The sequence below is a fragment of the Urtica dioica genome, chromosome 11 (genome assembly GCF_054948205.1).
Source record: "Urtica dioica subsp. dioica isolate 48M chromosome 11, U.dioica_male_clone48M_v1_H2, whole genome shotgun sequence".
Lineage (NCBI taxonomy): Eukaryota > Viridiplantae > Streptophyta > Magnoliopsida > Rosales > Urticaceae > Urtica > Urtica dioica.
In genome coordinates this window covers 19,214,631-19,348,127 of record NC_142766.1, presented here as the reverse complement: position 1 = coordinate 19,348,127, position 133,497 = coordinate 19,214,631, and the positions used below count along the sequence as shown (strand labels likewise).

The window sequence follows — 133,497 nt, the reverse complement described above, 5'->3', positions numbered from 1 at the left end:
CTTGCCAGGTCAGCCTAGGAGGCATTTGCTCACCACTGGATGGAGTGTTTTTGTGAACCAAAAGAATCTTGTTTCTGGAGATGCGGTTCTCTTTCTCAGGTAAATACTAAATACAAACACACACACACACACACACACACACACACACACACACACACACACACATATATATATATATATATATATCTATATAGTATTGCAAGAGTGGGGAATCAAGTAAGTCATATTCATAAATTATGAGTACCGTAACAAGTACAAAATATCAGCGATGCTATGTACTGAATCATTGAAGGTGTTTCTGTTCCGTTTGTACTTGTTTACCTTTCATAAATTTTATAGTTGAGCGAAGCGGTACTTGACATTTAAGACAGGTTGAAACTTGGAAGGGCTATAAGAGAAATACTTTCTGTCTGTCTGTCATCGTCGTTGATGGAAATGGATAAACTTGATAGCATCTTTTTATTCTTCTTTTTTTATTAATAATAGTTATATGAGAATCTGGTGTTTTTGTGTTGAAATTCTGTGTGCAATGGTGTTTGAAGGGGTGAAAATGGAGAGCTGAGATTGGGAATCAGGAGAGCTGTCAGACCAAGAAATGGTCTTCCTGATTCGATCATTCGCAACCAAAGTTCATTTCCCAATGTTTTCGCTAAGGTGGCTAATGCGGTTTCTACCAAGACCGTGTTTCATGTTTTCTATAGCCCAAGGTAAATCTTCTGGACCGTATGAATGATTTTCATTGGCAAATTTATTTTCTCCATACCCGATAGATGCTGCGATTAAAGATTCCTAGGCAGTCAAGAAAGAGTGTTGGACCACATATATTATACTAAATGCAGAAGAATATAATTATGCATCTTATTTTGTTTATGATGTTTCTTAATTCTATGCTGTTAAAGGATTATCCGTCTTATTGTCTATCGAGTCTGCGCTCTGATGTTAAACAACTCTTTGAATTGGGAATATATATCATTATGTTTTCGAATGTGTTGGTAATTTTACACATTTATAATGGCTAAAAATGTAGGGCTACTCATGCTGAGTTTGTCATTCCGTACCAAAAGTACATCAAAAGCATCACAAATCCAGTGGCCATCGGAACAAGATTCAAGACGAGATTTGAGATGGAAGATTCGCCAGAAAGAAGGTTTGTATTAAATGGGTTGGTGGCACTGTAAAAAAAAATGTAGACCAAGTAGTTCATAATGTTGTTTATTATACCCCCCCGAAAAAAGAATGTTTCCTTCTTCCAGGTGTAGCGGAGTTGTGACTAGGATTTGCGACTTGGATCCGTATCGATGGCCTAACTCAAAGTGGAGATGCTTGATGGTACGATTATCAACTCACTACTTACATTCTGTGATGATACCAATATATGGGGAATTTAGGTAATAAGGGGTTAGTATAGGTATTATGAAGAGTATAAATACAAGGGAATGGTGGGAGAAAAAAGGTATCGAATCATTTGAATTGTGTGAATTCCGCTTCGGTAATCATTTCTATTGCTCTGATACCATTTGTTATGAACTTCAATAGCGTTTGGATAGTGTTTGATCGAATTCCGGGCAATTCTTAGAGACCCGGGGCTAACCAATTTCCTTTCTCAGGAAATCACACAATACAAATGATTCGATACCTTTTTTCTTCCACCATTCCCTTCTTTTCATAGTCTATTACAATTTTCCATAATGCCTATACTAACCCCTTACTATTTATTATTACCTAAATACCCCATGTATTGATATCATAACACATTCCTCTTTGCATATTGTTTATGATATCACATGTTTTCTTTTTCATCGCATCGATGGAAAGTGGAATAAACGGGATACGAAATGATATAGTTTTACAAGGAATCAATTCCTTCTGTTCTATCTATCTAAAAATTAAAATAGTAATGCCAACTTCTAATTATTCTACATTCCACAATCAACTGTATATTAGATTGTACCAAAGATATAGTTTTTGTTTGATGACTTGTGTTCTTCTGAATCTGCAACAGGTGAGGTGGGACGAAGATATCGGGAACAATAACCAAGAAAGAATCTGTCCATGGGAAATAGATCCTTCTGTTTCTCTGCCACCTCTGAGCATTCAGTCTTCCCCGAGACTGAAGAAGATGCGGACTAGTCTGCAATCAAACCCGCCCCACAATCCCGTTACCGGTACACCAATCAAATTAAGTTTTTACTAATTTAGAAAAATAGCCAAAAGTTACGTTATCCAAACAATTATCGCCACCTTAGTGCTTGCTCTTTTTTTTTTGTAAAATTTTGGTTATTTCACTAATTTTAGACAAACCTTGGCTATTTGGCAACAAGACCCTTTTTTTATTTATATTTCTTTGAAATTATCTGATTTAGATTTTAGACCTCATATTAACTTCATACATGTGTGTATTTGCAGCAGGAAGGGGCGGGTTTTTGGACTTTGAGGAATCGTTCAGATCCTCTAAGGTCTTGCAAGGTCAAGAAAATATAGGTTTTGTGTCGCCCGTGTACGCACGCGACACTGCGAACCGACCACCGTTCGATCGCGGATCGGCCGGAATCAAGAAGGCGGCTCCGAACGAGTTCGCCGCCGCCGCTTACACTGGCTTTGCGGAGTCGAGTAGATTCCCCAAGGTCTTGCAAGGTCAAGAAATTTGCCAGCTCAGCTCTCTGGCGGCCGGAAGAAAAACCAACTTCGGCCTCGGAGGAGGTCCTTGGGCTATGGCTAAGCCCTCCATCGCGCCTTTCAACGCGTACCAAGCTTCCAAGCCCGGGTTTTTCCCCGTCGCCACGGAGTCTCTTCCGAGCGCTTATTGGGTCGGGCCGAACCCAACCGCGTGCCCCGGAGAGAACGTCAATATCCCGGGAAAGTTCAAGCTTCAAGAGAAAATCTCGGCGCTCCCCGCTTTGGGAACGAGCGCGACGAGCCCTAAAGAGGAAGGTTTCAAGATCTTCGGGTTCTCGTTGACCGGAGAGCCGGGCGTTCCTCAGAACCCCGCAGCGGCCAAGAGGAGCTGCACAAAGGTTAGCCACGGTAATTGCGCCCCCGGTTTTTATTTGACAGCTTTTCCAACTGATAGATAGTTGAGAGTACGTGTTGAGTTGTGAAGGTTCACAAGCAAGGGAGTTTAGTTGGGAGAGCCATTGATCTTTCGAGGCTCAACGGGTATGGCGAGCTTCTGAGTGAGCTCGAGTGGCTGTTCAACATGGAGGGACTTCTCAAAGATCCTGGTAAAGGGTGGCGAATCTTGTACACCGACAGTGAGAACGATATGATGGTTGTTGGGGACGATCCGTGGCAGTAAGTCTCTGAAACTAACATAAGCAGAGACATAAATGTATTTATATTTGATGAAATTGCCTACCTTGATCTGAAAGAAAGAAAAAAAAACATCCAAAATGGACACTTAAGTTATGAATAGTATTAGTTTAGTCGTCTGCCCAAAATTACTTTATTTCCGAAATGACTTGAACATTCATGCCAATGACATTTTGAATCCGACAATGAAATTAAAAGCGACTACAAATAGCCAAAACCCCTAAGCTATTAAGATTTTCAGTTATAAAAAAAAAAAAAAAAATTGATTGGAGGACTGCATTGATATACAACTTTATTTATTTATTTATTTTGTTAATAATGGGTTAGCTTGAGATAAGGCAGCTCCAAAATTTTACATGAGCTGCGTGTTTGATATCGTTGTTTTTTGCAGTGAATTTTGCGATGTGGTTTCGAAGATCAATATATACACCCAAGAAGAAGTGGAGAAGATGACTGTTGGGATGACCAGCGATGACACACAAAGCTGTCTCGAACAAGCTCCGGTTTCAAAATCTTCATCGGTGTCCCAGCCCGATTCCTCTTCTCCCACTGCTATTAGGGTTTGAACTTGATTCCGAGTGTGATTTTCTAGTCATCTGTGTTTGTGTCTGCTTTCATAATTCTGGTAATGTATTAATTTAATCTGGAACTCCTCTATCAAGGCTCTAGAGATTGGCCACTATGTATTTTCAAATGTCTGCACTACTACGAATGCTGATTTGTGTGAATTTTCAGGTTTTCCTTCGTCTTTAGTAATAGCATTTTAAATGCAGATTATGTAACCTCAGACCAAGCCGTTATTTGAGGAAAATCTCGACACGTTATGATAAATGAGATTGTATGTGTGCTTTATTTTATTTTTTTACTCTTTTTGCTTCATAAGTTCTTTCAATTTTACCCGTATGATTGATTCCATTTTTCTTGGTGAAGCTTTGACGTACAGATATGCCTTGAAAAAATGAACACAATTACAAACAGAGGAAAGAGTTTCATGGAATTATCAAATCCATTATAACAGAAGCATAAACTTCTGGGCTTTATTTATTTATTTATTTTTTGTGTGTGGCTACAGTAAAGAAACTTGTAGATGTATCAGCAATGACGAGCTGGTAAGGCTTCAACAAACAAAAAGCCACCAAAGTGGAGTGACTATATACAAGCTTGGCTTATCACTGCTCTTTGAAGAGCTCGCGGCCGATCACAATCCTTCTAATTTCACTAGTTCCGGCCCCAATTTCGTAGAGCTTGGCATCGCGAAGAAGCCGACCAGTCACATATTCATTCACATATCCATTACCCCCAAGGCATTGTATTGCCTGCACAAACAATGTGAATTTACTCGCATCACATGACCTTGGAAAAAAGGACCTTTTTTTTTTTTTTTTACTCGGATGAGTTACTGCTTCTTGGCGAATACTACTTGGTAAATAATTTAGAAAAAGAGGTACAGCTATTTTCCTCACCTGTAAAGCGACTTGCGTCGCTCTTTCAGCCGCACATAATATCACTCCAGCACAATCCTATTAATAGTCAATTTCACAAGAGTTATCACTTGATTTAAAAGGTTCACGAGAGGTTCGAGAATCTGGGTGAACACAGACCTTAGAATTGACTTTCCCGTTGTCACAGTCTCTTGCAACTGAATACACATAGGACCTGAAATTAGACGAGATAAAGTCAACCTCGTAGGAAAGAGTCCAAAAACATTGCTACGCAAAATCTAGAATCGTGAAACTGCAAACCTTGAAGACTGTAAATCAGTGTACATGTCCGCGACTTTTCCCTGTCATTGCAGAAGGAAAAAATTCGTGATATGAGTTCTGAGAAAAACAAAGTAGAGTGTTGCTATCTCTAACAAGCATATAAACAAACCTGTATGAACTGATATTCTCCAATGGGGCGACCAAACTGCTCTCTCTGTCGAACATATGGAAGGACAACATCAAGACAAGCCTGCATGATTCCCAACGGCCCGGCTGCTAAAACAAGCCTCTCCAAATCCAATCCCGACATCAGGACATAGACCCCTGAAATTAAAAGAAGAAGAAGAAAAAAGGCTCTTATGTATTATTATACATTTAAGTAATCGAGGGATTGGATTGTTGCTGTACCTTTCCCTTCCTTTCCAAGAACATTTTCTTCCGGAACAAAGCAATTCTCAAACACAAGCTCGCACCTGAGGAGGATCATTGCTAAGAACGATAAATACAAGGCAAGATATGGGGTGATATGAAGACTTACGTATCACTCCCTCGCATGCCAAGTTTGTCTAATTTCTGAGCTGTACTGAATCTGCAGGCCAATATAGAGCAAGTCAATCACCCAAATTCAGAGTACATCATTTCTTATTTCTGCTGGTTTTTTTTTTTTTTTTTTTTATATGTTAAAAAATTACCCAGGCATTCCTTTCTCAATAATGAATGCTGTGATTCCTTTTGAGCCTGCCGTTGGATCTGTTTTGGCATAAACTACCTGATTCAGTTGAAACATATCAGTTAAAAATTCTAACAATAGTAATAGGAAAACAAACACATCCATACTCGTAACAATCTTGAGTATATATAAGAGAAACAAGAAATTTGGATACAAGTCCAATTCTCAACATATGCTAAAGTTAATAATCACGATTTTGATAAGTTATATAAATGTCCATTCTCTCTCCTCATCGAATGTTTTTAAAAAAAAAAAAAAAAAAAAAAAAAAACTTGGTACCGACATGAAGCCCTCTACGAAACACTTATTTTGACACCGGTGAAGACCTACTTCTCATACGTGCTGCATACGAATTTTAAAAGAAAAGGACACTAGACTATTTATTTTAATTTTTTGAAACTTGTGTTTATTTTCTTATAAAAAGACCCTAAAACGGACTTTATCCCACTTATGTGTACCAGGGTTTGAGCAGTTGGTCCATTTGTGCACCACATCTTGTTCCCATTGAGAACATAGCCACCATCAACACGATCAGCTTTGCATTTCATGCTTACAACATCCGAACCAGCTGAAGATAGGACAAACAAAACAGTCTACTCCGTCAGATAAGCATTTCGAGAGGATTTTCATTATTCTCACTCACAGTTCAAAAAGATTAAAGAGATACCATTGGGTTCGCTCATCGCAAGAGCTCCCACATGATCCCCGCTGATAAGCTTCACAAGACAGGTCACTCTTTTATCAGTCAAAACAAAAGAAACAAATATATTATTCATATCGATTCGGGCCTCTAAGGATGAAAGAAGAACCTTTGGCAAGTACTTCTTTTTCTGGTCGGAATTTCCATTTCGAACCTGTAAAAATTGTAAACAGAGTTATTACTGCGTTATGCTGAGCAAAAACACAACTGGAAATACGATCCGAAACACGACATTTTTTTTACCAGCTGATTGATGCAAAGGTTAGAGTGAGCTCCATAGGAAAGGGCAACAGAGCCTGAAGCTCTGCTAAGCTCCTCCAAAGCAATGCAATGATACAAGTAACCGAGGCCAAGACCTCCATACTCCTCTACAACAGAGAATCGAGAATCAAAGAATCATTAAAATTGATCATATCAAGCTGTGTGAATTGTGAACATTAAAGACTTCATAATCATAAAAAACTCGACTTCACATGAATGTTTGATGACCGCTTTACCAGGAGCAGTGATTCCGTGAAGATTAAAATCTCCCATGAGTTTCCATAAGTTCACATCCTGGACCAAGAAACAAAACTTTCAGAATTTATAGTTGCGTTAGCGAAATCGGGATCGATAACCTTCTAAAAAAGTACCTTTGGAAATGTATTGGTTTGGTCTATCTTTGAGGCATGAGGTGCAATATTTTCTTTTGCGAATTGGGCGACACTTTCTTTGAACTGTATTATTCACACACCGGGAAAATAAAATCATAAGCGAATAAAAAAAAACAACAGCATTAAAAATTATAATCAACACAACAGCCTAACACTGCACAAACAGACATGAAATTCTGCTGCAAATTATTGTCAACCAAACGGTATTTGCGATGCACATTATAAACATCTGGCAAGATTCTCGTGAAAATCTTCATCGAAATGAAGTTCCAACAGAAACAGAAAGTGAATCAGAGGAAGCGAGTGTATATCGACGGAGAGAGACCTGAATTTGAGTTTCGTCGAAGAGCAGAGCCGTTGAAAAGGAAGCAAACTTTCTGTGCCTGTTGAGAATTGAACCCCAGCTTGACCTCGATGCCAAAAGCCTCTGCATATTTCCCGAGGAAGAAGAAGAAATACGTAATAGACTAGGAGATTGTTTCGTTATGATACTTATAATAATAATTATAAATGAAGAAAAAATTATTAACATAAAAACTTCGTGTAATATAATTTTTTTGTGCTTTGATACTTTCTCTGAATTGATAGGCTCGGATCAAATGGGATTTCTTGGTTTCACTGGACACAAGTACAGTTGAACCAAACCCGTGATTAAATGCTTTAAAATTTTTGGAAATAATATAAATGGCAGTTTTGTTTTCACGTTTGTTTTAGTTGACTTGGATTGAAATGAAAGCGGATGATGATGTGATGTTTATCCCAAGGACTTGCTTGCTTGGAGACACAGAGGATATCTTTATCGCAACAATTACCTAATCCATATCCCTTACGAGTTTATAATTTTTTATTTCGCTTATATTATGATTTGAATGATTATAATGTGATCAAGGAAAAAGGTTGCGTCATGGAATTTTTTTTTTTTTTTTTTGAACACGTTGCGTCATGGAATTGTGATCTGGTGAATTGGATATGGTTTCTTATGCACGTCCATACATGTTCCACGTCCCTACGTACTAACCAACCTATCAATTTATTTTAAAAATAATTCGTTTTAAATTGGATTAATCAAAGCTGTATTAAGTTTACATAGATTTTCAAAAAATTGGACTTTTTTATAGAGAGAATTTATTTCTATATAATGAAATTATTTTTATTTTATAGAGAGAATTTATTTCTATATAGTGCCACTTTAAAAAAAAAATCAAATTGTTAGTAATTCCAAGTCATCTATCTTTCACTAAGACCTTATGTCTATGTGGGAATTTCATGCATGAATATGAGCGTGAAAACATGTTTTGTTTTTAAGTGTTGAAGTTTAGAGGTTATTATGTTGGATTTTCAGCCACAAATTTTGATCTAATCATAAAAAAATAGAGAGAGTTTATTTCTATATAATGAAATTATCTTTATTTAAATAATGATCGTTCCAAACTAATTGTTTAGTAACCTCAAGTCATGTCTATCTTACAGTAAGACGACCTTATGTCTATGTGATCAGCTCATGCACGAATATGGGCGTTTAATTGGTACAAAATGTAAGAACATCTTTTGTTTTAAGTGTTGAAGTTTAGAGGTTATTCTGTTAGAATTTGAGCCAAAATTTTTGAACTAATCATAAAAATAAGAATAAAATTACACACAAAAATTTGACTAATACTCAAATTAGGAATATGTGTTTACGATTCTCAATTGCGTTTTATAAATAATAACAACGCATATATTATTTAAGTAAAAACATACAACTTAAACTTCCCAAAATACCATTGACTAAAATACTTGTACTATAATTTTTGTCATGTAAGTTGGATCTTCATCAAGGACTAACACTCCATCTTCCAAAGCCGATTTGATGAGGTGATATTGCAGTTGTATGTGCTTTGTTCGAGCATGGTCTACCAAATTCTTTGTTAAATGAATGACACTTAGCATGGTCTACCAAATTCTTTGTTAAATGAATGAAACTTTGGCTGTCACTGCATAGAACACTACCCTCGCGAGTCTAATCAGCTCGCGCAAAAATGATTGTAGCCACATCATCTTCTTTGCAGCCTCCGTTAAGGCTACGTATTCAGATTTGCAGCTCGACAAGGCGAGCTCCTCTTTAAATATTTGAAAATTCACTTCACAGCTTGAGATACCAATTTAAAATGATTCGGATATTTGTTTATAATGTTTAATATATTCAAAGCATACCAAACGATAATAATAATAATCAGTGTTGGCTTTTGCTATAGACAAGCAAGACTTGGGCTTAGCCCCTTCGTGCGTGAACCAAAATTTGAGATATATGTTATATATACTCAACCTAGCAAAATTTTAAATATATAGTATACATACCCAATCCAACAAAATATATACTATATAGTATACATACTCAATCCGAGAAACATGATAATAATAATAATAATAATAAGATGAAAGTAAAACGTGCACCCTTGCCGATTCTTCAGTGGCATTTGCGGCTGAAGTCACAACTTCAGTCATTTCTTACATTTGTGTCACTTATTTGCTAAAATTGCATCCGTATCACTTATTTGCATTTTTGTCACCTATAGAAAGTCTAAATTACTTTCACCTACAAAAGAGGCTGGTTCCGGCGGAGATTCGATGAGATTCAGCGCGATTCGAACGTAAAATTCGCTCAACTCACGAGGATGGTGGAGCGGGTTCTGCAGACCGCGCAGACCAGCCCGCCGGAGAAGGAGGCTGGCGGCCGAGTCGCGCCGGAGCGTCCAGGGGTGCGAGCGAAGGCGGCGGCGGTCGGAGATGGAGTGGATCTGCAGAACCGTGCGACCTCGTCGAGCGTGAACCCGGAATCCGACGCGATTCTTAGATCTAGATCTAGATCTAAGAATCGCGAGGAGGAGGCGGCGATGAAGCCGTGCTCGGCCGTGAAAGGCGTCCCTGAGGGACGTCGGAGTGGTGGCGGCGGCGGCGAGCGTGATGCTGGCCGGGAACGCGATGGCGATGGACGTCCTGCTCGGAAGCAGCGACGGCGGTCTCGTGTTTGAAAGGAGTCTACTTTTTTTTTTTTGAAATATTTGACTGCGAGTCTACTTTTTGTAATTTGTTCTGTGAGTCTATTTTTTTTCGAAATATTTGACTGCGAGTCTACTTTTTGTAATTTCTTTTGTGAGTCTACTTTTTTTTCGAAATATTTGACTGCGAATCTACTTTGAAATCTGCGTAAGAGTATTTTGGTTCTATTTTTTTTTATCAAAGTGACATCTATGCAACACCTTTTTTCGTCGTGACTCATTTGCAATTTGAAGCCGAATTTGTGACTTTGATGCAAATCTCTCGATTCTTCACGAGTGGTGTCTTGTGTTTTGTGTCATATTTGAGCTCTTGTGATTGATTTGTGTTATAGTTGTGGATTATATTATGTTTTAATGAAAATATAAAATACTAATATTTAGTTTGTGTGTGGTTATAATGGTAATAATTTGGTATTATTTGTACTATTTGGTTATCTCACACTAGTTATTATTAGAATGTCTCACATCGATTGGGTACTTGAGCAATGTGCTCTTTATAAGTGTTTGACATCCCTCCACTCTTGAGCTAGCTTTTGAGTGTGAGTTAGGCCCACACTTCTAATATGGTATCAGAGCGGGGCCCAATTTCGAATGTGGGACCACCCGTGAATGTTCATTCTCACAAACTTCACGCTCCAGTTGTCCATCCTGGGCGTGAGAGGGTGTATTAGAATGTCCCACATCGATTGGGTACTTGAGCAATGTGCTCTTTATAAGTGTTTGACATCCCTCCACTCTTAAGCTAGCTTTTGAGTGTGAGTTAGGCCCACACTTCTAATAGTTATTGATAGTTTGCTAATTTTATTAGCTAGTTAGCTAAAAGATCTGATAATATAACAAATAGCTAGAAGACCCAAAAAGAAAAGGATCTCTAGGGTGTAAGTAAAAATATTACAAACTAAGAGCATGTTGTGTAGTTCTGAAAGAATTAAAGGCTTAAAGCACAAATTCACGTATCTTGTTCGTGAAAAACATTACACAGAGCATTTGAATTGAACATTCTCGGGGCTCAAGGAGTGAATGTGAATCTATGGAAGTCGCAGTAGTGGAGCTTCACTGACGTTACAGTCTTAGCCTTTCACATTCGAACCACAAACTGAAAACCCTAGAAAACGAAGACGGCCATGGAGGGAGACAAGACCGGTTCTTCCCCGTCGCCATTAAAGAAGGCCTCGAAGTTCGCGGTGTATCAGAACCCGGCCTTCTCTGCGGCGCTCACCGCCAACAGCCTCCGACCTTCCACCTCCGCCGTCCTCCGCCTCTCTTCTCTCTCCTCCGCCGCAGCTTTCGCTCTCATCGCCGTCTTTTCCAGGTTCGCTTCTCTCTCTCTCTCTCTCTCTCCCTCTAGAATGTTCTGCTTTAAGGTACTCCCTATTTCACTCGACTGATTGGTTTCACTGGTTAAAGAGAGAACGGACTTGTCAACCATTTCAAGCTCAGAAGTTTCTCCCAAGAAATGGCTTGTAAGCTAAAACTCATCTCTTACTCTGTTGCTTGAGCCAAGCTATCTGATTCTCCTGCTTTAGGGCTTTGAGCTAAATTTTGAGCGCGTTTTGTGTGTTACCAGATATCTTGGTCAGAGTAATTGAGGCCGTTACGGGGTTACTCTTTTTAGGCGCTACATTTGCTCTGTTCAGAACCATATCGTTGCTCAGAGTGAGAACAGCCATAGGTGTCACCTTCAAAGAAACCAAGGATCAATTAGCTCTGACAAACCGTCAATTAGGGCTTATGGGCGTAAAGCCCAAAACCGAACCACAAGCCGTCTCCGATTCCGCAAAGAAGCCTCCAAAGTCCAAACCCGCGAGTTCTTCTTCGGATGTCCTCGTCCCACTCCATCAGCCCGGACCCGGTTCGAACCGATCGTCTCGAATCGGTCCCAACAGACCGAGCCCTTCGAAACCTCACTCGCCTCTCTCCTCGATGCAAAGCTCGCCGGGGTTCGATTCGCCGTGGTCGTCGAGCAAGCAAGTCTCGACGAAGGAGATACGATCCGAGGAGAGGCTCGAGCAGTTTCTGGCGGAGGTGGACGAGAGGATCTCCGAGTCGGCGGCGGCGGCGAAGATGGCCACTCCTCCGCCGACCATCAGAAGCTTCGGTGCCGCCGCGAGTCCCGGCGGCGGCGGCGGCGGCGGCTCGGCCAGCACTTCGGCCGCGAGGAGTACTCCGCTGAGGCAAGTGAGGATGTCTCCGGGCTCGAAGAGTTTCAAAACCCCTCCCAAGAAAGGAGAGGCCGAACTTCCTCCGGCCATGTCCATGGAAGAGTCTGTCGCCGCGTTCGACAGTTTGGGAATATACCCTCGAATCGAGCTCTGGCGCGACCGGCTCAGGCAATGGTTCTCCTCGGCTTTGTTGAACCCTCTTCTCAACAAGATCGAAACCAGTCACATTCAGGTACGGCGATGCTTGACAATGTAGTGGATAGTAAAACAATTAGTTGAGTAAATAAGCCACCGAAATTTGGAGATTTGTTGAATAGCCAACCTTTTGTAAATTTTAAGTAAATTGCCATTATGGTGATGTGACATTGTTTTGGCGTTTTTTAGCATTCTGTTTATGCCATTGGAGTCTGATGGTTATTTACAATTATTAATGAATGCTTACAACTATTAATGTCATTTGTGCTTTGTTAATAAAATCTCGTGGCTATTTATTTAAAATTTATCAAAGCTAGGCTGTATGGCAAAACTTGAGTTTTCACATGGCTATATATCTAGATAATCCATAGTAAAATATATCTTGCAAAATCGAAAAATAAAATAAAGAAGAAAGAAGAAAGGAGGATTGGAAATTTGTTGAGATGATTCTCGTAACGCCAGAAACTCTGCGATTTATTTGATTATAGGTAATGCAATCAGCTGCGAAACTGGGTATATCGGTCACGGTCAGTCAAGTTGGAAGTGATTTAGCGAGTACTGGAAGCGCCGCCGCGTCATCTATGGAGAGGAATAAGGAGTGGCAACCGACTATAACTCTCGACGAAGACGAGATTCTGCATCAGCTGCGCGCTAATCTTCTCCAAGCTCTCGACTCATCCACACGTATAATCGACACTTCACCTCTCAGGATTTAAATTCCGAGACATAAATTCCCTCTTTCTTCTGAAAATTTTGCAGCTAAAACGCTTTTAGCGATTCCGCAACATTCGCCGCAGCAGAATCCGATGGTCCCGGCGATGCAGGAGTGTGTGGATGCCATCTCCGAACACCAGAAACTTCAGGCGTTGATGAAAGGTGAATGGGTCAAAGGCTTGTTGCCACAGAGCAGTATTCGAGCTGACTATACCGTACAGAGGATTCGAGGTAATCACACTCTCTTCTCTTTTCTTAAAAAAAAAAAATTCATAATTACTATAACGTCGTAATAAGAAATGTATGTATTCAGATAATTTTATTCAATAACATTTCAAACATAATGTATAAAATTGAAAAAGAAAAAAAAAATGTAAATGCGGGGGAGGATTCTAATATAACGCACAATACCCAATTCGGGGTTTTTCAGAACTCGCGCAAGGAACGTGCCTGAAGAATTTCGAGTACCTCGGAAACGGGGAGGTTTACGATAGCAAAAACAAGAAGTGGAGTTCGGAGCTGCCGACCGATTCTCACTTGCTCTTGTATCTGTTTTGTGCTTTCCTTGAGCACCCGAAATGGATGTTACATGTGGACCCCACGTCCTACGCCGGATCGCAATCAAGTAAGAATCCCCTGTTTTTGGGGGTTTTGCCTCCCAAGGAAAGGTTTCCCGAGAAATACGTGGCTATCGTTTCGGGTGTCCCTTCTGTTCTTCACCCGGGTGCCTGTGTTCTTGCTGTTGGAAGGCAAAGCCCCCCGATTTTCGCCCTCTATTGGGATAAAAAGTCTCAGTTTTCTCTCCAGGTACGTACACTTTAGTATTTTTGTGTTTCCTTAAATAATAAAATAAAATAAATTCAAATAATGATCGGTGCGGTATTTTCAGGGAAGAACGGCACTATGGGATTCGATTTTACTCGTCTGCCACAGGATTAAGGTGAGCTACGGTGGGGTTATTAGGGGATTGCACATTGGCTCTTCGGCACTGAACATTCTCGGTGTTCTCAGTTCAGAAGCCGAAGACTGAGTGAGTTAGCTCGGAACACCAACCGTATCAAGAAAGATTTTGATTGCCAGCTCGTATCGGAAGGATTCTTGGTTTCTTCCGGTGCTGAGATTCTGTTATCCCAACCGGGAATGAGAAAGGATTGTCGCTTTCCATTAACATTTTGCAGAGAATTGACTTTTAGGTTTGTAAGGATGTTCATGTTGTCCTCATCTATCTCCCATCTATTGTATGGTGTGGCTTGTTAAAGATTCCGTTGCTAATTAACGTAACGTGTTGAAATGATCTCCAGTACCTTCTTTTCAGCTAATATCTTAAAATACCTTCTTTTATTTTACTTGTTTACAGTTTTATTTAACTTGTTTTAAATGTGTACAGTTTTATTCAACATTTTTTTGTTTACAGTGTCAATATAAAATAAGGGCAAGATGGTTATGAAAATTTAAAATAAAAAGGATTCTTATGGAAAGTTTGAAAATGTAGATATTCATAGAATTAGTATTTTGAAACGATAATGTATCTGTGTAATGAAATCAATAACGTTGTAGTTGTAGGTTTTGCAATTGTTTGTACCCTTAAAATGGTTTATGCGGCAACTATACGATTGGAGATATAATTGGTGGAAATACTTCATAGCGAAGTTGTAGTCAAGCTAATAATTCTTGGGTTCCGAATTCGAACTTCAAATGGCACGTCCTCAGAAACGTGGTATACAACTTCAAATTGTAAGTGACACGTCAACAAGCCCGTCTAGCTCAGTTGGTAGAGCGCAAGGCTCTTAACCTTGTGGTCGTGGGTTCGAGCCCCACGGTGGGCGACACGTTTTCTAATTTTATTTTTTTTCTTTTTTTGTTGCCTTTTTCACAAACACACAGCATAAGAAGCGAAGAAACCAAAGAGAGAAAGGAAGCCTCAAAAGAAAGAATAGGAGGTTGTACTCTGATCTAACTCTCACACTATTCTACATCATTATCGTATATAATTTTGTTTTTTTCAATCGACATTGTTTTTCTTTCATGAATTAATTGAATGCAACGCAATTGCAGTGGAATTAAAATGGAGAAAGACAACATGAAGATCGTGTTCGCAGACGATATTGCATCGTCCTCCTTTGATCCCACGGCAAGCAAAAACCTCTTTTCTCACACCACTATAGTTACTACATCAATATAGTAACATTAACATGGTGTTTTTTTTTTTTTTTTGGTTGATAAATAAAAATGATAGGGAGGTTTGTTGAAGAGCATAGTTGAGCAACAGAAAAACAAGGAAAAGGCGAGGTGGATGGTGTTGGTGATCGTGGCCGGAGTTTTGTCGGTGTTTCTGATCGGAAACTTGGCTCTGTACGCCTACGCCCAAAAGTCTCTGCCGAAGAAGACGAAGAAACCAGTCTCCGCCAAGAAGATGAAGAAGGAAAAGCTCAAGCTTGGTGTCTCTCCTCCAGGAGAGTAGAATCTAATATTTAAAAAAAAAAAATTGTAATAATTAATGCTATTTTGCATGTTGAAAACTTGAAATCAGTCTTCCTTTCTGTTTTGTTGGTCACGCTTTCAATAAAATCTCGTCTTTCTTTGTTGTAGTACTTGTTCAAGAATCCTTGACAGAAAGCCTACGAGGGAATGAATAAAATTATATTTGGATTTTATTTATTTATCTCGAGGCATCAAATGTTTAAATTTGTTCTTTTTTTTTTTTTTTTAAAGAAAAAAAAAAAAATTCTTGTATAAGTACTTGGGTGGGTTCATACTTTATATAATTATTCATAATTCAGCATTGGCAGAGTCATTTACATGTTTCTCTGTGTGAGTTAATTAAATTAAACCGAGAGAGAGAGAGAGAGAGAGAGAGAGAGAGTAAAGCGAAGCTAAGTCGAGTTCTTTCACAAAATGAACAACAATGGAGATCGGAGGAGAGAAGCTGAGGACGACGACGACGAGGAAGACGACGACGGCAATGGCGGCCTGGAGGCATGGGAGCGAACCTACGCCGACGAGAGGTCGTGGGAATCGCTCCAAGAGGACGAGTCTGGTCTCCTTCGTCCCATCGACAACAAAGCCCTTTACCACTCCCAGTATCGCCGTCGCCTCCGAACCGCGAGCTCCGTTCGAATCCAGAAAGGCCTCATTCGCTACCTCTTCATCGTCATCGATCTCTCCAAGGTTACTTTCGACGCTTGCTCTTCGTCATTCTCATTTCAGGATAAACCCTAGTTTTTTTTTTAGTTCGAGTCTGTGATTTGGAATTTATCTTAATACTATCCGGAATTCGATTAGGCAGCTACGGAGATGGATTTCCGGCCTAGCCGAAGAGCCGTGGTGGCGAAGCACGCCGAGGCTTTCATCAGAGAGTTCTTCGATCAGAATCCGCTGAGCCAAGTCGGGATAGTGACGATCAGAGACGGAGTGGCTCATTCCCTGACCGATCTCGGCGGGAGCCCCGAGTCTCACGTGAAAGCTCTCACCGGAAAGCTCGATTGCTCCGGCGATGCCTCGCTGCAGAACGCTCTGGAGCTCGTTAATGGCTATCTGAGCCAAATCCCGTCGTACGGGCACCGAGAGGCTTTGGTGCTGTACTCGGCCTTGAGTACCTGCGATCCGGGGGATCTAATGGAGACGATCCAGAAATGTAAGCAGTCGAAGATAAGGTGTTCGGTCATTGGTCTCTCCGCCGAGATTTTCGTCTGTAAACATCTCTGCCAGGAAACAGGGGGATCTTACTCCGTTGCATTGGACGAGGTGAGTCGAACTAACTCATTAGCCGACACATGATTCTATTAGTCACCCATTGAAAGATCAGGAAAGTACAAATTGCAACGCACCTTAGAACCTAGAACAATGCCCAGAAGAAGGAAGAGCACAAATAAAAACATACTATAAGTCTATAATCTATGCTTTTCATGAGTCGAATTAATCCATTAGTCGATAATACTATCCGAATAGTCGCCCATCGATAATATCAGGAAATCATAACGCACCTTAGAACCTAGAACAATGCCCAGAAAACGGAAGAGCACAGAAAAGAAAACGTACTATAACCTATTCCTGGGTCAAATTAATCCAATAGTCGATGATATGGTTCTTAAATTCACCCAGAAAGGAAGAGCAAGAAAAACAAAAGGGTAAAGCAAAATGTCAAATGGTAAAAGCATAAATATAGGTAAAAAAACAAAAAAAGCATACTATAACCTAAAACCACCGGATCGTAAAGCACGCATTACATTCCTTGCTCTCCATTGGTTTCTTGTATTTGAAGTAACTTACCGGTGAATGATATGCACAGTCTCACTTGAAGGAGCTCATACTGGAGCAAGCTCCACCACCACCGGCGATAGCAGAGTTTGCGATCTCGAATCTGATAAAAATGGGATTTCCGCAACGAGCGGCGGAGAGCTCGGTGGCAATATGTTCGTGCCACAAGGAGGCCAAGGCGGGCGGGGGATTCACATGCCCGAGGTGCAAGTCGCGAGTGTGTGACCTTCCCACGGAGTGTCAAACGTGTGGGTTGACTCTCATTTCGTCGCCGCATTTGGCCAGGTCTTATCACCATCTATTTCCCATTGTGCCCTTCAACGACGTCTCGCTTTCGCTGCTCGCCGACCCCCATAGAAAATTGGCTCGAGCTTGCTTCGGATGCCAGCACAGCCTCCTCACCTCGGGTAATGTTGCCATAGCAAGAGCGTAGATTTGGTCTCAACAGTGGCTGGGAATTTTTTTGAGGTCTTTGTTATTTTGCTGAAATATATGTATATGTATTTTTTCCTGTTTGAGCAGGAAATAAACTGGGTCCGCGAGTTTCGTGCCCGAAATGCAAGAAACAGTTCTGCCTTGACTGCGATATTTACATTCACGAAAGCTTGCATAACTGCCCAGGTTGCGAGAGTGCGAGGCATTCGAAACCGGTCGCTGTCACACAAGAATAGTGAGCCATCAGAATAATTGTTCTGTTTATATATATCTTGGCATCGACCACCTATGTTATTCGCTGCGAGGCCAGCTTATTCTGATGATGCACCAACGCCGCGTATTGAAACATCTATTGGGAAGAGCGATACGGTGACAAAGAGCTTATATTTAGTGAATTTTGTTGGGTTAGATAGCAAAACTAATTTTGTTTTGTACTTTATATACGAGAGAAACCTTCATTTTATTTGTTGCGGCTTCTGATAATTTTTTCGAGGAGGAAGTTGAAACGGGACGTGTATATTTTTTTTTTCTTCTTTAATGGTCATACATGCACTACTGTTGTATGGTTACAATCTAGCAGAGTTAAAACTCATTTTCTAGAGCTCTATAAAAAAAACTTCCGCAACTTAAAATTTATTAGATCTTTTCACAACCATAAGCTGTGTGTCTTCAGAGACGCATGCAATTGAAAACACATGAATAGTTTATTTCACACGGTTGGTAACAGTATACTGTTTACAGTTTTCTTTCCCTCTTTGTTCATTTTGTTGAAGATACTTCCTTTTGATTATTGGTGGGATGAGAGCTTAACCTTCCACTTGAATATAAACAAGACTACCTAAAAAATGTGTATATCACACTATTTATTCCGGCCAAATTAAAGCAGTAACATTTCAAATATACTTTTGGATGAAAATTAAAAAATCAGACTGAAAGTTGACAAATTATTACGAGATTTTTTTCTTTTGGCTGGAATTACGAGAGAACCGTTTGATAATGTGATTCAAATGCAGTACTACCATTATAAACGTCACAAGGTAGATATTTTAAATTCGAACCGTACGTAATGATAGTATGATACAAGCCTTATGGTTTTTTCAATGCCCTGATTAGACAAACGAGATCCAAGTACGTTAACCTATACATTCTCGCATAATATAAACTAAATCAAAATTATCTTAGTTGTACTGTGAAATTGCGAAGAGCTCTACTTTGGTACGAGTAAGACAGACAAAGATAGTAGAGGAGAAGAAAACTACCAGTCTGGAAAAGAATTATAACATGTCTATAAATAACTGGACGAGTTGTATGTAGTAACATTTACAGGACATTTCTTTTCTTACATAACTGAGACAAAAAAAATCAGATCGCTTTATGGGGCTTCCCCTGTAAATCCAAAGGTTAATTCCTACCTTCAGATTTAACCTGTACAAAAACACCGGCGCTGAACCTGCATATCCTCGCCAACCGTTGAGCAGAAAAATTACAACCCTGAAATAATAATAAGAAAATAAAAAGGTGCAAGAAATATATATATATATATATATATATATATATATATGTATATATATATATATATGTATATATGTATATATATATGTATATATGAAAATATGAAAATGAGCTTGTTGAACCCGGCTTACCGAGTCAAAGAGAAAACTTGCAGGTACCAGCGCAGCGCATAAATTTTGGTCACCCACCATTCCTTTCGACCATGGATGACATAGCCCTCCAAGATTTGTGATAAATGATCAAAATGTATGACAGCCTCTCATAACTTCATATACCAATAAAAAAAATAAACATGGAGAAGGATCATTTATCATCTCCAGGTTGTGCTCTCAATCCCTCAAAATAACGCGGAAGTCCGTCCTTCTATTCGGAATCTAAATCAATGGAAAGATACAATCGCGGTCTTACGGAACGTTTTTGGCGAGGAAATGAGAATGGACTATCAGATCGTTGCCTATTATTCCCTTTGTCGGATTTACCATCGTTCATGCCGAGAAGCAAAGAGGCTGCATAAGGTTGGAAAACAAAGCTCTAATCTTAATTTAAAAAATAAAAAACAAAAAAAGATTCCAAACAAGAGAAAAATAAAAATAAAAAGCTATCAGGGGCTCCAGCATATTTGTGTAGTGTAGATCAATTGAAACGAGAATTCGGGTTGCATGAGTTGGTAGTTCATATAACAAAATATACATTAATAATGCTCCCTATAAAAGGCGAACCCTAGATTTGCATTAAGGCGAAAAATAACGACCAATTTATTTGTGAAACAGAAATTTGTTTATTATATAAATATTTGAACTGGAGAAAGTGGGGACCCACCCTACTAGTCTCTCAGTCACGAATGATAAAAAAAAATTAAAAAAAAACAAACAAACGGTTATTCAAAGCGAAGAGAGAACAAACCATGATCGCCTATAGAATTGACGCCATTTTCTCTGGTGGGTGCTTGTTGCTTCGAACCGAGTCCTCTTGGCGTAGCAGATTCGCTATTGTGGTTGCCACCGGCACCACCCCCGAGCCGAAGAGATATCCAATCCTCAGTTCGCACCCCATTTGACACTTCGGCATGATCTCTAAAATCAGGCTGCACCGAGGTATCCGTTGGCTTTGTTGGAAGAAATATCTGAAGAGACGGGTCTTCCCCGCCAAAAGCCAACGTGTTGTCAACTAAAGCATCATCCATATCCGCATCAGACCGACCGACAGAGAAATTAGGGTCAAGAGCAGCGGATCCAATGCCAGCAGACTCGTGGTCTAATGAGTACCCATTCATAGAACCATGATGAAGATCAACAAGGGCGTCCGAAACGTCCGCGTCTGAACCGAATAACTGAAAACTCGGCACTGCTTGATTCCCAGAGGACATATGCCATGGTGGCATCTCAAATTCTTCATCATTGCCATTGAAAAGGCCCAGGCATGAGCCTCCAGCAGCTCCAAGGCTAGGATCTTCGGTATATGAATCAGGAATCCCTGGAGGAGGGACGGAAAAAGAAGCCTCACCCGCATCAGTTCGCTGATTCTTGTACGCAGATCCCGAGGACGTGAACATGTCGTTGTCATCGTCAGAATCGCTGAGGACAATAACTTCAGCGTTCCCGGACGGAGCAGAAGCTAATTGGCCAGCAACACCGTACATTGAATCAACATTGAGTGAAAGAGAATCCATCTCAATCCCATTGTTAGTGAAGTCAAAGTTTCCACCACCATCTTGATTTACACTAGGATCGTCGCTTCCAGTCACACTGCTACTCATCGGAATAACCTTCTGCTCAAAGTTCTCATATCCGTCTGGTAATCTATCACCAGCCGAGGTGTTTGCATCTTCAGGTTTACTCACCTCCCAAAGTCCATTGACATTCTTCCTGATTCCAAGTTTCAAACCCTGATGATTGTCCGATAGACCTTCCTGTTTGACCTGCTTCATCATCTCTACTTTCGCTCTGACTTCTGCGTCTGGCTGAACACAGAGAGTGCCGTCTGAATTATGCCAGTGCCAAAGGTCTCGAAGTTCCCTTCTTTCGCTTTCGCTTTTAGACTTCACTCGCCAAGACCCATCAGGCTTCACCTCAATCTCTGATACATCTTCTCCACAATGTCTCATCTGTACCAGCCACCGTGATAAGCAAATAACAATTTATTTTTTAGACAATGTTTGTTAAACAAAAGAATACGATAAATGCAAGGAAATTACCATTGAAGTGATGCGATTGAAGTATGGGTCAATGATGATAAACTCCAGAGCATAGTTCTTAAGACATATAGGGCACTGCCACTGCAGATTAACCAGGACAATCAAGCACCCAAAGGAATATATGTATGAAGCAGAAAGAAATACAGGGGGGGGAAATAGTATCCAGCTTGGCTTACCTTCCTTGAACGTTGATTCAATTCCACAAAAACATCAAGATCAAAACAGCCCATGTGAGCACAAGGTTTGAACCTTCCAGCAACTTTAATCCTCGATCCGCTCATCTGTTATATAAATGCAAAAGTAAACATACTAAGCTAACTTCTAAACACAATTCATATTTAAAAGTAAACGTGATAGTTAAAATAATTTAGTTAGGTATGAGCTACAAGGCAATCTTGCAAAAGATCTGTTGTTAAAACAGTGAACCAAGAAATAATCAGCAAGAAACTTGCACAAGCGTTTAGGGGACAAAAGGTCAAGAAACTTACAGGACAACGTAGATTGACAGTAATGGATTCTGCAACAACTTCCAAATCACTGTCACTATCAGCATCATCTGCAGCAGCTCCACCACCAACACAACGGCGAACACGAGCAAGAGCATCCTCATACCGTTCACCATCAGATTCCTTGGGAATTGAGCCAAGGATCTAGGAAAAGGTAAGCCAAACCGCGAGCAGCAGATGCACAAAAGAAACGAGGCAGATAAGTACAATCTGGACACTAAAAAGCAGGTTCTTGAATATTGATCTCCCAGACTAGTACTAAACTAGATACAGGATTCAATAGAACATATTGGCGGTGTATGATATCTAAAACAATTGAATAACTTCAAACCATGAATGATCTTTCCATCACATGTTTGAGTCAAACCTAAACATTTCTCGGAAAAAATATGGTTTTTATCTCAACTGTCAATATTGGTCACGTTGGTGGGACCAGCATAAGGCAATGTGACCATGCCTTATGCTTGCCGCTTCCCTGTGTTTGTGCAATATATATTGTCGTGTAACAGTTCTTCAAATTCAAACAAATTCCTGCTTAATTTCAGAAGGGGGCTATAACATACTGACTTTTATCACTATTGTTGAACATGTCTTTTCTGATTTAATAATTTCATGTGGAAATTATTTTTCCTTAATATATTTAAATTAAAATCTGTTGATTTAAGATTTGATCGTTTCCACGTCATAAAACGAGAAACTGAATTATTGGTCAAGAGAAAAAGCTATGTAAAAAGGGTAGCATTTACAGTGACCAAAAATATATATATATATATTGTTTTCAGAGCTACCTGTTGAACGGTTCGCCGCTTCACGAGTCGAACCCCTAAACAGAAAACACGAGCATCACATCCGGTCAAAGAAATCTTATTTGGCCCATCTTTCGTGTATGTCGTAATCTGGTAAAACAAAAGAGTAAGTCCGACAGTGAAAACAGAATGCCCTCAACAGATGAACATAATTTCTGGTACAATTGAAGGAAAAAAAATAATGCATAAACTCACAATCGGGCCATCATCACGACCATTTGCTCCAAGAAGTTGTGAGCCAGGTCGATTAATCGCACGGACAGAAAGACCTGAAAAGGAATCGAGCAGCTCAATAAGCAAAATATTTATTAACAAATTTAAAACATAATAACCTACTGTCATGTGTGTGTTTAAAAAATTGAAAGTGAGACGCAATAATCGGGTGTTACATACAACCACTGAATAGACGACACACGAGAATTGAAGCAAAATAACATACCAATTCATGCCTGTGTTTAATAGACGTTAATGAAGGATAAATATCATTAACCACACAATTTATGACGATAAACCATATAAATACTGGTTTTCTTGATTAATGAAGAAAATAGTGCCCAAAATTAAGGCGGCATACCATTTACTTGAAGATCAGCATATTGTGGCCATTGCATCCTGAATGAGACTTTGTCATTAAGAAGCATGCACCAAGCCTGAGCAAACATGTCTCCATTAGGAAACCAATTATAATAAAACATAGGAATGGCAATTGCCCAGTCTCATGCCTCGCAAACCAACCTGAACATCATATTCTTGCTTATTCAAAAGATCTTTATCTGCCCTTGTTAGTTGAAACACTCTTTCCACATTCTGCACAGGATTTGTACTGCAATTCACAAGATAAATGGATTAGAACATACAATGCGAAAAGACTGTTATAGAACAGAAAACTAACATACAAAAGGCAGATAGGACCGTAGGATGAAAGTGTTCAAACTTGTATATATCATGCATGAAACTTCTGTTTTCCCACTCAATGGTTATGTTAAACAAAATTAAAAAAAAAAAAATCAATTACGCAGAACACGTTTACTAATAGCTATACTAAATGAGGAATAAGTGGCATGCATCTATATCTCACTAAAAAAAACCAACATTGGGAAGCCCTGCTCTTCCATACCAGCAATTGAACAACATTTTTTGGCTTTAGTTCTTAAAATCCTCAGTTTACAAATAGTTTTATTTACAAATAGCCACTTCTTCAATCATTAAGTATTGTCTCCCGTTAAAAAAATAACTAAATAAATAATAAAAAAAAATCAGGAAGTATTGTCTCGAAACCCAAACAAAAAGATATTTGCCAACAAAGTATGTTCTCTAGAATTACAACGAATGCTTCACATACCCAAATCATGAAGTACTGTCTCGAAACCCAAACATGAAACATATTTTCCTTCAAGAGTTACTATCGTATATTTTCTAAAATTATAATGAATACTTGACATACCCATCGGTCGGAATATTGGTCGTGGTCAACTTGACAGGGGATAATGGTTGTGCGATCAATACCCAGAATCTACATAAGATGAAATAAACAATTCAGCTAAACAAACTCGTAGCCGCGTTTACGATGTCGCTAGTGCAACCGGAAAAAAAAAATAGATAACAGACATGCAGCAGGAGATAAACAAAAACCAGAACCAAACAGTATCACAGTGGTAAAGCACATGCACAATTGCTAACAAAATAACAAAGGCATATCATACGAACATAATTACACAATAAATCAGGCATTCATCAACCTGACATCCCATTTTTTTCAGCATTATAAGTCTACAAGAATACGAGTCGTAAAATGATACAATATACCATAATCATTTCCAAGTTTCTATACAACAACAGACTATACTAATACTGTAAGCAATAAAAAGAATCAGAAAGCTGAACTACAAGTTTAAAACGACTTGTAACTATTAAATTATCCTAACCCTATAGACAGAGACAAATTAAAATACACAAGAAAACGTAATCAAGGTGGTAAAAGAGCAACAAAAGAACAGTTATGGAGACGTAGACAATTGACTACACAGCTGTATGTAATTTGCATTGAAACATAAACCACTGATACATACGGATCGGCTCGATTAAGTCGGCATATTTCACAATAGAACGGGTCAGGATATGGTGGACTGCTTTCCATAGGTTTCTCAGGAATGATCACACAATTAATGTGCTGCCACACTTGACATTTTCTATCCTCACACTGCCATTAACCAAACCATCATTAGTTCTACAGCATAAAGAGTCCACACCGATTTCATATTCAAGATTACAGGAAGAAAAAACTACTATGAGAAAAACAATGTAACAAAGGAAATCCGTAGATACCTTGATCATCGACTCTGTTTCCAATTGACTCCCGCAGAGACAACGAACGTTGGTCTCTGACTGGAAGTGGTGGTCGTCCATTTCCCCTTTAACTTTTACATTGCTGCTATCTGAGATACCTTGTCCCTTTGAAGCTAAATCAGGGGCTGTAGAGACTTGCATTTTTCTGATATACAAGGTTTAATCATTCGAAATAAATTACACTGAATAATTAACCAACATATTCCTTATATGAGTCAGGCAGAACCCATAATAATTATACATCATACCTATATATGTCATCTACAAGCTGTGCCACTTGTTCCTTCCCGACAGAGTTCTTCTTAGCCCACAATTTAGAAACTGTGACCAAAAAATAAATAAAATACATCAATCAGACCTACTATGATTCTTAACAAAACCATGAAACTAGAAGTCCATAATCAAATTAAGAAAAACAGCATCTCATTGAAACATTCAAAGTCACTTGTTATTCATTCATGCAAGAGCACTCACTGGCATAGTTGAAGATATCACATGTTCGTTTGGGAAGCATATAAACAATTTCAATTGTAAACATATGTAGTTTGCTCTCAAAATCGTAGGCTAATTTAAAATTAAATAAAATAAATTAATAAAGTATAGCAAGCAAGTCGAACCAGGTATTGAATTTGCTCTCAAAATTGGAGGCAGAATAAAAAATAAATATAAAAAAGATGATAAAAAGATAGATGAGAAAATTGACCATTTCAAAGGAAAAACAAACTGCAGCCATTACCTTGGTCATCGGAAATAATGGTCAAAATTCTTTCAACAAGGTCCTGCAAAATAGACATGCATATGAGACTTCATAATACACCCATAATAACACAAAATAATACAGCTATGATAAGAGACATAATAAGCAACGGACTCGCCAAATAATTGTAAATTTATCTGCGTTCTTACCTGCTTCTTCCCCTGTTTCGAAAGACCTAAATGAGTGAGAACATCCTTGAGCTCTTTTATTCGAAAATATGCTAATTTTTCCTGCGTAGATACAAGAAGGTCACGGTTGTGTGGTAGATAATAATATCTACCAGTAATTACAAATGCATCGTAATACATTACAGGGCAATGGCAACGACCTATTTATCATTAACCATTAGCAATCCCGTTAAAACAAAACTCCCTACTGTCCCAACTATGAAATGCTTCAACAAATGTATTTCTTTCTTCTAGATTCCAGGTAACGACTTTGGTATCACTCCTCAATAAAAATAAAAATAAAATAAAAACTCTGCAACCACCTCTGTCACCTAAATTACACACAACTAAAAATTCAAATGTGAAATCCTAGTGTGTATCATAGCATAATAGACGTAAGATAAGAACATTAGAGAATTTTTAAGTTTCAGCCGTAAAACATCATCGTTCCTACCACATAAAAACACAACTGGTGCAGTAATCTCGTGCCCTTACGCCCGCCCTTCTATTCAGTTCGAGAACAGAATTCGATAAAATAACAAACTAGTAATACCCATGAACACACGTGAAACAAAACTCAAACTAGGGACTAAAGAAATTATGCCCCCACATGCTTGAACAGCTTCCTAAACAAACATACATTCGATCGACAAAAGATACAGCTCTATATATTGACTCAATAACACTGCCCAATCAACTCCGAAGTAGAACCAAGCAACATGAAAACGTGTGTTTATAAAATGAAGAAAAAAAATGATATGCACGATCAACATGAAAAACAAATAAATACCTTGCAATTGGCGACCAAATCCATGCTTCTGACCCCAAAATCTAAACACAAAAAGGCATAAATAGAATCTTCAGCTCGAAGAGCCAATTAATCAAAGCGTCGAGCCAACAAAGCAAGAGAAGAGCGTAGCCACGCCGAACCGGTACCGATCTGTACACTCCGGGAAAACATAAACACAGAGCCAAAGAAAACAACAATCGAACTATTATCGGAGTTAATCGTAACCCTAATACACGAAGCGAAACCAAACACGCAAACGCGTAAAAGCCACAGAGAACTGAATATTTAATAACTGAAAAATGACTGGGAATAGAATTCGAGAACTCACAGGCGTCAAGCGAATCAGAGACTGAAGAACTGAGGTTTCGATTTTGGTTCTGTCTCTCTTTCCTCTTGCGCCGACTTTTCCTAGTTCTTTCGCCGCTGCTCTCACGCCTTTGCTTTGCGCTTTTTTTTTTTTTTTTCCCCTTTTCTTTATTGACCGAACCAGAAAAACCAAAATAACAAAGAACGGACCTATCCCGCCTCTTCAATACGGTTATTTCGTCGGAGATACGTCCGGGTTTAATTCGGGTGCGGTCACGTACAGGTTCGACGCCCGAGGGGCTCTATTCGCTACGGACGATCAGGATACCGCCACGTCATAGGGTGAGAGAAAGGGTTGTGTGAATGGGTTGGTAGGCGGGTTAGTTGTCAAACCTTGTGCGGTGAAATCGCACCGTTGATTTTGCAAAGTCATTAGAGTACGTCCAAGCGATGTCCACGTGGCGTGATCTTATGATCTGGGGATTGTCGATCCAAGTCTAAAACCACAAAAGTCTTGCACGAGGGGAACCTGTAAAACATTGGCATGAACCATGTGGGTCCAATTTATGTATTTAAAGCAAGTATAAATTCCATAGTTGGGTTGTAATAAAAAAAAATAATAGCATAATTGAAAATGATTTTTTTTTCTCTTTTTTACTTAATGGACTATTTGTCTTCTACTTTTTCGGTATTTTAGCGTTTGGTAGTTAACTCAAACTGTTTTTTGTTTTCTGTTTTCTAATTTTTGTAGTTGTACTGAAAAACTGTTTTGTAGTTGTTTTCAAAAAGCTGTTTGGTACAGTTTTCATTTTTGTTTTTGAGAAAGTGAAAAAACTGAAAAAAAGTGTTTAGTATAGTTTTCATTTTTGTTTTTGAAAGAATGAAAAGAGAAGATAAGGAGAAAGAGGAGAGAAGAGAAGAAAAAAAATTTCAAAAACACATTTTATTTGTTTTCAGTTTTCTTTACTTTTTTTCAAAACAACTTCAAAAAATTTTGAATTTTTTTCCGAAAACACCTTACCAAACACATTTTCCAGTTTTGTTTCCTATTTTCACTTCTTGAAAACTCAAAAACAGTTTTTGAGTTGATAACTGTTGTGAGGGATTTTTCCTCACCCGAAAAAATATTAAGGCTCAACCCAAAAATAAAGAAAAATGTGAACTCCAGCCCAAATTCGCCCATGATGCCAAAAAGGGTCGCGAACCATTTTCCTTCACCAAAAAGGGTCGCGAGACATTTTCCTTCACCAAAAAAGGTCGCGAGACATTTTCTTTCACCAAAAAGGGTCGCGAGCCATTTTCCTTCACCAAAAAGGGTCGCGAGACATTTCCCTTCACAAAAAAGGATCGCGAGACATTTTCATTCACAAAAAAGGATCGCGAGACATTTTCCTTCACAAAAAAGGATCGCGAGACATTTTCCTTCACAAAAAAGGATCGCGAGCCATTTTCCTTCACCAAAAAGGATCGCGAGCCATTTTCCTTCATCAAAAAGGGTCGCGAGCCATTTTCCTTCACCAAAAATGTCGCGAGCCATTTTCCTTCATAAAAAAGGGTCGCGAACCATTTTCCTTCACCAAAAAGGGTCGCGAGACATTTTCATTCACCAAAAAGGGTCGCGAGCCATTTTCTCTCACAAAAAAGGATCGCGAGACATTTTTTCACAAACTCGCCCGCGACCCAACAACAGCCAAATGACAAATCTATCCCAACATCCATCCCCTCACTATAAATACCCAAGACAAACTCATGTCCAGGGCTGACTTTTTCTATCTCTAACTAGAATATACCAAATTCTCTACTCAACTATTTCTCTCTCTAAAAACACATTTGATAACGAAATCAAGAACAAAGAGAATCAAAGCCACTTCACACATACATTTCACACTAAAAAGAGTAACAATCTACTTCCATTCTCTCTAGAGTGAGAGAAGAAAATGCTTACTCTCTCTCTAAACCCGAGGCTCCAAGCCAAATTATATTCTCTCTACAAGAGTGCCCAAAAACTCGAGAAACCAATTCTCAAGTTCTTCACTTGATAAGAGGAATATTCCATAACTAATCTCACAGGTTCAAAGACATGTGGCCAAGTCCGCTCACGTCACGTGTCCGTAGGTGTTAATCCAAAAAAACGGCTTAACAATAACCAAACGCTCTACTATTTTATTTAATTTTAAAGCAATGATAGTCAAAGATCTAGAACCAGTTTATTAAAGAGCAATATTAAGATAATAAATATGATTATTTATAATTTACGAGTGTCGATTAGTATGTTCTTTAAATATGGACCAATAATCACTTTTAATATAAGACCGATAATCAATTCTATATTAATTGTTGGGCTCTCATAATAAAAATAAAAATTGAAACTTAAATAGTAAATAGGCCAATCTATATAGTTCATGCATGCAATCACTACATGCGATTCTTTAAATAACTCATTCATAGAGCTAGACATATTTTTTAAATGACATCAACAACTAAATTCGAAAAATAAATTACCCATTATTACTTTTGCCGAATAGAATTCTGTGTACTCAGTCTTTTACTGCATTGATTTTAATCTAAAAAAGCTAAGACCTCTTTGGACTTTACTTCCCAAAAACAATCCTATATAAAATGGCATAGTTGGAAAATAAAATTAAAAATATTTACGAAGAAAGAAAAGTGACAGAATTTACCAGTAAGCCTAACAAGTTGTCAAATTCTATGTCACTAAACACAGGAAAACCACCCAAAAGAAGTCGAAGAGAATAGAAGAAAACGGCATAAGTAGTGATAAATAGGTGAATTTAACATTTAATGTGAAATAAGAAATCGGCGACGATGAAGAAATGACTCAATTAGTGGCTGTTTTTTTCCTTCGAATTTAGAGAATTGTAGAGCGAATTGGAAGTCTATTACATAAGAATGCACTCTTTAGTGTTCTTATCACAACAAAGCTTAATTCTTTTAGATAGGCTTTGCATATTGTAACACAGTTTGAAGCCGGAAGAGGAACACGATCAAGGATTAAAGATTACTCAATCTTCATTGACAATCTGCGACTAAATTGTGGTTTTTTTTTACTAACCGAACCAAATCTATTCTTATAACGCAGATATAAGCAATCAAATAAACATTTCTCATTGTGGTTTTCGACCATGGAGTTTGCAACTTCAACATTCTTACAACCAAAATGAATTTAGCAAGAAACACACACACGCACTATTTGCAAGTAAAAAAAAAAAATATATTATAATAACCTTTTTCATGACTTTGTTTATATTTGTCTCTCTTTCAAGTGTCCATCCCACGAATCACAAAAATATTTTGGAGGAAACTCAAGTAAACCATAAACATTTGTAAATAATCTTGCAACACAAAGAAAAATACCTGAAGAGATTTCATAACCGTGGGTGATATACAAAAGTTAATTTAAAATTTTACACAAATTAGCTCGGAGTATGTAGATTCAAACTCTTGTTCGAATCAGTATCTGCACATCCATTTTAGACAGCATTAGAAATCTTGACTAAACATCACCGACGCGCTAGTGAAAAAATAAATACGTATGTTTCTCCATTAAAGCACCCCGAGAGATCATTTTTTTTCTTGTCTTGACCGAAATAAAGAAAGCACATTATGCAACTTATAGAATATTCAGACAAACAAGGAAAAAAAGAATAGAAGTACAAAGGTAAAAAAAAATACCAGAACCTAGTTTGGGTGACTTTAATTTTCATAGTCATCTTCAAGCACGTACGAAAGCTTCCCGTACGTAAGTTGATCCACCAAGTCCCTCTCTCGGAACTCTTTCAACAGCTTCGTCGCGGCTTCGACCCTCCCTTTTCTACACATCTCGTCCAACACCGTCTTATACGTAATAAAATCGGCAGATCTGCGTTTCTCGATCATCTCCCACAGAAACCTCACGGCCTCGTCAACCTCTCCTTCTAAGGCCAAGGCATTCACGAGGGAGTTGTACGACTTCTCGCTCGGGACAAACCCTTTGGCCGTCATTTGATCGTACAGCTCACGGGCGTTCCTCGTCCGGCCCTGAGCGCACAGCCCGTAGATGAGGTAGTCGAAGGTGAACGAGTTGGGAAGGCACTTGTACACGACTCCCATCTGGTGGAAAATCCTGAGCGCGTCGTTGACGTGAAGAGACATCACGTACCTAAAAGAGGGCAAAATGGATTTTTAGGCGATTAACGGTTAACCATTAAAAATATCAGAAAATTAGGAAAATAGCAAACTTTAATGTTTGACATTGCTAAATAGCCAACGTTTGATAAATAGCCACTGTCAGACGTAAATCTTAAGTAAATAGCCAACGTTTGTTATATGAAAGTGACTATTTACCTAAAATTTAGGTCTGAAAGCGGTTATTTACCAAAGATTTACCGAACGTTGGCTATTTAACAATGTCAAACGTTTGGGTTGGCTATTTTCTTAATGGACTCGTAATTGATTGTTTTGGTTATCGGTTAACCATAAAATAACCGGTTAAAGGGTTGATCTTTAAAAAAACGAACAATTAAAATTAGCAGTTTGGTTAAGTAAATTAACCGAGCGGTTGATTTTAACCGGATAAAATGGCCACTTTTACACGTACCCTTTGATCACGGAGTTCAGGGAGAGCGTGTCGGGCTCGATCCCGTCGTCGACGACCATCTGCCGAAACAAGAACCGGAAAGCGTTCATGTACAAGGCGTTGACGAAGGTGTTCTTCCCTCTTCTCAAGAGCGCCGCGAAGAGAGTGTTGTAGGTCTTGATCGACGGCCTGCAAATCGGGTCCGGGCTCGCTTTCATGTGTTTGAAAACGTTGATGGCCTTGTTGAGCTTCCCGGCCCGGACGAACATGACGATCATGGCGTTGAAGAGGGCCTCGTCGCCGGCGTCGGAGACCGCGAGGGCTTGGCTCGCGACTTCGTCCATCTCGAGGTACATGCGGGCCCCGCCGAGCTTCTCGACGGCGACGCGGTAGGTTCGAGCGTCGTGCTTGAACCTCGGCTGCTGGGAGGCCCAGTTGAAGAGCTCGAAGCAGACGCGCGGGTCGTCTTGTCGGGCCATCAGATCGGAGAGCTCTTCGGGAGTGAATCTGGGCAAGAGCTGGGACAGAGCTCTCTCGAACTGGGCTTCGTCGAGACGGTGCGCTTCCCTGGCTCTCTGCCGCTTAGTTTCTCTCCTTCTGTAAGACCTCGTCTTTGGCTTCGCCGTGTAGTAGCAACGACTCGGCCAAGTGGTTCTGTGGATCGGGTTGGTTCCGATTTGGGGACGAACAACGTGCGTAGCACCAACTCCGTTGTCACTGACGTTGTTCGATATGCGTGAACATATCGAATAGATGTTGGATGATAAACTATATCTACGAACTGAAATCATGCCGCGAATAAACACACTACCAATACCAGAGGTAATCAAAAACCTAATCTGCGAAAAAAAATTATATGCACGATCAACATGAAAAACAATTAAATACCTTGCAATTTGCGGCCAAGTCCATTCTTTGACCCAAATGCACCAACCAATCACAATACCAATACCAGAGGTAATCAAAAACCTAATCTACGAACCGAAGACGAAGAACAAACAAAGGTTGCGACTTGTGAGCGCAGAGAGATAAATGAAATGTTGAAGAGACTCTCAATGCGTGTGTGTATTACCTTTTTCTGAAACCATCTCTCTTCTTGCGATTATGGCTCTCCTCTTCGTATGTTTTAGTTTTTTGCGTTTTTCTTAGTTGAAAGTTGAAACTTGAGAATGAATAAACGTAAATGAAAAAGAAAAAGTCCTTTATAACAAGTCTAAATTTGCAAAGTGGTGTTTAAGCAAGGTCATTCACGTAAAAACATCCCTGGTTTTCTTGAGCAAAGGGAAATACTCACTTTTTAAGTCCTTTCACTTCTGGCTCTAACTTTCGATCCAAATCTCCACTATTGCCATTCCGACCTTCGAGCTCTAAATCCCCAAGGTATTTCTCGATTCTCTGTAATCTCTTTACATTACCTCTTCGATCGTCAATCGTCTCCGTGGAATTTTTCGTTCTATGTGGAAATTTTACCAGTTTATTTGAGGATGTCCACAATTCATTTAGGTTTACGAGTGTCGTTAAGAGAAGCGAATTCGTGACGAAATTCCGTTAACGATTTAGATTCGCGTGTTTGCAGAGAACTTTCATTTCGCATGCATCAGATTTGTAACCAACACAGACCCAACAAAAGAAATGAATGTAAGTGACATTTTTTTTTTCTTCTTTCGCCATTGACAATATCATATTTTTTTTCTTTACCATTTTTGTGTTTACTTGTTCATCTGATGTTGTGCTTTTTTCATGGGCAGCTATTGTCCGAAGCTAAGCACGGAACTGAGAGCTCCGATTCACAAAGAACTCTGTAATAGTTCTTGATATTTCTCTTGGTCATTTAAATTATAATACATGTTTGTGAATACGTTTCCGATTTATGCATTTGATTTTCCTTTACAATCATGTTTATTGTTTCATTTTAGGTATCCATATGTTACCGGGGCATCTGTAGTCGCGCTCAAGTTCAAAGATGGGATTTTAATGGCTGCTGATATGGGAGGTCAGCTATAAATCCATGTATTTTATCGACTATGGTTGTAATCATGCTGTTCCAGTACCAGTAATTTAGTTAGACATGGTGTTCTTCGGTATTCATCTCAATCGAGAATAAATATTAAAGCGTGCTCAATATTTGCATGGGTTTATCTATAAAGTTAGCTCTGCAATTGGATTCTGATACGCAAGAAGTTTTTCATGTATCAAGATTGAGATTTCCTTTTCATTTCATATGGAACTTCTGTGTTCTCGAGAGTGAATATTTTGGGGGTTTTCTCAATCTGTAACATGAGCTTAGTGCTATACTTAAAAAAAATTTCTCCATCTCATTGTTACTAGATTCTACAACTCGATGGTGTAGTTTGCATCTTTTATATCAGTAAATGTATTATTTTATCATTTGTTGGCATTAAATTACTTCATTATTTTGGCATCAGTGTTTCGAAAACCCTTTAAAAGTAGCCAAATATGTCACATGTGCGATGCTTCGCTGTTTGTACTGACTTAACAATATAATTTACTTTGTCATTTATGTTCATTTCATTAGGGTCGTATGGATCGACTCTGCGGTATAAGAGTATTGAGAGAGTCAAGCCTGTTGGAAAGCACTCCATTATCGGTGCAAGTGGAGAACTAAGCGACTTTCAGGAGCTGATGCGTAAGCTCGACGAGCTCATGTAAGCTAAGCATTCGTAATTTAGAATTTAGTGTGTTATGTTAAACTATCTACAAGCGTATGACTTGTGTATCACTTTTTGGATTGATGTTCCTTAGTTTCCTACGAGTAAAAAAGAGTTACTCTTGTCTATATTTATTTCTTCATGTAAAGCAGCTTTTAACTTGATTGTAATGATTGTAGCCTGTATGATAACATGTGGGATGACGGAAATTCTTTGGGCCCGAAGGAGGTTCACAATTATCTGACCAGAGTGATGTACAACCGTCGCAATAAGTTCAATCCTCTTTGGAACACCCTCGTCCTCGGTGGAGTTAAAAATGGACAGAAGTACCTTGGAACAGTGAGCCTCTATTGACCATTTTTGCTTTGACAACCACACCCGTTTTTGTTACATAACCAGCTCGGAGAACTGTAATATCCTCACAACTGTTTTTCAAATTGTAACTAGGTATCCATGATTGGTGTGCATTTTGAGGACAGCCATGTCGCAACCGGATTCGGAAACCATCTTGCAAGGCCTATTCTTCGTGACGAGTGGCATGAGAATTTGAGTTTTGAAGAAGGCGTGAAACTATTGGAGAAATGCATGCGTGTTATCCTTTACCGCGATCGGTCTGCTGTCAATAAACTTCAGGTCTCGCTTCTTGTTTATTTTTTTCCCATTAACATATCTCAGACGGACTGTATTATGGTAAATTAGATGGTATATAAACGAATTCACCCTAGCTCGATTCTCGGATCAGGTGGGATTCATTAAGGTGTCCCAACTATTTCCAAACCCAAAAAAGCACGTGGACAAAAAGATGCTCTGTATTACGGAACTATGTTTAGTTCAATTCTTCAATTTTACCGTCAATAATTCCGTTGTTGCCTTAGGATATGTGAACGTTGCTTAGCCCCCCAAGTTTAACAAAATGCCTTTTTTTTCTAGTCGAACAACGAAAATCAGTTTGTAGTAGCGGTGCTCGTTACGAGTCCTACTTAATATCCCGTTAGCTAATACTTGTCTTTCAGGGCACCAAAATATCTGTTTTCGTAAATTGACCTGTTTTAAACTTTGCAAACTGTAGATCTCAAAAATCACTGAGGAAGGTGTGACAATCTCACAGCCTTACTCGTTGAAGACATTCTGGGGATTCTCTGCCTTCAACAACCCAACTGCGGGTGCCGAGGGATCATGGTAGATGAGTGGCTTGATCGCTGAACTTTTCATAGCCTCAATTTCATGACGTATGTGGGGTTGTAGACAGATATTGGTCTGACTAGGATATAAATTGAAGTTCGATCTGTGTTTTCTGTTACTGAAACCATGAGCTTTGTTTATTGAATCTAGTTATATGTTTGAAACTCTTTTGATGGTCATTGATGCAGTCTTGGGAAAGACATCCATATATTAAGAGATCAGCTTTTAAGAACTACTTGATCATCTCCTTTATGTTTTAATGTTTCTTAATCACTGTGTGTGTGTGTGTTTTTTTTTTTTTTTTTTTTATTGGTTTTGTGAATTTCCCTGATATTCTGTTTCTCGACTTTTGCGATGTAATGTAGCTAGCTCATTGCAGTGTTTGTTTGGGGTTTGCCAATAATTTGTATATAACAACAAAACAAAAAAAAGACAAAAAAAAAAAAAAAAAAAAAAAAGCACCAGTCCTAAATGAAGGCTCCACCAACAAGTCCTATGTCCTCACAGTCCCTGTGGCTTTGGTTTCCCTTTTTATCGTCACATTTTATCACCTTTATACAGTCCCATTTGATTCCAGTGGTCCACCCAAAATTTTGATCAACCAGTGACTGATTCCTTGAAATCGTCCTCAGAGTCGTTGTAAAGCGGCTCTCCGATCTCCAACACCTGTAGTAAAAAAAAAATACAGTCGAACTATGGTGCGAGAGGGTTGAACCCTCGACAGCCAGTCAGTTTGTGGTGGTACCTATGAGCGGACATGACCTCAAAGGTACAAATCTCTCAAGAGAGGGACTAATACGCCCCAATATTTTTGTACTGATTTGAATATAAACGAAAGGAATTGATATCATACATTCGAGAGCTCCGTGCTCTTCGAAATCGGAAATCTCTTCCTTCACCAAGTACTTCAGACTGTTTTTCATGCCATTTCGCTAGTAGTTCTTGTTACTTATATGCAAACTAACTTCCAAGACTCTATATTGACCCCTATGAACTAATTATTCTAAATTTCTAATACCCTTAATATTCAGGCTCCTAGCAGAGACCAATGAAAATATTACCTTGTACCAGAGGAGGCGCAAAGCAAAGTCTAGAAAGATGAGGAGAGAATGGACCACCAAATGTAAGATATGCTTATAGAGAATAGTAATTTCTGGCTGTACTTTTTTACTGTGAAAATTATACACCAACAATTAAACACTCTCGGCAGTGAGACCCGTCACGTAGTTGATCTAGATATCGTCTGTCGGTTAATGGCTGCCATTAACTTTAAATATACCGATGAATGGATAAGCATAAAATCAAAACATCTTCAAAGTTCAAAACAACTGACAATCTGTAGCCAAGGCAGCAAAAGAAAATTGATGAAACTGTTGTCAACAATAATGAGAAGGAGCATAAGACATACTCACTTATCTTGTTTGTCTGTGGCTGCAATATATGCACAGAACAAGGTTGACTATGCAGGAGAATGACGCTGTGACTGACTTCCAAAAAGCCGCCGAGGCTTTGGACGCCATTCACAGCGTCATCTCTCCTGCGTAGACAACCTCTTCATGCATGGTCTTCTCCCAAAATCACTCAAATACTATTTTGGTGTATATATATATATATATATATATATATATATGTATATATATATATGTATACATTGATTATATAAGATGTAAGAATAAGTGGGATAAAATATCATCTACATCCTATATAGCTGGTGTGGTGTCCATTGGCTGTGAGACCTCAATGGCATGTTTATATGGATCTACTTTTGAACTTATATATGCGTATGTGTGTGTGCGCTTTCTTTGTCTCTATTATTGGAGAAGTTGAGGATTTTTAAGGGCTTTGAAGTAAGAATACAAACAAGAGGCGAGTGGGCGTCATTGGGATGACATATTCACATTTAGTAGAGAATAGAGATAGACACGAGCTTCCTATCAATATCTATCATAAGGACCTAAATTTCACACGTACACGGTACACACGCAAATAATTGTTTTTTTTTTTTTTTTTTGAGAGGTACATGTTAAGCCCTTTTTTTTATTATTAATCACGGACACCTGACGTGAGTGGACTTGGCCACGTGCTTTCGAATCCGTGATATTAGTGGTGAAATATTTCTCTTATCAAGTGAAGAATACATGAGAATCGATTTTTTAAGTTTTTTGACACTTTTGTTAAGGGAATATAATTTGGCTTGAGAGTCTTGGATTGTGAGGGAGAGTGAACTTTTATTCTCCCACTCTAGAGAGAATAGAAGTGGATTGTTCATCTTTTTTAGTATGAAATTATGTAAGTGAAGTGGTTTTGATTTCTCTTTGTTCTTGATTTCGGTCTCAAAGATGTTTCTAGTGAGAGAAATTGCTGAATAAAGGGTATGACATAATCTTGTGAGAGAGAGAAAACGTCAGCCAGTGACATGTGTATGTCTTAAGTATTTATAATGAGTTGACGAGTGTTGAGGTAGATTCGTCATTTACTCGGTGTTTTTCTTTTTGCGGAGGCAAAGACGAGCGCCTCCTTGGAAGAAAAAAGCGAGGACCCCTTATGTGGTGGAAATGATTGAGGACTCTCTCCTTGGAAGAAAAGGTCGAGGCGCCCCCTCCTTGTCAGAAAAGGTTGAGGCCCCATTGGAAGAAAAGGTTGAGGCCCTGGCGGAACTATGTGAGGGGGGGCCTAGGCCACACCCAATTTTTCAGAAATGATTATTATATAATATGCTAGCTAAGAGACGAAAAGCCCTAAAAGTTTATTTAAAATTTGATGTTAAATTAGTCTTCATATAACTTTAAAATTTTGTGCACAACTTTTGAGAAGCCTGCTTGGTGTCGGATACATTTTATTATTTATTTTTTGTTTTTGGCTGAGTAAATAGGATGATGCCACTACTTCTCAATTGATTAGTTTGTCACAAAATTTTGTCAACTAATCTCCCCTTTTGTGTGTGAGAGAGAGATTACACCACTAAATAGTTATGGGTTTAATATTAATTTTTGCTTATGTTTTTACTAATTTGCGTATTATAAAGTTTTTTGAGATATAATTTAATATTGATATTTTTTAGAGTTTTTAATCTAAATTAATATTTCTATATAAAAGTTTTAATGGTTATTACTATTTTTAACTTTTAATTTTTTTAAGAAATTGTGAGTATTGTACACTTTTATTTATTAGAGTCCCAGGATTTCAAATGCTAACAAAAGTTGGAAAATTCGGCGGCGTCGTCGCTGTCGGAAGCTTAGCGGCCGACGAACATGATGTTTTTCGTTTCGTCTTAGATTTTCGTTCAAAAATCGAAGAAACAAAATGTTGTTTCGCAAATAAACGATCTTCAAATTTTTATATATGAATCCCTACAAGTTACATTGTTTCCGTCGTTTATTAAGAGAAAATCGGACGAAAATAAGAAAAAAACGATTTTTAGAGAAGTGCTGAAGAAGATGATATAGTGGAGAGAGTGAGAGAGAGGTGCAGAGTTAAATTGGGGAAGTGAGAATTGAGAGAGAGAGAGAGAGAGATCTGCAGAGTTAAATTGGGGAAGTGAGAATTGGGGAAGAGAGAGAGAGGGAGCTGCAGAGTTAAACAATAAAAAATAATTTGATGTTGATGCATGGGAAATGAAGTTGAGAAGACATTGACGTGAAGTGAGACTATGTACACAAATATTATTAAATATCAATAAAATATTTTAAAAGATAAAAAATCTTAAATTTATATATATACTATGAAAAAAAATATAACTTATACTACATACTAAACCATATCTTAAATATCATATATTTTAAAGAAATTTGTAACTAAGCTATCATAAACATAATGTTTGAGATATAACCAACGTTTGAAAATTATAAGAAAAATAGTAAAAAAGATGAGGTGACACTTGAATAAATCATTTGAATTTTTCATTTTGTCCTTTGTTTAAAACAGTTTTTTTTTTTCATCAAAACTTCAAAAATCCTTATCTTCCTATGAACTCGAAATTGAGTGATTCCAAATCCTACGGATTCGTGCCGATGAGAGATTTAAAAATAGACCTATTGTCATTAATTTTCGATTTTTTAAAATATTTACATTGTTTGTTAATTATAACATGTTCAATGAGGATATTTAAGTCAAATAAAATTGTCATTTGTTATTTTCCTAAAAGTTTGCAAACATTGGCTACATTACAATTGTATAACTTATTTTTTGCCACAGATCTATAATGCCCTATTTTAAAAGCTTAAAAATTAAAAGGTATATGTATATATATATATATATATATATATATATATATATTTTACGACATTATTTCCGTTCGGTTTTCCATCGGTGTTGATTTTCCATCGAAAACGGCATAGCAATAGCCATTTTTTTACATTTTTCCGTTCGATTTTCCGTTGACTTCTCGATTTTCCCTAAATCATGATACTCGAAACGGCATTTCGAACCTTGGGTGGAATGTGCGTGGATGGTAGTGCAAAGGACGAGGGCCCAATAACTGTTTTGTGGCTCAGATTTTGGGTTGTTTTTTTAACCTTTACTCCTCATTTTGGTCATAGAAAAAATGACACTATAAATTATTAAACTGAACTCATGTATATAAAAAAAGAGTTAGACCTTTTATATTAAAAGTTTAGCAAAATTTATATAATAATTAAGAAAAATAGTCTACCTAAAACAAAAACAAGACGCATTCACTATAAGAGAGTTTGACATAACTTGAATTATATATTTAATTTTTGAAAAATCTACTATAATTTTATTTGACGAGAAAACAATCTCTTCCAAAATAATCTATCCATTATGGTAAATCATTACAACTCGCCCAATTTGTAGTCAAGTAATAAACAAATATCGTACGAAACGAGAAAAGAAAGTAGAAAAACAATGTAGTTTTGGAATTAGAAATAAATAATAGATTTTGGTCAAATTTTTTATTAATAGTCATAGTTTTTTTTTTTTTTGGTAATACCTTCAACATGGGGATGGTAGATGACAAAAGGATAATCTAATGTTGGGCTTTTGTTTAGGTGCTAACAGTTGGCAAAGCCACAACCCAATATGGGCTTTTTAGTGCAATGGGGCCCATTTTTTAAATGATAAAATTTAATAACACATATTCTATGTCATCTCATCTTTATAATGTTATTATTACCTTTTAATTTCTCTCATCTATTTGAAACTTGGGCTGTTATAATATAAAATAGTCATACGTTGATAAATCGTCTCCGAATCCGGAATCCGAATTTCTGCTTTATATTTGTCTCTTTACTTAATATTCATTTTAATAATTTTGGAAGGTGAGAAAAAGACAAGAGTGAATACTCATAATAAAACTTGCACTGTTATAGACTGAGACCAGAGTAGACATCTCTCTCATTTAATGCTTGGAAAGAGAAAGAGAGTCTCATTCTCATAGAGAGGAGAAAGGTTGAAAAAAAAAATCTAATCTTGAAACCAATATTCCCAGTAAAACTCTTTTCTTTATAGTCTGAAAATTGAAATTTACTTTTTCACCATCTAGATCACACAAACACACACCATTCCCTTTTTCCTCATTTTTTTTTCAATTCCTATTCACATCCCAAAACCCCAAAAAAAGAAAACAAAAAATGCATTCCATGATGAATCTCCACGGCGCTTATGGACTCCCTCTCAGTGTTTCAGGAATCACTCACCGTCTTACTTTCTCCAAGGAGTAAATAAATCGATCTCTTATTTTATTTTTTCCTTATAATATGTATTATTTCTGATCATTTTTTTCTATATTTTTTTTTTGTCGTTTTGTTTTTTGTGTTTTTCAGGATGTTAGATCATGATCTGCGAAGGAAAGCCATGAAAAAGAACAGATCACGAGGCAATGAAGAGACTGGGTTTCAGAGGGTTTGTGAGAGAATACTTGAACAGATCAGAAAGGAAGACGAGTCTGAAGCTGAGGCGATTCGTGACGTGTCACATTCTGGTTTGGGTTGTGTAGCAAAAGCTGCGTAGTCATTTTAGGACATATTTTGCTTAGACACAGATCCAATGTTTGGAAACTGCTTTATATTTATTCTGGGGTTTCTTTAGGTTCGAGTCTCTTTGTTTATCATCACCATCTATATCAGAAGAAGAAAGAAAGAAAGAAAGAAAGAAAGAAAGAAAGAAAAAAAGTTCGTGTATTTGTTTTTCAATCTATGTGCACCTGTGTGTTTTCAAATTTATATAACCATTGATGTTTTTATAAAATTTCTTGTAAATATACCAAGCTTGAAGTTATCAAAATGAAGAACCCTAGAACAGACAAACAGTAGATTATCTGTTTATGAGGTAAATTAAATTTGGTTGCTACAACGAAAAACAAAAATTTAAGGAAAAAGAATTGTACTGAAGGAAATCTGTTACATAATGTCATATTCCAGACAAGTGTACTCTTTATGTAAGTTGCCATTTTGTTCTTCAACGTTAAATAGGAAAGCTTGTGCTTATCCTTAATAAAAAAAATTAAATTAATAAATAAATTAATTAGAGTTTTAGTTAGTATTTTGATCTTTGTAATTTTTTGTTTTTGCTCGAGAAAAGTATTGATCCTGTTATTTCACTGGACTTATCTTGTCAAAATAAAATTAATAATTAAAAAAAAAAGTAAATATGAGCATGATGAAAAATGGGTGTACAAAAATTAATCCAAAATTAGTTAAACTGATAAATGAACTGATCTGAAACCGAAATTCGGTCCTATGTCATCAAACTGATTAGTTCGGTTAAACGATCCGATATATGAAATTGGATCAATTATCGATTTTGAATATCCAGAATTTCGGTTTTCCATAATTTAATCGATTTTATTTTAATTTATTATTTAAATGGATAACTAATTTTGAAGCCAGATAGGCGATTTGAACCGGATAATCAATTTCAATTGGATAACTAATTTCGAAACTTATTAATCAATTTTTTTATTTTTTATTTCTAAATTATTACAAAATTGTAAGAAAATAAATTGTTTTGAACTGAATAACCGATTTTTTGGATAACCAATTTCAGAACTGGATAACCGCTTTTCAAATTCGATTTTCAAACTACATATCGATTTTCATGATTCGGTTAACCGAAAATTCGGATAACCAAATTTCAGTTTTAGACAAATTCAGTTCGATTATTGATCCAAAATTTTGAAAATCGAAAATTCAGTTTCGGTTCGTAAAATGAGTCAAAACCGAACAAAATCGAACTAGTTTCAACCCTAATAAAGAAGTGGACACTAAAGTGTTATTTAACTTTATTTTTATATTTTTGCTCAAGGGACACTATAGTGTTATGTGCATAAAAAAAATTAAATAAATAAATAAAAACCTCTCAACCAGAGTATTAGTTTTCGCTTGAAACCTAAAGAAGAGTAAAATTCACATAAGAGAGTTTACTTTGCCAACATTATTCGAATTTGAGAACGTTCCGAAAGTATTGATGCAGTGGTCCATGTATGTGATGTTTTTATCAGCACGATTCATATATTTTATATTTATTTATTATTATTTCGAGACATGTATTCATTTCTCTGATAGGACATATTATTATGATTTTATTAGGTCGGAAATCGGAATGAGTTATATTTATATACAACGCCTCTATGATATTCCATGAACGTAAGTCGATCAAATTCCTTAATTTAGTACGTTGTTGTTCTGAATTCTCTTGTTTTTCTACTTGGAAGAAACTAAAAAGAGATAATAGGGTTTTACCGTTTCCAAGTTTATTTTAATTTCTTTCGCATTTAATTTCAATAACTATGGTAGATTCGGATTTAGCTTGTAAAATATTTAAAGAAACGGCAATACGAAATTAAATTGTTTGGCAAGTCATTAGACAAGTCACAAGAGAGAGAGAGAGAGAGAGAGAGAGAGAGAGAGAGAGTGGTCCAAATATTTACGAGTTTTAAAGTAGGCATCGGATGATATTGGAAGTGTGTTTTTCTTTCTAGGATAAAAGAAGTAAAGATCATATACTTGTATGTTGCGCATTAGTTATATACATACACAACAATATTGCGATGATGAGCCTTCAACTTTATAGTGAATGGTTGATGACGACGAAAGCAGTGTTAGTTAGGACAAGGAGATAAGGCATCCAAAAAAAGCACGCCGCCTTGCAAACCTTTGAATCTTTTAAGCCCCTTTTTGCTTGAAAAGAAAAAGGTTAAAAAAAAGTGATTGAAGTTGCTTCCGTGCCAAGTTTTTAAGTATGTATAATTACAAATTTTATATTGTTTGGTTATGGCTAATATGGGTAAATTCGGGGAACCATCACACCTTCACCGTTGTGAAAGATGCAGAGAAAAATCCCCACTAGAGTAAAACGGTGATTAAGCTGGGCTGTAAAAGATTTAGCTATTCTAAACGCCAAGCAGAATGAAAAAAGACAAATAAAACTAGTTCATAAATATAAACTCATAATGGTAAAGAAAAACATAGTACCGTGCTTTAGGTAAAACCTAAAAGCAAACTCATGACTAGACTGAAAGGAAAAAAATAAAAATAAATAAAAGGTTCACAGAGAGATGAAACCAAAGACCTCCTGGATCAAGCCTTAGATTCGCCACCGCCGATCAAGCACCCAATTTTGAGACAGGGTGCTCAAACAAGGCAACAACAAACCAAGACTATCCCCAAGATAACAGTAAAGATAAAAGAGACACAGGTTATTCAGACTGTAAAAGACTTCACTAATGAAAGCCTTGGGAAAAACTGGAAGCTCAGAGATGGTTCACTTCTTTTTGGCGGCGGACTTGGTGACCTTGGCTCCGGTGGGGTCCTTCTTCTCGACGCTCTTGATGACTCCGACGGCGACAGTCTGGCGCATGTCTCTGACGGCGAAGCGGCCGAGGGGCGGGTACTGCGAGAAGGTCTCGACGACCATGGGCTTGGTGGGGACCATCTTGATGATCCCGGCGTCTCCGTTCTTCAAGAACTTGGGCTCCTTCTCGATCTCTTTTCCGGACCGCCTGTCGATCTTGGTCTGGATCTCGGCAAACTTGACTGCGATGTGGGACGTGTGGCAGTCGAGCACGGGCGCGTACCCGTTCCCGATCTGCCCCGGGTGGTTCATGATGATCACCTGCGAGGTGAAACTCGCGGCCTCCTTGGCGGGGTCGTCCTTCGAGTTCGAGGCCACGAAGCCCCGCTTGAGATCCTTGACCGCGACGTTCTTGACGTTGAACCCGACGTTGTCCCCCGGGAGAGCCTCGAGCAGAGCCTCGTGGTGCATCTCCACGGACTTGACCTCGGTGCTCAGACCGGACGGGGCAAAGGTGACCACCATCCCGGGCTTGAGGACTCCGGTCTCCACACGCCCCACCGGCACGGTTCCGATGCCTCCGATCTTGTAGACGTCCTGGAGCGGGAGACGGAGGGGCTTGTCCGACGGCCTCTTGGGCTCCAAGATCTGGTCCAGGGCTTCCAACAGGGTCGGTCCCTTGTACCACTCCAGGTTGGTGGACCTCTCGATCATGTTGTCGCCCTCGAACCCGGAGATGGGCACGAACGGGATTTTGTCGGGGTTGTACCCCACCTTCTTCAGGTACGACGACACTTCCTTCACGATCTCCTCGTACCTCGCCTTCGAGTACTTGGGGGTGGTCGCGTCCATCTACGGGAAAAAGAAGAATCGCAACAAGCCCCGCGTGAGTCACAAAAAAACCGGCTCAATCGCATCGATAAAAGAAAGAACGTAACAAGCTCGGACGCTTTTCGTTACCTTGTTGCAGCAGCAGATCATCTGCTTCACACCGAGAGTGAAAGCGAGGAGAGCGTGCTCGCGGGTCTGTCCGTCCTTGGAAATACCGGCCTCGAAACCTCCGGTGGTGGAGTCGATGATGAGGACGGCACAGTCGGCCTGGGAGGTTCCGGTAATCATGTTCTTGATGAAATCGCGATGTCCGGGGGCGTCGATCACGGTGCAGTAGTACTTGGTGGTCTCGAACTTCCACAGAGCGATATCGATGGTGATACCACGCTCACGCTCGGCCTTGAGCTTGTCCAACACCCACGCGTACTTGAACGACCTCTTGTTCATCTCAGCAGCTTCCTTCTCAAACCTCTCGATCACACGCTTGTCAATTCCTCCAAGCTTGTAGATCAAGTGCCCGGTGGTGGTCGACTTCCCGGAGTCGACGTGGCCAATGACCACGATGTTGATGTGAGTCTTTTCTTTACCCATTCTTAAGGCTCAAAATCTGAAAACAACCGGGAAATCAACATAAAAAATCAATATTTATGGACGAACCATACAAACGAAGGATTCAAACTCTTGGCGATTATCAGAATCGGCAATTCGCATTACAATTCACTTCTGGGGAAAATAAATTACTCCTTACAATTCAATTCTGAAAAAAAAAAATGAAAGAGTAAAAAGCCACCACTAACTCCGCAAAGATCCTAATTCTATGAAAAACTAGGGTTTTTAAATGATACTTATCAATATCCGATTGAACAAAAAACCACAATCGACTAGGAACATATATCGAACTACAAAATTTTATAAATGAAAAATAAAATCAAAGCAAAGAAAAACTTTGGAAAATCAACTTCATATCGTCAATCTCAAAGAAACCACATGTTTACTATCGATATAATCGTATTCACGCACATATAATCATAAACGCGAGCTAAATCGGACGAAATCTGCAGAAAGAATCACTAACCTTGCTTGGAGAGAATACCCGAGAAAATTTAAAAGCTGTTGGTAGTGAGATATGAGACTCGTAAACCCTTATCGGCTTTCGCGTAGTACTTATATTAGACAAGCACGCATCGGCTAGGGCTTTTGGAACTGGAATTACAAAAGAGCCCTTACCATACTCCTTTGACCCAAGTCAATTTCGTTAGGTTTAATTGGCGAAAATAGTAAATTGCTATAGACTGGGCGGTGATTTGACACCCAAAGGATAAATAATCCTAAATGTTTAAAAATAGAATTGATGACATATTTATCCCCCAACTGTGAACACCTTAATAAATGACACTTGGAACTTTAAAAAATGCATATTTAGGGGCCGTTTGGTTTACTTTTCTAAACTCGTTTTCTGTTTTTAAATTCTGTTTTCTGATTCTAATTTTTAAATTTAAAAAACAGATTTAGAATTACGTTTCAGAATATTTTAAATGTTGTTTGGTTATGTTTTCCATTCAATTGTATAGAGATAAAATTGAAAACAACTTTTCATTGTTTTCTGTTTTCTAAACAAATTTCAAAGAAAACAGAAACATGATTCTAAATCTGTTTTCTTAATTTATAACCAAACAGGTTTTCTAAAACTGTTTACTAAAATTTAGAATCAGAAAACATAAAACGATTTTGGAAAAGTTAACCAAACAGCCCCTTACACTTTTAGTTTTAGCCCTCAATTTTTGTTTTAGTGAAATATCGATTTTAATATTTAGTTTTCAAAAATATCGAGTTCATACCCTGAAATGGATAACACTATCACAAATATCCCTTTCATTGATAATAACTCTTACATAAAAAAAACCGAATCAAATTCAAAACAATACCCTAACTTCTAAATTCCCAATTTTGAAATAAAAATAATCTTAAATTGAAATAAAATAATAAAATTCATATCTCTCTAGAGATGACTTAATTATGTATTCGAATTGAACCTCTGAATCGTGGATTCTCTGTTCGAATTTGTGATTTTGATGACTATCAACTGTCGATTTTTACCTATTTGCCTCTTTCTATGTTCTTCACGATTAAGAGACTGTTGTTTACTTTTTAGTTTTTAAATAAATTACATATATGGTGCGAATGAATAAAGATAATTGGACTTTACATATAAATACTATAGTCAATGTCAATGAAAATTTAATAAAAATTCAAGAAAAAGAATATTTGATGCACTGTTGTCTCTTTCAGGGTATAATTTCGTTATTTTAATTAAACAGAATGTATGAACTCGACATTTTTGCAAACCAAATATTAAACTCGACATTTAACTAAAACACAATGTATTTATGTGTCATTTTCCCTTAAAAACAGTATTATAGTAAATTTGGTTTATAATGTTATAATAATAAAATAAAAAAAACTAAAATAAAGTCTCTCTCTAGACCAACAAAAAGAATCATGATTTCTCATAAAGGAAATGAAGCAAAAAATTGGGTAAAATTCTTCAAAACGTCATGCTCGTTTTTATATGCCGAAGAAGATAGAAGGCTGCGAAGGAGCCCAAGTCTCCATCGAAGGTCACAAAGTCTCTATTTATTTGTCTCCATTTTTTATCTGAGATGTGATTGGGATATTCTTTCGAAATTCGGGTCTTTCACACTCTCTTCTTTGCCCCTTCGCTGTTGTTCCTCTGCTTTCGCCGCAATGACATCTCCTTCGCTCCGCCGAAGTTGAAGCTTAATGAAAGATGTTAAAACAAAATTGGATTTTTTCATGAAGTAATATATGAACTATGATTACTCTTTTCTTCTGCAATTCAGTCTCTTTCTGTTGTTTATTTATATTTGAATTTATGCAATGGATAGTCTTTTTTTTATCAGACCGCAATTCCTAGTCTCTTGCTGAATGATAAAGTAATAGCAATACGCATTTATATATTTATACATATACTGCTAATATACATATACAGCAAATACACAAGTGGGATGTCCGCTGTAAATTCATCTTTATTATATTAAATTATATACATTTTAATAAACAATAAATTACATTAAATATTTTGGAAACAATAAATTTATTAAGTTGAATTTGTCGATACAAATAAAATCTAAATTTTTATTTTTATTTTATATAAGCTAATATTGAAATAATCATTATATTTTCACAAATATTATTTCGTTATAAATTTAAATACTTAAGCGGGGAATAAATTTGTTTTATATTCTTGAATTCGTAATTTTATATGCTTGTAAAATTTATTTATAAATTATATTAAATAGCTTGCAAACGACAACTTCATTGATTAAAATTGAAAAATTATATGCAGCGAATATTATTAAACATAATTAATCACAATTTATATGCACGCTTATTCGTCAATCAAACAAATCATAATCATATGCAAATATATAAATCCCTTGCTATATTCATTTAAAATAATATATCCGCAAAAGTCAATTATGTATGGGGGCTGATGCTTGTCCAGCACCTGAAAGTCAAAGAAATTGGTGGACCTGATGATAGGAGAGCCGACGACCGAAGACAATCCGACTCTACTTCGACTATCCGCATCTCATAAGCCTCTGCAAAATGGATACCTTTACACAGTGCCAAGCACTCGGTCGAGTTATTTATGACCAAGTTATTTTATTTGTGAGAATCAAGTTTAAATTATTTTATGTCTTAACGGTTTTAGTGATTTAAATTTTATATATGTATATATATATATAATACGTATTGTAGTTCAAAATTTAGCATTTTTTGTTTTGGTTCAGAAAAGCTTAATTAAGTGTGGATTGTTTTGAGTGATTTTTTTATTTGTTATCTTTGTTTCTTTATTGAAGTTTGATGGTTGTTTTTGAAACCTAGGCTTGTGGAAGGAAATGCATTTCTATTTTCATGAGGCATGGAATTCCATGTTTGATTGGAAGAAATTACTCATTCCGATGTTGATCGGAATTCCACTGGGTTTTAAAATGGAATTTCCATTCCGGGTATATGGAAATGAATTTTCTTCCGGTCATAAGACATTTATTTTTTTTTTGCACAATTTAGAGTCACTGGATTTGGAACTGCCACAAATCCAAATAATAAAAAAAAAACATAAAATAAAGCTTATTATTACGTGCAGAAGAAATCATTTCCGCTTGTGGAAGTCAACATCCGCTCATCCAGCGGAAGGAAATTCTGTCACTCACGGTTTCCCACGGAAGGAATCCTTCCCTCAAATTTCAGACTGAATGATGGGATTTCCAAAATTCTTCTCTACCATAAGCTCATGATGTTTTGAATGCTTTGGTTTGGATTTTGGGTTGTGCAGATAATGATGTCATGGTCGATTATTTGTTCGCTTCAAGAAACTTGCATTTAAATGTTTGTTATTTTTTTTTTTTTTTTTTGCGAAGGGAAGTTCTTGTTTGAGCCTGCTACTGTTTCTATTGTTTGGAGTGGTATTTTTCTATCCGTAGATAAGCTACACCATTAGAACAATTTTAAAGCATGATTATAGGGTTTGTTGAATCTTATTATAATAGAGAGTAGCACAAAAGACTACACCAAATATTGAGGGTGTCATATCAAAATAATATCAACAACTTAAATACAGAGAATTATTTGACGATTTCATACAATGCTGGAATAAGGTTCATTGAATGCCTGCAGACTTGTTTCATAACTTAAATCAAGGGAGAGTGGAGCCGCGAATTCCAAATGTAGAATGCACTACGACTTGTTTCATAACTTAAATCAAGGGAGAGTGGAGCCGCGAATTCCAAATGTAGAATGCACTACGATTGGACGAAAATTCTTCAACCCTTAAGCCCCTATTTATAGCCTTTTAACTTACACAATAGAATATTCATTTTTCCGATTTGATTTTATTTTATTCTAATTAATATGAGATATTTATTATATGAATAGAATAATTAAATATATCCAAAATACTTTTATAAATAAAAAATTTCAGATCATACCTAATATTTATTGAGAATTGTTAACAAATAAACCACTTAAAACATATTAATTTTATTTTAACCAACATTTAGTTAATAATTGATAATTAGCCAAATTGATGATGTGGCAAGTGAAACCACTTATTTTGTACCGAATATACCCTTATTAGTTAATTAATAAAATTGATTTTCGTATTAAAAAATCATCATTATTCTTTAAATTCCTTAATTATAGGATCTGGATTTTATGAATTCAAAATAAACTGAAACAAAAAAAAGACCCGAAGAGGAAAGACTGGACGTGGAGCGCCACATCATCAGCTTCAGCGTCGTGGGTGGGGATCACGAACTGAACAACTACCGATTAATTTTCGTTTCTGTTTTTTATTAAAAAAAATATACAGTAAATAATCGGTAATAATCGTTAATAATCGTTTCTGCTATTTTTCTTTTAAGTAATATTCGGTAATAATCGTTAATAATCGTTTCTGGTGTTTTTTTTCAAGTAATATTCGTTAATAATTTTGTGCGTTCTCAGGTTTTTAATTTTGCAATTTTGATTTGCTTTAAATTTGCTCTATGTAGTTTTTTTTAATTGTTTCTTTCCGAGAGTAGATTAAAAAATTAATTAATAGTTGCTTAAATTAAGGAATTAGTTACAAGATTATTTTTTTCCTTTTTTATTTCTTAATTATATCACTTATATATGGTGGAAGTTATTTAGGGGTAAAGAAGTCTTTTTCCAGTGGTAATAAATTCGCCTGACTAATAAACATAAATTACCTAAACGGTGGCTAAAATGCAATTTTAAGTTTAAAAATGGCTAAAAATCTACACTGCCCATATTTATTTACTTCTCATATTATAATATATTATCCAGGTAATATAGAATATTTTTATGATATTTTCATTAAATAATATAATTGATATTTGTTTATCACAATAAAATATACTATCTAGATATACTATTTTATAAATATAATATTAGAGAATATCTCTATAATACTCTCATATTTTTTTTTTAATTAATATGATAAATATCTACAAAATCGGATCATATTTAATATACAATATTTATTTCCTATTCGAGAAAAAACTCCAATCCAATTGGACTTTGATCAAACAAATCCAAGGCTCATGTGTACATTGATGCACACACCTACCACAAGCCTCATTGGTTCTTGTGTGCTGATTTAAATTCTTCTTTTTAGACCTATTTAAATATTAGTGATATTCCGAAGTAATTTAACAATTAATAACTTTTTCGTAAAATATTTTATTACGAATGCGAAGGATATTACAACCAAGTTGTACTAGTGAATGTGTAGTCAAATTCATATATATACTACAAGAGTATTCTTACTCATTTTACCATAGCCGACTCGGAGACTATAGACCTAATAAATCAAAGCTAAATGAACACGAGCGAGAGCGTAGACACCGTTACTTCTTTTTTTCCTCAAATCTTGGTGATATTTCACTAAAATCCCAAGACTGAACCTCTCGAAGTAATCAAAATTATATTTACTTGATCCTTAAAAGTAAGTGTCCATTAATATAGTTGTACGTAAGTATCTACCTTTCAGGTTCAACTCGTGATACAATAGTCAAATATACCGTTATACCCTCAAGGTGCTTCGACAATCGATTGATTCTGGATTTAGCTATCAGGTGAACGATCATTGACTCTCTTTATTCAAAGCTAGATTTTATTTTTGATATTTTTAAAATATGAGATCTAGTTTCGATATTTTTTTAACTTTTAGGCATAAAATGAAATTTCTCTTATTTTAATAGGTCCCCTGTTAAAAGGCTAAATATTAGCATATCTCTTCTTATTTATAAACATTTATTTATTTATCCTTGGGTGTCATATCACCGCCAGTCTATAGCAATTTACTATTTTCGCCAATTAAACCTAACGAAATTGACTTGGGTCAAAGGAGTATGGTAAGGGCTCTTTTGTAATTCCAGTTCCAAAAGCCCTAGCCGATGCGTGCTTGTCTAATATAAGTACTACGCGAAAGCCGATAAGGGTTTACGAGTCTCATATCTCACTACCAACAGCTTTTAAATTTTCTCGGGTATTCTCTCCAAGCAAGGTTAGTGATTCTTTCTGCAGATTTCGTCCGATTTAGCTCGCGTTTATGATTATATGTGCGTGAATACGATTATATCGATAGTAAACATGTGGTTTCTTTGAGATTGACGATATGAAGTTGATTTTCCAAAGTTTTTCTTTGCTTTGATTTTATTTTTCATTTATAAAATTTTGTAGTTCGATATATGTTCCTAGTCGATTGTGGTTTTTTGTTCAATCGGATATTGATAAGTATCATTTAAAAACCCTAGTTTTTCATAGAATTAGGATCTTTGCGGAGTTAGTGGTGGCTTTTTACTCTTTCATTTTTTTTTTTCAGAATTGAATTGTAAGGAGTAATTTATTTTCCCCAGAAGTGAATTGTAATGCGAATTGCCGATTCTGATAATCGCCAAGAGTTTGAATCCTTCGTTTGTATGGTTCGTCCATAAATATTGATTTTTTATGTTGATTTCCCGGTTGTTTTCAGATTTTGAGCCTTAAGAATGGGTAAAGAAAAGACTCACATCAACATCGTGGTCATTGGCCACGTCGACTCCGGGAAGTCGACCACCACCGGGCACTTGATCTACAAGCTTGGAGGAATTGACAAGCGTGTGATCGAGAGGTTCGAGAAGGAAGCTGCTGAGATGAACAAGAGGTCGTTCAAGTACGCGTGGGTGTTGGACAAGCTCAAGGCCGAGCGTGAGCGTGGTATCACCATCGATATCGCTCTGTGGAAGTTCGAGACCACCAAGTACTACTGCACCGTGATCGACGCCCCCGGACATCGCGATTTCATCAAGAACATGATTACCGGAACCTCCCAGGCCGACTGTGCCGTCCTCATCATCGACTCCACCACCGGAGGTTTCGAGGCCGGTATTTCCAAGGACGGACAGACCCGCGAGCACGCTCTCCTCGCTTTCACTCTCGGTGTGAAGCAGATGATCTGCTGCTGCAACAAGGTAACGAAAAGCGTCCGAGCTTGTTACGTTCTTTCTTTTATCGATGCGATTGAGCCGGTTTTTTTGTGACTCACGCGGGGCTTGTTGCGATTCTTCTTTTTCCCGTAGATGGACGCGACCACCCCCAAGTACTCGAAGGCGAGGTACGAGGAGATCGTGAAGGAAGTGTCGTCGTACCTGAAGAAGGTGGGGTACAACCCCGACAAAATCCCGTTCGTGCCCATCTCCGGGTTCGAGGGCGACAACATGATCGAGAGGTCCACCAACCTGGAGTGGTACAAGGGACCGACCCTGTTGGAAGCCCTGGACCAGATCTTGGAGCCCAAGAGGCCGTCGGACAAGCCCCTCCGTCTCCCGCTCCAGGACGTCTACAAGATCGGAGGCATCGGAACCGTGCCGGTGGGGCGTGTGGAGACCGGAGTCCTCAAGCCCGGGATGGTGGTCACCTTTGCCCCGTCCGGTCTGAGCACCGAGGTCAAGTCCGTGGAGATGCACCACGAGGCTCTGCTCGAGGCTCTCCCGGGGGACAACGTCGGGTTCAACGTCAAGAACGTCGCGGTCAAGGATCTCAAGCGGGGCTTCGTGGCCTCGAACTCGAAGGACGACCCCGCCAAGGAGGCCGCGAGTTTCACCTCGCAGGTGATCATCATGAACCACCCGGGGCAGATCGGGAACGGGTACGCGCCCGTGCTCGACTGCCACACGTCCCACATCGCAGTCAAGTTTGCCGAGATCCAGACCAAGATCGACAGGCGGTCCGGAAAAGAGATCGAGAAGGAGCCCAAGTTCTTGAAGAACGGAGACGCCGGGATCATCAAGATGGTCCCCACCAAGCCCATGGTCGTCGAGACCTTCTCGCAGTACCCGCCCCTCGGCCGCTTCGCCGTCAGAGACATGCGCCAGACTGTCGCCGTCGGAGTCATCAAGAGCGTCGAGAAGAAGGACCCCACCGGAGCCAAGGTCACCAAGTCCGCAGCCAAAAAGAAGTGAAGAGTTTTTTTCCCTAGGGACATGTCTGATAGGATAGTTTTGGTCGTTTAAATCTGCCTTTTGGATTTTAGTTTTGGTTTTAATTGCTGAGACCCGTTGGAATGGTTTGTTACATTACATTTTTGCATCACAGTCCCTCCTCCGACCTGTATTCAAGGACGGTGGTGGCATAGTTAGGCATCTGAGGAGGGATTTCTTCTCTGTGCACGGCAGGCTTTGGGGTTCGTTCTTAGAAGTTTAGTTTGTTCTGTCTTTTACTTGAGATGTTTAGTCGATTTAAACTTGAGTGTCACTAACGCATCATTTTAATAGCTTGTTTTTTAATTTACCGCACGCAGTTCTCGTATGCTAATTTCTCTGTATATTTTTTGGCAACCTGTTGCAGTCAACATTATTATTACAAAACCTCACTTCTGCCTAAGTTTGGACGTCGTGGATATGATTTTTTTTAATTCAGGACTTATGGTGGGGGTTAAATATTGACACTGAACTTTTACAGAAAACAATCCATTAGTTCTATAGGCAGACATTGAGCCACTTGATCAGATATGACAAAAGAAACAAATTAATTTAGAGTCGGAAGCATCAACTAAAATTGAAACGCCAAAGTGAGGTCAAAGCCAATGAACTCTTAACCAAATCTAAACCATATTCTAACATAGGTATATAGTAAGAAGCCAGCAAAATCATACAGAGATAGGTAAGTATATAGTAAGAAGCCAGCAAAATCGCGAGACATTTCAAGTACGCAGTCAAAATCAGCGCAATAGCCTATAAAACGGTTCTACGTATGTCCCGATTAAATCCCGGTATGTCAGAATCGCCATCCTCACTGATTGATCGCAACCCGATCCGATGTCTACGTATATCACCGATTTTGGGGCATCTCTTTTTGATTAACTGCAAAAAGGAAAAAAAAAAGATCATACTAATCAGTAATCGAGTTCTCAGTTTTACGAGATTGATCTTCTACAAACACGTGCAATTCAATGGACCGTGAGAGTAATGCAGTATAAGAGAATGAATCATATCAGTAAATAAAATATAGAAGAAAGAAGAAAACAAAAAGTAAACAAATCCACAAGAAAGAGATGCCTAACATAAAAATTGTCACAACTCGTCTCTTTCAAGGTGTGCCTTGGCAGCCGCTTTTTCAGACTCTTCTAATGCAAAGCTTTTCAGCAATTCAACGTCCCTTGCACCTGATAACATGACAATTAAGGAATATATATAAAAAAAATTACCTATAAATTTGATTCAGTTAACCTGACGCATTTCAATCTTTACTATTAGTAAACAAATTCAGAGCCAATATACAATCAATCAAATAAATTCTAAGTGAGAAACTTTGTTGTCATTGAAGAAAGAGTGAAAAGACTAATTTAACGGCATAAATATTAAGCATATGCAATTAGTGCAAGTAGATATATCAGCACTGCATCATTTCACCGCACCATAGATTTACAAAAGGAATCAACTCACATTACGTGTTATCGTTATTGCAGCTTCACCATTACTTTTTTCGTAGTATTATACAGCTTCACCCCGAAAATGGTTAAAGTTAACCTTAACTGTTCTAACGCGGAAAAAATCAACCACGGTTTCTTGAGTATGATTGCTACTGTTTTCTAGACTATGAAATAACTTCGTTCAACAATTTATCTTCAAGTAGAAAAAAAAGGTCATCAACTATCTACTACAATAATTTGTCTAGTCTGGCTTTAAAAATTCCATTGCCTAGTTCCTATTTGATGAAACAAAATTGGAGTTTTGAGTTAGCTTTCTTGCTACAAATTCACAGGTCAACCATCCGAGAGGAGAATCAACAGGACAGATAATGATGAAGCTATATACGAGATCTTATTTTTCTTCGTCTAGTTAAAGAATCTCACATAAGTCCTTCTTAGTACCTCCAAAGTATATTTCTCTTACGTTCTAAGGTTAAGTTAATCTATTCACATTCAATGCAAACAAAAAAAAAAAAAAAAGAGCCTTGAACCATACCTTGGTATTTTGCAAACTCTTCTCCGTCATAAAACAGCTTAAACGTGGGATACGAATGAATATCGACCTTCGAACACACCTCTTTATTTGTAGCACAGTCAACTTCTCCAATCTCGATATCATCCTCGCCCTCCATTTCCTTCCCGAGGTCCTCCCATAACGACCCCAAGCTTTTACTGATCACCAAACCGACCATACATCATCATAACAAAATAACACAGCAATTTAGAGACCGAATAAGAGCTCGAAAATCGATTCTAGGTCAACTAAATAACTTACCAATGTTTACACCATGGGACACAGAATTTCACAAACCAAGCAGTGTCTTTCTCCTTTATCTGATGCCATACACAGTTTAAAGACTTAGGGTTACGCATTTCGCGCTAAATCCACAGTATCATGATCTGAACTATATAATTAACCTAACTAAGAATCGATATAAAGAATCTGATCGGAGAAATGATAGATTCTGGTCGAATCAGAAAATCTATCTTCTCCGATCCTGAATCTGTACACCGAATCAGAAAAGAATTCCGATTTCAATCCAATCAAAACATTTATATTTTAACTATTATAGTAATAGATACCTTATCGGAAAAGGTGTCAACGGTTAGGGTTATGACTTCAGAGCTGGCGAGATTCGCGAGACTTATGAGAACGATAAATGAGAGCGCTGCCAATGCACCAGAGACCTTCATCGCTCAAACTACAAATCCTTCCCTTATTTTTTTTTTCCTTCTCCGAGAGAGTTTTGCGGTGTAAAACTAAAAATACAGAAAATCAGATACGTAGACGGTTTCGACTGGTAAACTTGCAGTGGTACTTCTTGTGGAAGGTGAAGCCGTAAAGTTTTATTTCATTTAATTATTAAATTTTGGGTTTCATACTTTCATTATTTCATAGGTAAACGTGGCTTACCGGGAGTTACCGCGCCTCCCGTCCCGCCCCCGCCCGGACTCCCGTTAATTCGCCGAACGGGAGTCCCGTCCCGTTATATAACGGGACGGAGGCGGTTAATGTTTAACGAGATCCGCGGATCCCGTTAGGCATTAAAAAAAAAAAATTTGAAAAAAAGAATTTAAGAAATAAAATAAAAGGATTAAAGTGAAAAGATTTTGAATAAGTGGGTAGAAATGAAAAATATGAATGTTGTTAAATAATTAAAAATGGGTAGAAAAAAACAATAAAGAAGAATGTGAAATTAAAAATGAGCCTCCTAAAAAACCTCACCGACCCCTAAAAAGGTGCGACGGCGAGGAAAAAGAGCACCCATTTCCTCGTGAAATGTTTGAAAATGTATCCCGGACAAGGGCCGGGATATCCCTTTGTTATACACGATACTTTAACCATTTATGTTTACGTTTGCAAAATCAACTTCAAAATCGTCTAGAATATCGAAGCACATGAATGTTTCTTGTGCTCGATTTCGATGTTGAATCCAATCTTTTCCGCACGTCAATGCTTCGACCATCTCCGGTTTCAGGCTGCATCTTCTATCGTCGATGATCCGGCCCGCGCTGCTAAAAGCCGCCTCAGAGGACACAGTTGAAACTGGGATGGTGAGGATGTCTTGTGCCATAGATGACAAGATCGGAAACCTCCTCGCATTCTGCCTCCACCAAACCAAGAGGTCGATGGCTTCGTCGTCCGACCTGACCCAATCGTTCCTATCGTACTCTTGGATCTCCGGATGGGACCGTGCGTCGGTTGCGCTTGACCTCGTCTGACTTGTCCCAGCTTCTTGTTGTTGAGGAGACGGGCTGTACGCGGGCGCGTTGACGAAGACATTCGTGTATTGGTGTCTTCTCGGATATTGCGTCTGTGATTGAGAAGGTTGCGCTCGGTATTGCGGTAGAAGTTTCGCCTCGTAAACCTTGAAAAGATCAAAAAAAGCTTGCACGATCCTCGGAAGATCAAGTGCAACGTAATCTTGGTCCACAAAATGGTTTCTTATGTATTTCAAAAAAAATTTTAAACCTCCAATTTTACATCGGACGTCTAGAATGGCTCCAAAACCGTATAGTAATGGAACCTTTCCAGCCCCCCAATATTTTAAAAACTTTGCTGTCATTGCTTGAATAGAATCTTGAAAAATAGTTTCGTTTTTATTTTTATCAAGATGCACAGCTATTGCGGTCATAGTATGAAGACCGAGAAAAGAAGTGGGAGTGTAAACAGCAGAAAGATAACAAGTTTCTTTATAAAAAATGTCGAGAAAAGAAACAAATGATTCAACCATCCTAATATCCAAATCAGATATAGCGTTTTCGCCATGTACGCTGTTAATGTAAGAAACAATAACATCGACGTAACGCTCGGATAAGAAGTTGGTCAGCATAAGAAAGGTTGAATTCCACCTAATTTTGTTATCTAGGTGAAAGGTGCGTTCTTGAAGGCCGTTTAGTCTAAGCCGTCTCTTAAGCTCATCTACTCTAGAGGTTGAACTATTTATCCAACTTATGTAATTCCTAATCTTGTTTATCGAAGGGTCGTAACTAGCGGCTCCGGCTTGAACTATGAGGTTGATGATGTGGGTAGCACAACGTTGATGTATAAGGGTTTCGTCTGCGTTAAGTTTTTGGGTCAACTCCCTAATCATGGCGTTGTTGCTAGTGGCATTATCTAAGGTCACAGATATAACCCTATTGTTCAAACCCCACTCAGCTAAAACACTAACTATGATATCTAAGATGTTCTCACCAGTGTGAGAACCTTCTATCCTCCTAAACGCTATGATACGTTTGTTCAGGTTCCAATCGTCGTCTATGTTATGGACTACAACGCTCATAAAGTCCATCTTAGATTGACCGGTCCATATATCCGATGTTAAGGCTACGCTATATCTACCAGAGGATATTGAGTATTTCATTTGTTCCTTTTCTCCTAAAAACCATTTTAGGATATCGGATCTCAAGGCTTTCCTAGACATTAGTTGTACGTTTGGGATAAAAGAACTAATGAATCTAACAAAGCCTTGAGATTCGATATGACTAAAAGATTGATCGGTTGATACAAAATATTCAACTAAATCACGTCTAAATCTTAAAGGATCGATGTTACTTACTTGGGTTGTAGAGGCTCCAGATTGTGTCCCCCCCTGGCAGTGTCTGTGATGACTCCACAATAGCGACGTCCCAACTCTAGTGTTATGAGCGCTAAAGATTTTGCCACAAACGTGACATTTTCCGGCTTTTTCACCGTTGGCAATCACCTCTTCAAAGAACGTCCAGACAACAGACCTCGCTCGACGTCGTGGTGCTTGTGCTTGTTGAGGTTGTTGTTGTTGTTGCGGTGGTTGTTGTTGTTGTTGAGGTGGTTGTTGTTCTTCTCGGGCACGTCGTTGTCGTCTTTGTCGGGTATCCTCTTGTTGCTCACGTTGTCGAGGTCGTGGAACTTGAGTTCGAGGCTGAGGTGGTGGTGGTGGGACGTCTTCTTCTTCATCTTCCTCCTCCTCGTCATCATGTTGTTCATTTGGATCTTGGGTTTCGTCGTCGTCTTCTTCTTCATTTGGATTTTGGGATTGACGATAATGTTGCTCGAACACTTGAAACTCTTGAAAAGCGACTTCGGATGGCGGTATTTGTGCTTGATATGCTTGCTCGGGATCCATTTGAGGATAATATGACATTTGTGCGTTTGGAATTTCGGTGAATTCCGTATTGTGGAAAGTAGGAGCAACATAATTTGGATCGAAAGAGTATTCGGTGTTTGGATCGGGGGCGTTTTGAGACAAATGCAACCAATTTTCTTCAAAACGGTGCATTCGTTCACCTCGGGAAGCTTTTCCCCTTCGACCTCCTCGGTTGTGGGATGATGATGACATGAGAAAATGAAAGCTTTAGAGAGTAAAATTGAGAGAGTTTGAGAGAATTAGAGAGAGAGATTGAGAGAATTTGAGAGAGTTTGAGAGAGTTTGAGTGAAAGGTGTGAAGAAAATGAATGAAATGGGGGGTATTTATAGATTTTAGAAATAAGTGGGAAAAAAAATATAAAAAACCTCATTTTCGCTCAAACGGCTATATTCAAACGGATATATTCAAACGGCTCTTTTTTTTCGGCCGTTGGATCTTTGATCCAACGGCCGAGATTAAAAAAAAAAAAAAAATTATATTCAACGGTCGCTAACGGGATCCGCGGATCCCGTTAGCTACAGTAACGGGACGGGACTCCCGTCCGTTAGGCTTAACGGGACCTCCCGTCCCGTTACCTATATTACCGGTAGCGGGGATTCCGTCCCGTCCCGCTACCGGTAAGCCACGTTTATTCATAGGTAGTCGATTGAAATAAAAAAATCGTCTTTTTAATTTTTTTTAATGGCTAAATTATCATTTAATATCGCGTTAATATGCCTTAGTTTTATTTTTATTTTTATGGTTTCAGATTTTAGTTCTTAAATCATTTGTTAATCTGTGTTAACTATGATTAATAATTAATTGCGATTTTAAATATCAAATTACTTTATTTATTTTTTACAATTTTTTTCCGAATGTTTTGCGAATTTTTCTTTTTTAGAAATATTTAATTGCGTTTATTAGGAGTTAATTCATTATTTAATTCGGGGGATTGTAATTGTTATTATTATTATTATTTTTTAATTTATGAAAATGACAATTAGATGTTTTTGAGTAGTGATATACATGGCATAGGCCGATGTGAAATACAAGTAGGACCCACCTACATGTGAGATTATCGTTTATTATCCGTGTTTTTACTATAGATCTCAAAATTTTGAGCTAAAAAACAAAAATAAAAGATAGATATCAAAATCTCAATTAAAGATTCGCAGTCCTTTCAGGGAATCAAATGTCTTTTCTCTTTTACTATAATAACTATACACATAATATGCTCTACATGTTACTGCGGAATAATTAATAGATTTTACTCCGAAAGAAAAAAAAATATAAAGACATGTTTAGAAATATTTAAGTTTCAAAAAAATATAAAAAAAGTTTTTTTTGAGACATTTTTATCTTTATGGTTAAAAAAAAGTAAAAATCACAAAACCCTGTTTATTGAACAGTGTTTTGGGAGTGTAGCCTCTTCCTCTATTTTATATAATAACAAGCAATATATATCCGCGCGTTTATGCGGAATAATTAATTTATTTTAATTTGGAAGAAAAAATGTATAGATATATGTCCAAAAATATTTTAGTTTGTAAAAAATTATATCTTAAATTTTTTTTAAGACATTTTTATTTTTCTGATAAAAAAATCGTTACTATATCTTATTTTTTCTATATAAAAAAAAAATATGTGACTTTTGTGAATGTCACTTTTTCTCTACTTTATCTATTATATATATATAATATAATTTGTATTTGGGAAAGAGAGTAAAAAATGAAAAAGAAAAGAAAAAGTGAGCGATCGTACATATATTGACTTGGGGTTGAGTGTTGACGGAGAAAGAGTGCTTCAGACTTCAGTGCACACACTCACTCTCTGACCTTTCCATCGCATTCTTGCCTTTCCACTACGCCGAGGTTTTCTTTTTCTTGAAGCCTAATCTTCTTGCTCACAAACACTCTCGCGCTCTCTCACTCTCTCAGGTTAGTTTTTTCTGTGTTTTTCCATTTATTTTTGGGCTCTCTTTCATGATCAACTGTGCGGTTTTTCTCCCCTCTGTAGACTGAAGAAAAGTGCCAAGTTTTTTTTTTTTTTTTACTTTACTTTTCTTTATTTGACTGTTTCTATGGATTCTCATGTCGTCGATCAAGTTTTGATGATGTTTGGTTTAGACTCCCTACTTTTGATTCTCATTTAGTGCAAGATTTTCGATTTTCATTGAAGCAGTTCATGGTTTAAAGAAGAGAAAAATAAAAAGAAACGAAATCAGTTATATAAACTGTGTTTCTTTTACGATAAGTGTTATACCATCTTTTATGAATCTCGCGCAATTAGAATCAGTATCAAAGTAAATTAACTTTAAATAAATACCGCTAAGTTTTCCTTTAGAATGAGATCTTGAGATGAGATCGTACTCTGGACGAATTTAGTATGTGTAGAGCCTGAAACTTTTGATCTTTACATGACATATTGTTGTTGCCTTTTGTAGAAGACAGGTTAGTTTAGATGGTTAAGAGTAAGACCATACAGGTTTCGGGATTCCCTTCCCATGTCACCGCCAATCAGGCGAGGGAGTTTATAGAGGGAGTCACGGGAGAAGGAACGATCTACGCTCTCAAGCTCAGACCCCCCAAAAATGGAGGCTCGAGATCCTTTGCCATCGTTCAGTTCACCGCCGCTGAGCACGCCGAGGCAATCGTCCAAAAGGCCAATAACCCGCTACGACTGTGGTTCGGGAGAAACTATCTCCAGGCGAGGGAGATGGAGCGAGACATCATTCCAAAGCCGAGGAAGATTCTCCACAACCTGCAGAACGTAGTTATGCATTTCGGATGCCAGGTTTCGAAGGACAAGTTTTCGGTTCTGTGGAGATCGACGGACGTCTCGGTGGATTTCGGGATCGGGCTTCGGAAATTGAACTTTTATGTCCCGTATGGCTTGGAGTATCGGCTTCAACTTTCTTACGAGAACGTGTGGCAGATTGAGCTTCATCGTCCTCGTGGGCCTACCTCCACTTACCTTTTGATTCAGGTCTGTTGCTATTTCTCAGAATTTATGTAATGTATCGTAAGAAATGAATGCTTTTGGATTTTTTTTTCCCTTGAATCGTTATTGTTCTCGTTGTGAATTGTTCAAAGTTTTCTGGTTTTTTCGCACCACTGAATAAGCTTTTCTGGTTTGTTTGGGGAGGATAGATAAGAGTATGATCTTCACGATGCAGTGAATTGAGGAGAAAATCTCTCATGATTAAAATGAATTTATAGTATCACTACTCTGGAATATGTGGTGTCAATCCTGTAATTGTTTGAATGGAGATATTTGTTCCTGCTCCTTATTTTCATTGAAGTCTAGGAGTCATAATTGATTATTTTTTATTTTTTTATATGAACTGTGATTGTAATTACATAACTGATAAACTATTTAAGATCACTTTATGAGTTTTTGAATTCCATTTTTTCCTCATCTGTGATGATGAATTTATATTATTTGTCGTTGCCTTAACAGTTGCTCGGTGCGCCTCGGATTTATGAGAAAGAAGCTTCCTCAGGAAGCACTCTATATGACGATCCCATGTACAACTTCTTTAAGGATACGCCCGATGATCAGTGGGTACGAGCAACTGATTTCAATCCTGACTCTGCGATTGGTCAGTCTTCTGCGATTTATCTGGAACTGCCGAACGGGATTGAACTTCCAGATTTCCAAGAGAATTTTCCGTACTTCAAGGAGACTAGAGAAAAGTTCACCATCGAGAGTGGTCGCTCTTTCTCTTCCAACTTGGGTATAGTTCCTGTTGTTGGGCCACCTCCCGGCGTTCATTTGCCGTACGAGATTCTGTTCAAGGTGAACTTACTGCTTCAGAACGGGTGTCTTTCGGGACCAACTCTCGACAGAGACTTCTATCGGATGGTTGACCCACAAAAGTTTGATGGTGACTGTATAGAGTACGTTCTCGAGAAACTATACACCTTGAAGAACTGCCCATATGAACCGACTTTATGGCTTCTAGATCAGTACAGGAAGTACTTGTCATCCAAAAGACCTCCAAGACCACCAGCGATATTCTTGGATTCCGGGTTGGTATATGTACGGAGGGTACAAGTAACGCCGACCAAAGTTTTCTTCTCTGGTCCAGAGATTAATGTCTCGAACCGCGTCGTGCGCAAGTATAAAACTCACATCGACAACTTTCTACGGATCTCATTTGTTGACGAGGAGTTGGATAAATTGTTCTCCACTGATTTAGCTCCACGTTCATCGTCTCGGAAAACTGGACTCTACACAAGGGTTCTTTCTGTTTTAAAAAACGGAATAAAAATCGGTGACAAACAGTTTGAGTTTCTTGCATTCTCATCGAGTCAACTGCGTGAAAACTCTGCTTGGATGTTTGCTAAAGCTGGGGATCATAGTGCTGCAACAATAAGAGATGATATGGGAGACTTTAGCAGCATAAGAAATGTTGCGAAATATGCTGCACGGCTTGGTCAGTCATTTGGGTCGTCGACGGAAACACTCACTGTTGATCCCGAAGAGGACGTAGAAGTAATTCCCGATATAACAGTCGAGCATAACAGAATTAGGCTTGTTTTCTCTGATGGAATCGGAAAAATATCACCGGAATTCGCCAAGAAAGTCGCTAAAAAATGTGGGCTCAAAGAATGTGTCCCGTCGGCATTTCAGATCAGATACGCCGGTTACAAAGGCGTGGTGGCCGTTGATCCGACCTCAACGATGAAACTTTTATCGCTGAGGAAAAGCATGTGCAAGTACGAATCCGATCTTGACAAGCTAGACGTTCTAGGCTTTAGCAAGTTTCAGCCGTGCTACCTGAACCGCCAATTGATCAGTCTCTTGTCCACGCTTGGGATAGGGGACTCGGTTTTCGAGGAAAAGCAGAGAGAAGCCGTTGAACAGCTCGATGCTATTTTGACCGACCCATTGAAAGCTCGGGAGGCTTTGGAGCTGATGTCTTCTGGCGAGACGACGAACATCCTCAAGGAGTTGCTTATGTGTGGCTATATGCCCAGTGACGAGCCATTCCTTGCTATGATGCTTCAAGCTTTCCGAGCGTCGAAGTTGCAGGAGTTGAGGACCAAAACAAGGATCTTTATCCCAAATGGAAGAGCAATGATGGGATGTCTAGATGAGACGAGGACCTTGGAATATGGGGAGGTTTTCGTGCAGTTCTCGGGAACAAAGAATCGACGCTTCTTTGAAGATTCTTCGGTCCATGGTATCACTGGTTTAGACAAAGTTTTTATTGTTACCGGAAGGGTGGTTGTTGCTAAAAATCCGTGCTTACACCCGGGAGATGTTCGTGTTCTAAAAGCTGTAAATGTGCCTGGTTTGTATCACATGGTCGATTGTGTTGTGTTTCCACAGAAAGGTCCCAGGTACGAGTTTTGTTTAGTAAAAAGGTTTCTTTTTCTTTTCGAGATTCATTAGCTAACATTTCATAAATGGCTTGTGATAGGCCTCACCCAAATGAATGCTCGGGAAGTGATCTCGATGGCGATATCTATTTTGTTTGTTGGGATCCGAAGTTAGTTCCTCGGTCGCATAGCGAGCCTATGGATTACACCCCGGCACCAGCTACGGAGTTAGGACATGATGTGACAATCGAGGTAATAATCTTTCTCGTCAACAAGTTTGTTGCACTTTTACCCGCAAAAGATCTCTCCTTTTTTTTTTTTTTTTTTTTTTTTTTTTTTTTTCTTTCAGTTAATTGAAATGCTGATGTTTTGGACTTATTACTCTTCCTATATGCTTTAGTTTCATTTTAAACACTAGTTTACTTCTAAAACTGTTGAACAACCGGGATTACTATGACTATGAATCAGTTTCACTTCCAGGACATCTTTGATTTGAATAAGGGTCATAACATCATGTATTACATTTCCCTGATTTAGTTGGTCTACATTATAGTGGTTTCCATGAATAATGCAGGAAGTTCAGGAATACTTTGCAAATTACATAGTGAACGACAGCTTGGGAATTATTGCCAACGCCCACACCGTGTTTGCAGACAGAGACCCGGCAAAAGCCATGAGCGCTTCATGTGTAGAGCTCGCTAGGCTGTTTTCAATCGCTGTTGACTTCCCAAAAACGGGCGTGCCAGCTGTGATTCCCAAGCACTTACAAGTCAAAGAGTACCCCGATTTCATGGAGAAGCTTGACAAACCCACATATGAATCGCACAACGTGATCGGGAAGCTTTTCCGGGCGGTGAAAGACAAATCCCACCACAGCTGCTCTATCAACTCCTTCACCAGGGAAGTCGCACGAAAATCCTACGACCCCGACATGGAATCCGACGGCTTCGAGGAACACATCGAGGACGCTTTCTACTACAAGACGAACTACGATTACAAGCTCGGAAACCTGCTCGACTACTACGGAATCAAATCCGAGGCGGAGATAATCGGTGGGAGCATAATGAGGATGTCCAAATCTTTCACCAAGAGACGGGATTCGGAGTCGATAAACATGGCTGTGAGGGCTTTGAGGAAGGAAGCCAGGATGTGGTTCAATGAGAAAGGGAATGGTCTGGATTCTGAAGCGGCCGATGTGAACGCCAAAGCCTCGGCTTGGTACCACGTGACTTATCATCCAAGCTACTGGGGTACTTACAACGAGGACATGAACCGGGACCATTATCTTAGCTTTGCCTGGTGTGTTTATGATAAGCTCGTTCAGATCAAAACGAGTAAAGCAAGTCTGAGAAAGTCTCGCCAAATGTATTCTCTGGAACACGACTTCAGCCACGGATTGCGTCTGTGATGAGGGTGTTTTTACTTCATTATTTAGCCTAGTATATAATTAGCTTGGAACGCAAGTAATTTTCTTTAATGGCTTTTTTGTGTGTACCGAAGCCTAGTATGTATATAGCTTGGGACGTAAGTAATTTTCTTTGATGGTTTTTTTGTGTGTACCGAATTCTGATTGTCCTTGCTGGACACAAAAAACATTGTGTATTTTGGAAAATATATGCTATGATGTGTGACAAGAAATGACTAAACATTGCATTTTCTTATACATCAGAATATGTAGCTTCTCTACACGTAAGACAAAAATGTTGCTGAGCCAATTTTGATTCAAAATATGTCATTTGTGTTACGGACAAAAAGCACCTAAAACCATCGATGAAAAAAGTCCGTTTAATTCACTCCCCATATATGTTTATAGGAAACAAAAAAAGCATAAACAGGCCAGTTGAAATTAATTTCATATTATAATCGAATCGACCAAAGTGAAGCAAACAAAAAAAACGAACACACAGAATTCATATTATTCACACACACACGGAGACAGATGAAAAGAGTGAAAATGAACAAGAACCTCGTAAAAAAAAAAAAAAAAAAATTAAATTAAAAAAAAAGAGGTCTCATCGGTCTCATCAAGCAAAGGTCCTCAAAAGAAACGGTCAGATTGGTGCGGAGGGAAGGATGACAGACTCGCTTTGGGCGTCGGTGATGTCGCGAAGCCTGTCTTCAGTGAGGCCCAAAGAGGCGGCGAGCTCTGGGCCTCTCAGGGCCCGGAAGAGCGACGAATAGCCCGCCAAGAACTGAGGCCGGTTCTTCTGGGCCGAGGTTGTGAAGCCGAAGAACTCGAACGGCCCGGCCCGAGATGCCACCTGGCAGAACGGGAAGAACCGTGGGACCCAGAACACGTCACCTGGCTTCACCGAGGAGTTCATTGCCAGCGTGCCGTTGGGGTACACGATCTGGATCGTCCCTGAACCTCTCAGCACCACGCCGTACTCCGTCGCGCGTGGGTTCACGTGCGGCGCCATCATTGATCCCTGTTCCATTATTATTATTATTATAAGTTATTATTTAGTTGTTAAAATATTATATGAGAATTATTTTTTTTTTCTTTTTCACAAAATAATGAAATTAAAAAAATAAATAATTTAAATCCTTGATCAATAGTTATAAAATTTGACAGTTTGTACGGACTAAATTATTATTAGAATTTTGAACACTTCTGTGTAGCTGATTTTTTTTTTTTTAAAAGGCTAAAATAATTAGAGAAATATTTAAAAAAAAAATCAAGACAAATCATATTACCAAATATTGGTTTCCAAAAGAGATATATCTATTTGCATGCCATGCATTAGTGGAGAGATATCTATAACAAATCATATCATTATTAAAAAAAAAAAAAAAAAATGGAAAGAATTAAAGTGGTGTCGTAGTACCGCAGAGAGGTTGACGAAGTAGACACCGATGTCAGGCTTTCGGAGCGACGGAAAATCATGGCCGTCGACGGCGATGCTCCAACCGTAGTTGTTATGGTAACGGCCCTTTTTAGCATCGTATATGTTATACGAATCCGGCGACTTTCCCTTTCCCTTGTCACTACGATCCTCCGACGATTTCTTGTCTCGCTTCCCGATTAATCCCATCAACTTCCTCCAAAACCAGCCATCACTCGAGATCTTCTTTTCTGCTTCTTCTTCAAGGCCAACCATTCTCTTCATTTCTCGTATCTTGTGGTCCTCTTTCAGCTCCAAGAACCTCGACCAAACCCTAGGCGCTCGAGAGTCGGCGATGTGTACTATCGGACCGTATCTCTGGCTTGTTAATAGCTCCTTTATCTCCGCATACGTCACCTACGTACACAACAAAAAGAGAGAGAGAGATATTATTGGTTATTATAAAATTTAGGTATTTGATATCCATTTGCCCTTTGTTTTTTTTTTTTTTTTTTTTTTTTTTTTTTTTTTTGGATTTAAATGATATACGTACATTGAAGGCGTTTTCGAGGATTCGGGAGTCGAATCCGGAGAGAATAGACGCCGGGTTTACCCCTCCACCAACGAAGAAAGACTAAAAAAGAAAAAAGATGTCAGACACAATAATTAATAATCCAAAAAAATGAAGGGTCAATGTGAGAATATCTCGTCTTAATTTATTTGATTATATAACCTTGAAAGTTCCGAAGCTCAAGCCCTGAGCGGTGTCAAAGCTGCAAATGACGTGAAGGCGTTGACCTTCCGCAACGTTGACCAAGTAGAATGCCGAGCCAGCTGGGATTCTGTACACGTCACCCATCTTCAATCTCCTCTCCGCTAGTTCGTCCTTGTATATATACCCCAGTTTAACCTCTCCTATATATATATACACACACATTACAACAAATTAATAGTCAAACACATTAATTAAGCCCATTATATATATAGATAATATATAGACCTCTGGGGACGAATAGGATCAAGTCTGAGTCGAGGTACTGAGGAACAAACAGAGTCTTGGGCTCCATCATAATGAAGCCAACTCTCAACGGTCCATCCATGAATTTCCCTCCCAAGCTCTTCACGATTCTCATCTCTCCAGCGTCGGTTTTCACCACTTGCTTTGAATCCTTCAGCAAGAATGGCTCGAACCCAAACCCAGTAGTCTCTTCTTCTTCCTTTTCCTTCGGCCATTCTTCTTCTTCCGTTAATGCCCACGATTCATGGCACGCGATCAGAAGAAGAAGAAGAGCCACGAACACCGTGGTCAACGATATGCCTCTGGCTCTGAGTCTCATTTTTTTTCTTTGATGGATATTGGATGATATTCTGGTTTGGGGGAGTGAAGAAGGGGGGTTTATGAAGGGATTGGAGAGAGGACACGTGTCGTTCATGCAGGGAATGAGGGTTCGGTGGCGGACTTTTGTTAAAACACACTTTGGGTTTTGTTGCTTATGTGTGTGACAGTGCAGTCTTTTAGTTGAACATCTCTACCTCTCGATATATACATGATATGTATTATATATCTATGTTTATTTTATTTTCTTCTTGCTGGCTTTGTTGTTGCATTGCATGTGAATGCGACAATTAAATATGCTGTTGTAGAATTATGACTCTGTGTCTGTGTGATCGTTGCAAAGTTTTCACGTCTGTTTCTTTGTAGTCAAATCACCCCAGATCGAGTCTCCACGTAGTTTCATATACCTGTGGTCATTGTTTCAATTTTATCTTTGAAAACATGAATTATCCTCAAAGTTATTATTTCCATTTTTAGTACATAAATGCGTGAGGAAAAAAAAAATAGCCCTGATAACTAGATTCTTTTGGCTGAGTCATAATTCAATTTTTATGTACTAGGGTGAATTTAACAAAATATTTAAAATTTATATATTAAATAAAAAGACTTAAACAATTTGGTTATATATATAAACATAAATAAATATATAAATTTCAATATATGATTGATAATTAATACATATAAATTAATTTAATGGTAAACTAATGTATAGCCCATTACGGATTCTTTCCAAGACGAACATACTAACTAGGAATTGCAACATCTTATACATTTTTTTAATCATGAACATCTTATGGCTTTTCTCAATCATGATCATCTTATAGGACACCTTTAAGTAGGACCCTCTAATTTTTGGTAATATAATTACTCTTTTAATTAATGGGACAAGACGTTTTATATAGTATACTCCACATGGATTTAATTTATAGTTATTTGTCGTTCTCTCTCTATATTGGGGATGAACAAAAGCGACACCCATGAGTTTCACTAGTTAATTGGAAATTCAAATTAATATTAAGATATTATTTGAAGGAACTAGCTAAAGCTAATGGGTTAGCTAAAGAAATCCAGTCCATTTCCCAATTATTTGATTAGTGAATAGCATACTCCATATACTATACTAATCCAAATGGATTAAATTTATAATAATTTGTCGTTCTCTATTTTGGAGATGAAGAGTGTCGTATACGACACAACGACCAAATTTATCTTCAAAAATGAAATCAACAAAACAAAAGTTGATAGAAAGAGTCGAAAAAAAAACACCAAGCAGATAGAAGAACAATTACAATGGGATAGATTGGGGATTCCAACGGTCATATTCTCTGCGAACTCAGCGGATCGCCCCAAATGACCGAGTCGGCACGAACCGAGTCAGCCCTAAAAAGCTACGAAGAAATCCCAATCGAGATCGTGAGCGAAGAAGAAATGGCTCTAATCGAAGCCGCCATGGTCTCGGCTCGCGCTCTGTGCCCACCGTCGCGCCAATTCCACGCCAACGTCCGGTCCGTACACTCCATCACCGTTCTCTCCAAGCGATCGTTTCCGTGCGGCGACGAAATTCCCGATGTGGAGGATTTGGGCGTCTCTCGGGTCAACAAGAAGAACAAAACCCCATCGGAGTCCTTGGTTTTGCGGTTCAGGAAGAACAAGCCCATGTGCGTCACCGACTTTACTGCTTCGGTATATATCTATGCATTTGATGCATAAATGGGTAATCTTTATTATTTACTTTATCTTCATTTTGGCGTCACATTAGGGTTTTCTTAAAACAGGAATGGTGTGAAAAGAAAACAGAGTTTTCTCTGTCGCGTCGGCGAGTGGTAAGTAAAGCTATGCAATTGGGAATCGACCGTCACGCCGAACTCGAAGAGGAGGTACGATTTTTTTTTTTTTGCAGAGGTACGATTGGAATATTTTCGAATATAACGGTCAAATGGAGTGTATTTTTGCAGGTTGTTAAGAAAATGGCTGTACGTGCCGAGTCGGCCGAAGATAGATGGGCTTTGAAGCTTTTAAATTTCGTAACCGGCGCGAACCAATTGTTGTTCGAAGGATTGACTCGCGAGCTTCCAGTGTAAGAGAAAGAAACTATTTGAATCTGATCTGATGAAGAAGAGAAGTGTCTTTATACTTATCTATGTTCCTGTGTGTGTGATCTCAGAATATGTCTAGTGGAAGGCGAATGGGTAACGGGCGTGATCGACGAGATTCAAATGCCCGACGCAGAAGCCACCGAAAGAAAACCGATGTTTGTCGATATAAAGACCCGAAACAAACCCAATCTTCCTTCTGAACCTCAGCGAAGAAACGGAAGGTATTATTTAAAAAAAAAAAAAAAAAATATGCTTTGTTGTAATTTTGTGTTTTATATTTTATATCGAACTTTGATTGAACAGGCTTCAACTTATGATCTACAAGCACATGTGGGATAGCTTGGTTTGTTCGAACTTTCCGGCCAAGAAGTTCTTCGAACGATTTTCACTGAACCCTTACGACGCCTTGTCCCAAGATATCTTCGAGACCAGCTCAAATATGGGCCTCCCAGCAAAGGTAGCGATGTTTCCGAAACAGCCGTGTTTTTTCTTTCTTCTTTTCAGTGTCTAATTCGCTTTCCTCGGCCTTTCAGACCCTTGAAGATATGACGAGGTACTTCACAAACACGTGTAGTATGATTCCCCGTTCTCAAGACCAGATGATTTTAAGGTAAAAAACAAGATATGAATGAGAACTAACAATAACAAGACAAGTCTACAAAAGTTCATGGTGTCTGTGTTTGAGCAGATATGAGTTCCAAAAAGACAAGTCGTTGCTCGGAGAGGATCGGTTTGAGCACGACCCGGAGTGGCTTGAGAGGCAAGTAAACGCGAGCCTTGAGTTTTGGCGGGGAGAGAGAGAAGCCGAGTATGCCCCGGAAGATGAGCGTTGGAAATGCCGGTTTTGTGAGTTTGTCTCGGCATGTCCCACCGCGAACTCTGATCTCGAGAGTGACGGTGTTTCGAGCTCCACGAATTCGACTCCAGAAGATAATCCAAGCACTGCCTAAAAATCGGCTTTTTTTTTAAATCTGAACAAGAGGCATTGTTACTTTTTTTTTTTTTTTTTTTTTTTTTTTTTTTATAACTTTGCCTATTTATTAATTTACCTTGTTGTTTGCTTTGGCAGACTCACTAAAACCCACTAAATGTGACAATAATCTATTTGCTGTAAAATAATTATTTTATCTGTTTTTTTCCCTAATAAAAAAAGGAAGCCATCTCATCTCATGTCTCAGTTGTTTCTCGAGGTGTTTGATTGATTGATAAGTAAGTTATAAAGAAAGTTAACTAATTGATAAGTAAGTTATAATTTAATTAATAAATAATCAATCACTTAATTAATAAATAATCAATCACTTAATTAATAAATAAGTTATAAAACATTAAAATTGCTCTATTTAAATTTCATAGTTTCATTTGGGCTACTAAACTACAGTGTTCATAAATATAGGGTTTTTCTAAAACAGTCAAGTGTTTTGTGTCTTCTATATGTTATGGTTTCTCAAATCAAAATCCCTTCGTCTTTCTCTCTTCGTTCGGTAGAACCAGAAATAAAGGAAATAAACTTGGCAAAACCTTGCAGTAGAAGAGAGAGAGAGAGAGAGAGAGAGAGAGAGAGAGAGAGAGAGAGAGAGAGAATGGCAGACAGAGAGATGAGAAACAAGCCGAACATACTCATCACTAGAACTCCAAGAACAAGCAAAACGACAACGTTGAGCCTTATTGAGCCTTGTGGACTGATTTGAATTGCCCTTTTACATGCTTATTTAAATCTTAGTGATATTTAGAAGTTACTTAACAAATAATAACTTATTCGTAAATTATTTTATTACGAATGCGAAAGATATTGCAATCAGCTTGCAGTAGTGAGTGTGTAGTCAAATTTACATATTTACTATAAGAGCATTCTAACTCATTTTACCATAGTCGACTCAGAGACTATGGACTTAATAAGCCAAAGCTAGATGAACACGAGCGAGAGCATAAACATTGTTATCTCTCTTATTTCGTTTCATCAAATTTTAGTGATATTCCACTAAAATTCGAAAACAAAACTTCTCGAAGTTATCAGAATTATTTATTTGATCCTTAAAAATAAGTGTTCATTGATATAACTAGTTCATAAGTATTTATTCTTCAAGTTCAGCCCGTGACATAAAAAGTCAAATATATTGATATACCCCAAGTCCATGCCCAAGTACTTATTATTTTTTGGGTTGTAATTACTATTTTATTAGCTGCAGCCGTTATAGCTGTTCAAAATCCACAAACCATTCCTACTGATAGTCAATTTTTTTTTAATATGTCCTTGAATTAATTCGAGACGTGAGTTAAACCCAGATTTGGAGCATAAAATTAACTTAGTAGAAAATGACCACATGAGGTTGTTGAAGAAAGGGTCCTAATAAATACTAAGCTATCATCAATTTTCTACTTTGACTTGATATATTCTTAAAGATTTTTCGAGCAAAATATAATATTTTCAACAAAAAAAAAAAAAACTATCAAATTTTCGTATCTTTATTTTAAGTATATTTTGAACTTTTGACTTCTTGAACGATAAATATAAGTTTTTCAAAAACAGCCAAGTGTTTTGTCTTCTACAAGTTAGGGTTTCTGAAGTCAAAACCCCTGTCTCTCTCTTCATTCGGTAGAACCAGAAATAAAGGAAATTACTTTGCAGTAGAAAACAGAGAGAAAGACAATGGGAGATAGAGTAAGGAGAAACAAGCCGAACATACTCATCACCGGAACTCCGGGAACAGGCAAAACGACGACGTCCTCTGCTCTGGCGGAGGCCGCGAAGCTCCGCCACGTCAACATCGGCGACCTCGTCAGGGAGAAGAGCCTCCACGACGGTCGGGACGAAGACCTAGACTGCTTCATCCTCAACGAAGACCTCGTTCGTAACCCTAACTTCTTTCATCTTCTTCGATCAATTGCGCTCTGTGTGAGTGTTTCGATCATCGTTCTCTCTGGTTTCAGGTTTGCGACGAGCTCGAGGATTCGATGGAAGAAGGAGGGGTCATAGTGGACTATCACGGCTGCGATTTCTTCCCGGAGCGGTGGTTCGACCTCGTCGTCGTCCTTCAGACCGAAAACTCCGTCCTCTTTGATCGGCTACAAGCTAGGTAAGAGTATTTCGTATTCCATTCTCAGCTACGAATTCGAACTCGAATCTGAATCGTTGTGATTTTTTTTTTTTTTTGGCGAATTTGCAGAGGATATTCGGAGAAGAAGATGAAGAACAACCTGGAGTGCGAGATATTCCAGATATTGCTGGAGGAGGCGAAGGAGAGCTACAAGGAGGAGATAGTCATGGCGCTGAAGAGCGACGACATTGAAGACATCTCGAGGAACGTCTCTTCTCTCACTGATTGGGTCAGAGCTTGGCAGCAATAGTCTTGGATCTGATTCGAATCTTGTCAGTCACAAAATGAGTTTCTCTTTTTTATTTAAGGATTTTCGAATGAAATTGTATTGATTTCTGACTCAGAACTGCGATAGTTGAAGTGTTGAACTGCTTTGTTTGGATTCCAAAGAACTCTCTTGTTGTATAAATGTTTTAGTATTTATTTTATATTAGTAGTCTGACTCTGAGAACAAACTGCAAAAACTTCGAATTGAAATGAAGGAACCAAAATAATCGCTAGCATATATGCAAACTGGTAACTCAATTTGCTGTTAAACGTTTGTTTATGTATTTATACTTTCGTACCACCGATATCAATTTTTATCCGAACTTGTGTACTAAAATATAATTCTTCGTGGATTAAAAACTTGGGTATCTCTCTTAATTACGTGCACGACTATTTCAAAAAGGCATAATAACTATTTTCTTGCTTCGCTCTAATTTCATGGTGGTTGTGGTATGGTTTTCGGCCTCATCTCCTATTAGTATCAATCTCTCTCTCTCTCTCTCTCTCTCTCTCTCTCTCTCTCAAGCAAGCTAAGATCGATCGATCAACTTGGTGGGTTTCAGTTTAGGTAATATCTACGTTTCGTTTACATCATCAATATCTTCCAGCTTTTACTTTGCACGCTAGATGTTTGACGAAATGCTTATAACAAGTTGATTATGGTAAGATCATTCTTATGATCTGTAACTCCTAATGAACCAAAGTGATTACAAGTTTTTAAGCAGTTTAACTTGCTCATCGGTTTTCTTTATGGCTGCCTTGCCGTGTCCAACGCGTATGAACTAAACACTTATTTCTAAAGCAGATTGTGACTATGATAGCAAGGCAATTATATTCCGACCGAGCCGGCCTCTTGAGACGGTTCTCTTCATCGACAAGTCGTGTCCTTAAGATTGGCGACACAATGAAGCGAACACGAACGTTCACGGAAGAAGATGTGAGGGTGTACGGCGAGATATCTCATGACAATAATCCGGTGCACTTTGATCCCGAGTCCGCCCGAAACGCTGGATTCGAAGATAGGCTTGTTCACGGAATGCTCGTCGCTTCACTGTTACCTCGGATCTTAGCTCATCACTTTGTTAGTAAAAAAAACTACTTGAATGATTCTTTTTATTTATTTAATTATTTATTTACAGATCATTAGTCCTAATTGTTTCATGTCATGTGTTTGGTTGATTTTTTTTTTTTCCCTGTTTGCAACGTGGTTAGCCCGGTGCTGTTTATGCTTCCCAGAGCTTACATTTCAAGTCGCCGGTTTATATCGGAGAAGAGATCGGTGGTGAAGTGGAAGTTATTACTTTAAGAGCAATGAAGAATAGATATCTGTAAGTTGAGTCTATATCATCAGCAACATAAGAGGCAAAAGTAAATTCCCTCAGCTCTCATTTATCTATGTATTTTGTGACTGTGGACAGCGCGAAATTCAAGACGAGGTGCTTCAAGAACGGTAAGACTATTGCCGTCGATGGCGAGGCTGTTGCAGTGTTGCCTTCATTGGATGTGGCACAAGCTCAAGATTTAACTTCATAAGAGGCCACAGTTTCACATTCACAAGAAATTCATTGGGATTATGAGATCATTTTTTTTTTTGGTATGCAAAGTGGATCTCACATATTCTTTCCCAATTATTTTTCAATTTCAATGTTTGAATCCTTGTGTACTCACAGTTGAATCTTCGGAATAAGTTTTATCCTTTTTTTTTTTTTGGCTTTAAAGTAAAAGTTACTGAATTATTATGAGGTCATATTTTAGAGCCAGGTTTAATTCAGCGAGAGAAACAAGATCTTGTAACACTTGCCACCTTTGGAAATTGCAAGTAAAAATAATCTGAATCGCCACAAGTATGATTGTGGTTTTTATTCCTCTTATATACATATTGCTCACCTAATACATCCACGTAAATCTTCCATTCAAAAGCTCAATCCCTATCAAAACTTTTGCATCACAGTAAGACATGAGTTCTCTCATCTCCCCCCGAAAAAAAAACACCCCATTGTCCCAACATTCCATACAAAGGTTAAACAAAATCTATTCGTAGAATTCCAATATTCCTGATATGATGATCGGTGGTTCGATTCGGACACACGTGGCATTGCCATTTGCAAGAAGTTCTGGCAGCCTGTTGGCTTCTTTGGCTGCGACACCGGGCGCGGTCCACACCGTAACGTGAGGCCACTCGTTTTTCGACTCGATTTTTTCACCGTCGACGGACCCGAGCTCGGCTTCAAATGCAGCCATTTGGTCAGTGTAGAGCAAAGAAGTCAGTGACACGGGGACTTGCTTGTGGAGGAAGGAACCATAGTTGGCGACAGCCACCACGCCGTGACTTCTCTTGTGGGCCAGCGTGACGTGAGCCCTGGCCAAGTGGTCAAAATGTTTCTGTCCCAGAACCAGGTTTGCCTTCGGATCACTTTTCACTATCTGCTTAGAAAAAAATAGGGAAAAAATAAATAAATAAATAGATAATCTATCAATTATATTCAGACGGTTTTATTTTTTTCTATCTTTCACTTACGGTGCTTAGTAGGCTTTCGATCTCTGTAACTGGAAGACTGACAGCTGCGTAGACAATGGTTCCGAATTTCCTTTTGATAGTCTCTGGTGTTTTGAATTCCCCATTTGCTATCTTCTTGAGTTGTTCCGACACTTCCTTCACGGCTAACTCAAACGGAACCTGAGACGCATTATATCGAAATGTGACCAACTATGATGATGGAATTGAGTTCGGCGGGAGAGAGAAATGTTGACCTGAACCGAGTTAAGGTATTCGGCGTGGGCGGATAAAATCTGGCGCAATTGTTTTTCCCATTTAACCCACTCATGGGCATACGATCCCTTTGTTGAGTCCAATCTGGAAATCAGATATAAACAAATTTCTCAATAATACAGTGAAAAATAAGAAGCTTTGAATTATTTTTTAGACTCGAGTGCTGAAAATAAGCAGATAGCAAGATGATATGATCTAGCATTCAAATGCTACCACATTACCTCCTATGTCTGCGTGTATGAAGATTGTATAAGCTTAATCCTTCATCAAGAACAGCCTTCACGGGCTCTGGTAGGGGATTTCTGCAATAAACAAATAAAATGATACATACAAATATTGTCACAGCTCGCATTGGAAAATTTATACGACGCTTTGAAAGATTTCCCCAAAAGGTAAACCAAAACAAAAAAATCATATCGAAATTCAGTAAGTAAATAGACTGGAAAAGGATTAATAATACATCATTGGGAAGCAATCTCAGTGTATACTAATATCGTGAACTGAGGACTACCTATCAGTTTTGAGCAGTGGCATCTTGACGAGGGAACCAAATCTATCTACTAATTCACTGTCAAATTCTCTTCGGCTCTGAACGCAATCAAATTAATAGTTTAGACCATGCATCGAGACTAAGAAAATATACAGAGTAAGAGGTAGAAGGAAAGAGAAAACATGCCTTGCCCTCATAGAGGTTATAGAACATAAGAAGTACATAGCCAGCATTAGGAGACGCCTTGTCAAGATTCCCCTGATGAATGAAGAACATATAAATATAGGGATTCAAGGATAAGTGAAATAATTGTGCATCTAGGAGATAATTTGAAAAGCAGAGGAGAAAGGTTGATATAATGACTACATACAGGATGGTTGACACGCTGAAGCACGCGATACATAAAAACAGCCAGTGCATCAAGAGAGAACGGGTTTGAATCAGTTCCTGTATAAACATAATGGACAAAATTATGAACAAGCGCACTTAGTCATGGAAACAAAAGAACCATAGGGATAGTGGTCCCAAATCAGGCCCATGAAGAATATTAAACTAATTACACAGCCTTCCAGGGCATGTAATATAAAAAATAAAATTTCGTTAACAATCTTCCATTGCAAAGAGCCCCACAAACAGTACAATAAAAAAGGTTCAGACAAAAGCAGAGAACCTTGATCATCTGGTACAACTGGAGCTGCAGAGGACTTGGTGCTACGGCACATTTCTTCAATCTGTAAATTTGGGCAAGTAGCAAGAGACCATCAAGAAAAAGTTTGATTAGTACAGTATATACCTTATTGTTCGGAAGAAAAAGATATCAAAAGTGCATCAAAATTAATGCCTCAAATTGTATTAGCTACTCCAATGCTCAAAAGATGGCGATTTTATATTTTTCACTCACAAATTATAAATTATTCAGTTAGCAGGCTGATGTCCATTATGATTTCCATTCCACTAATACAAACATATTTCATCCTTTAGGATATACCGAGACAATTTACCTGTCTCCATACTTCTTCATTTGGTGCATTCTTGTCTGCAAGCATAATTGAATATGGTTTTTTCCGGCGTTCATCAGCAACCTTCTGCCAGTATTTACCTATGGGTAGACAAAAAGTTATATGCAACTATTTCAGGCACAAGAAAGTTATAAAGTTACCGATGAAACGCACATTAAGACATCATGGAAAGCTGACAGACATTAGGTATAGGATGGTCTATATGTGGATGACCTGTTACCGTCATCTGACATTATTTCAGTGATTTTTCATGATTCCACCAGAAAGTGATTATAGGCAAAGTTGTCACCCACTGGGGATCAACAAATACTTTTTATGGGTTATGGAAATTAACCTTTTATTAGGTCACCCATCAATGTATGAACTGGGCGATCATCACCAAGTCCACCTGGAACTTTTAGAAGCTCCTTGCAAAGTGCAGACTTAGCACAACCAGGTATGCCTGGAAATGGCAACTGAAACGTGAGCTCAAAGACAATACAAGAAATGCTACAGCCTACAAACTGACGCAAAATATCAGCACAGGTGTAGTCACAATGTTAAAAAAAATGATAACCAAGTAGATCGAAAGCCATGAGTAAAAATGGCTTCCCAAGTTTTATACAGAATGCTAAATGTCTCTGATTGTATTGTCAAACTTTATAAGCAGATTTCATGAACTTCAAAATATTAGAAGAGAGTAATATTGCAATTTGTCATGAAATATATGAAACAGGAAAGCCCTTGGAAGCACTGCAAAATGTTTCCTGCAATATGTATTTTGATGAAATGAAAAAAAGCTGGATTTTTTACATACACACGCACACCAGTGGGTATGTATGTGCGTGAAAGTTCTACCGTTTATGAATAAAAGGGTCCCTTGTTTCTTTAAAAAAAAAAATAATAATTTATAACTAATATCAATCAGTATGCATCACGATACCTGGAAAGAACACAATCAATCCCTCGTCTCTTGGAACAGAGTCCTTAGCCGAGGGACTAGGGCTTGCTGGAGGAGACCACTCTTGCTTTTTTATGAGATCGCCTTCTTCATCCATGCCCCCGTCAACGATGGCCAAAAAATCTTCGGTTCTTACCAAGTTTCCAGCAGCTCCTATCAGAGCATGATTCTGGGGACTTTCTTTTGCATACATTTCAAGGAAAGGCTCGGCCTCACTAAGATACATTGCTGATGACAGCTGTTTGTTTCCACATTTCTTCCTAATGTGGTCAGCCCTGAAATTATGGATCACAGTTTAATAACCTAAAAAAAAGATATCTTAAGCAAAACCGTAGAGTTAAAAGACCGACTAACTTGTACAAGTTAATCACACATTACCATCTATCAAGCATGTTTGTAAGCTCCCTTTGCTTTCCAGCAGAGGTTCCCCATATTTTCATTTGCCTATGATACGAAGGAAAAAAATATAGTAAGCATTGACTATGCGAGCTTAAAGTGGTCAAGGACAGCATATTACTACTATTATTATTATTATTTTTTTTTTTTTTTTTGCAGACATTACTAGAGATAGCATACTAGAGAAGTGGACAGAGATGCTTGTGCTTGGGAATAAAAATGAATCAATAAAAAAAAAACAGAACTTATAGCAAAGCAATGTACCAGTGTACCTTAAATAATAAGCTTTGTAAGAAGCTGGGCCTTCCTTAAACAGAATCGACAATCCATTGCGAATCAAAAATGTCCTCAACTGCAGAAAACAACAACCGTGTTCATTAAAGAAGTATATGCATTTAAAAGTAGCCTTCTTTTATTGTAATAAAGTTGCATATGTCCATCAAAGTGATCCACTTAGTTCAGCTTTTTATATATGCTGCATACTAAATCATATTACAGATACAAATTAATCATAAAATTAACAACGATAGATTTCTACATAGGGAATGTCTACCTCTATATTACAATACCTTGTATGTAAGAAATTTAAGCTTGATCATCAAGTTAGCATCCTCATCACTTAATCCGCCTTTTGTTGATGAATCACTGATCTCATTTGTGACATTGTTTTTTGCTAGTTCTGCAGCTTTCTCGTTATTTGCCTTGAACAAGTTTATATCAATAAAAAACCCTGAAATAAGACATAGGTGATTCACACAGATTTTGACACATAAGAAACTTATAGAACCACAACAAACGGAAAAATAAAATAACTAATTAATTGAGTAGCAATAATAAATTGAAGAATTGAATGCAATTTAGCAGTTCATACAGAACATGAAGACAGTCATCCTCCATTAATACTTTAGTTTACTTCTTCATGCATGTATGCGAGCAGGAATTAATTAATAAAATTTCATCAATATACACGGAAACATTGCAACCAGGAAATCATGATCCTTACCTCGATATAATGGCCACAATCCTGGTTTGTACCTGAACGATACCAAGGCTTTAGATAGAAGAATATGGAAATGCATCACAAAAAAAGAGAAACTATATGCCGTCTTTTAAAAGACGTACTCAAAGATCAAGCAGTTAGAATTAATTTAAGTACCTCATCTCTTTTTGGTACTTCCGGAAAGTGGAATCACTGAGAACATGAACCACCACCTTGTAGAAAAGGCTATCATTTGATACAGAATCCGCTTTGTGAAAGTTATGGTAACACTTTAAGGAAAAATGTAAGTGTTTTTCTCTCATTAAGCGTATCATTTCCTGGTTGAATAATAAAAAAAAAAACATCAAATGAAAAATGTAAAGCTAATACAATAAAACAACAAATTTGGAAACGATTCAGATAAAACCTTCTAAACATAAAAATATTCAAGAACTGGAAAATTCGCACAACAAAAGAAGAAACTAATGTTTGAAAGATACAACATGGACGAAGATATTAATTGAATTAAATATTAAAACTCGGTAAATGATTAGAAATGGGATAAACCATACCTGCACTTTAGTGGTCGAAAAATCCGCAGGATGACATTGTAAGAATTTTGATTCGATGATGGATTTCTGTCCGTCTCTTAAATGAGAATCTCCAGCTCCGGTCCCAAGCCAATCTGAATAATCAGGGCAAAATGATGTACCAGTGCTCTCAAGAAGTGCCTTAATTTGCTGCAGTACAGTTCAATTCGCAATTGTTAGAATAATTAGAAACAAAGTCGGATTGTATGGCTACTTATACAAATAGTGAGATCCAAATACCTGTTTTTCATCAGACTGGTTTTCAGCGCAAATCTCCCTTACAGTAGGTCCCAAATCAACAGTAGCTAAACAAAATAACAGGTTTTACTTAGAACATAAAAACAAAGGTCTATCTTGCGAGCAAACGGCAGTCACATATATTGAACATGAAATCATTATAAGATTGTAATAGATTGAAACAAACAATCTGAAAAACTGAATAAAAGGAGGTGGCAGCGAAAAATTATTCAAACACAATTAGTATACCTTCCTCAACTGCTGGCGGAAAATCCTTCAAAACTTGCTCCATGTGTTTAGAACTCTCACGAGTTACAATGCGAGCCACAAGACCCTCTAAGATTTCCCCCTGCACCTTTACATGATCTACTGAACCTGCATACAAAAAATAAAATAGAATATTTACAGGAATATTGGAGGATAACCATGCAATCTCAGGCTTAAACAAGGAATTAAGGTGGATTACAATACCAATATCACCAGAAAAGGTATATTCTTTTCTTTGTCCCTTGAAAGAAAGATGTTAATGTGTAGAGAACTAGAAAATATATTTTGAAAAGGTATAATTAAAGATGTGTCATTCTTATATGAGACCCACACCTCTCAAAATGCTGATTACTCTTGTATTGACGTTATAACTCTCAAAAATAAATTCACATATAACATCTGCAGTAGCCTAAGGAAATGACTGTCCAATAAGCAACCAATGAGTGTTTAAAGCATGCAGTTACCTGGTACAGATATATCTGCAACTTCACCAAGAGCCTTGCACACAGACGTTGCAAGTCCTTCTTCACACAGGGCATCATAGGCAGCAAAAAATGACATGGCTGATTTCCTTCAATTACCAAAAAATAAATTTTAGAGAAAACAAAATACAAAAAAAAAAAAAAAATGGTACAACAGATCCAAGAAGTAGTACCTTGTGGAGAACAACCAGACATGATTTGTTGGCAGACGCCATTTTCTACAAAAAGAAATTATTTCTGGAGTTGAGTAAAACTTGGGCTTCCCCTTTCCCAATTCCGTCACCGCTGTCACTACCGCTGCAGGGGAAAGAATAGAAAATAATGTCAAGTATGCATGGCACAAAATTTACTTTCACTTGAATTATTATGCCTAAAAGTCAAAGATATACTCTCAAATTCTCCTACTGAACATAGAGCAGGACCAAGTCCCCATATCCTTTTTTTTCAATGAGAATAAAAGAAAGTACCATAGTCTTCTCGAGGGCGTTGCCCATGATCTCCTAAAACAGCAGTAACCAATTCCATCGATATGGATATACGGTTCGCCTGAATAGAATGCAAAATTAGCAGCAAGGGAAATAATGCGGTTTACAGAAATTGTAAAGGGAAATAAACTAATGAATTACTAGTAAGTAAGCAGGCTTAGGATAGCATGTTATCCGTATAACCTATTTATGTTGCTACACTTTTGAATGGAATTAACATGAACTTTGAGAATTCAAAGGAGTGTTTCAAGTTTAGATGCACATATTACCTCAATGAACGCATTGAATTCTGATTGTTTCTTAGCTGCTTCAGCCCCCCATACTTCTCGGAACATCCGACCAAGAACAAAGACACCTACAGCAGTGTATCTGAAACAAAAACCCGCATCAAGCAATATACACATCGTCATATTGGAACCAAAAAACAGAAAGAAAACTAGAGTGTTTACATATTTCCAAAGCTGTTTTTCGCATACGCTCCACCCTCAGGACCAGCATACATAAATAGGGAACCAGAGTGCTTGAGTGAAACCTGTATCATTCCAGTAAGTTCAGCAAATACGTTGAGTTAGTGAAGCAATCACAAGTAGTCCATATAATCTTAGAGAAAAAATTTATATCATGTTGATACTGAAGTTACGAAAGGAAGATACCGCTAAGGTAGCTATCATAAAAAAATAAAATAAAAATATAATACTCATTGAATTCAGTACCTCCATTGTAGCTAAGCCGTTAGATACTAGGTCTATCATCCTTATCCGAACCTAACATAAAAAAGGATATAATTAGTGATCCAATAAAGCGTTCAACACAGGTCCATGTTGGTATATTCCCATCTCTCAAAGAGATTGAAACGATAAAAAAAAATTCAAACAAACAAACATGAAGTCCTAAGTTAGACAACAGCACCGCACCCAGGGTAGGATGTCTACTTAAGATTAGTTAAACCCAGTGGAAGAACTCAAAAAACAATGAAATTTTTTCAAGCAAATTTCTAGTCCAAACTTCACTGCACTTAAATTAAATTAGCAGAAATTCAATCTATGAGCTGGTTCGAAATTCCATTATCGAAACTTGTAAGAGAAAAAGTAAAAAAAATATAAAAAAAATACCTCCTGGTCCGATTTCTCATTTTCAAACTTGGGATAGAAAGTAGCTCTTATCTGCGCTTGTGCGTACGTGGAGGTGTCCACTTTAAAGCCTTCCAACAAATTACCACTGAGAAACTTACTAAAAGCATCACTGTTCTTCTGATCTTTACCCACTTGCTTCTCTTCAACTTTGGCATCAGTTGCTTCAGTTACGGTGCCGTACGATCTCGATTTCCAAATTGCCTTTTGACTTGCCACGTGGACCTGATTTTTCACCTGAAGATTCCAAGGCTGATTGGTCTGAGCACAGACATTGGCCTTCTCGGCGCTGCTCGCACCAACGCTCAACCCGCCGAGTTTCTTCGTGACATCTTCAACAGAATCTCCGTGAGATACCGGTTTATCACTCCACTCCTTGTTTACATCGCTTCCCTGAAAATTTTGCAAAATTCAAAATCAAGAGCGCTTAAAAATCTAAGAAAAAGCTAAAAGAATCTCAAACGCAAAGAAATTACCACTTGAACCCGAGATCGGATCAGGATTACTAGCTCAACAGTCTCTAATGTCAGTCTAAAAACTCAGCGATTCCACAATTTCACCGAGTGACCTTTTACATGGAAATACAATCTGAAAATTTATTCACGCGATCGATTTTTTTTTTTTTTTAAATGGCTCCGCATTTTCGCTAGTACGCTAAAATCAGGCTTTTGAAAGCCCGGCTCAAATGAACTCTCGTTTTCCCCAGTATTACCGAAACTTGTTTTTAAGTTCAACTAAGAAGTAAGAACACGAGCGCTGATTTATAGGAACAAAAAATTGCTCGCGCCATTTTTACAGAAACTAGTAGAGCTTAGTGTCGAAACCACAAGTAACAATAACACACACGCAAATACAGAGAGAGCGAGAGGTCAAACAGCGTACCTTTCGGAGAGGCATGGAGAGAGGATGAGGTGAGAGTGAAGCGGAACGAGCTAGGGTTACGTGGGAATGAGGTGATCGAATGAAGAGAAGTCTGGCTCTGTGTTTCAAGCTCGAGAATGAAGAAGAAGAAGAGCGAAATGGAAGCGTGAGAGAGAACGAGGAGTTTACGATCCTCTGCGACGCCGACATTCGGTTGTTATCGTAGACGCCACTTATTCCTCGAGAATGAGGAGCTTATTAGTCGGCGAGCTACGTCGTGTTCGTGCGTGCCCTGAACAAATAAAATATAATAATCACAAATCAAATAATTAAATAAATACCCAGTCAAATAAAAGGTCAATGTAGCAGTTAAGTGCCAGTTGTCAAACGCCATAAGCTTTCTTTATATCAGATTCTGCGGCGAGCTTTGTTTGCCTTCTTCTTCTGCGGTGAATGGTCCTTCAGTACGTTTGGTTTATGAGATTCAGAAAAAGATTATTCACTTACTTGGCTTGTTTTCTTAATCTTTCACTAAAAAGACGGGAATAAACGGTCTTTATTTATTTATTTATTTGGGAAATGAGCGGATTTTGACAACAACCAAAAAAAAAAACAAATAATTAGCCGTTTAGCCGTATAAAACACTAGCAATTTGGTTTTAGCCAACCTTTCGTTAATTTCCCGTAAATAGACATCTTGCTTACGTGGCAGTTTATTAATTGATTTAGTTTTACCTTTTTGTCCTTACGCTATTTTAATTAGGCATTTTTTTTAAATTTCGAATTAAATATTGAAACCGAATAGGGAAGTTTTCAAATTTGAAATTTGAATTTTGAGCAGATTTTGAAAGATATCAGTCATTAATTGTTATGTATTTGGAAATTTTCAACGTTGACTTTAGGTAATTAGTTTCTATTTTCGTTGCAATTCATTAGGTAATTAATTTCGAATTAATTCTTCATTCATTGATATTATTTTGTCTTCCATATATTCATAATTTCCAGAATTTTCGTGCTCAAAATATTTCCAGAATTTTTCAGTTTATTTACATGAATACACTGTAAATAGGCTTTGTATTTACAGTGAATATACCGTAAATAAGCTTCGTATTTTACATGAATATACTGTAAATATGATTTCAATTTACACGAACATACTGTAAATAGGCTATCAATTTACACGAACATACTGTATTTAAAAAAAAAAAAAAAAAAAAAAAAAAAAAAAAAAACTCAACTCTTCTCTCACAGGGACACAAAACATGGAAAATGGCGTCCAGTTCAATCTCGCTCCTCTCACCGCCTTAGCCTGCGCACGGGGACGACCCAAGACGACCTCAAAAGGCTCGCCGCCGACAAGGCCGTCGAGTACGTCAAGTTCGGCATGATCCTCGGCCTCGGAACCGGCTCCACCGCCGCATTCGTCGTCGCCAAGCTCGGCGCCCTCCTATCCTCCGGCGAGCTCTCCGACATAATCGGCGTCCCGACCTCGAAGCGCACGGAGGAGCAAGCCAGATCGCTCGGAATCCCGCTCTCCGTCCTCGATGACCATCCCCGCCTCGACCTCGCCATCGACAGCGCCGATGAGGTCGATCTCGACCTGAACCTCGTCAAGGGCCGCGGCGGCGCTCTCCTCAGGGAGAAGATGGTGGAGGCGGCGTCGGAGAAGTTCGTCGTCGTCGTCGACGAGACCAAGCTCGTGGCGGGGCTCGGAGGGAGCGGATTGGCGATCGGCGCCGGAGCGGCGGGACGGGACCGTCGCGATGCAGTACACCTCTGTAGTTAACCTCATCACCCTGTAGTAAATGAACAAATAGAAGCCATCAAGTCTCTGCAGGAAAAGAGAAAAAAAATACTAATTAATAAATTACACAAATCATAGATGATGAAAAAAAAAAGCAACCTCCTTTTGAGAAGGAAGATCACCAGACCGACGCTGGAAATCAAAATAGCGCCTGTGCTTCTCTTCAAACGGAGCCATCAAGTCTCTCTTTCTTCTTTTTTATTTCTTCTTTCTTAATGATCTTAATTAATGATCTTAATGACATTAATGGGCGGTTATATCATAATATTTTGTATTAAATGTTTTATTTTCAGCATGTTAATGGGCGGGAACGGTTGGGAGGTTATTTTAGTATTTTTATCTATGTAAATAAATTGGGCTGGCTATTAACACAAAATTAACTAAATGTTGCCTAAATCCAAAACTGTCTAAATATGAGAGGCTATTTAGCTATATTACCAAAAAAAAATAATAATAATGACTATTTTCTTCGATTCTAGGCGTTGGGTGCGACTCACACACTATCAATTGGGCCGAGCGGCCCAACTCCTTTTTTGGTTTTGGGCCGAACCAGCGCTCACACCGATCTTGCAGTAACAGAATGTTGATCTGACGGTCGATGTACGCTGATTAATATTGGCCCTTGGATCTAATTTATTATGTTGTCACAATCCCTTATAAATAGTAAACCGCAGATCGACGCGCTCAACACGTATTTATTTTCTTTCTTCGCGCGAAACCAGAGTGCTCTTTCGTCTATCGAAGCCTTAATTAATTCTCAATCGAAGTTTCATCCTCGAAGGTATTATACGAGTCGCTGTTCTTTTCGAATTTCAATGTTTTTTATATTTTCTCATCGTTTTAATCGATTAACGATGTGCTCTTTGTAAGATTTATGCAGACTGCAAAAGAAACCCTAGGTTTTCGAATATGCGATTCGGAGGTATTTTGATGATGTAACAACGAATAATCGAGGTCTCAGTCTCGAAGGTAAATTACGAGTTGCTGTTCTTTTCGAATTTCAATGTTTTTAGATTTTCTCGTCGTTTTAGTCGATCAACCATGTGTTGTTCTTCTTAGGGAATGGTGCAAGATTTATGCAGACTGGAAAAGAAACCCTAGGTTTTCGAATATGCGATTCACAGGTATTTTAATGATGTATAACAACGAAGGTATTTACCAGTCCCTGTTCTTTTCGAATTTCAATGCTCGAATATTTTTTTATCGGCGTTAAAATCTAGCAATCTTCTGTTCTCAGGGAATCTTACAACATATTTTGAGGACTTGCAAAGAAACCCTAGGTCTTCGAATGTGCGATTCAAAGGTATGCCAATTGCTATTGCAATAAATAATTGATGTGTTTTTTTGGATTCACACAACCTTTTAATTAGATTCTTGATTATTCATAGGGGGAAAAGAATGTTCAATTGTCGCTGCATATACAGTGAAGATTCGATTTGTGGAGGCGAACCTGGGACATAGAGACCCAATGGTCTGTGATATATGCAAAAGGAAGGAATATACATACAGTTTGCAGAATTGTAATATATTCTCTATAGCTCTGTCAATCAATCGACCTTTGCCATGACGGGTGCGCTTGCATGGCAGGTCAAAAATCGTATTAATGAAAAGAAATTTTCCGGTGTTTGGGAGGAGATGGTACGGGACTGTGGTTTATGCAGTTTTTTTTCCCGGCTCTCCTCCCACTGTGTGTGCTCTCTCTCTCTCTCTCTCTCTCTCTCTCTCTCTCTCTCTCTCTCTTGCTTATTTGGAATCTGTGCTGCATTGAATGGAATCAGAAGATGCACTCATCAATCATCAATCCTCCAAGCATGGGAGTCTAAGGTATTAATTTTTTTCCTGTTAAAATTGGATATAGGACTAAGTATTAAGGTAACATGTTTGGATTTTTTAAAAAAGAAAACACACACGACATATATTTGTTCTTACTGGGTTTTATCGTCCGAGTTTCTTCATAATCCCCTGGTAGGAGCTTTGGAAAATCCGTTGTCTATCGTATATAATGAAGTTGAGTATTTCATTATATAAATAAACAGTTGGTTGAAAGAGCAAGAAAGAAAGAAAGAAAGAAAGAAAGAAAGCATTAATGAAATCAGGTAAAGCATGTCAGTCGTGACCAGCATCTTTTATTTGAATTCAACACTAAATTAGACCGCAAGTTCTGGTTGTATGTACTGTTTAGTGCTTCAACAGGGAAAAGCGCCACTCAAGAGCTCTAAACTTGTGTAATTTTTTAGTCATACAGTTTGTAATTGCTGTAAATTTAGTAAATTATATTTTCCCTCTCTCGATGAGTAGCGGTTAATCTATCTATTTTAGTCTTGGTTTGAGGAAAGATTTATCATGTAATTGAGTGCTACTGTGAAGGATTTTAATGTTTTGTACAGTGTCGTTTCTGATTGATACTCTATGATGCTAAATTAGGGTTTGCAGATGCCTTAGCTGATTATTACATAGATCTTTCTATAAATTGGTTATGTCCATCTTGAGTTTGAAGAAGCATTGTAGAAGTTATTGCCTCAGAGAGACGCAGTTTCACGAATGGCAACTGAGATCACAACTTTCTACAAGGTATTTGATGATTCTCCGTTGTTTTTAATTTAATTGTCGTCTATTTTCTTGGGTTTTAATCGAGTTGTTTCGTGTTTCCTCAGGCAATCTTGCAATATTTTACGCACACCCAGAAGAAAACCGGGTCCTCGACTGTGTGGTTCAAAGGTACGTCTAGGATATAACAATGGAGGGGTTTTTTTTCCGGCATATTTGCTTCTACACAACCTTTATTTAGATTCTTGAATTATTCACAGGAGAAGAGGCTGTTCGGTGTTTCCCTGGAAGCAGACCACAAATTCTTGGCTAAATGCTCAATGGTTTGTGAATGTAGAAGAAGGAACAAAAGTATATTAACTTTAGCTCTGTAGATTGACAGACCTTTGCCATGACGGGTGCGCTTGCATGGCCGGTCAAAAATCTCAATAAAAAGAAGATATTTTCTGGTGTTTGGGGGAGGAGATGGTACGGCCCTGGGTTTTAACCAGTTTTTCCCGGCTCTCCTCCCACTCCGTGTGTGTGTGTGTGTGTGTGTCTCTCTCTCTCTCTCTCTCTCTCTCTCTCTCTCTCTCTCTCGCATATTTGGAATCTGGCCACTGCATTTGAATTGAACCAGAAGATACACTTGTCCGAGCATGACAGTTGAGGTAATTTATTGTTTCCCATATAAATTGGCTGCGCCGTTAAGTATTTTTGGTAATGGATCTCATTTATACAAAATACGCAGCTTCTACATTACTCTATTGGTCAAAAGGAAAGGAGAGATCCAAAATATTGAATGGAATCAGATAAAGCACTTCAGCAGTTTTGCGAATGTGATCTGCCTAATTTGAGCTGAATACCACACTTCATGAGACCACTAGAGTTGGTAATCGTATATACTTTCCTGTTGCATTGCGTTTCATAAAAGAAAATTGTCACTCAAAACTTATTGAGTAGCAAATTAAAAATTTACAGTGTCCTATATTTGTATTTGTGGTTAAAGCTTTTTGTCTCGAAATGTTTTGAGAAAATATTTATTATGAAAATGAGTGCTATTGTGAAGGATTTCAATGCTGTACAGTGTGCCATTTCTGATTGATGCCCGGCAATTCTAATATGGGTTTGAAGAGGCATATGAATGTGTACATAAATATGTAATAAAGCGCTTATGATCCTGTTGAATCTTCTGCAGTTATCTCTGTAAGTGTCATCTTATACTCTTTAATCGCATGTGTTTAATCATAGCTATAATATATCCTTTATGCTGTGGTGCCTGTCTCAATGGATGTGTTCAGTTTCAGCAGCACTAGAGTCAGTTTTTACTTCAAAAGAAATTATAGTTGAAAAAAATCATGGGAATCTGCACTTTTGATTGAGTTGTGTCTGTCTGGTCAAGTTGTATTTTACGATTTGTTGATAATTTTAATCATTTTAATCGTGTTTTGTTTATAACCGTGGTGCCCTGGTTAGACCCGACTAAGTTTCACGAGGCCTTTACCACTTGACCAACTCACTGGGGTTGAAACGAGGACAGATCTCGAGTTGTGTTATTATTGATAAAGATAACAGCTAAAAAAACCATCTTTCGGGACTGAAATTCTGCAATTCGGAGGTAGTATCAAATTATCTATTGTAACAGGAGATTCGTTCTCATGTGTTCGGTTATTTATTTTATATTTTTATTGCAATGCACTGGTTTGGTTTGGTTTGGTTTGGTTTTTCTATTATTTTTTTTTATTCTATTTATAACTGCAGTAATGCTAAAAAAAAGACAATTCAAACTGCAATCTTTGTGTTCGAATCTAATAAGACGTTCGTCTAGAGAGTTTCATATGTGGGAACAAATATAACCTGAAGTGTAGGTGTATTGCAAAGACCTTTCATTATTTTGGGTAAAAAAAAATAATTTTTATTCTTTTATTTAAATGAATAATTTAACATAAAAAAAAAAAAAAAAAAAAAAAAAAAAAAAAAAAAACTAAGGTTGGGAGTAACATGCGTTTGCAAATGGATCCATAAGCTCAAATCGGAAAGAGCGCTCAAACAATATTGTTTGTGAGGTTAGGTGGTTCGATTCCACCTGGATTCGCGTAACGGAGCTTGTTTTTCTTGTAGCGCGGATTTTGGAAGTAAAGCATATTTTACTAATTAACTTTTAATTTTGAAGCTGTTGCTGCGGAAGCCATGATTCTATGTCCAATGGTGGTACAACGGGAGGCAACGGAACTGCATATATGATGTTAGTTTAGTTTACACTCGCAGTTTTTTTATGCATATAAGTTTCGCTAGACTCTTAATTTATATTTTTAAAATTATTGCTGAAAAGTCTAGGACGCAAAGAAGTAAAAGCGATGGAAAAAAAATTGTGTAATATGATATTGAAGATGAGGAAACCGTGACTTATCTTGTCTGCTAAGGTCCTACTTGTATGTTATCCTTCGAGTGTAAGAATATTATGTTGATAAAGAAGCATTTTTCACCTTGACCTTTGAATCTGAAAAGAATATGCAGTTAAAAGTTGTTTGTCGGATCTTATTGTGACTTTCCTGTGAAGAATTATACTGCCAACAAAAAATATTTTATCCTTGAAAGTAACGTTATTTTATAACATAATTTATTTATTTTTATTGACTGAAAGTAAAAATATCGTATCCAAGCTTTCAACGACGCATTGAGCACCAAATTTTTTACCTCATTTTTTCTCACGAATTCTTGACCCATTAAAATATCCATACCATCTTCGACGGTAAACAATTTTCTTCAATTTCTAACATCTCACAATGATCATCGCGACTATCCTCATGTTCATCAAGAAGAATATCCTCAGCTTGAAACAGATCTTGTTGATCCGGAGATGAAATAGAGTCATGCGCACAACTTGGTGTAGAGGCAGCGCCGTAATGGCTCAAGGGCTCTATGTCAACATCAAAATGTTCATCTCGAATTATATCTTCGTTTTGATTGCAACCTGCAAGTTCACGAGAATGAGTATGAGTGTGAGTATCGTATTTAAAGTGAATACACGACTTATAAGTATGATATTTTGTCTAACCTTTGTCTTGGTCTTTCGTAATTAGCTCAACAAGAAGCATCATTTTGCATTGGGATATGCCACGTCGATCAACAAGATAACATTTGACATCAATGTCATCCAAAATAAATTTAGGCGCTATCTTTTCTGACATTGGACACTTGTAACTCAATTTCAAGTCCGTAACTTCTTTATCAATATGAAGTCTTTCGGATACCCTATCGAGTAGATATGAAATTGTTGCACACTTTTCGTTGTCTAGTAATATGCTCTTAATATCTTCATTCTTTGAGAACCATATGAGCCTTCATCTTTCTTTTTCCACTCTCCGTCGTATAAAAAATAAATAACAACCTCAACCATCGTACCTATAACAATGGAACGAGTTATAAAAGAGGAATTGCATCATATACAAAAATAACATTAGATTCATAATATAAATTCAAATACTAAAATAATTAATTTATGTCATGATAAGATAACGGACACATTCACTTATAAAAATACTGTGATAAAATTATTGGTTACTAAAAAAATTTAAAATGATAAATTTTTATGGGTTACTGGCCTCACCAACCGGTCCAACTGGCCCGACCGGTCCGACTTGCCAAACTGAACTAGCTCCAGTCGACCCAGTTGGACCAGTTGACTACTGTTCGTGTTCATAACTTAGGAATCGCGAAAATCATGAAAACTTGAAAATTTTCATAATTTCTAATTTATTATTGATTATGTATTTAGAGAGTAATGTTACTATTTTAAATATTTTGTAGTGTAACCATCAAGTATCCGTAAGCATCTTTAACATTACCATAAATTTCTTACCGGAGATGTTGGCGGCAGAGGTCGCCGGAATCGATTACGATGGAGGTTGCTGAAGAAGTTGACGGTAAAGGTCGCCGGAGATGGCAACGGCGACGGCGATGTTGGAGTTTGGGGAATAGGGATGCTTTTTTTTCGTTTTTTTATCAGGCTTTTTTAAAATAAAATATTATTAACTTCTTACTAAAGAAAATGACATTTGTGTGATATTATAACTTTCATTTAAAGAGGAGGTCATGGACTTAAATTTTGTTAAGAAAAAGTCATTGATTAAAAAAAAATCCATTTTAAGGTAAAAAAACAAAAGGCCCCTCATATACAAATTTGGAGAGATTCTCATTTTTCCATTTGATTTTTGAAGGAAAATAAAATACTCATTTTAGTTATATACTTTATTTTGTATTTTCCATCATTTTTTTTTCCACCCTATTTTCCTCAATCCAAACAACCTAAGTAAAATAGGAGTAATTTCTATTTCCCTTTCCCTTCTATTTTCCGGGTTCTAAATGGAGCCTTAATCTTTCAAGAAAAAGACGGGAATGAACGGTCTTTTATTTATTTATTTATTTGGGAAATGAGCGGATTTTGACAATAAATAAATACATATTCTTGGCGTTGGGTGAGACTCACACACTCTCAATTGGGCCGTGCGGCCAAACTCCTTTTTCGGGTTTTTGGGCCGGACCAGCGCGCGCACCGAACTTGCAGTAACCGAATGTTGATCTGACGGTCAATGTAAGCTGACTAATATTGGCCCTTGGATCTAATTTATTATGTTGTCACAAATCACAATTTCTTATCTTATAAATAGTAAACCGCAGGTCAACGCGCTCAACACGTATTTATTTTCTTTCTTCGCGCGAAACCAGAGTGCTCTTTCGTCTATCAAAGCCTTAATTAATTCTCAATCGAAGTTTCATCCTTGAAGGTATTATACGAGTCTCTGTTCTTTTCGAATTTCTATGGTTTTATATTTTCTCATCGTTTTAATCGATTAACTTCTTCTTAGGGAATGGTGCAGGATTTATGCAGACTGGAAAAGAAACCCTAGGTTTTCGAATATGCGATTCGGAGGTATTTTGATGATGTAACAACGAATAATCGACGTTTCAGTCTCGAAGGTAAATTACGAGTCGCTGTTCTTTTCGAATTTCAATGTATTTAGATTTTCTCGTCGTTTTAGTCGATCAGCCATGTGTTGTTCTTCTTAGGGAATGGTGCAAGATTTATGCAGACTGGAAAAGAAACCCTAGGTTTTCGAATATGCGATTCACAGGTATTTTAATGATGTATAACAACGAATAAATGAGGGCAGTCCCGAAGGTATTTACGAGTCCCTGTTCTTTTCGAATTTCAATGCTCGAATATTTTTTATCGGCGTTCTTCTGTTCTCAGGGAATCTGGACCCTAGGTCTTCGAATAAGGTATGCCGATTGCTATTACAATAAATAATTGATGTGTTTTTTTTGGATTCACACAACCTTTTAATTAAATTCTTGATTATTCATAGGGGGAAAAGGATGTTCAATTGTCACTGTATACGCAGCGAAGATTCGATTCGTGGAGGCGAACCTGGGACACAGAGACCCAATGGTCTGTGATATATGCAAAAGGAAGGAATATACATACAGTTTGCAGAATTGTAATATATTCTCTATAGCTCTGTCAATCAATCGACCTTTGCCATGATGGGTGCGCTTGCATGGCAGGTCAAAAATCATAATAATGAAAAGAAAATTTTCCGGTGTTTGGGAGGAGATGGTACGGGACTGTGGTTTATGCAGTTTTTTTTCCCGGCTCTCCTCCCACTGTGTGTGCTCTCTCTCTCTCTCTCTCTCTATCTCTCTCTCTCTTGCTTATTTGGAATCTGTGCTGCATTGAATGGAATCAGAAGATGCACTCATCAATCATCAATCCTCCAAGCATGGGAGTCTAAGGTATTAATTTTTTTCCGGTTAAAATTGGTTATAGGACTAAGCATTAAGGTAACATGTTTGGATTTTTAAAATAGGAAAACACACAACATATATGTGTTCGTACTGGGTTTTATCGTCCGAGTTTCTTCTTAATCCACGGGTAGGAGCTTTGGAAAATCCATTGTCTATCATATATAAGTTGGTTGAAAGAGCAAGAAAGAAAGAAAAAAAGCATTAATGAAATCAGGTAAAGCATGTCAGTCGTGACCAGCATCTTTTATTTGAATTCAACACTAAATTAGACCGCAAGTTCTGGTTGTATGTACTGTTTAGTGCTTCAACAAAGAAAAGCGCCACTCAAGAGCTCTAAACTTTCGTAATTTTTTAGTCATGCAGTTTGCAATTGCTGTAAATTTAGTATATTATATTTTCCCTCTCTCGATGAGTAGCAGTTAATCTATCTATTTTAGTCTTGGTTTGAGGAAAGATTTATCATGTAATTGAGTACTACTGTGAAGGATTTTAATGTTTTGTACAATGTCGTATCTGATTGATGCTCTATGATGCTAAATTAGGGTTTGCAGATGCCTTAGTTGATTATTACATAGATCTTTCTATAAATTGGTTATGTCCATCTTGAGTTTGAAGAAGCATTGTAGAAGTTATTGCCTCAGAGAGACGCAGTTTCACGAATGGCAACTGAGATCACAACTTTCTACAAGGTATTTGATGATTCTCCGTTGTTTTTAATTTAATTGTCGTATATTTTCTTGGGTTTTAATCGAGTTGTTTCGTGTTTTCCTCAGGCAATCTTGCAATATTTTACGCACACCCAGAAGAAAACCGGGTCCTCGACTGTGTGGTTCAAAGGTACGTCTAGGATATAACAATGGAGGGTTTTTTTTTCGGCATATTTGCTTCTACACAACCTTTATTTAGATTCTTGAATTATTCACAGGAGAAGAGGCTGTTCAGTGTTTCCCTGGAAGCAGACCACAAATTCTTGGCTAAATGCTCAATGGTTTGTGAATGTAGAAGAAGGAACAAAAGTATATTAACTTTAGCTCTGTAGATTGACAGACCTTTGCCATGACGGGTGCGCTTGCATGGCAGGTCAAAAATCTCAATAAAAAGAAGATATTTTCTGGTGTTTGGGGGAGGAGATGGTACGGCCCTGGGTTTTAACCAGTTTTTCCCGGCTCTCCTCCCACTCCGTGTGTGTGTGTCTCTCTCTCTATCTCTCTCTCTCTCTCTCTCTCTCTCTCTCTCTCTCTCTCTCTCTCTCTCTCTCTCGCATATTTGGAATCTGGCCACTGCATTTGAATTGAACCAGAAGATACACTTGTCCGAGCATGACAGTTGAGGTAATTTATTGTTTCCCATATATATTGGCTGCGCGGTTAAGTATTTTTGGTAATGGATCTCATTTATACAAAATACGCAGCTTCTACATCACTCTATTGGTCAAAAGGAAAGGAGAGATCCAAAATATTGAATGGAATCAGATAAAGCACTTCAGCAGTTTTGTGAATGTGATCTGCCTAATTTGAGCTGAATACCACACTTCATGAGACCACTAGAGTTGGTAATCGTATATACTTTCCTGTTGCATTGCGTTTCATAAAAGAAAATTGTCACTCAAAACTTATTGAGTAGCAAATTAAAAATTTACAGTGTCCTATATTTGTATTTGTGGTTAAAGCTTTTTGTCTCGAAATGTTTTGAGAAAATATTTATTATGAAAATGAGTGCTATTGTGAAGGATTTCAATGCTGTACAGTGTGCCATTTCTGATTGATGCCCGGCAATTCTAATATGGGTTTGAAGAGGCATATGAATGTGTACATAAATATGTAATAAAACGCTTATGATCCTGTTGAATATTCTGCAGTTATCTCTGTAAGTGTCATCTTATACTCTTTAATCGCATGTGTTTAATCATAGCTATAATATATCCTTTATGCTGCGGGGGCTGTCTCAAAGGATGTGTTCAGTTTCAGCAGCACTAGAGTCAGTTTTTACTTCAAAAGAAATTATAGTTGATGAAAAAAATCATGGGAATCTGCACGTTTGATTGAGTTGTGTCTCTCTGGTCAAGTTGTATTTTACGATTTGTTGATAATTTGAATCGTTTTAATCGTGTTTTGTTTATAACCGTGGTGCCCGGGTTAGACCCGACTAAGTTTCACGAGGCCTTTACCACTTGACCAACTCACTGGGGTTGAATCGAGGACTGATATCGAGTTGTGTTATTATTGATGAAGATAACAGCTAAAAAAAACATCTTTCGGGACTGAAATTGCTTTTTGTGCCTTTATATGAATTCTGCAATTCGGAGGTAGGATCAAATTATCTATTGTGTTACCTAGCAGGAGATTCGTTTTCATGTGTTGGGTTATTTATTTTATATTTTAATTGTAATGCCCTGGTTTGGTTTTTTATTTATTTATAACTAACTGCAGTAATGCTAAAAAAAAGACGGTCAACTGCAATCTTTGTGTTCGAATCTAATAAGACGTTCGTCTAGAGAGTTTCATATGTGGGAACAAATATAGCCTGAAGTGTAGGTGTATTGCAAAGACCTTTCATTATTTTGGGTAAAAAAAATTAATTTTTATCCTTTTATTTATAGAATAATTTAACAAAAAAAAAAAAAACCTTTTTAAGTGTGGGAATAACATGCGTTTGTAAATGGATCCATAAGCTCAAATCGGAAAGAGCGCTCAAACAATATTGTTTGTGAGGTTAGGTGGTTCGATTCCACCTGGATTCGCGTAACGGAGCTTGTTTTTCTTGTAGCGCGGATTTTGGAAGTAAAGCATATTTTACTAATTAGCTTTTAACTTTGAAGCTGTTGTTGCGGAAGCCATGATTCTATGTCCAATGGTGGTACCACGGGAGGCAACGGAACTGCATATATGATGTTAGTTTAGTTTACACTCGCAGTTGCTTAATGCATATAAGTTTCGCAAGACTCTTAATTTATATTTTAAAAATTAATGCTGAAAAGTCTAGGACGCAAAGAAGTAAAAGCGTTGGAAAAAAATTGTGAAATATGATATTGAAGAGGAGGAAACCGTGATCTATCTTGTCTGCTAAGGTCCTACTTGTATGTTATCGTTCGAATGTGAGAATATTATGTTGATAAAGAAGCATTCTTCACATTGACCTTTGAATCTGAAAAGAATATGCAGTTAAAAGTTGTTTGTCGGATCTTATTGTGACATTCCTGTAAAGAATTAAACTGCCAACAAAAAATATCGTATCCTTGAAAGTAAAGTTATTTTATAACGATAATTTATTTATTTTTATTGATTGAAAGTAAAAATATCACCTTTAGATGTTTCAATGATAATTTATTTATTTCTACTGTTTTTTTAACTTGAAAGTAGAGTTCAATAATTTGTACAAAGCTGGAGTTTGCAATATGACGAGTCTCTTACGAGGCGTGAACTCATGTTTGAATTCATGAAACATGCGAGACCGTGGGTTGGCTTCATGGTGTTGGGACACAACAAGTAGAGAGTGAAGGGAAAAATATGTAAGAAACACTGTCCCTGAGAGAAATTTTATTGCTTTTTCATGATAAATTGTAAAATTTGGTTGAATAGGTTTTCTGCCGGATTTTTCAGTCACGCAGATAAACAAATTTCCTATGCAACGAATATCACAAACAGTTTTATGTAAGAAAAAAAAGGACTAGTATCTCGAGTCTAAAATCAGAAGGTGCGAATTTTGAACTATTATCTTCTTTCTGATGGTCATTCTTTCATCACTTTAAACTGAAAATCAAAACTATATATGAGTTCTGCTCTCTTTCTTTATTGACAACGTGTCTTTATATAATTAATGTAAAAAATTATAACCATGACTTCTATACCAGATCAAGAGCTAAGAACAAACAAAAATTCGACACGGACGTATTGACTTACATATTTCTCCTCCTTTTAATTGCTCAATGAGTGGCTGAACTAGTCATTAATAGTTGTATGTACACCGAACCTTTCAACGATTGGCTGAGAAAATAGATAATCAAATCTCAACTGCCTGAGCTGCTTGAACGGGAACAGAGACGAAGTCAGCTTCCGAAAGGCTTTGAGTCGCTTCCGCGGAGTTGTTGCTTAAAGGACCTTGTGGGATTCCAAAAAGTGTTGTGAAAATTTGTCTGTGACACTCGTCGCAAAAGTAGACGTAAGTGAAATGACCCTCGTACGGGAGTTTGTGCACCGCGGCTCCAGGAATAACCCGATGCACAAAGTCGGTCATCGATGGTGGAACAACCCTATCATCCATTCCCTGTCAATTATTTTTCGAAATAAAACGAGGGTACAAAATTAGCAGACTGCCAGAATATTGTAAATATAAATATAGAATGAATCAGTAGTAATTAGTTTATTTGCTGAATCAATTAGTTATACTATATTTAATTATTTGTATTCAGCCAGCCAATCTTGTTTACGGCATTTATGGCAAGTTTGTAACCCTAGCACTATTTATACCAAGTTTGCTAATGAGAAAAGTATTCCGCCAAATTACTTTTGCTCTCATTTTTCGCCATAAACGCGGGTAAAAAATTAGCAGACTGTAATTTTTAGGCAAACTTGGTGGTTTATAGCTGTATTGGAAGTCTAACTTACTAACCTGCCAAATGTGTATTGGGCCTAAAAATCCCAAGTACTCTTCTGGAGCTTTGAAGAGCATCGACTTAAGCCAGTTAAGCATGCCTTTTGGTAGCACTTTCTTGTGCAACTTAAGTTCTGCAAGGCTGAAACCCCAATTTGACACCTGAAGTTTAGCCTCCTCGATGAAGGGTTGTACACTTCCCTGTCTGATTGATTCTTCTACGTCCCTTTGCCAGAATTCTTCATGGATTGGGTCATCTACTAAAGCTTTGTCCTGGAATAGGTCAGAAAACCATTTATCGCAAGTGGTTTGATATGATACTAGATGTCTAAATCTAGTGTTTTTGAACTTTCAAAACTCAAGCTGAAAAATATCTCACCCTATTTTCCAAAGACAGTGATAGCCATTTGTCAATCCGATCGTGCTTCCCGGATAAGAAGCTTCGACGATAAAAGTAAGCCAGAAACCGAGGAAATCTCCGAGCTAAAAAGAACATAAACTTTCTTCGTCGAGTCCACTTATCCCAGGTTCTCCTTCTCTCTTCCCTATTCATGAGCGGATCATAAGGATTAACCATTGGAGCGAACATAGCAGCACCTGTGAGTTAGTCAACTGTAATCATTAGAGCACGAAAAAACCCTTCTGTAGAAAAAGAGAAAATAATCGCCGAGTCCTGTTTAATTTTTCAACTCAATTGTGCATAAGAAACAAAATTATATAGCAGTCATAAGGAAAAGGAAAATGTTAAACAGAGAGTAAGATTCATACCAGAAATTCTATCGGGGATAAATCTGAGTGCTGCCCAAGCGTGCATGCTTCCACTAGAATACCCAAAAACCCAGAACTTCCCATCAACCCCCACAGCATTCGCAAATATCAACATATCTATTGCAGATGATTCGAGGCTTCTTTCAGGGTGAGGATCGCTCTCCCCGAAACCAGGAAGATCATACGTCAACAAACGAACGCCATATTCTTCAAGCAGCGACCCCTTTAGCCCCGGCATTCCTAATTAACGATAAAGAACCAATTATTCCAGCAACAACAAAAAATAGCGAAAAAAAAACCTGGGAGTACCTGCGAGACGGGAGGAAAGAAAAGGATGCGGAGCAATCACTGAAAACCTAGCCATGTCGGATGAGACTCCGTGCTCCATGTAAGCGATGTATCTTCCGTCGGGGAGCATTATACGGTCCGCGCTCAGAGGGTGGTGTGTGTACACTTTCTTGACCTTTGTGGCACTTGGGATCAACGATGGAGGAGAACGTTCCGTTGTGATATTCAACACTGCGGAATTTCAGTATCCTTTCGTTTAGACGTCAAACAATAAGATAGTAAAACTGCACACATATGAGTGCGTCAAAAGAATCACTTTGAAGATTGGCGGACCTGCTACCCGTAATCTCATGTATGTATAATGATCTCGGCCTATCTTCTACACGGAGCTTCTGCTTTGAATTGAAATGAAACCCAGTTCGGCAAAAAAGAGCTACTTAAGTAATGCCATTTTCCAAGCTCCATGAGCATTTCAAATGATATTTCTCTTTAAAAAAAAAAAAATCAGCTGAAAGGATCTTTCTGTCTGGACTCATTTTGGTTCCATTAGTCGTGAAAGGGACTCGAAATATAATCAATCCACGAGACTGTACAAACAAGCAAATGGCTACCTAAAAAAATATATTTCCCAAAGTAGCCCTGCTGGCATAGATTATTTCCCTTTGAGATTGAGAGCCAAATGCTGAACTTTTAAACCGTCACACATTAAGCATTTCTCGGAGATTCGGCCTCTGCACCGAATCTTATTTTTGTAGCTCATACCAATGATTAGACGAAAATATTGATCCATAATATGTTTAAATCTAAAAACACAAATCAATAGGCGGTCACAAATCTTAATATCCCAGCTAACACACCGAAATGCTCGCTCAAGGTCATCGCTCAACGATTCATTTATATGGACACGTATGAAATCAGCATAACGTGGAAAAAGGAAAGAAAACTAATAGCGAAATGGAAACAGAGAATCCAGAAATTCCAAGCACACTGTTTGGTATGGTTACCGAGAAAAGTAAGGAAAAAAGAAATCATCCGTACGGGGACAAACAGGTCACTGTATATCCAGTCTCTCCACTGACGATTTTCTCTCTCTTAAGGCATCATCGAACACATTTTCCAAGCAACTATACAAAACAAAACAAAAAGAAGAATAAATTTAAGAAAAAATCTCCCGATTCGCACCTGCTAAAGCGAGAACGACGACGAAGAAGATGACGGAGCAGGAATGAAGCGGATCTTTATCCTCAGGCAAGTAGTCGTTGACGAAGCCCAAACTCTCCCGGACCTTCTCGCAAGGACCTCCGATCTTCCGCCGGAGATACGAGTCTCTCCCGAGCTTCCTGGCGAGGTAGGAATCGCGATTCTCGAGGCTCTGCCACACGATGTCCCTGCAACCCTTGGCGAACTCGAGGCTGATCTCCGCCGCGGCCATCAGAAACTCCCTCGCGTGGTCTCTCACGTTCACCGGCGGCGACGGCGCCGCATTGGCCGCTCTCGATCCAGCTCCGTCGCGGTTCGGAGGTTCGGGCTCGGGATCGGAGTTGGACATTTCCGTAAATTAGCAGCCAGAGAAGGCCTTGTTTGGGTGGTGACAGTCTGGAGTGTTATTATCGTTATGTGAGGGAAATAGAATGTGGTTTTGGTTATTGGTGGAGAGAGAGAAAAAAGGAAAGGAAAAGGAAGTGTAAAAGAGTTGACAAGGAACGGAATTGGAAAGGTGGGTGAGAGAAGAAAGAGAATGGAGAGAGAGAGAGAGAAATAGTGGAATGAATTGGCGTTTTTGTTTTGGAGTCGTGTTTTTGGGTCGTAACGTGGGTGTGTAAAGTAAAGGCGATGATGACTTTTTCGGTTTTCCACTACTAACTACTCACTACTCGCTATATAACGTAACTAACCGCTATTGTTTTTCCAACGCCTTCTTTATGGTTATTTATTATTTATTTACTTAATTGTTTCCAAGTGCAAGTTGTTTTCTCTCTTTTCTGTCTGTGTCTGCTTTCTTTTTCATTTTCGTTTTATTAGCCTATATGATATGAATATGAGATGATGTACGTTAGCATCATTTGGAAGAGTAAGAGAAAGTTATGCCCACTAAAAAAAAGTTAAGTAAGAAAATTTTGGCGTGATTAGAAGTAAGTAAGCACGTGAATAGAAGTCTAGTGCGCGAGAGAATTGATTCTAGTTACCGAATTTGTGGATAGAAAGGGAAAAAAAAGTTTACTTAAAGAATGATAAAGTATTCCCTTTATTTTTTGGCTTGAAAAAAAAAACACCTTTTATTCAAAGCTCAAATTAATTAATGTACAAGTTAATACAGAAAGAAAAAAATGGATGGTCATTGACGGTCATCTTAAACCGGTATTAAATATTTTATAGGATGATTTAAAATTTTCGTCGGATTGATTGACGGTCGGTAACTGCAATTGACTGTGAGCGAATGGATGGACGGGTGTGATTCTTCCACGTGGATTTAGGGACAAGGATCTTTTTCTCTCTATCATTCTCGTTTGGTGTGCGATAGACACGACCACCTCATCAGTCATTTATGGAAGGAAAAAGAAAACTTATGTGGCACTCTAGTACTCTACCACGTCATGAATTAAATTCTCCTTTTTATCTTATTTTATATGGAAGGGAAAATTGTACATATTATATATTATATGTAGGTATAGGTAATTTCAAGTTTTCAACTCATGCACTAAATTTAATATTTAGCACAAAATTTTTTCCCAACTCCAACTACAACACCTAATTTCATACTAAAAATATTATTCATTATTATTATATTATTAAAACAATACAATATTTCTATTATCCATAAATTACTATGTCTTTTAAAATTATGTTATTGTTTTAGTTTTTATTTTATTTTGTATTTTAATTTGAACTTTGTAATCTATATTTAAGTTTTTATGTTTTAATTGAATTTTGTTTTAATGTGTTTTTGCAGTAAATTTATGAATTTTGGTGTTTTATAAATATTAATAGGGTTGATATATATAAAGTTATTATTTGAAAGTGTCAATAAAATAAATAAATAAAAGATACCGTGTTATACAGTGTCACGTTAAATATAACGTGACACTGTATATCAGACTAAATATGCCGTGTGATTTGGCGTATGATTGGAGGAATAAAAACAGTATATATATAGGGTTATTAAGTTATATAGCCACACAGTTATAGTGAATTGGGATATAACTTACCTTTGTTTAATTTCTTGTAAATAGTCAAGTTAACTTATTAACAGATTAATAAAAAACTTATTTAACTCAGCCAAACATGTAAAAAAGACAGTTAATAGGCTGCCACATATGCAAGTTGGCTATTTACAAAGTATTTAACAAAGGTTGTCTAATTTACAATTCATATATATATATATATATATATGTATATATATATATGTATATATTAATTTGACGTGCGGTTGGTAATTTAATTCATATAATTTTCATAGTCAGGAACTCGTACTAATATTTTTTATTTGGAGAAAGAATATCTCTCTGTAGATGCATTTTCATATCTTCTTTGATTTTTCTTTCATTTTATTTATCTTCTCTATTCAAAACTCATCGCACATAATACAACATACAGATGATGAAATCTATCGCAACTTGTGGTCCATTAAAGTCTAAATATTTACTCAAATAAATCGTTTACATTTCTTTAGCATGTTTTAATGTTATCGAAACCTCGATTTTTTTTTTAAGTATTCATGTATGTTTAGTATTTTTATTAATGATTTCACGTAATTTGCAAAATGGTAGTTATTTCATGTATGGTAGTATCTTTGAAGTTATTTCATCGACACTATAACTTCTCGGTGTTATATAGCACATATAAATAGCACGACATAATATCTTTCGCGCAAAGTCTATATGGGCGCGTCTTGTAATTGTCAATGAGCAAAATTTCTTCGTGATACAATTAGAGTAAATTTTTTATGACGTAAAGGAAATTGCGTAATAAAAAATAACTTTGCATGATAGATATAATTAAAACGGAAAGCATGCATTTCCACAATGAAATTCGCATGTTGGATACTTAAAGAAAGCCTTTGCATCAAATAAAATAGAGATTATTCCTATTATATGACTTGTACCAAGATTTTGGACCAAAATCTACTAAACTCAAATAAATCCTAAACTATGACTACCTATTTTCACTAAATACAAAAATACCCTTACTTTTAATAATATTTTATTTTCTTTCTTATTTAATTATTCGACTTTCTTTTCGTTTTGGGTTCAGCTATCTTCCACTCTCTCTTTTCGTTTTTCAGTTCGTCATCTTTGTTTGAGTTCATCTTTGTTTTTTCAATTTGTCTTTTTAGTTTAGGGTTAGAGATTTTCATGAAAAAAATTTGATCCTATTCAAAGTGTTTAAGTATTTGAATTTCTGTGGTTTTTGAAGTTAAAAAACAAAGAAAAAACGATTCTCGGGATCTTGGAAAATTTTGAAAAGTTTCTGAAAATTTCTGGATTTTCGTTGAAGATTTATTGACATTGATGTCAATAAATATGCATTTTTATTGCCATTAATGTAAATAAATCTTCAACGAAAACCCAGAAATTTTCAGAAACTTTTCAAAATTATCCAGAATCAAATCTTCAACGAAAACCCAGAAACGTTGAAGATTTATTGACATTAATGTCAATAAATAATGCATTTTTATTGATATTAATGTCAATAAATCTTCAACGTATCTGGGTTTTCGTTGAAGATTTATCTTCAACGATTCTGGAAAATTCCTTTGATGATTTATTGACATTGATGTCAATAAATATGTATTTTTATTGACATCAACGTCAATAAATCTTCAACGAAAACCCAGAAATTTTCAGAAACTTTTAAAATTATCCAGAATCTCGAGAATCGTTTTTTCTTTGTTTTTTAACTTTAAAAACCATAGAAATTCTACGCAGAATCCATGGCGGGCTGTTCCGGCGGATACTTCGAGGTCGCCGCCGCCGGGATGGCCATGGGCTGCTCTCCGGCGGCCATGACCGTCGTTCCCAGGAGCTTCAGCGTCGGAGATTCCCAGGGCTGCTCTCCGGGTTTTTGTAATGATGTTTGTTTTCATAATAAAAACTAAATAATTGTTTTTGTTTTATTAATTAACTAATAAAAATAAACTAAATATGAAGGATAAATATGTAATTACTTATTTCATTAAGTCATAGTTTATGATTTATTTGGGTTTAGTAGATTTTGATCCAAAATCATGGTACAAGTCATAGAATATGAATAATCCCAATAAAATATGACGAAATCTACTAGGGAACGTTCTTCTACTAAAAAAAAAAAAAAAAAAACCATCACTATTATGCATGGTATATTATTACAGAATTGTATATTTTTTTTTCTTCTTTATTTGAAAAGAAGATATATACACAATAGTCAATAAGTTATCTCGACGGGCCTACGCTATACATGAAAGTTCAATATTTTAAAATATATAATGTCCTGTCACTGACAGCGAAAAAAATACTAGAACTATTACACCGACAATACATTACGATAAACGCATATTATTAGATTAAGATAATTAAACGATACATAGATAAGTCCATGTTGGTTGACTTATTAAGAAAACTAGTAAGCAAGCATTACAAAGTTGATCGAATAGACAAAGACTAAAAAAGACAATGGGCTTACACGAGAAAATATTTTTAATATAATCTGAACGAGCTATATTTAACATTTTTTTTTAATGTGTAGCCTGTCAAATGCTTCTTTGATGAATAAGAAGTTAAATTACAGCTTTGCATATGTTCCCAATGATCTTTTGGTTACAGCAAAAGAAGAAATACCCCATGGATATGTATATATTATGCGTAGTAAGATGTGGAAAGGCTATGGAGGAAATATTATATCGATTAATTAATTCAAATGGAATTGATGTCAAGTGATCATTGGTATAATTGAGCATAGTTGGTATTTGGATAAGAAAGATCGTATAAGATAGGGAATCTGATATAATATTTCCATGAATAATTTTCATTTTTCCTTTCATGACACTACATTATTAAACCTCTAAAAATATATTAATTAATTATTCATATTTAAAGGTGGATGTTAGCTTTCAGCCATATTAGACTTGAATGGAATCAATTCTCGTCTAATATCATTTCTTCAGTACCTAGATAAGTATTATTTCTAATGATTAAGAAATGAAAACTAAACTATGGAAAAATCAGATATGTACATATGTGAAAATATGGAAACTTAAATAAAAAAAAAAAAACCCAGAATCAAGAAGATTCCCAAATTTAGCACATGATCTTAAAAATTATGGAGCAGAAAGAGTATGGTTGTCGTTCAATGATTTCAAGTGGTCCCACTCCATTGAAATGGCTCCACAACAACGCAGTCACTGGTTGGAATATTGCACCTAAGTAATTATCCAACTCACACTATACAATAATAACATTTGTTATATGAAAAAAAAAATACAGCAATAATACTTCTGTTGAGCAAAATCGTATCAACTTAAATGTTGTTTGACCTTGAGTAACTAGCTCACATAGGAAGATAAATAAACCATATGAAACAACCAAATATATGTAATGTACGATGTGGGAAATGGGAAAAACCCATATTATAAAATATGGTACCGGGACTTTTGTCCCGGAACCATCCGGGAAATGGGACGGAACCGGGATCCCCGTTTAGCACCGTTTAGCACCGTATTTTTTATATTGTATTTTTTTAATTGAAAATATATGAATTTTTATTTATTTTTAAATGTATTTATGATTAAAATAAAATAAAATAAATAAATATGGGAAATATGGGAATCCCGGAACCGCGAAATATGGTACCGGGAATTCCCGGTACCGTGGAAAATGGTTCCGGGATTTCCCGGTACCATTTTTTACGGTCCCGGGAGTCCCATTTCCCGCAAAATATGGGACGGGACCAGGGGATCCCATTTCCCGGGTTCCATATGGCCAGCTTTATATATATATAAATTATATGAAAATGAGAAGAAAAAAAAAGAAATCTCGATGGTTGCATTGTTGGTGAAGTCCAAATGATTTTAAGCCCGATATGAAGAGTTGCTTTTACGGTTTTACCTCCTTTTCCTTGGGAGGAAATTGCATCCATATCACTTTTCATGTTTTATTTTTTACTTTAATTTTCATTCAAAATAAAGCATGGAGTTGAAATAATTCATTCAGAACTCCCTTTAAAAGATTACGTGGTACGATAGAATCAAATAAGTCCTTTTGGAATAAATATTAAGCTACTTGTGAACCCTCAGGTACTGTCTTATTCAAAAGGATTGAGGGCCTCTAGAACGAAACCCTAGCATTGCATTTCACTCCCCGAAGACATACAAACATTCCGAACAAGCATTGGAATTTCGCTGAAAATACAGAAACCTGAAACTCTTTCTTTCACAGCCCAAAGACAAATCATATGGGCTATGATGTTCGAGTCCTATTTACACAAGTAAAAGCAATCAACTCAAAATGGGAAATCAAATCTACAATCTGATTGAAAAGAAGAATCAGCTGGCAATTTGGGAACGTACCCCTTCTTTGGATGTTTACCATGATTCCCTGGTTATCTCTTTCAATGATGAGATTGCGGAAATTTTTGAACTTGGTCACGAGCATAGCCAGGTATACACCCATCATCTATGCTTCCATAGGAGACATCGCCATCACCGGACTCCTCCAAAAACCACCGAAAATTGATGTTGCAGTCGCGAACCACAATACCCACTGTCGTGTCCAGACTACCATAAGCGGCGTCGACGTTGAATTTTAGCACCCCCGGTCGGCGGACATTCCCACTCCTATGGCATCCTACTACAGGTCTCATCCCGATCTGAGGTCGCAACTCTCAGCGAAGACCTTTCCAAAATCGCCGCTCTAATCTTCGAGATTGATCTCTCCATGCTCCGGTCTTTCCGATAAAAAATTCTCTTGTTTCTCCAGTTCCAGACTCGTCGAAGATCACTCCTGCCCAGACAAGCAACTTGTTCTTGGCCATCCCCTTCCTTTACCTAGTCCTTGTTATGGTCAAACATAGCCTCCATGGCCTCTAACCCCGTCGTCTAAGCTTCAAAATTCCAACCAAGGTTATTTGCCTTCGAGAACCACCACCGCCTAGCATTCTCGCAAACGAAAAACAAATGAGTAGTTGTTTCCTTCTCGAGCCCACAGACCCTACATTTGTCATCCTGGAGAATCCCTCACATATGGAGTTTGACCGCCGAGGGGAAGCAATCTGCAAGAATCCTCCATAACATAAATTTTGTGCGTTCTCGGGCTTTGAATTTCCAGATCAAGCTCCAAACTGGCACTTTGGGATCAAAGAGAGCTCGATGATTGATTCGAGCGGCGGAGCTGATGCTGAAATCTCCATTTGTCGATTCTGCCCCTACAAAAAGATCATCTCTTGGTGTACTCAAAATCCGCACGCGTTCAATATCCTCCGCCGTCTGGCCGTCAAAAAACTGGTGAATCTTATCCTAGTCCTAAAGTCTTCTGCCTTGATCCATCAGATCTGTCACTCTATAGTCATCTGGGATCCTTGAACACTTTCACGTTCATCCGTCCACCTATGATAAAGTAAGAATGCCTTTTGATCAGCTCCTTTGTGGCTACAATTTCTTTCCATATTGAAGAGTGCCCCCTTTTAGGAATGACCTCAAAGAAGCTATTCACCAAACAATACTTCATGTTGAGAGCCCGGACCCACATAAGATTGGAGGCGACATTCCAACCGATTTTAGCTGAGAGAGCTTCATTAGTGGTCTCAATTTTTTGGAACCCCAACCCACCATTTTCTTTGGGTTGACAAATCTTATCCCACTTAAGGAGATATAGATAATTGTCTTCCCCATTCTTCCCACTCCACCAAAACTCCTTCGACATCTTATCCAAAGCCCGCCAATTTTTTTTTTTGGGAAAAGAAAGGTTGACATAGCATAAGTGGGGATGCTTTGGACCATCGACATGATAAGAGTTGTCCTCCCGGCTCTAGAAATAGTCTTCGCCATCCATCGTTCAATCATATCATGGACTTTCTTTTCAAGATAGGCTAAATACTTCCTCATATTTCTCCAACAAACAAAGGATTTCCCAAGTACACCAAATCTTCTGCACATTCCTTCATCTAGAGCCGGATCCCTATCACTCTTCACAAGGCATCGGAGCAATTCTTTGAGAAAATCAATTCGGATTTAGTTAGGTTCACCTTTTGGCCGGACCAAGATTGATATTGTTCCATACAATTCTTTGAGAAACTTCCAATCCAAACTATCATAGCGCCTTTACTCATATCAATTTTTATTCCAACCAGACCACCTTTGCCATTTATCTTCTTCATCTTATGCATCACCTTGCGAGCAAGGATGGTATTTTCCGCCCATCCACCGGCCCGAGATAAAAGCTGATTGGAACGGGGAAATAATCCTATCGAGGAATCTCCGGATCATAGCGATAAGGATAAGAGTGATGACCTTGAAGCTAAAATTACAAAGACTTATCGGGCAGAACTTATCGAACATGTCCGCCCCTCCGGTCTTTGGGATGAGGACCATATGAGCGAAACTCATATCCTTCTCTATTTGCAAGGACGAGAAGAATCTTTGGATGCATGCCACGAGGGGCTCACCTATTGTGTCCTAATATCTCTTGTAGAAGATATCTTGGAGCCCATCCGGACTCGGAGCTTTAAGTTCCAGCCTTTCCCAAACCGTTCTCTTGGGGCAGTCTCAATGGGCTTGCTCTCCTCGGTCCCGATGCAATAAAGGACTAACATTGGGGGTGGGGAGCTTGGGATGACCCACTTCCTCGGTCTTTAAGCTTGTAGCATCGTTTAGTACCATTTTTTTCTCCGAAGCACCCTTCACTACCCCTTTCTTGCTCATGCGGACAGAATCTTTTGCTTCCCCACTTTTGGCTTTCCTCTTATAGCTTCTAATATCGGTAGCCTTTTGTTTCTTTTGAATCTGGTTGCGGCCAGGAGAAAAGGCACCCTCATGTCACCAGGGACTCATGTTCTTGAACATAAGGCACTTCTACGTTTTTTTTTGCCTTATCCAAGATTCTTGGATGCTTGCTAGGCCCACTTGTGTCCTCCTGATTCCTTTGTGTCTCCACTCCAACCTCACCGATAATTTCGTGCCTTGCCACAAGCTCAGAGTCACTTCTCGAAGGAGCCATCGCGAGTAGTAAAGGCATTTGGACCTTGACCCCCAAAATAATACTGGGAAGGCCCAATTGGTTTTTTGGGCCCAAAGAATATGATTCATTTAGAGTTTGGTAAAATTAGTATTAATGTTTATAATTAATAATTATTTATATAAAATATAATTAATAATAATAAAATATTCTTGGTATATAAAAAATATATTAAAGCGAGTGTCAATAGATTATAAAAAATAAATTATAAATTTTGGTGACATCAAAAACAATATTTGATAAACGCATATAAAAATAATTATAATTAAAAGTTAATATAAAAGAATAAAAAAAGTTAGGAGAGCGAAATTAATCAAAGAAAAAACTACATAGAAAAAACTTTAAAATATATCTTTTAGCTTTTTAGTTAGAATGGTAAAAAAATATTTTTCAACTTTATACAAAGTAGATTTTACGGTGTATTTGCAGCAGGAACAAAGTACCAAGTAACTACCAATTGCCAAAGCATCTCAATAATTTGGAGCCGGACCAAGTACCAAGCAGCGTATCCAAAGCAACTCAACAGCTATTCATGTCAACAAAAGTTGAATCTGGCAAAAATTAAAACTAGACGAGGAAAGTAAGCCGTGACAGGCATTCAAAGATCATCGTTGATTGTTTTCGGGTGGAATCAGCGGCGTTGGTGCTGCGGTTGTGGCTGTTGAGGTTGTGGCTGAGGCTGTCGTCTTATTATGTTGCGTTCGTCCCAGATCGGACACACGCAAGTTGGTCTCTTGTTCTTCCACTCTGCTCCGCAGGTATAGCAAAACTCGTATCCGCATCTTTATACGATACATACAAATCATCAACAATTTAGAGAACATATAAACCAATCACCTAGTTTTTTCATCCATTAGGCAAAGAAGTTGTCGCGGTATTTAAAAGATTACTTCACCTGCAAGTTATGTAGTAACTTACCCGCCCTCCAAAAACACACGTCTGGTACTTCAATTAATTAAGTGTTTTTTTTAGGTATTGATAATTTGAAAAGCGTCTTAATAATTTCTAGTGGACCAAGTATAGCCAGCCAACAAACAGTGCCTATAAAACTATGCAAAAACATTTACATTTATACTTGCTACTCTCAAGTCAATCACAAACATTTATACTTGCTACTCTCAAGTCAATCACAAACATCCCCTGCCTGTATTTTCAGAATATGTCATACTTTTGGTTCAAATTTATTTACTTTTTAGCATAATACTAAATCACCCTTATGTAAATAATATATATAAAATTACATTACATAAAATTAACAACAAATTAGGTAAATAGCTAACCAAAAACGTTTGGAATTGTTATATAGCTAACGTTTCGTAAATCTTAGGTAAATAGTCATAAATATGACGTGGCCTAATAAATGAAAGTGGTAATTTACCTAAAATTTACATATGTAAATATATTAAAGTGACTATTTACATAAGCTTTACGAAACGTTGGTTATTTAGCAATGTCAAACTATAAATGTGACTATTTACCTAATGGACCCTGAAATTAAAGATTGTTTAGTAAAAAAAATTATCATATAGAGAAGTAAAAAAGATTCGAAGATAGGAGTAAATTGTAAATATATCTACATACAGATTGTGACATTTTATAAATAGTTAAATGATATTAATTTGCTAAAGTCACAATGCTACCTCATGATTTATTCCCAAAAACTCTTCACATCATAACAAGCTTAAAGACGGCACAATGGCAAAACTTCAATTTTTTGTTTTTTTTTGTTTTTTTTTTTTTTTTTTTGTGGAGGGCAAACACTCTAAATATTTACTAGATTAAAGCTAGAATTGGCTTGATATGAAAGAAAAACCAGACACAATAAAGTATGGCTTTTTTCTTTGATTTAGATTATATTTACAGTAACCAAAAATAGACCATTTTACCTGCAAGTGATATGGTAACATCCCTCGGCGAGCTCAACCATGTGGCTGCACTTAGTGCACTGACGCCAAAGCTTCTTCTTCGCCAGAGACTTCAACATTAGTTCGTCTCCGTGCCTGTCCGGGTTCTGAATCCTGTTGACTTCGCATGTCATTTCATAGTGCCACGGAACTTTGCAGTCCATACAAAAGAACTTCCAACACTTCACGCACTTCCTGGCATTGGACTTCTCGGCCCCAACAAAGTAGGCCTTGGTGTAAGCCAAGGCCTCGCTCTTCGACATCAAAGCCGAGCACTTCGGGTCGGGGCAGTAGATTCTCTGCCCCGCCGGGATCGCCGATTCCTTCATTCTCTGGCCCATCACCTCCACCAAGTTTGGCGGCAGAAATCCGGCGCAGCTTTCCACTGCGACCTCGGAGTTACAGCCCTCGTGCGGGCACTTCGCGGCCTGGCCTCCATGGAGCTTTGCCTCGACGTGGCATTTCATGCACGAGAAGCAGTATCGGTGGAGGCAATTGTCGATTGAGAACATCTCGGCCACGTCCGTGTCTTCGAAGCAGATCACGCACGTCTCTCTCGGTCGCTCCTTTCCCTTTCCCTCTCCCTCTCCCTCGCTCGTTGGTTCAGACCATCGGATCTGAGAAACCACGGCTTCTCTGGCGGATTTGAAGGCTGGGTTGGCCTCGTTTTTGGCCACGAGATGAGGGATGCAATTCGAGAACTTGGCGCGAAGGAGATTGACTTTGTTTATCAGCATCGCTGTTTGGCCGTTACTCGGCCGCGATCTGTGGATGACCTGTAAACTCGGATAATTTTCAGCCAAAACTTATATATATCGTACCAAGCTCTATAAAAAAACTGAAGATGACCAGTGTTCTAGCTATCCATTTGAAGCAAATATCTCCAGAAGCACACTTCTAAGTGGGTCTCCACATTCTTAATGTGGCTTTTTCAAGGTAATCCTTGACCCCACTCTTTACCCAATTCAATGAACAAACAAACAAACAAAACTCTGACTGCAAAGTGCAAACTATAATATTCCTCAACGTCAATAAATAGCAATAAAGAAATGAAAGGTTTTGGGGGTAGAAGTAGGGATCGCTTACATAGTCATAAAGCGTACTGTCGAAGCAGATAAAGACGACCCTTTTGAAGCCAAAGGCGATAGCTTTGTCAAGCCCTTCGCACAGAGCCTCGAGCTCAGCCATTTCACCGCTAGCCATCTGACCGCCATAAAAGGCCTCCAAATTCTTCCTCGAATGGAAGAGAAGATTGTTCTTCGGGTCGCAGATGGCTATTCCCGCTCCAGCAACCACCACGTTCGAGTCTCGAACCCTCTCTTCGCTCACCACGCCCTTGAAATACAGCCTCAAATACTCTCCAGCGCCCGAATTCTCCGTCGAAGAAGAGGAAGACGAAGAGCCGTACGGCTTCTCGTACCAATCGCCGTAGTCGCTCCAGTAATCCTCCGGCAAGGCGGCGACTTCGTCGGCGACGCGCTGATCGTGGATTCGGCGGCCGAGATCCTCCTTCTCCGCCCTCATCTCGGCCTCACAACGCTCTCGGTCTTCACGCTCTCTCGCGTAGCTCTCTATGTCGCTCTGTATGAACGCCTCGGCCATGGCCAGTACGTCGACATTTTCGTCGCTTCCGACGACGCTCTCCGGTGGAACGACGTCGTCAGACTCCGACGGCGAGGGCATGAGAGCGAGAGAGGCGTTCATGGCCTCCTGCATTTGGAGCTCGAAAGCGAAGTCGAGGTCCGTTTCTAGGGCTTTAGCGAGAGCGAATTCTCGGCGCTGCTCCGAGAGGATCGTCGCGAGATCTCCATCGGTTTTGGAGCTCGACGCCATTGTTAGGGTTTTCAGAGCACTGTCTATGTGTGCGTTCTATTTTTATGGTCAGTGACGCCGAGAAGGGAAAGAGACCAATTGCATAACTGAAAGAGACCAATTCTATTTTAGCTTCTTAAACAAGGAAGCGAATGAGTTTTTTTTATTTTTTTATTTTCTCAAATTAAAACTTTCAAAATAGCCCTCGGCTCTTATGTTTATTCACTTTTACCCTGAATCTTTAGAACTATAGTTGTAAGTTGTAAGTTGTAAGTTGTAAGTTGTAAGTTGTAACAAGGTTTGAAATAACTCAGCGGACGCGCTTTTAATTTTAAGGGTATTTATGCCTGCTCAAATTGTTAGCTGTAGCATTTTAAACATTTTTTTTTTGTATATTTAGGCCTTCATTTAATTATTAAATACATTAACGATAGAGACATATCATGGGGATGTATTAAAAATGCTCTCTAGTCGCTAGAGGAGCCCATCCGTCAGGATATCTCGTAAGAGACCAGGTGTTCTTGTTGTCTTTACCAAGCTTCCTTGACGATCTTGATTCTCCAGCCCTTTACTCCTTTGTCGCTTTCTTAGAAAGTACTGGATAGAGGGTTTGGTCTTGAACCAAGGTTGTCGCGGAGGGCTTGTGGGTTTGACCTTTTGGGCTTTGTCATGGAGGCAGATATAATGGTTGATCGAACCGAGAGCCTGAATGTTGACGAAGAAGATTGGGGTTTTGAGCAGGCGGAGGGAGAGGCGGACTACGCTTTTCGGATCGGCACTGCAGCGGTGGGGAAAGTTGTCTCTTCGAGAGTCGGCTCCCTAAAGCTTCTAAATTCCATCTTGAGTCGTGTCTGGTGGAATGAAAAGGAGTGGAAGAGTAGGATATTGGAGAAGAAAAGAGACGTCTTTATTGTGGGCTTCGAGTTTTCATCCACTGAAGCATGCGCAAGAATGGTGGACAAAGGGCCGTGGTCCTTCAATGGGGGGGTCCTGCTCCTGGAACATTGGCCGTCGTCACAACGCTGGGAGGAGTGTAGCTTCTCATCCATGAAGCTTTGGCTGCGGATTGTCGGGGTTCCTATCCAAGCTAGGAGCGAGAAGAATATGAGGAGACTGGCAGTGATGGCTGGGACCCCGACGGTGTTCGCGTGGGATGAATCATGTCGATCTGTTTTGAAAGGCTTTTTCCGATGTAGGGTGGAAGTGGATTTACATAAACCTATCTGTCCAGGGCGCTTTATCCCAGTGTCTGGAAAACAGGTTTGGGTGGCTTTCAAATATGAAAGGCTTCCTCTGGTCTGCATGAGATGCGGGAGCTTTGGACATGAGAAAGCAGTATGTTCTAATCCTGAGTTGAAGATCAAAGTTGGCAACGGCTCGCCGATATCCCCTCTGGGGTCCTGGCTGAAGGCGGAGGTGGCTCGGTGTTCTTGGTTGGAAGTGGAAGGGTCTGAACTGAGCCGGGAATGCCGTGCCTCGTCTGGCGAGCAGTCTCCTCTGGGCTCTGGGCCCCAGGTTACAAGTCCCAATTCAGATAGGCGGCGTAATCGATCAGGTGGAGCCAACTAATCTTAATGAAAAGGTGGCCAGGTGTCGGTCAAGTGGAAAGAGTGGGCCAAGTGAGGAGTTGAGCCCAGATGTTAATATGTCTGAGCCCATTAAAGACCCACGTCTTTCTCAGCCTGTTTCTGGAAGCTCTACTGTTCTCTCTCCATCCTCTCTCTCTGAGGAAACAGATCGCACTCCAGCCCATGAGCCAGGGGTCGGGCAGAAGGTAGAAGAAAAGAAGAACTGAAACGTTGCCGGAGGAGCTGAAAGAGAGGGTCGAGGCGGAGGTCAAGGCGGGGAAGAGACTTTCTTCTCTCAAGCGCGTGGTCAGGGCGTCGGTCAAGAAATCTTCCCAATCGGGGTCTGGTGTAAATGAGACCGGAAAGGATGGGACTGGCCTTCTTCTCAGTCTGGGTATTTCGGAGAAGGAGGCAGTTTTTCACTTTAATTCCCAGCCCCAGGAGACGACGGAGAGCGGAGATACCAGTTTGGCGGAGGAGGAGGCTCTTCCGGGATCGGCGGGTGATGGCATGGAGTGCCAGCCCCGCCGGTCACAATGAATCTCCTTTGTTGGAACGCCCGGGGGTTGGGCAGCCCCGGGGCGTTCCTAAACCTCCAGAGACTCGTCCGGGACGAGTCCCCGGAGGTTCTCTTTGTGTCTGAATCCCGGCTGAGGTCTGAGCAATGCTATGATTGGTCGTCGAGGTTGGGTTTTGCGGATCAGTTTGTGGTTGACAGTATGGGCAGAAGTGGGGGTCTCCTTATGATGTGGTCTAGCTCGGTGGAGGTGCGTGTTAACTCTTCCTCTACAGGACACATTGACGTCGTGATCAGAAGTATGGGACGGGAGTGGAGATTCACGGGCTTCTATGGGAACCCGAAACCCGAGTGTAGAAGGTTCTCGTGGGAGCTCCTTAGAAATCTCGCCAGGGGGACGGGAGCTTGCCCAGGTCCCTGGCTTGTTGGTGGGGATTGGAACGAAATCCTCTTCGATGGTGAGAAGGATGGAGGGGCGATAAGAAGTTGGGCTCTGATGAATGATTTCAGTGAGCTGCTTACGGACGTCGGATTGGAGGATCTGGGTTTCAGGGGCGAGAAGTTTACTTGGGCTAATGGGTGGGCTCCCCCGGGTTTCATCCAGGAACGTCTGGACCGCTTCTGCGCCAACGAGGATTGGGTGAAACTGTTTCCGGGTTTTGACACGTTCAATCTAGATTTCTATGGCTCGGACCATCGAGCTATTCGTCTTTGCCTGGACCTGGAGATGCAGAGACCCAAAACGAAGGCCAAAAGACGATTCTTTTTTTAGGAAAAGTGGCTATATGAGGAGGACTTTAGGAGTATGACGGAGGAGTGTTGGAGAAGGCCTACCGAGACTTCTGCAGAGGATATCGCGGTGAGTTTCAGGAAGGCCAGTAAGGTTTTCTCGAACTGGGATCGGGAGAGGTTCGGCTCACTGCCTCGACAGATTTCCGAGTTGAGGAAGGAAATCAGCCTGGCTAAGAGGGACGAGGTCCATGGGGGTAATATTGGTAGGATTGGCCTTTTGAACGCCAAACTGGAGAAGCTCTTGTCGGCAGAGGAGATTCACTGGAAACAGCGCTCGAGAGTCAACTGGATGTCTCACGGGGACAGAAACACGAAGTACTTCCATGCCCACGCCTCGCAACGCCGGAAAGCGAATCGGATCGATAAAATCCTCGATGACTCGGGAGGTATGGTCACGGGGGACGATAATCTTTTATGTATCTTTTCTGATCATTATCGCAATCTTTTTAAAAGTACCAGCCCAAGTGCTTCTGATCTCTCCCTAGGAGTCCCTTCGTCGGTTCCAGTCTTAACCGAAGGTCTCCGGTGCTCGTTGGAAATGGATTTCTCCAGGAAAGATATTGAGGAGGCTTTGTTCGGTATGCATCCAACCAAGGCTCCCGGTCCGGATGGGTGGGCGGCCTGTTTTTTCCAAAAGTGTTGGGATATTGTCGGGGATTCCGTCGTACGGAGTTGCCTCAATATTCTCAATAATGGGGAAAGTATAGCGGCATGGAATGAAACTCTCATCTCTCTGATACCAAAGATTGCCAAGCCGACCAAGATCAGGGATTTCCGTCCTATCTCGCTTTGCAATATCCTCTATAAGATTGTTGCAAAAGCCTTAGCGAACCGTGTGAAACCTGTTATGAGGTGCGTGGTGGACGACAATCAGAGCGCCTTCGTGGCTGGGAGGAATATCGGGGATAATGTCATGTTGGGTTTTGAATGCCACCACTGGCTGCGAGCTCGATCGAAAGGGCAGGTGGGCTACGCAGCTTTAAAACTTGATATGAGCAAGGCATATGACATAATCGAATGGTCTTACCTTCGCTGCATGATGGCCGCTATGGGCTTCGGTCCGAAGTGTATTTCCAGAGTGATGAACTGCGTCTCCTCAACAAGTTTCTCTGTTCTGGTCAATGGCAAAATCTCGGCCAGTTTTCAGGCTTCCCGGGGGCTAAGACAGGGCGACCCTTTATCCCCTTACCTGTTTTTACTGTGTGCTCAAGGGTTCTCGTCTCTCATTCATGACCAGGTTAGGAGGGGGTCGTTGCATGGAGTCCAAATATCGAGGCGGAGCCCGCCGGTGTCTCATTTGTTCTTTGCTGAAGATAGTTTGCTCTTCTTTCGGGCAAACGAGGGGGAAAGCAGGTCCCTCCTCCGTTGCGTTGAAGTGTATGGCCGAGCCTCGGGACAAGTGGTTAATATGGAGAAGTCAGCAATAACGTTCTCGCCAAACACAAAGATGAGACATATTGAGGAGACTAAGCAGATTCTCGGCCTCAGATCCTCGGAGGGTATCGATCTCTACCTGGGGTTGCCCACCTTCTCGTTGAGGGCTAAGAACGTTCAGTTTGGTTATCTTCGGACGAGAGTGCTGAAGAGAATCAATAGTTGGAAGCATAAGTTTTTCTCGATGGGGGGGCGAGAAACTTTGATAAAGGCTGCAGTCCAATCTATTCCTACCTATGCGATGAGCATCTTCAAGATTCCTGAGGGGGTGAGGGAGGAGATAGAGAAGGCTTGCGCTAACTTCTGGTGGGGAAGCACCGGGACGACTAAACGGTTCCACTGGAAGAGTTGGTCTCGCCTATGTTGCCCGAAGAGCAAAGGAGGCATGGGTTTCCGGAGCCTCAAGGAATTTAATCAGGCGCTTTTGGCCAAGCAGGTGTGGAGGCTGGCTCGTTCACCCCAGTCCCTTGCATCTCGTGTTATGGCTGGAAAGTATTTTCCTAACTCTTCGATTCTGGAAGCTTCTCAGAAACCGGGGGGGTCTTTTGTCTGGCGAAGTCTTCTATGGGGTCTTGAACTGTTGGATAAGGGCTGGAGATGGAGAGTTGGAGACGGCAAGGATATCCAGGTGTATGGTGGTCGATGGATCCCCTCTCCTGCTAGCTTCAAAGTTCAGTCCCCACAGGTTCTGGATGCGAAGGCCATTGTTGGGGATCTTTTGTTAGAGTCGGGCGATTGGAACTCCTCTCTCATTCGGGAGGTTTTTCTACCGTTCGAAGCTGACAAGATTTTGTCGTTGGCACGGCCGAGGAGAAGGACAAGGGACTCGTTTGCCTGGCATTTTAGTCACCGCGGGGACTACACGGTGAAAAGTGGCTACCTGGTGGCAAGAGAATCTGCGGCTTTCTCCAACGAGGCGGGTCCTTCTCGACCCATCAGAGATAAGCTGTGGACTCTGGTGTGAAACTTAAAAATCCCTCCCAAGATCAGGATTTTTCTATGGAGGGCCTGCGAAGAGGTTATTCCCACGCGCGGGAACCTGTGCAATAGGCATATTCCGGTGAACCCGGGCTGTCCTTTCTGTGGGGCCTCGTGGGATTCGTCTGCTCATGCCCTCCTTTTCTGCCCACTCGTGGAAGAAGCCTGGTCCGATTCTCCTTTTGGCCTCCTGCGCGATCTGAATCCTCATAGGCGTCTTCGGGACATTGTGTTGGACGCTGCGGCGGCCTTCCCGGGTCCCGAGGTGCCCTTGCTCGGAGTCATGCTCTGGGAGGTTTGGAACCAACGTAATAGAAAGCTTCACGAATCTCGGGACGATTTCAGGCACGTGTACCCTCGTGCGTGCTCTTTGCTGTCGGATTTCCAGCGGGTCACAAGCCCGGCGAGGGGCCTCTCAAGTCAGACATCTGGGAAGACCTGGGTCCCACCGACAGATCACAGGTGGAAGATAAACGTTGATGCAGCTTTCCCTGACGAAGGGACTCGCATGGGTCTTGGCGGCTGCGTCAGAGATTCCCGGGGGAAGTTTGTCGCGGGTTTCAGTCGTCCTAGACCGAAGTCCTTTTCGGTTCTGGGGGCAGAGCTGGAAGCTATACGGGAAGGAGTTATTTTTGCGTCTAAATGGGGATTCACCCCGTGTGTCATCGAGTCAGACTCTCAGACCGCTATCAAGATGATCCAATCTTCGGAGCCGGCGGCCTCAGAGGAGGGTTTTCTTCACAGTGACGTCGCTGAGATGGTTCGTCGAAGTCGTTCCAGTTTAAGCTTCGTCAGGAGGAGTAGCAATAGGGTAGATCATACTCTAGCTCGTTGTAATCTTTTTTCTGTTATTCCGGCGTCCTGGTTTGAGGATGAGCCCTTGTGTATTTCAGATCTCTTACTGACCGATATGGTCGTTGCCCAAGTTGGGGCTTAATAAATCATCTGTTTCTTTGTTTCAAAAAAAAAAAATTTTAAGGGTATTTTCTCAGTATCAATAAATTATGTAGTATTTTTTTTAGAGTAAATGCCGGTAAAAATACCTATTGTTTTCGTGTACATCCGGTTTGCTACCTAAATTTTTTTTTTCTGCTGAAAAACTATCTAATGTCTTGTTTTTGTGTTGCCGTTACTACAAGCACCGTTTTTATGGTCAAAAGTTAAAGGAAAGTTTAAATTGACTTCCAAACCAGCCTCAGATTCGCCGCTCTCTTCCACCATCGCAACCCGATTTCGACGATGCCCTCGCCGATCGAACCGACCTCGCTGTCTCTGTCGACGTCCCTGTACTTGTCGAGCAACGGAGGAGGCTCGTCGTTATTCTCGGAGCAGAGCTGCTCCATTCGTCGCCGACGGCCATGTCCGCCACCGCGCTGCTCCAGAAAGCTGCCCGAGCCCGGCCTCGGGATTTCAGACCACCATAATTCGGGCATGACCATGGTTCATAGTCCGAGGCCGAGCCCGGTCTCGGTCTTGACTTGATGTGGTTCATAGCCGGCGTGGAAGTGGTCAAGCCGAAGCTGCAGAGCAGAGAGGCGTTCGAGGCCGCCGCGGCCCATTTGGGCGGCTTTCTGGAGCAGCGCGGTGGCGGACATGGCTGTCGGCGACGAATGGAGCAGCTCTGCTCCGGGAAGAACGACGAGCCTCCTCCGTTGCTCGACAAGTACAGGGACGTCGACAGCGACAGCGAGGTCGGTTCGATCGGCGAGGGCATCGTCGGAATCGGGTTGCGATGGTGGAAGAGAGCGGCGAATCTGAGGCTGGTTTGGAAGTCAATTTAAACTTTCCGTTAACTTTTGACCATAAAAACGGTGCTTGTAGTAACGGCAACACAAAAACAAGACATTAGGTAGTTTTTCCGCGGAAAAAAAAAAAGTTTAGGTAACAAACCGGATGTACACGAAAATAATAGGTATTTTTACCGGCATTTACTCTCGAATAAATTATGTAGTATTTGATTAATGTTTGAAATATCCATACCTCATGATATACCGTATCTCACGAAATATTATACAAAAAATAAGCCTCCAACGAAATATTTGATCAACAAATAAACTTTTTAAATATATTTTTATACATATATTAAACTGTCATATTTTTTAAAAATTTATTACAAATTGATATATATATATATATATATATATATATATATATATATATGCATCCATATAATTTATATTAAGATCCAGAAATAAAGTATAAATATTCAAATATATATATATATATATATATTAATAATAATAAAATAACTCAAAAATTTATTATATTTACATGTTATTATCGTCTCATATGATTAATTTTATATTTGATGAGTAATTATCTATATTATTAATTATTTAAGTGATAAATTCAAGATTTTATAATAATTAAATTTATTATTATTTTATTAGTGTTATATATTGCTAATTCTAAGCAAATAAAAGTAAAATTCAGAATAAAAAAACATTATGAATAAAAAAGAAAGTCAGAACAAAGTCACAAACAATTACTTTGCATAAGTATACAACATAAAAAGTCTAAATATATTTATATATACGTATGTATATATATATATATATATGGATTTATTTTAAAATATATATATATATATATATATATATATATATGGATAAAAAAATCCCACATCGACCAAGATATGAGTAAAACAAATTTCAAAATACTATAAATAGGGATGAGTTTGTTTGATGTATTGAGTCTGTGAGCTGTGGGGTGCAAAAAACGTGATCTCATGCGGGATACCCTGTACCGCGCGAGATTATAAACCTTGATTCGAGAGCAACCCTGAAAGGGCAATGCTTTTGACTGCTCCAAAACCTACTATGCTGAATGATACGCCTTGACCTTCAAGCTCGCCAGAACCTGCAACAGTTCTACACCAAGAGAAAGAGTGTGCGACCAAGAGAATGATTGCCAGTCGAGGTCACGCGTTCCTTGCCCATCATGAACTTGTGTCTTCCAATTGTTGTTCATGAACCCGAGCGTCTCTAGCCATTGAAGTCCCAAAATGAGGTCGGTACTTACGAGTTAAAGTGGGAGGAAACTCTTGGTCACGTTCAAGCATTGAAGCGCCACGTGAACTCCTTGGCAAATCCCTTGGTTTCGGACTGGTTTGCCGGACTCCAAGGTAATTCCATACGGTAAAGTCTTCGTGACGGGAAATTTGAAGTAGTTCGTTAACTCCTACGACACGAAGTTGTGAGTAGCACCGAGATCCAAAAGACACACTGCCTTTGTTTCGATGTGGTTTGAAGTCGTTGGCATTTCAAGGCCCCGTCGTCGAGCTTCTAGTAAAGACTATTGACAGTGACGTGGTCTCTTATGACATTCATACCTTGAAAATTATCACTTGGGTCACGTTCATAACCTAGGTTTGTATTTTGACTTCGAGTTCTTTCACAAGGAAATTTATTTAATTAAAAGAAACTCATGTTTTCTCGTTGAAACTGAGAGTGAGATTAGTATCTTCACTGACCGTTGGTGCTTACCTGACCGTGTCATCAACGATTCAGTGCCATTGGATCAGAGAGCTTACTTGGTTTAATCACGGCTTTATGTGTTTTCACAGTTCTTCAATAAATTAAATCACTGAAATTTGAAACGAAATACAAAAATATATATATATAGGTTTTTTTAGAGCATACCAACGTAAGTTACAAAAATGCTCTTATATTAAACCTTTGTTTTTCTTTTGGGGCTTTAGTTAACGGTAATTATATTATTTTCAGTGTGGAAATTAGCTGTGATAGCACGTTTTTTTTTTAAAATGTACCGCAAGAATAGACTATTTAAACTTTTTATTACATAAATGGCTCATTTCAAATTATAAACTGAAATTCTGATTAGTTGCACAGGCAAGATGTCGCACACAATGTGTTGACAATGTGTCTGACAACTTGCTTGAACACAGATATGGATAAACAACAAAAAGTGCAATAAACAAAGTACACACGATATGGTTACCCAGTTCGGTGAATCACACCTACATCTGGGGGCACGCTGCCAGTGGAAAAGATTTTCACTATCTTGTAGTCAATAGTACACACAAGGTTATATCTGATTACAATCAACAAATCAATAGAACCTAGAGACTATTACTACCAGTGATCACCTAGACAGGGACTCCCCCTGAATTTGAGCTCCGTCTCAATTCCACTCTTCGAGCAACCTCCTGGCTCGGATCACCTTCAGTCTTCAGTGATACGTGAACCTTCAATCACGAAAAGCACAAGAACCCAACTCTCACATACACTCAATCTGTGGAATAGTGTTTGAGAGAATACACCACTTAAAACCAAAACACACAGCCTCCCAGTCCGCCGGTCTTGCACGTCTAAGAGCTCTGAGTGTTTGATCAAAAGTGTCAAGGCTGCTAAGGGAGAGCGAATGGCTTTTATAGCAGCTGGACAATCCTGGAAGATATCTCGGGTTTCCTTACCCGGCCTCAAGCGAATATCACAAAGTAAAGGCTCCATCAAAGTGAATATTCGTGCAATGAAGATATCAGCGAATGATATCTTGCAATGAAGGCTCCAGCGAGGCAGATATCTTGAAATGAAGACAGCAGCGAGGCAATAACTCAGCAATAAGTCACCAGCGAAGCAATCTGTCGAAACTGGAAACTTGCCTGAAATACTGTCTGCACACACGAGGAAAGATGTCAATCCAGAAGTGGAAACATAACACCCGACATCTTTCCATACCACTTGCACTAAAAAATAAAGCCAACAAAACAACGTAACAACAATCTCCCCCTTTGGCTATTTTTTAGGCAAGCACTTCCAGGACCAGTTCTCATACAAGCGTCATAACCAGAAAGAGAGTCAAAATAAATGACCTCATGACGCCTCTCCCCCTGATTGCCTCAAAAAAAGATACCAAAGGCAAGGATCGACCAACACAGAGGGAGGAACAACAGCCTGAAAAGGGAATGAGAACTAGGAAAAGAGCATATCATTCATCAGAAAAAAAAAACGATAAAGCTGTCTTACAAACCATCCAAACGAAACACATTAGTCTGAAGCACAAAGGGGCAGTAGCAAAAGATGTCTAGGAAGAGAATATTACAGACCAGAAAAGAATTAACCAACAGTATCCTGATCATTCTCAGAGACATAAACATCATCTTCAGAATCACAGTCTTCAGCGGCTTCAGAGACATGAGACCTAGCGGCTTGACCTGGCAGAGCAGAACTCGGGGCAGTAAGGTCCTTGAGAAGGGCTTCACACTTGACTTTCCTGGAGGAGAGAGTCTCGATGGTCTTTTTCAGGATCTCAACCTCTTCAAGGAGTTCCTTCACCACTTTTCTCTGAACATCTTCTGACATGGAACTCAAGTGAAGATTGCTCGCAGGTGCGTCAGATGTCTCGTCAGAAGGTCTGACAAGATCCTGAACATGTTTCCCTTCAAATAATTTAGGACTGAAGGAAAGAGCACCAGGACGCTTACCCACCACATCTGAACTCCTCAAGATGTTCTTGTTTTGATCAAGCAGAATCCCAGTGATAAGAGAGGGAAAGCCGATGGGGAGCTTTACTGCAAAAGACTTGGCATGTTTTGCCAAGTGATAAAAAACAAAATCACCAAAGTCAAAAGAGGAGCGAGTACCTATCTGAAAAATGAGCCGAGCGAGATCTGCCGTGATGCTAGATCCATGAGAGGATGGAGCCCAATTGGCGATGCCAATGCGATACAGGACGGAGTACTTGACAGTGAGCTCGGCTGAGGGCAAGGTTCCCTTTGAAGGCCAGACCTTGGTCTCGTTTCCAGTGATTTCTTGCACGATGATGTCCAGAGAAGGTACCCTATCAGCTGTGATGATCTTTCCACGGCCCAAAAACTTGTTGATCACATCAGCAGAGATCTCAAAACAGTGACCTCTGACAAAGACCTTCCTGAACTCTGGATCTTCTGGTGAATCAAAGGAAGAGGAGAGATTAACAATGAACTCTTTAACCAGCGCTGGATAGAACACCCCAATGCCAGTGACAGTCCTCAGCATCTCGGCGTCGTGAAGAAGCTCCATAATGGCATCAATTTTCAGCGCCTCTGTGGATAATTCATTTTCAGGAAAAATGGCGCGATGATAGACATATCTCCACTTGAGAACACCATCTTCTTTGTGGAAGGAGACATTATCCATGAGAGCAGCAGGGATATTCTTCGGCAGCTTTTGCCCTCCTACAGACCTCTTGTTTCCCAAACCAAGAGGGATAACAGAGTCTTCTTCTTCAACCACCTGGTCCTCAACGACAGGAGACAAGGGAGTCTGAGCCGACTTCTTCACCCGTTTCTTAATCATGCCCATCTTTTTCTTTTTCTTTTTCTGGACCGGGATGGGGACAGCCGAAGTGCTTTCTTCTGGAGACTTCTTCTTCTTCCTTTTCTCTGACAGAAGAGTGGCTAAGCAAACATCATCATCTCTCTGAATCTTCTTCTTCAGAGAAGCGAGAATGTCCTCTGCATCCTCCTGAGCATGATCTCCCTTCCTCTTTTGCCCCAGGGAAGATGTGGGCACATCTTTCGTGACATCTTTATTCAAGCCCATCATGCCTCCAATGGCATCCTCAGGAGTAGGCTCATGAACATCATGACGCGAAATCCTATCCCTAGAGCTATCATCAGGAATATTAGAGCCTTTAGGGTTACCTCGAACAATCTTGTGAGGACTCTCGATAGGGGACTCTCCAGACCTAACTTCTTCTTCGCGATCAGCTTTGTCTTGTCTCTTTTCTGAGGAGGAACTGCTGGAACTTGCTTCTCCTGTGATGTCGGCGATGGAAAGGGCAGCTTTCTTCAGAATTGCGCTTCTGGCGGCAGAGAGAGATGGGTTCTCAGGAGGAACCGATGACCCAGCGTTCGCACCTCCGGCCTGACCATCGGCGCGTATTCTGGGTCTCAAACCTCGAACCCGGACACCATGCATGTTGCTCTCAGTCCCCGGTTTCTTTGTGGCGACATGTTTCTTCTTCATCGTGGCTTTCTCTGACGGAGTGGTAGTACTGATCCCACTTCTTGTCCCAACCATTTTGAATAAGATTTTAGGGAAACTGCCACACAGATAACTGACAAAATGGGTAAGAAAGCAAATTTGGGAAACAAATCTTAAGGGCGCCGAAGAAGAATAGGAAATTTCGAAATTCAAACAGGAAATAACTTCCCCTTCTTTCTCGGGAGAGTAACCGTCTGCATGAGTGAGAACATGGCAAGGAGAAAAACGACGTCGCGACTTCAAGTGGGCTTTGATCGTTCCTAGGCCCAGAGAGTCAACACTTGGCATTTTAGCTCGGCAAACCAGTCGAATGGGCCAACCAGAAACATGGGCCCATGAGAGAAAAAACACAACAGTAACACGAACAAGAATCAGCGCAGGATTAGCACATAAATTAAGATAAAAAATCCTCCGATAAACAATAATTGCTATTGATCAATAACGCATAACCCAAGGAAAGATCTGAGATTTTCAAACCGGTTAGCATCCAGAGCCTTGGTGAAAATATCTGCAAGCTGTTTCTCGGTGTGAATGTATTCGAGTTTGATCTTCTTTTCTTCTACAAGATCTCGAATAAAATGATGTCTGATCTCAATATGCTTAGTCTTACTGTGTTGAACTGGATTCTTTGAGATGTTGATGGCGCTAATGTTGTCGCAGAATAATGTCATGACATCTTGTCCAACATCATATTCAGCGAGCATCTGCTTCATCCAGAGGAGCTGAGTGCAACTACTCCCAGCAGCGATGTATTCAGCCTCAGCTGTGGGCATGGAAACACAGTTTTGCTTCTTGCTGAACCAGGAAATGAGATTGTTTCCAAGATAGAAACATCCACCAGAAGTACTCTTTCTATCAACCGTGCTACCTGCCCAGTTAGCATCACAGTATCCCACAAGCGTAGAAGAAGTATCATAGGTATATAGTAAACCAAAATCAGCAGTTCCTGAGATGTACCTTATGATTCGCTTAGCTTTAGCCAGATGGCTAGCTTTGGGGTTGGCTTGATAGCGCGCACATACACCTACTGAGTAGGCTATGTCAGGTCGGCTGGCAGTGAGATAAAGAAGACTGCCAATAATACTCATGTAGAGGCTTTGATCAACAGATTCTCCATGCTCATCCTTAGTGAGTTTGATGTGAGTAGCGGCAGGGGTCCGCTTGTGAGAAGATTTCTCCAGGCCAAACTTTTTCACCAAGATTTTGGCATACTTACTTTGGGAAATGAAGATACCATCACTCATTTGTTTGATCTGAAAGCCCAGAAAGTAGTTTAACTCGCCGACCATACTCATCTCAAACTCTGACTGCATTTGTCGAACAAAAAGATCCACCATCTTGTTTGACATTCCTCCAAAGACGATGTCGTCAACATAAATCTGAGCTATCATGAGATTGTCATTCTCCTTTTTCACGAACAAAGTCTTGTCAACGCCACCTCGGGTATAACCATTCTGCACAAGAAATTGGGTCAGTCTCTCATACCACGCACGAGGAGCCTGCTTAAGGCCATAGAGAGCTTTTCTGAGTTTGTAGACATGTTGTGGAGAACTGGGATCTGTAAACCCTTTTGGTTGTGTTACATAGACTTCCTCATTCAGGTACCCATTGAGGAAAGCACTCTTAACATCCATCTGGTAGAGCTTGAATTGCAGGTGACATGAGATGCCAAGCAGGAGTCTGATAGCTTCAAGTCTCGCCACAGGGGCAAAGGTTTCATCAAAATCTACGCCTTCCACCTGTGAATAGCCCTGCGCAACAAGTCTAGCTTTGTTCCGAGTTATATTACCATGTTCATCAGATTTATTCTTAAAAATCCACTTAGTTCCAATGACATTCACATTGTCAAGTTTAGGAACCAGCTCCCAGACTTCGTTTCTTTCAAACTGGACCAGTTCTTCTTGCATAGCATTGACACAGTATTAATCATCAATAGCCTCATTAACATTTTTTGGTTCAACCTTAGAGACAAAGCAGAGATTACCAATCATTTCCCGGTAGTTAACAGGAGGTTTTGGACGAGTCTTTATTCCTTCACTGATTTCGCCAATCACCTCATGAGCCGGATGATTTTTCTGAATTCTTCGGGAAGGAATTCTCTGTTCAGTCTCAGGAGGGGATCCTTCATCTGGAAAAATGTCGCTAACTTTGTCATCAGCATCAGTCCTGACATTTGGATTTCCAGTGGAGATGTCGTCCAAGGGGTTATCAGCATTTGTCCTGACATCTGGGTTACTAGGAAAAACTTCATCCTCATCATTAGGACTGTTAGTAACATCATGATCATCATCGTTTATCACCACATTTATCGATTCCATCATAGTCTTAGTGCGTTTGTTAAAAACACGGTATGCACGACTATTTCTAGAGTATCCAAGAAATATACCTTCATCACTTTTCGGGTCAAATTTACGCCGTGGATCTCTGTCAGCAAGAATATAACAAATAGAACCAAAGACATGGAAGTATTTCACATTCGGCTTTCTCCCCCTCCATATTTCATAATGAGTGCTTGAAGTACCTGGACGAATAGTAACTCTATTGTGAATATGGCAGACAGTATTGAGAGCTTCAGCCCAGAAATGTGGTGGAATATTCCTGGCCAACATCATCACTCTAGCCATCTCTTGGAGGGTTCGATTTTTCCTTTCAACAATTCCATTTTGTTGAGGTGTGATAGGAGCAGAGAACTCATGTGCTATCCCTTCTTCAGTACAAAACTTAGCAAAACTCATGTTCTCAAATTCCCTCCCATGATCACTCTGGATTCTGATCACTTTGCCTATGCTCTCTCCTTTTTCTCTCTGAACCTTCTTACATAGAGCTTCAAAAACAGCAAAAGTGTCAGATTTCTCACGAATAAAATCAACCCAAGTGTACTTGGAGTAGTCATCTACACAGACGAACACATATCTCTTCCCTCCAAGGCTCTCGACCTGCATCGGTCCCATCAGGTCCATGTGGAGAAGTTCCAGAACACGAGATGTGGTAAGATGTTGCACCATCTTGTGGGACGTCTTGACCTGTTTCCCAATCTGGCACTCACCACAAATTTTTCCTTCGATAATCTTCAGGTTTGGGACACCGATGATGGCTTTCTCAGAGACAATTTTCTGCATGCTTCTGAGATTTAGATGACCAAGCTTTTGATGCCACAGCTTGGTTTCGTCAACTTTGGTCAAGAGACAATTGCTGGTTGGTACGGGGGACCACATATAGCAGTTGTCACGAGATCTGTTTCCTCGCATAAGTTCATCCTGATCTTCATTAATCACCACACACTTATCACGAGTAAAGTTGACATGTAAATTCAGATCACAAAGCTGACTAATACTAATAAGATTAGCAGTAAGTCCTTCTACCAACAAAGCCTCAGTCAGACAAGACATACCAGGATAGTTTAATTGACCTTTACCCACAATTTTGGCTTTTACTCCATCTTCAAAGGTAACATGGCAGTTGGAGTAAGGTTTCACGTTGGTCAGGAATGAGTGATCCCCAGTCATGTGACGAGAGCAGCCACTGTCGAAATACCAGTCATTCCCGGTGGAAGCACTCAGAGATGTGTAGACAATATTGGCACGATATGAGGCATTTTTCACTCTCCATTCCAGCCGAGTAGCAGGTTGTTAATGAGATGAGACATTCCTGTGGATGGACCTGTGCTGACGGACATTCCTCCCATACAAACGATAGCAAAAAGGACGGATATGTCCCTTCCTACCACAATAATGGCATACCCAACGAGGTCTGTTGACAGGAGACCTGTTTGGTCCAAATTGATGATGTCGAGAAATGTCATGAGACTTTTTGTTACCAGATGGTTGAGGCAAGTTTCGCGACATCTGACTATTCTGCTTTTGAGGAACGAACGTAGTCTGGGATGATGAAGCTCCATGGGTATATCCAAGTCCCTTCATGTTCTTCGCGGGTTTGCCGATGGTGAGGATTTTGTCAAGGCTGTCAGTCCCAGAATTCAGCATTCTAACAGTTTTAGTCATGTGCTCGAGTTTGCCATTCAGACGACTGACTTCCTTCTTCAGATCCACAATAGTCTCCAGGAGCCTTGCCTTATCTTCAGTCAGGGTAAGGATGAGAGCACTCTGTTTGTCTAGAATCTGGGATTCCTCAACCCATTTGGTGTGAAGGGTATTGTAAGCTTCATTCATAGCATCGTCAGAAAGTTCATCATCTAGAACATATTTCTGAGAGCATTCACCAAATTCATTAGTAGACTCATGAGTATGGACAGAGGCAGTAAAGGCTACAAAATTACTTATCTGATCTGAGTCGCTCTCTTCATCTTCTTCATCCGAAAGAGTAGCGTTGTATCCCTTTTTCTGTTTCTTGAGGAAGTTGGGACACTCCTTCTGAATATGTCCAAAACCTTCACACTCGTGGCACTGAATGCCTTTGCCTTTCCCAGATCGTTCACCACTTTTACTATTCCTGTGAGGATAAGTGTTTTTCTGGAAACGTTGTTGGAAATTGTCCTTGACATCTTGTGAGACATTTTTCCCATTCATCTGGTTGAGTCTTTTCATGACGCTGCCATAGTTTTTTGCAAGCATAGCAATAGTATCGTCAATATCATTGTCAGAGTCAGAATATACCTGATCCCTTGGTTCATGAATAGAACTTTTGAGGGCCATCCCTCTTTGTTTCTTTTCCACCTTAGGAATGGAGAGCTCAAATGTCATGAGAGATCCCATTAGCTCGTCGAACTTCAGCGTCTTTAGGTCATGAACTTCCTCAATGGCCGTGATTTTCATCTTAAACCTAGAGCTCAAAGCTCTCAGGGTTTTTCGAACAAGATCTTCATCTGTCATTGGTTTTCCGAGAGAATATGATTCATTGGCGAGATCACGAATGCGAACATTGAATTCAGCGACAGTTTCATCTTCGAGCATCGTGAGGGCTTCAAAATTGGTTGTGAGGTACTGAAGTTTTTGTTCACGGACCTTTGTAGTTCCCTCATAGGCAACAGCGAGGATTTCCCAGGCCTCTTTGGCAGTAGTGCAAGTATTTATCAACCTGAAAACATCTTTATCGACACTGTTAAATATAGCATTGAGAGCACGGGAGTTACCAAGGGCCGCCTCATCTTCAGTGGGGGTCCAGTCCTTTTCGGGCTTTGTGCCAGTACGGGCTCATTTGTCATCAGTAGTCACAGGAGCTTCCCACCCATGTATCACAGCTTTCCATGTTCGGCTATCAAGGGACCTCAAGAAAGCGGTCATGCGTGCCTTCCAATATCCATAGTTGGTTCCGTCGAGTACTGGAGGGCGATTGACAGAACCTCATTCTCGGGAACTATCCATAATAGGCAATCAGAAAGAAAATACAGGAAACCACCTAAGAGATCAAGGTGCCTGCTCTGATACCAAATGAAATTCTGATTAGTTGCACAGGCAAGATGTCGCACACAATGTGTTGACAATGTGTCTGACAACTTGCTTGAACACAGATATGGATAAACAACAAAAAGTGCAATAAACAAAGTACACACGATATGGTTACCCAGTTCGGTGAATCACACCTACATCTGGGGGCACGCTGCCAGTGGAAAAGATTTTCACTATCTTGTAGTCAATAGTACACACAAGGTTATATCTGATTACAATCAACAAATCAATAGAACCTAGAGACTATTACTACCAGTGATCACCTAGACAGGGACTCCCCCTGAATTTGAGCTCCGTCTCAATTCCACTCTTCGAGCAACCTCCTGGCTCGGATCACCTTCAGTCTTCAGTGATACGTGAACCTTCAATCACGAAAAGCACAAGAACCCAACTCTCACATACACTCAATCTGTGGAATAGTGTTTGAGAGAATACACCACTTAAAACCAAAACACACAGCCTCCCAGTCCGCCGGTCTTGCACGTCTAAGCGCTCTGGGTGTTTGATCAAAAGTGTCAAGGCTGCTAAGGGAGAGCGAATGGCTTTTATAGCAGCTGGACAATCCTGGAAGATATCTCGGGTTTCCTT

The 133,497-nt window shown here is 38.9% G+C and overlaps 22 protein-coding genes, 1 long non-coding RNA gene, 2 other non-coding genes and 1 pseudogene across 57 annotated transcripts in view; 17 read left to right on the top strand and 9 right to left on the bottom strand.

Annotated features, from left to right (window-relative positions):
• The window catches only part of ARF4 (auxin response factor 4), a 5,868-nt gene extending 1,728 nt beyond the window's left edge, over positions 1-4,140 (top strand). Inside the window, exons 5-12 of one of the 5 annotated variants that reach the window (XR_016293839.1) lie at positions 9-99; positions 543-707; positions 1,028-1,147; positions 1,236-1,329; positions 2,003-2,165; positions 2,407-3,024; positions 3,101-3,291; positions 3,701-4,140. Coding sequence is in view for 4 of the 5 variants with exons in the window: in XM_089601578.1 (XP_089457704.1) it covers positions 9-99; positions 543-707; positions 1,028-1,147; positions 1,236-1,329; positions 2,003-2,165; positions 2,407-3,014; positions 3,101-3,291; positions 3,701-3,875 (1,607 nt within the window). In the remaining variant the exon portion in view is untranslated. The remainder of the gene's footprint in view (positions 1-8; positions 100-542; positions 708-1,027; positions 1,148-1,235; positions 1,330-2,002; positions 2,166-2,406; positions 3,025-3,100; positions 3,292-3,700) is intronic. The other 4 variants (XM_089601579.1, XM_089601578.1, XM_089601581.1 and 1 more) reach the window with 4 other exon arrangements.
• A 166-nt stretch (positions 4,141-4,306) lies between these two features.
• Positions 4,307-7,749, bottom strand: IVD (isovaleryl-CoA-dehydrogenase). Its single transcript, XM_089601582.1, has 15 exons — positions 7,421-7,749; positions 7,075-7,158; positions 6,940-6,997; positions 6,686-6,810; positions 6,552-6,596; positions 6,410-6,458; positions 6,201-6,310; positions 5,705-5,781; positions 5,551-5,601; positions 5,421-5,485; positions 5,182-5,336; positions 5,052-5,092; positions 4,911-4,965; positions 4,773-4,829; positions 4,307-4,625 (listed from the first exon to the last, which is right to left on the bottom strand). Exons 1-15 carry the CDS (start codon positions 7,625-7,627, stop codon positions 4,479-4,481), a joined length of 1,326 nt encoding a protein of 441 aa, XP_089457708.1. The 5' UTR covers positions 7,628-7,749; the 3' UTR covers positions 4,307-4,478.
• Positions 7,750-10,951: 3,202 nt separating this feature from the next.
• Positions 10,952-14,498, top strand: LOC149382056 (cytochrome B561, amino-terminal protein). The gene is made up of 7 exons (XM_089602004.1): positions 10,952-11,445; positions 11,541-11,596; positions 11,701-12,527; positions 12,979-13,174; positions 13,250-13,435; positions 13,635-14,011; positions 14,094-14,498. The coding sequence occupies exons 1-7, from the start codon at positions 11,258-11,260 to the stop codon at positions 14,232-14,234; spliced, it is 1,971 nt and encodes a 656-aa protein (XP_089458130.1). The 5' UTR covers positions 10,952-11,257; the 3' UTR covers positions 14,235-14,498.
• A 459-nt stretch (positions 14,499-14,957) lies between these two features.
• On the top strand, positions 14,958-15,030 carry TRNAK-CUU (transfer RNA lysine (anticodon CUU)). The gene has a single exon. It is a non-coding gene; the product is annotated as a tRNA-Lys (tRNA).
• Positions 15,031-15,104: 74 nt separating this feature from the next.
• On the top strand, positions 15,105-15,853 carry LOC149382054 (DNA-binding protein S1FA-like). The gene is made up of 3 exons (XM_089601754.1): positions 15,105-15,144; positions 15,260-15,335; positions 15,441-15,853. The coding sequence occupies exons 2-3, from the start codon at positions 15,270-15,272 to the stop codon at positions 15,663-15,665; spliced, it is 291 nt and encodes a 96-aa protein (XP_089457880.1). The 5' UTR covers positions 15,105-15,144; positions 15,260-15,269; the 3' UTR covers positions 15,666-15,853.
• Positions 15,854-15,969: 116 nt separating this feature from the next.
• GTF2H2 (general transcription factor II H2) lies at positions 15,970-18,532 on the top strand. Of its 2 annotated transcripts, none has more exons than XM_089630300.1 (4): positions 15,970-16,372; positions 16,491-16,948; positions 17,493-17,868; positions 17,984-18,532. In XM_089630300.1, exons 1-4 carry the CDS (start codon positions 16,183-16,185, stop codon positions 18,130-18,132), a joined length of 1,173 nt encoding a protein of 390 aa, XP_089486426.1. In that variant the 5' UTR covers positions 15,970-16,182; the 3' UTR covers positions 18,133-18,532. The 2 variants fall into 2 exon arrangements, with proteins under 2 accessions (XP_089486426.1, XP_089486425.1); XM_089630299.1 differs by having other exon boundaries at positions 16,487-16,948.
• Positions 18,533-19,160: 628 nt separating this feature from the next.
• SIZ1 (DNA-binding protein with MIZ/SP-RING zinc finger, PHD-finger and SAP domain-containing protein) lies at positions 19,161-27,469 on the bottom strand. Of its 4 annotated transcripts, XM_089630298.1 has the most exons (19): positions 27,303-27,469; positions 26,975-27,124; positions 26,167-26,247; positions 25,997-26,039; positions 25,509-25,581; positions 25,240-25,405; positions 24,984-25,114; positions 24,359-24,427; positions 23,650-23,737; positions 23,489-23,564; positions 23,110-23,183; positions 22,897-23,004; positions 22,091-22,252; positions 21,779-21,883; positions 21,603-21,683; positions 20,312-21,512; positions 19,817-19,914; positions 19,540-19,673; positions 19,161-19,387 (listed from the first exon to the last, which is right to left on the bottom strand). In XM_089630298.1, exons 2-18 carry the CDS (start codon positions 26,996-26,998, stop codon positions 19,668-19,670), a joined length of 2,586 nt encoding a protein of 861 aa, XP_089486424.1. In that variant the 5' UTR covers positions 26,999-27,124; positions 27,303-27,469; the 3' UTR covers positions 19,161-19,387; positions 19,540-19,667. The 4 variants fall into 4 exon arrangements, with proteins under 4 accessions (XP_089486424.1, XP_089486422.1, XP_089486421.1 ...); XM_089630296.1 differs by having other exon boundaries at positions 19,540-19,914; positions 26,975-27,176; XM_089630295.1 differs by having other exon boundaries at positions 19,540-19,914.
• A 3,347-nt stretch (positions 27,470-30,816) lies between these two features.
• Positions 30,817-32,954, bottom strand: LOC149382051 (pentatricopeptide repeat-containing protein At2g27800, mitochondrial-like). Its single transcript, XM_089630302.1, has 4 exons — positions 32,929-32,954; positions 32,745-32,830; positions 31,878-32,663; positions 30,817-31,439 (listed from the first exon to the last, which is right to left on the bottom strand). Exons 3-4 carry the CDS (start codon positions 32,645-32,647, stop codon positions 30,995-30,997), a joined length of 1,215 nt encoding a protein of 404 aa, XP_089486428.1. The 5' UTR covers positions 32,648-32,663; positions 32,745-32,830; positions 32,929-32,954; the 3' UTR covers positions 30,817-30,994.
• Positions 32,955-33,074: 120 nt separating this feature from the next.
• LOC149382050 (proteasome subunit beta type-4-like) lies at positions 33,075-35,942 on the top strand. Of its 2 annotated transcripts, XM_089630303.1 has the most exons (8): positions 33,075-33,236; positions 33,433-33,494; positions 33,605-33,657; positions 33,773-33,849; positions 34,393-34,522; positions 34,705-34,864; positions 34,973-35,158; positions 35,595-35,942. In XM_089630303.1, the coding sequence occupies exons 2-8, from the start codon at positions 33,489-33,491 to the stop codon at positions 35,706-35,708; spliced, it is 726 nt and encodes a 241-aa protein (XP_089486429.1). In that variant the 5' UTR covers positions 33,075-33,236; positions 33,433-33,488; the 3' UTR covers positions 35,709-35,942. The 2 variants fall into 2 exon arrangements, with proteins under 2 accessions (XP_089486429.1, XP_089486430.1); XM_089630304.1 differs by lacking the exon at positions 33,075-33,236 and having other exon boundaries at positions 33,414-33,494.
• Positions 35,943-40,982: 5,040 nt separating this feature from the next.
• LOC149382049 (uncharacterized) lies at positions 40,983-41,775 on the top strand. The gene is made up of 2 exons (XM_089601070.1): positions 40,983-41,384; positions 41,491-41,775. The coding sequence occupies exons 1-2, from the start codon at positions 41,299-41,301 to the stop codon at positions 41,675-41,677; spliced, it is 273 nt and encodes a 90-aa protein (XP_089457196.1). The 5' UTR covers positions 40,983-41,298; the 3' UTR covers positions 41,678-41,775.
• A 2,361-nt stretch (positions 41,776-44,136) lies between these two features.
• Positions 44,137-46,427, bottom strand: LOC149382048 (elongation factor 1-alpha). The gene is made up of 3 exons (XM_089629908.1): positions 46,365-46,427; positions 45,419-45,896; positions 44,137-45,310 (listed from the first exon to the last, which is right to left on the bottom strand). Exons 2-3 carry the CDS (start codon positions 45,878-45,880, stop codon positions 44,429-44,431), a joined length of 1,344 nt encoding a protein of 447 aa, XP_089486034.1. The 5' UTR covers positions 45,881-45,896; positions 46,365-46,427; the 3' UTR covers positions 44,137-44,428.
• A 5,893-nt stretch (positions 46,428-52,320) lies between these two features.
• On the top strand, positions 52,321-54,664 carry LOC149382047 (elongation factor 1-alpha). Its single transcript, XM_089601043.1, has 3 exons — positions 52,321-52,382; positions 52,851-53,328; positions 53,437-54,664. The coding sequence occupies exons 2-3, from the start codon at positions 52,867-52,869 to the stop codon at positions 54,316-54,318; spliced, it is 1,344 nt and encodes a 447-aa protein (XP_089457169.1). The 5' UTR covers positions 52,321-52,382; positions 52,851-52,866; the 3' UTR covers positions 54,319-54,664.
• Positions 54,665-54,867: 203 nt separating this feature from the next.
• Positions 54,868-57,181, bottom strand: PDIL5-1 (PDI-like 5-1). Its single transcript, XM_089601044.1, has 5 exons — positions 56,910-57,181; positions 56,602-56,660; positions 56,323-56,498; positions 55,419-55,520; positions 54,868-55,218 (listed from the first exon to the last, which is right to left on the bottom strand). The coding sequence occupies exons 1-4, from the start codon at positions 57,018-57,020 to the stop codon at positions 55,429-55,431; spliced, it is 438 nt and encodes a 145-aa protein (XP_089457170.1). The 5' UTR covers positions 57,021-57,181; the 3' UTR covers positions 54,868-55,218; positions 55,419-55,428.
• Positions 57,182-61,650: 4,469 nt separating this feature from the next.
• On the top strand, positions 61,651-66,872 carry RDR1 (RNA-dependent RNA polymerase 1). Its single transcript, XM_089602014.1, has 5 exons — positions 61,651-61,870; positions 62,377-62,918; positions 63,393-65,281; positions 65,362-65,512; positions 65,835-66,872. The coding sequence occupies exons 2-5, from the start codon at positions 62,394-62,396 to the stop codon at positions 66,666-66,668; spliced, it is 3,399 nt and encodes a 1,132-aa protein (XP_089458140.1). The 5' UTR covers positions 61,651-61,870; positions 62,377-62,393; the 3' UTR covers positions 66,669-66,872.
• A 210-nt stretch (positions 66,873-67,082) lies between these two features.
• LOC149382044 (RmlC-like cupins superfamily protein) lies at positions 67,083-69,439 on the bottom strand. Its single transcript, XM_089602015.1, has 5 exons — positions 69,086-69,439; positions 68,819-69,000; positions 68,639-68,719; positions 68,089-68,502; positions 67,083-67,689 (listed from the first exon to the last, which is right to left on the bottom strand). Exons 1-5 carry the CDS (start codon positions 69,420-69,422, stop codon positions 67,312-67,314), a joined length of 1,392 nt encoding a protein of 463 aa, XP_089458141.1. The 5' UTR covers positions 69,423-69,439; the 3' UTR covers positions 67,083-67,311.
• A 1,199-nt stretch (positions 69,440-70,638) lies between these two features.
• LOC149382043 (exonuclease V-like protein) lies at positions 70,639-72,485 on the top strand. Its single transcript, XM_089602016.1, has 7 exons — positions 70,639-71,104; positions 71,197-71,298; positions 71,377-71,498; positions 71,586-71,738; positions 71,821-71,974; positions 72,051-72,127; positions 72,206-72,485. The coding sequence occupies exons 1-7, from the start codon at positions 70,772-70,774 to the stop codon at positions 72,465-72,467; spliced, it is 1,203 nt and encodes a 400-aa protein (XP_089458142.1). The 5' UTR covers positions 70,639-70,771; the 3' UTR covers positions 72,468-72,485.
• Positions 72,486-74,042: 1,557 nt separating this feature from the next.
• Positions 74,043-75,040, top strand: AAK6 (P-loop containing nucleoside triphosphate hydrolases superfamily protein). The gene is made up of 3 exons (XM_089602018.1): positions 74,043-74,362; positions 74,446-74,591; positions 74,682-75,040. Exons 1-3 carry the CDS (start codon positions 74,165-74,167, stop codon positions 74,860-74,862), a joined length of 525 nt encoding a protein of 174 aa, XP_089458144.1. The 5' UTR covers positions 74,043-74,164; the 3' UTR covers positions 74,863-75,040.
• A 33-nt stretch (positions 75,041-75,073) lies between these two features.
• Positions 75,074-76,579, top strand: LOC149382041 (hydroxyacyl-thioester dehydratase type-like protein). 4 transcript variants are annotated; one of them, XM_089602020.1, is made up of 5 exons: positions 75,172-75,329; positions 75,448-75,541; positions 75,685-75,960; positions 76,092-76,207; positions 76,298-76,579. In XM_089602020.1, exons 2-5 carry the CDS (start codon positions 75,539-75,541, stop codon positions 76,410-76,412), a joined length of 510 nt encoding a protein of 169 aa, XP_089458146.1. In that variant the 5' UTR covers positions 75,172-75,329; positions 75,448-75,538; the 3' UTR covers positions 76,413-76,579. The 4 variants fall into 4 exon arrangements, with proteins under 4 accessions (XP_089458147.1, XP_089458146.1, XP_089458148.1 ...); XM_089602021.1 differs by lacking the exons at positions 75,172-75,329; positions 75,448-75,541 and adding an exon at positions 75,074-75,128 and having other exon boundaries at positions 75,701-75,960; XM_089602022.1 differs by lacking the exon at positions 75,448-75,541 and having other exon boundaries at positions 75,172-75,447.
• A 62-nt stretch (positions 76,580-76,641) lies between these two features.
• Positions 76,642-86,045, bottom strand: RNL (RNAligase). Its single transcript, XM_089602013.1, has 28 exons — positions 85,903-86,045; positions 85,547-85,817; positions 84,647-85,057; positions 84,248-84,298; positions 83,984-84,066; positions 83,804-83,903; positions 83,517-83,595; positions 83,223-83,346; positions 83,032-83,138; positions 82,550-82,675; positions 82,304-82,368; positions 82,046-82,213; positions 81,651-81,811; positions 81,498-81,529; positions 81,064-81,224; positions 80,767-80,846; positions 80,477-80,542; positions 80,081-80,373; positions 79,493-79,600; positions 79,141-79,238; positions 78,810-78,870; positions 78,510-78,586; positions 78,326-78,397; positions 78,161-78,237; positions 77,871-77,951; positions 77,631-77,733; positions 77,398-77,556; positions 76,642-77,303 (listed from the first exon to the last, which is right to left on the bottom strand). The coding sequence occupies exons 2-28, from the start codon at positions 85,733-85,735 to the stop codon at positions 76,911-76,913; spliced, it is 3,525 nt and encodes a 1,174-aa protein (XP_089458139.1). The 5' UTR covers positions 85,736-85,817; positions 85,903-86,045; the 3' UTR covers positions 76,642-76,910.
• Positions 86,046-86,644: 599 nt separating this feature from the next.
• Positions 86,645-87,631, top strand: LOC149382039 (putative ribose-5-phosphate isomerase 3, chloroplastic pseudogene; annotated as a pseudogene).
• A 383-nt stretch (positions 87,632-88,014) lies between these two features.
• LOC149382038 (uncharacterized) lies at positions 88,015-91,051 on the top strand. Of its 7 annotated transcripts, none has more exons than XM_089602028.1 (10): positions 88,015-88,109; positions 88,199-88,297; positions 88,388-88,452; positions 88,566-88,631; positions 88,717-88,799; positions 88,916-89,152; positions 89,762-89,899; positions 90,013-90,046; positions 90,136-90,525; positions 90,606-91,051. In XM_089602028.1, exons 3-7 carry the CDS (start codon positions 88,440-88,442, stop codon positions 89,768-89,770), a joined length of 408 nt encoding a protein of 135 aa, XP_089458154.1. In that variant the 5' UTR covers positions 88,015-88,109; positions 88,199-88,297; positions 88,388-88,439; the 3' UTR covers positions 89,771-89,899; positions 90,013-90,046; positions 90,136-90,525; positions 90,606-91,051. The 7 variants fall into 7 exon arrangements, 5 of the variants coding, with proteins under 5 accessions (XP_089458154.1, XP_089458152.1, XP_089458151.1 ...); XM_089602026.1 differs by having other exon boundaries at positions 89,983-90,046; XM_089602025.1 differs by having other exon boundaries at positions 89,753-89,899; positions 90,016-90,046.
• A 3,355-nt stretch (positions 91,052-94,406) lies between these two features.
• On the top strand, positions 94,407-97,570 carry LOC149382037 (uncharacterized). Of its 15 annotated transcripts, none has more exons than XR_016293920.1 (11): positions 94,407-94,448; positions 94,535-94,641; positions 94,723-94,834; positions 94,925-94,989; positions 95,109-95,137; positions 95,224-95,650; positions 96,205-96,351; positions 96,436-96,499; positions 96,588-96,650; positions 96,743-96,993; positions 97,074-97,570. It is a non-coding gene; the product is annotated as an uncharacterized LOC149382037 (long non-coding RNA). The 15 variants fall into 15 exon arrangements; XR_016293918.1 differs by having other exon boundaries at positions 94,925-95,036; XR_016293919.1 differs by having other exon boundaries at positions 94,925-95,137; positions 95,224-95,306; positions 95,423-95,650.
• Positions 97,571-97,881: 311 nt separating this feature from the next.
• Positions 97,882-97,971, top strand: LOC149382036 (small nucleolar RNA SNORD96 family). The gene has a single exon (XR_016293991.1). It is a non-coding gene; the product is annotated as a small nucleolar RNA SNORD96 family (small nucleolar RNA).
• Positions 97,972-99,412: 1,441 nt separating this feature from the next.
• Positions 99,413-103,104, bottom strand: LOC149382035 (uncharacterized). Its single transcript, XM_089601967.1, has 6 exons — positions 102,491-103,104; positions 101,330-101,539; positions 101,021-101,260; positions 100,632-100,849; positions 100,271-100,525; positions 99,413-99,925 (listed from the first exon to the last, which is right to left on the bottom strand). The coding sequence occupies exons 1-6, from the start codon at positions 102,855-102,857 to the stop codon at positions 99,662-99,664; spliced, it is 1,554 nt and encodes a 517-aa protein (XP_089458093.1). The 5' UTR covers positions 102,858-103,104; the 3' UTR covers positions 99,413-99,661.
• An 8,867-nt stretch (positions 103,105-111,971) lies between these two features.
• Positions 111,972-115,323, bottom strand: LOC149382034 (E3 ubiquitin-protein ligase RSL1-like). Its single transcript, XM_089629825.1, has 3 exons — positions 114,501-115,323; positions 113,397-114,190; positions 111,972-112,292 (listed from the first exon to the last, which is right to left on the bottom strand). Exons 1-3 carry the CDS (start codon positions 115,245-115,247, stop codon positions 112,142-112,144), a joined length of 1,692 nt encoding a protein of 563 aa, XP_089485951.1. The 5' UTR covers positions 115,248-115,323; the 3' UTR covers positions 111,972-112,141.
• Positions 115,324-117,330: 2,007 nt separating this feature from the next.
• On the top strand, positions 117,331-118,083 carry LOC149382033 (uncharacterized). Its single transcript, XM_089601451.1, has one exon. The coding sequence runs from the start codon at positions 117,331-117,333 to the stop codon at positions 118,081-118,083; it is 753 nt and encodes a 250-aa protein (XP_089457577.1).
• The last annotated feature ends 15,414 nt before the right edge of the window (positions 118,084-133,497 follow it).

Excerpts from the sequence above, each read along its gene's own strand:
- LOC149382035 (XM_089601967.1), bottom strand. The coding sequence starts at position 102,857 with ATGTCCAACTCCGATCCCGAGCCCGAACCTCCGAACCGCGACGGAGCT. Across the intron at positions 101,540-102,490 it reads CGTCGTTCTCGCTTTAGCAG|TGTTGAATATCACAACGGAA; the intron begins GTGCGAATCGGG and ends GAAATTCCGCAG. Across the intron at positions 101,261-101,329 it reads TCTTTCCTCCCGTCTCGCAG|GAATGCCGGGGCTAAAGGGG; the intron begins GTACTCCCAGGT and ends ATCGTTAATTAG.
- AAK6 (XM_089602018.1), top strand. The coding sequence starts at position 74,165 with ATGGGAGATAGAGTAAGGAGAAACAAGCCGAACATACTCATCACCGGA. Across the intron at positions 74,363-74,445 it reads TCATCCTCAACGAAGACCTC|GTTTGCGACGAGCTCGAGGA; the intron begins GTTCGTAACCCT and ends CTCTGGTTTCAG. Across the intron at positions 74,592-74,681 it reads TTTGATCGGCTACAAGCTAG|AGGATATTCGGAGAAGAAGA; the intron begins GTAAGAGTATTT and ends GCGAATTTGCAG.
- LOC149382050 (XM_089630303.1), top strand. Across the intron at positions 33,850-34,392 it reads AATGGCTGCTGATATGGGAG|GGTCGTATGGATCGACTCTG; the intron begins GTCAGCTATAAA and ends TCATTTCATTAG. Across the intron at positions 35,159-35,594 it reads CTGCTGTCAATAAACTTCAG|ATCTCAAAAATCACTGAGGA; the intron begins GTCTCGCTTCTT and ends TGCAAACTGTAG.
- LOC149382051 (XM_089630302.1), bottom strand. The coding sequence starts at position 32,647 with ATGATTTCAGTTCGTAGATATAGTTTATCATCCAACATCTATTCGATA. Across the intron at positions 31,440-31,877 it reads CTGAACTCCGTGATCAAAGG|GTACGTGATGTCTCTTCACG; the intron begins GTACGTGTAAAA and ends GCCCTCTTTTAG.
- LOC149382041 (XM_089602020.1), top strand. Across the intron at positions 75,961-76,091 it reads GGATCTTAGCTCATCACTTT|CCCGGTGCTGTTTATGCTTC; the intron begins GTTAGTAAAAAA and ends CAACGTGGTTAG. Across the intron at positions 76,208-76,297 it reads GCAATGAAGAATAGATATCT|CGCGAAATTCAAGACGAGGT; the intron begins GTAAGTTGAGTC and ends GACTGTGGACAG.
- LOC149382048 (XM_089629908.1), bottom strand. The coding sequence starts at position 45,880 with ATGGGTAAAGAAAAGACTCACATCAACATCGTGGTCATTGGCCACGTC. Across the intron at positions 45,311-45,418 it reads TGATCTGCTGCTGCAACAAG|ATGGACGCGACCACCCCCAA; the intron begins GTAACGAAAAGC and ends TTTTTCCCGTAG.
- LOC149382049 (XM_089601070.1), top strand. The coding sequence starts at position 41,299 with ATGCATTCCATGATGAATCTCCACGGCGCTTATGGACTCCCTCTCAGT. Across the intron at positions 41,385-41,490 it reads CGTCTTACTTTCTCCAAGGA|GATGTTAGATCATGATCTGC; the intron begins GTAAATAAATCG and ends TGTGTTTTTCAG.
- LOC149382034 (XM_089629825.1), bottom strand. The coding sequence starts at position 115,247 with ATGGCGTCGAGCTCCAAAACCGATGGAGATCTCGCGACGATCCTCTCG. Across the intron at positions 114,191-114,500 it reads ACAGTACGCTTTATGACTAT|GTCATCCACAGATCGCGGCC; the intron begins GTAAGCGATCCC and ends CCGAGTTTACAG. Across the intron at positions 112,293-113,396 it reads TGTTACCATATCACTTGCAG|ATGCGGATACGAGTTTTGCT; the intron begins GTAAAATGGTCT and ends TATCGTATAAAG.
- SIZ1 (XM_089630296.1), bottom strand. The coding sequence starts at position 26,998 with ATGGATTTGGTCGCCAATTGCAAG. Across the intron at positions 23,738-24,358 it reads ACCAATATTCCGACCGATGG|TACAAATCCTGTGCAGAATG; the intron begins GTATGTCAAGTA and ends TGTGAATTGCAG. Across the intron at positions 21,513-21,602 it reads TCAATCGCATCACTTCAATG|ATGAGACATTGTGGAGAAGA; the intron begins GTAATTTCCTTG and ends TGGCTGGTACAG.
- RNL (XM_089602013.1), bottom strand. The coding sequence starts at position 85,735 with ATGTCGGCGTCGCAGAGGATCGTAAACTCCTCGTTCTCTCTCACGCTT. Across the intron at positions 85,058-85,546 it reads TCTCCATGCCTCTCCGAAAG|GGAAGCGATGTAAACAAGGA; the intron begins GTACGCTGTTTG and ends CAAAATTTTCAG. Across the intron at positions 82,676-83,031 it reads TGCAGATATATCTGTACCAG|GTTCAGTAGATCATGTAAAG; the intron begins GTAACTGCATGC and ends TTTTGTATGCAG.
- LOC149382044 (XM_089602015.1), bottom strand. The coding sequence starts at position 69,422 with ATGAGACTCAGAGCCAGAGGCATATCGTTGACCACGGTGTTCGTGGCT. Across the intron at positions 68,720-68,818 it reads TGAGCTTCGGAACTTTCAAG|TCTTTCTTCGTTGGTGGAGG; the intron begins GTTATATAATCA and ends TTTCTTTTTTAG. Across the intron at positions 68,503-68,638 it reads TCCTCGAAAACGCCTTCAAT|GTGACGTATGCGGAGATAAA; the intron begins GTACGTATATCA and ends TTGTGTACGTAG.
- IVD (XM_089601582.1), bottom strand. The coding sequence starts at position 7,627 with ATGTTAATAATTTTTTCTTCATTTATAATTATTATTATAAGTATCATA. Across the intron at positions 4,966-5,051 it reads ACTGATTTACAGTCTTCAAG|GTCCTATGTGTATTCAGTTG; the intron begins GTTTGCAGTTTC and ends GTCTAATTTCAG. Across the intron at positions 4,626-4,772 it reads CGACGCAAGTCGCTTTACAG|GCAATACAATGCCTTGGGGG; the intron begins GTGAGGAAAATA and ends TTGTTTGTGCAG.
- LOC149382056 (XM_089602004.1), top strand. The coding sequence starts at position 11,258 with ATGGAGGGAGACAAGACCGGTTCTTCCCCGTCGCCATTAAAGAAGGCC. Across the intron at positions 13,175-13,249 it reads AGCTCTCGACTCATCCACAC|CTAAAACGCTTTTAGCGATT; the intron begins GTATAATCGACA and ends AAAATTTTGCAG. Across the intron at positions 14,012-14,093 it reads AGTCTCAGTTTTCTCTCCAG|GGAAGAACGGCACTATGGGA; the intron begins GTACGTACACTT and ends CGGTATTTTCAG.
- LOC149382043 (XM_089602016.1), top strand. The coding sequence starts at position 70,772 with ATGACCGAGTCGGCACGAACCGAGTCAGCCCTAAAAAGCTACGAAGAA. Across the intron at positions 71,499-71,585 it reads TTGACTCGCGAGCTTCCAGT|AATATGTCTAGTGGAAGGCG; the intron begins GTAAGAGAAAGA and ends GTGTGATCTCAG. Across the intron at positions 71,975-72,050 it reads ATATGGGCCTCCCAGCAAAG|ACCCTTGAAGATATGACGAG; the intron begins GTAGCGATGTTT and ends TCGGCCTTTCAG.
- PDIL5-1 (XM_089601044.1), bottom strand. The coding sequence starts at position 57,020 with ATGAAGGTCTCTGGTGCATTGGCAGCGCTCTCATTTATCGTTCTCATA. Across the intron at positions 56,499-56,601 it reads GTCCCATGGTGTAAACATTG|TAAAAGCTTGGGGTCGTTAT; the intron begins GTAAGTTATTTA and ends TTTGGTGATCAG. Across the intron at positions 55,521-56,322 it reads AGAGTTTGCAAAATACCAAG|GTGCAAGGGACGTTGAATTG; the intron begins GTATGGTTCAAG and ends TCATGTTATCAG.
- LOC149382033 (XM_089601451.1), top strand. The coding sequence starts at position 117,331 with ATGAATCTCCTTTGTTGGAACGCCCGGGGGTTGGGCAGCCCCGGGGCG.
- GTF2H2 (XM_089630299.1), top strand. The coding sequence starts at position 16,100 with ATGAACAACAATGGAGATCGGAGGAGAGAAGCTGAGGACGACGACGAC. Across the intron at positions 16,949-17,492 it reads ACTCCGTTGCATTGGACGAG|TCTCACTTGAAGGAGCTCAT; the intron begins GTGAGTCGAACT and ends TGATATGCACAG. Across the intron at positions 17,869-17,983 it reads GCACAGCCTCCTCACCTCGG|GAAATAAACTGGGTCCGCGA; the intron begins GTAATGTTGCCA and ends CTGTTTGAGCAG.
- LOC149382054 (XM_089601754.1), top strand. The coding sequence starts at position 15,270 with ATGGAGAAAGACAACATGAAGATCGTGTTCGCAGACGATATTGCATCG. Across the intron at positions 15,336-15,440 it reads CGTCCTCCTTTGATCCCACG|GGAGGTTTGTTGAAGAGCAT; the intron begins GCAAGCAAAAAC and ends TAAAAATGATAG.
- RDR1 (XM_089602014.1), top strand. The coding sequence starts at position 62,394 with ATGGTTAAGAGTAAGACCATACAGGTTTCGGGATTCCCTTCCCATGTC. Across the intron at positions 65,282-65,361 it reads TTTCCACAGAAAGGTCCCAG|GCCTCACCCAAATGAATGCT; the intron begins GTACGAGTTTTG and ends GGCTTGTGATAG. Across the intron at positions 65,513-65,834 it reads GACATGATGTGACAATCGAG|GAAGTTCAGGAATACTTTGC; the intron begins GTAATAATCTTT and ends TGAATAATGCAG.
- LOC149382038 (XM_089602025.1), top strand. Across the intron at positions 88,632-88,716 it reads TTCGAATGTGCGATTCAAAG|GGGGAAAAGAATGTTCAATT; the intron begins GTATGCCAATTG and ends GATTATTCATAG. Across the intron at positions 88,800-88,915 it reads TGGGACATAGAGACCCAATG|GTCAAAAATCGTATTAATGA; the intron begins GTCTGTGATATA and ends CTTGCATGGCAG.
- LOC149382047 (XM_089601043.1), top strand. The coding sequence starts at position 52,867 with ATGGGTAAAGAAAAGACTCACATCAACATCGTGGTCATTGGCCACGTC. Across the intron at positions 53,329-53,436 it reads TGATCTGCTGCTGCAACAAG|ATGGACGCGACCACCCCCAA; the intron begins GTAACGAAAAGC and ends TTTTTCCCGTAG.